Source organism: Oreochromis aureus, linkage group 3, assembly GCF_013358895.1.
Source record: "Oreochromis aureus strain Israel breed Guangdong linkage group 3, ZZ_aureus, whole genome shotgun sequence".
Lineage (NCBI taxonomy): Eukaryota > Metazoa > Chordata > Actinopteri > Cichliformes > Cichlidae > Oreochromis > Oreochromis aureus.
The window spans coordinates 73,845,923-73,952,382 of NC_052944.1; the positions used below are offsets into that span (position 1 = coordinate 73,845,923).

General features: G+C 39.8%; 3 protein-coding genes and 1 long non-coding RNA gene across 6 annotated transcripts; 1 reads left to right on the forward strand and 3 right to left on the reverse strand.

Moving 5' to 3' along the window:
- Window positions 1-15,422: 15,422 nt before the first annotated feature.
- Window positions 15,423-26,164, reverse strand: LOC120434289. Its single transcript, XM_039602081.1, has 7 exons — window positions 26,154-26,164; window positions 23,420-23,498; window positions 22,875-23,076; window positions 20,938-21,133; window positions 20,689-20,844; window positions 19,091-19,137; window positions 15,423-15,463 (listed from the first exon to the last, which is right to left on the reverse strand). Exons 1-7 carry the CDS (start codon window positions 26,162-26,164, stop codon window positions 15,423-15,425), a joined length of 732 nt encoding a protein of 243 aa, XP_039458015.1.
- Window positions 26,165-27,667: 1,503 nt separating this feature from the next.
- On the reverse strand, window positions 27,668-34,887 carry LOC120437575. The gene is made up of 3 exons (XR_005611250.1): window positions 34,812-34,887; window positions 28,789-28,885; window positions 27,668-27,730 (listed from the first exon to the last, which is right to left on the reverse strand). It is a non-coding gene; the product is annotated as an uncharacterized LOC120437575 (long non-coding RNA).
- Window positions 34,888-47,483: 12,596 nt separating this feature from the next.
- On the reverse strand, window positions 47,484-51,201 carry LOC120437546. 2 transcript variants are annotated; one of them, XM_039608111.1, is made up of 3 exons: window positions 49,001-51,201; window positions 48,839-48,909; window positions 47,484-48,043 (listed from the first exon to the last, which is right to left on the reverse strand). In XM_039608111.1, exon 1 carries the CDS (start codon window positions 51,172-51,174, stop codon window positions 49,375-49,377), a length of 1,800 nt encoding a protein of 599 aa, XP_039464045.1. In that variant the 5' UTR covers window positions 51,175-51,201; the 3' UTR covers window positions 47,484-48,043; window positions 48,839-48,909; window positions 49,001-49,374. The 2 variants fall into 2 exon arrangements, with proteins under 2 accessions (XP_039464045.1, XP_039464044.1); XM_039608110.1 differs by having other exon boundaries at window positions 48,839-51,201.
- Window positions 51,202-63,454: 12,253 nt separating this feature from the next.
- Window positions 63,455-86,916, forward strand: LOC120437556 (programmed cell death 1 ligand 1-like). Of its 2 annotated transcripts, none has more exons than XR_005611226.1 (2): window positions 63,455-63,645; window positions 86,571-86,916. XR_005611226.1 is itself a non-coding variant. In XM_039608130.1 (2 exons), the coding sequence occupies exons 1-2, from the start codon at window positions 74,153-74,155 to the stop codon at window positions 86,909-86,911; spliced, it is 387 nt and encodes a 128-aa protein (XP_039464064.1). In that variant the 5' UTR covers window positions 74,104-74,152; the 3' UTR covers window positions 86,912-86,916. The 2 variants fall into 2 exon arrangements, 1 of the variants encoding a protein (XP_039464064.1); XM_039608130.1 differs by lacking the exon at window positions 63,455-63,645 and adding an exon at window positions 74,104-74,198.
- The last annotated feature ends 19,544 nt before the right edge of the window (window positions 86,917-106,460 follow it).

Consider the following 106,460-nt stretch of genomic DNA (forward strand, 5'->3'; position numbering starts at 1 on the left):
TACACTGTTTTGTTCAGAAGAGATGGGGGGATTGTCAAGTGTTGTGTGTTTAAAGTAAAAATATGAATTTGTAGAGATACATGACATGGATGAGTGGTTGACTTACAACCCATGAAAGCCCCAATATGGAAATTTGAATGTCTCAGCCGTCAGATGTGATGGGCTGGTTGGGAAGTCATGCATGACTTGATATGTCAATTTGAAAATTACAGTACTCACAGAGGATTGGCTCCCTGAGGAGCTGGCAGGAATACATAGAAATACTATGATTACCCAGAAATACTGCGTTTAGTAGAAATATTATGTTTTAGCACAAATACTATAAAATGGCTGAAATAGTATGATTTAGCACAAATGCTGTATTTAGCACAAATACTGAAAAGCAGCAGAAATGCTATGACTTAGCACAATAGTAATAACTGAAATAGAAAAATTGGAAAAGCAAAATGAACAGCTGAAAAAATGCTGAACATTCTAAGGCTCCCTCAAATGTAATTGTTGAATGAAAAAAAAATCAGCAAAAAAAAAGTATAACAGTCACACAATCAAAAATATGGACACATATGGAAACACACATGCACAGAGAGACACAGGATCAAATTCAGTCAACCAGTCTAAATATATTGAATTTAAATCATACAATAAGATGCTCCCATAAAAACGCTCTCTCGCCCTCTCTTTCTCTCTCTCTCTGTCACACACACACACACACACACACACACACACACACACACACACTAGCAGCAGCAGCAGCCAAATAGCCTGGGAGCTGCTGAATTTGAATCCACCAATCAGAGAGGCTGTATACTTTTTCCCGCCAAAACAGGTGCAGCTGTTTTTACACACATGCAGCACAGAGACAGGATTTGTGCTGTCTATTTTTCATAGTGAGGATTCCCCTCAAACAAATGGCTATAATTTCCTAACCGTAGGGGCTAGAACAGTCATTCTTACACCGTTTTGTTCAGAAGAGATGGGGGGATCTTAACGTATTGACAATTTATCATTACAATATGAATTATTGAAGATATTTGACTTCTAATGTACCATAACTGAGTAGAGGCAAAGCGAAAACTGCCTTGACATGCCCTCAAACAATGCTTTCTAACTCTAAATCTATTTGGAGTATCGATATCATTCTTTCACCGTAAGAGACAGCAGGCTTTGGTGAACAATCATGGAAATTTTCAGGTCTGTGTGGAAATCCATCAAAAAGATATGACGAGAGAAAAAAGTGCCTCATTTCCAGAGTTTGAAATCTGAAGAAATCTGAGCGAGGGATGAATTTCCTACCCTCAAACAAACCCAATTCATGGCCAAATGGTAATAGGTGAGAAAGAAATTCTTGAATTGTGAGCGTCAGGAGTGTCTGAAGATATATTGGCACAAGCCTCATGTCTTAACTTTGCTGCGTTGAGATATGACGATTTGAAAATGCCTCTCATTAGAGAAATCCAGCGGTGATTTTGAACAAGCTCTCCATTGACTTTCTATGCAGTTTTCAGACTTTGTGTTGGTGTGAGGAGATTTGCCAAAATTCTATTATATAGAAATACTGTAATCAGCACATATACTGTAACATTTTAGAAATTCCTCCACTTAGTAGTAATACTATAACATAACACAAATGTTATGATGAGTTGAGCGGCTGGTACTCTGGTGCAGTCAGCACAATCTGGAGCTGAACACTCTTAAAACTGTAGAGATGACAGTGGACTTCAGGAGACATCCTCAACTCTGCCACCCCTCATCATATCAGACAGCCCTGTGTCGACTGTGGAGATCTTCAAGTTGCTGGGTACCACCATCTCCCAGGACCTGAAGTGGGAGACCAACATCACCTCCATCCTCAAAAAGACCCAGCAGAGGATGTACTTCCTGAGACAACTGGGGAAGTACAGTCTTCCACAGGAGCTGCTGATCCAGTTCTACACTGCAGTCATTGAGTCTGTCCTGTGCTCCTCCATCACAGTCTGGTATGGTGCAGCCACTAAACAGGACAGGTGCAGACTGCAGCGGACTGTACTGGGCAGCAGAAAGGATCATCGGCGGCCCCTGCCCTCCATCCAGGATCTGTACCTCTCAGGAAACGGGCAGGAAAATCATCACACCCCTCACACCCTGGACACAGACTTTTTGATCTGCTGCCCTCTGGCAGACGGTACAGAAGCCTGCAGACCAGGACCACCCGACACAGGAACAGTTTCTTTCCCTCGCCATCTCCCTTCTAAACAGTTGAACTGTCACACTGCTCCCCACTGCCAGACTGCAACTGCACCTTATGTACATTCTGTAGTATTCATTCCACCTCATTTCATTTCTGTATTTTATGTATATACGTTTAGATTAGTTATTTATAGTTGGTTTACACAGCTTTGTGTATGTATGTGTATGCATGTGTAATGTATATATAGATACGTGTGTGTGTGGGTGTGTGTGTGTGTGTGTGTGTGAGATTTACATTGCTGTGCTCGAGAGCCACCATCTACCGGAACGAAATTCCTTGTATTTGTCTGCACATATACTTGGCCAATAAACACGATTCTGATGATTTGGCACAAAAACCATGATTTGGCAAAAATACTATGATTGAGCAGAAATACTATGATTGAGCAGAAGTACTAAGATGTAGTAAAAGTACTTTGATTTAAGAGAAACCAATTATGGAGGAGTAATACTTTAAAATGGGAGAAATATTGATACACACACATATTCACAGAGCCTAAAGGGAAGAGTATTTGTGCCATGGAGTGTTAAGAAGAATCTGAGGTCCATATTAGAAAAGCTGGTAAAAAGTTTGCAGAATTGTAATAAATGATGAATATGAATTAGTGGTCTGTGATAGTGTATTAATTTGTAGGGCAAAAACATATTGTCCAAGGTGGAGTTGAACCCCGACCTTTGTGTTGCAGACCTGTGTCATTACCAGCTGCGCCACTGGGAAAGACAGTGGGCTCTTGGGAAACAGGGTGATGAGCAGTCAGAATTAGATCGCAGTGAGAGGCAAAGAGCGCGCGTTTTTGGAGTTACAAAACGTCGTGTAACTCAAAAACTAGGTGGACTAGAAGCATAATTCTTGTACTGGGTGAATCAGCGGACTTTGGTGTACTTTGACTGCGATTTTCATTGCTCTTTGTACATCCGTCGCTGAGATATGACGAGAGAAGAAACGGCAGACCTCAGATATGATTGGCTGGGGAGCTGGCAGAAATATATAGTAATAGTGTGATTAAGCATAAATACTACATTTAGCAGAAATACTATATTAAGCACAAATCCTATAAAAAGCAGAAATACTATATTAAGCACAAATCCTATAAAAAGCAGAAATACTATATTAAGCAATATAAATATCCTATAAAAATCCTATAAAAGCAAAAATACTGTAATATGATTTGGTAGAAAACTATAATTAATCAGAAATACTATATTGGGCAGAAATACTATATTTAGCACAAATCTTATAAAATAGCAGAAATAGTATGATTCAGCACAATAGTAATAACTTAAACAGAAAAATTGGAAAAGCAAAATGGACAGCTGAAAAATGCTGAACATGCTAAGGGTCCTTCAAATGTACTTGTTAAATGAAAAAAAACTCAGAAAAAAAGTGTAACAGTCACACAATCACAAATATGGACACATATGGAACACACATGCACATGCAGAGAGACACACACAGGATCAAATTCAGTCAACCAGTCTAAATATATTGAATTTAAATCATACAATAAGATGCTCCCATAAAAACTCTGTCTCGCCCTCTCTCTCTCTCTCTCACACACACACACACACACACACACACACACACACACACACACACACACACACACACACACAGGAGAGAGGAGCAAGTTTCTAGGTCATTCAAGCAGCCTGGGAGCTGCTAAATTTGAATCCACCAATCAGAGAGGCTGTGTACTTTTTCCCGCCAAAACAGGTGCAGCCGTTTTTACACACGCAGCACAGAGACAGGATTTGTTCAGTCTATTTTTCATAGTGAGGACTCCTCTCAAACAAATGGCTATAATTTCCTAACCGTAGGGTCTAGAACGGTCATTCTTACACTGTTTTGTTCAGAAGAGATGGGGGATTGTCAAGTGTTGTGTGTTTAAAGTAAAAATATGAATTTGTAGAGATACATGACATGGATGAGTGGTTGACTTACAACCCATGAAAGCCCCAATATGGAAATTTGAATGTCTCAGCCGTCAGATGTGATGGGCTGGTTGGGAAGTCATGCATGACTTGATATGTCAATTTGAAAATTACAGTACTCACAGAGGATTGGCTCCCTGAGGAGCTGGCAGGAATACATAGAAATACTATGATTACCCAGAAATACTGCGTTTAGTAGAAATATTATGTTTTAGCACAAATACTATAAAATGGCTGAAATAGTATGATTTAGCACAAATGCTGTATTTAGCACAAATACTGAAAAGCAGCAGAAATGCTATGACTTAGCACAATAGTAATAACTGAAATAGAAAAATTGGAAAAGCAAAATGAACAGCTGAAAAATGCTGAACATTCTAAGGCTCCCTCAAATGTAATTGTTGAATGAAAAAAAATCAGCAAAAAAAAAAGTATAACAGTCACACAATCAAAAATATGGACACATATGGAAACACACATGCACAGAGAGACACAGGATCAAATTCAGTCAACCAGTCTAAATATATTGAATTTAAATCATACAATAAGATGCTCCCATAAAAGCGCTCTCTCGCCTCTCTTCTCTCTCTCTCTGTCACACACACACACACACACACACACACACACACACACACACACACTAGCAGCAGCAGCAGCCAAATAGCCTGGGAGCTGCTGAATTTGAATCCACCAATCAGAGAGGCTGTATACTTTTTTCCCGCCAAAACAGGTGCAGCTGTTTTTACACACATGCAGCACAGAGACAGGATTTGTGCTGTCTATTTTTCATAGTGAGGATTCCCCTCAAACAAATGGCTATAATTTCCTAACCGTAGGGGCTAGAACAGTCATTCTTACACCGTTTTGTTCAGAAGAGATGGGGGATCTTAACGTATTGACAATTTATCATTACAATATGAATTATTGAAGATATTTGACTTCTAATGTACCATAACTGAGTAGAGGCAAAAGCGAAAACTGCCTTGACATGCCCTCAAACAATGCTTTCTAACTCTAAATCTATTTGGAGTATCGATATCATTCTTTCACCGTAAGAGACAGCAGGCTTTGGTGAACAATCATGGAAATTTTCAGGTCTGTGTGGAAATCCATCAAAAAGATATGACGAGAGAGAAAAAAGTGCCTCATTTCCAGAGTTTGAAATCTGAAGAAATCTGAGCGAGGGATGAATTTCCTACCCTCAAACAAACCCAATTCATGGCCAAATGGTAATAGGTGAGAAAGAAATTCTTGAATTGTGAGCGTCAGGAGTGTCTGAAGATATATTGGCACAAGCCTCATGTCTTAACTTTGCTGCGTTGAGATATGACGATTTGAAAATGCCTCTCATTAGAGAAATCCAGCGGTGATTTTGAACAAGCTCTCCATTGACTTTCTATGCAGTTTTCAGACTTTGTGTTGGTGTGAGGAGATTTGCCAAAATTCTATTATATAGAAATACTGTAATCAGCACATATACTGTAACATTTTAGAAATTCCTCCACTTAGTAGTAATACTATAACATAACACAAATGTTATGATGAGTTGAGCGGCTGGTACTCTGGTGCAGTCAGCACAATCTGAGCTGAACACTCTTAAAACTGTAGAGATGACAGTGGACTTCAGGAGACATCCCTCAACTCTGCCACCCCTCATCATATCAGACAGCCCTGTGTCGACTGTGGAGATCTTCAAGTTGCTGGGTACCACCATCTCCCAGGACCTGAAGTGGGAGACCAACATCACCTCCATCCTCAAAAAGACCCAGCAGAGGATGTACTTCCTGAGACAACTGGGAAGTACAGTCTTCCACAGGAGCTGCTGATCCAGTTCTACACTGCAGTCATTGAGTCTGTCCTGTGCTCCTCCATCACAGTCTGGTATGGTGCAGCCACTAAACAGGACAGGTGCAGACTGCAGCGGACTGTACGGGCAGCAGAAAGGATCATCGGCGGCCCCTGCCCTCCATCCAGGATCTGTACCTCTCAGGAAACGGGCAGGGAAAATCATCACAGACCCCTCACACCCTGGACACAGACTTTTGATCTGCTGCCCTCTGGCAGACGGTACAGAAGCCTGCAGACCAGGACCACCCGACACAGGAACAGTTTCTTTCCCTCGCCATCTCCCTTCTAAACAGTTGAACTGTCACACTGCTCCACACTGCCAGACTGCAACTGCACCTTATGTACATTCTGTAGTATTCATTCCACCTCATTTCATTTCTGTATTTTATGTATATACGTTTAGATTAGTTATTTATAGTTGGTTTACACAGCTTTGTGTATGTATGTGTATGCATGTGTAATGTATATATAGATACGTGTGTGTGGGTGCGTGTGTGTGTGTGTGTGTGTGTGAGATTTACATTGCTGTGCTCGAGAGCCACCATCTACCGGAACGAAATTCCTTGTATTTGTCTGCACATATACTTGGCCAATAAACACGATTCTGATGATTTGGCACAAAACCATGATTTGGCAAAATACTATGATTGAGCAGAAATACTATGATTGAGCAGAAGTACTAAGATGTAGTAAAAGTACTTTGATTTAAGAGAAACCAATTATGGAGGAGTAATACTTTAAAATGGGAGAAATATTGATACACACACATATTCACAGAGCCTAAAGGGAAGAGTATTTGTGCCATGGAGTGTTAAGAAGAATCTGAGGTCCATATTAGAAAAGCTGGTAAAAGTTTGCAGAATTGTAATAAATGATGAATATGAATTAGTGGTCTGTGATAGTGTATTAATTTGTAGGGCAAAAACATATTGTCCAAGGTGGAGTTGAACCCCGACCTTTGTGTTGCAGACCTGTGTCATTACCAGCTGCGCCACTGGGAAAGACAGTGGGCTCTTGGGAAACAGGGTGATGAGCAGTCAGAATTAGATCGCAGTGAGAGGCAAAGAGCGCCGCTTTTTTGGAGTTACAAAACGTCGTGTAACTCAAAAACTAGGTGGACTAGAAGCATAATTCTTGTACTGGGTGAATCAGCGGACTTTGGTGTACTTTGACTGCGATTTTCATTGCTCTTTTGTACATCCGTCGCTGAGATATGACGAGAGAAGAAACGGCAGACCTCAGATATGATTGGCTGGGGAGCTGGCAGAAATATATAGTAATAGTGTGATTAAGCATAAATACTACATTTAGCAGAAATACTATATTAAGCACAAATCCTATAAAAAGCAGAAATACTATATTAAGCACAAATCCTATAAAAAGCAGAAATACTATATTAAGCAATATAAATATCCTATAAAATCCTATAAAAAGCAAAAATACTGTAATATGATTTGGTAGAAAAACTATAATTAATCAGAAATACTATATTGGGCAGAAATACTATATTTAGCACAAATCTTATAAAATAGCAGAAATAGTATGATTCAGCACAATAGTAATAACTTAAACAGAAAAATTGGAAAAGCAAAATGGACAGCTGAAAAATGCTGAACATGCTAAGGGTCCTTCAAATGTACTTGTTAAATGAAAAAAAACTCAGAAAAAAGTGTAACAGTCACACAATCACAAATATGGACACATATGGAAACACACATGCACAGAGAGACACACACAGGATCAAATTCAGTCAACCAGTCTAAATATATTGAATTTAAATCATACAATAAGATGCTCCCATAAAAACTCTGTCTCGCCCTCTCTTTCTCTCTCTCTGTCACACACACACACACACACACACACACACACACACACACACACACACACACACACACAGGGAGAGAGGAGCAAGTTTCTAGGTCATTCAAGCAGCCTGGGAGCTGCTAAATTTGAATCCACCAATCAGAGAGGCTGTGTACTTTTTCCCGCCAAAACAGGTGCAGCCGTTTTTACACACGCAGCACAGAGACAGGATTTGTTCAGTCTATTTTTCATAGTGAGGACTCCTCTCAAACAAATGGCTATAATTTCCTAACCGTAGGGTCTAGAACGGTCATTCTTACACTGTTTTGTTCAGAAGAGATGGGGGGATTGTCAAGTGTTGTGTGTTTAAAGTAAAAATATGAATTTGTAGAGATACATGACATGGATGAGTGGTTGACTTACAACCCATGAAAGCCCCAATATGGAAATTTGAATGTCTCAGCCGTCAGATGTGATGGGCTGGTTGGGAAGTCATGCATGACTTGATATGTCAATTTGAAAATTACAGTACTCACAGAGGATTGGCTCCCTGAGGAGCTGGCAGGAATACATAGAAATACTATGATTACCCAGAAATACTGCGTTTAGTAGAAATATTATGTTTTAGCACAAATACTATAAAATGGCTGAAATAGTATGATTTAGCACAAATGCTGTATTTAGCACAAATACTGAAAAGCAGCAGAAATGCTATGACTTAGCACAATAGTAATAACTGAAATAGAAAAATTGGAAAAGCAAAATGAACAGCTGAAAAATGCTGAACATTCTAAGGCTCCCTCAAATGTAATTGTTGAATGAAAAAAAAAATCAGCAAAAAAAAAAGTATAACAGTCACACAATCAAAAATATGGACACATATGGAAACACACATGCACAGAGACACAGGATCAAATTCAGTCAACCAGTCTAAATATATTGAATTTAAATCATACAATAAGATGCTCCCATAAAACGCTCTCTCGCCTCTCTTCTCTCTCTCTCTGTCACACACACACACACACACACACACACACACACACACACACTAGCAGCAGCAGCCAAATAGCCTGGGAGCTGCTGAATTTGAATCCACCAATCAGAGAGGCTGTATACTTTTTCCCGCCAAAACAGGTGCAGCTGTTTTACACACATGCAGCACAGAGACAGGATTTGTGCTGTCTATTTTTCATAGTGAGGATTCCCCTCAAACAAATGGCTATAATTTCCTAACCGTAGGGGCTAGAACAGTCATTCTTACACCGTTTTGTTCAGAAGAGATGGGGGATCTTAACGTATTGACAATTTATCATTACAATATGAATTATTGAAGATATTTGACTTCTAATGTACCATAACTGAGTAGAGGCAAAGCGAAAACTGCCTTGACATGCCCTCAAACAATGCTTTCTAACTCTAAATCTATTTGGAGTATCGATATCATTCTTTCACCGTGAAGAGACAGCAGGCTTTGGTGAACAATCATGGAAATTTTCAGGTCTGTGTGGAAATCCATCAAAAGATATGACGAGAGAAAAAAGTGCCTCATTTCCAGAGTTTGAAATCTGAAGAAATCTGAGCGAGGGATGAATTTCCTACCCTCAAACAAACCCAATTCATGGCCAAATGGTAATAGGTGAGAAAGAAATTCTTGAATTGTGAGCGTCAGGAGTGTCTGAAGATATATTGGCACAAGCCTCATGTCTTAACTTTGCTGCGTTGAGATATGACGATTTGAAAATGCCTCTCATTAGAGAAATCCAGCGGTGATTTTGAACAAGCTCTCCATTGACTTTCTATGCAGTTTTCAGACTTTGTGTTGGTGTGAGGAGATTTGCCAAAATTCTATTATATAGAAATACTGTAATCAGCACATATACTGTAACATTTTAGAAATTCCTCCACTTAGTAGTAATACTATAACATAACACAAATGTTATGATGAGTTGAGCGGCTGGTACTCTGGTGCAGTCAGCACAATCTGGAGCTGAACACTCTTAAAACTGTAGAGATGACAGTGGACTTCAGGAGACATCCCTCAACTCTGCCACCCCTCATCATATCAGACAGCCCTGTGTCGACTGTGGAGATCTTCAAGTTGCTGGGTACCACCATCTCCCAGGACCTGAAGTGGGAGACCAACATCACCTCCATCCTCAAAAAGACCCAGCAGAGGATGTACTTCCTGAGACAACTGGGGAAGTACAGTCTTCCACAGGAGCTGCTGATCCAGTTCTACACTGCAGTCATTGAGTCTGTCCTGTGCTCCTCCATCACAGTCTGGTATGGTGCAGCCACTAAACAGGACAGGTGCAGACTGCAGCGGACTGTACGGGCAGCAGAAAGGATCATCGGCGGCCCCCTGCCCTCCATCCAGGATCTGTACCTCTCAGGAAACGGGCAGGGAAAATCATCACAGACCCCTCACACCCTGGACACAGACTTTTTGATCTGCTGCCCTCTGGCAGACGGTACAGAAGCCTGCAGACCAGGACCACCCGACACAGGAACAGTTTCTTTCCCTCGCCATCTCCCTTCTAAACAGTTGAACTGTCACACTGCTCCCCACTGCCAGACTGCAACTGCACCTTATGTACATTCTGTAGTATTCATTCCACCTCATTTCATTTCTGTATTTTATGTATATACGTTTAGATTAGTTATTTATAGTTGGTTTACACAGCTTTGTGTATGTATGTGTATGCATGTGTAATGTATATATAGATACGTGTGTGTGTGGGTGCGTGTGTGTGTGTGTGTGTGAGATTTACATTGCTGTGCTCGAGAGCCACCATCTACCGAACGAAATTCCTTGTATTTGTCTGCACATATACTTGGCCAATAAACACGATTCTGATGATTTGGCACAAAAACCATGATTTGGCAAAAATACTATGATTGAGCAGAAATACTATGATTGAGCAGAAGTACTAAGATGTAGTAAAAGTACTTTGATTTAAGAGAAATCCAATTATGGAGGAGTAATACTTTAAAATGGGAGAAATATTGATACACACACATATTCACAGAGCCTAAAGGGAAGAGTATTTGTGCCATGGAGTGTTAAGAAGAATCTGAGGTCCATATTAGAAAAGCTGGTAAAAAGTTTGCAGAATTGTAATAAATGATGAATATGAATTAGTGGTCTGTGATAGTGTATTAATTTGTAGGGCAAAAAAACATATTGTCCAAGGTGGAGTTGAACCCCGACCTTTGTGTTGCAGACCTGTGTCATTACCAGCTGCGCCACTGGGAAAGACAGTGGGCTCTTGGGAAACAGGGTGATGAGCAGTCAGAATTAGATCGCAGTGAGAGGCAAAGAGCGCGTTTTTGGAGTTACAAAACGTCGTGTAACTCAAAAACTAGGTGGACTAGAAGCATAATTCTTGTACTGGGTGAATCAGCGGACTTTGGTGTACTTTGACTGCGATTTTCATTGCTCTTTGTACATCCGTCGCTGAGATATGACGAGAGAAGAAACGGCAGACCTCAGATATGATTGGCTGGGGAGCTGGCAGAAATATATAGTAATAGTGTGATTAAGCATAAATACTACATTTAGCAGAAATACTATATTAAGCACAAATCCTATAAAAAGCAGAAATACTATATTAAGCACAAATCCTATAAAAAGCAGAAATACTATATTAAGCAATATAAATATCCTATAAAAATCCTATAAAAAGCAAAAATACTGTAATATGATTTGGTAGAAAAACTATAATTAATCAGAAATACTATATTGGGCAGAAATACTATATTTAGCACAAATCTTATAAAATAGCAGAAATAGTATGATTCAGCACAATAGTAATAACTTAAACAGAAAAATTGGAAAAGCAAAATGGACAGCTGAAAAAATGCTGAACATGCTAAGGGTCCTTCAAATGTACTTGTTAAATGAAAAAAAAACTCAGAAAAAAAGTGTAACAGTCACACAATCACAAATATGGACACATATGGAAACACACATGCACAGAGAGACACACACAGGATCAAATTCAGTCAACCAGTCTAAATATATTGAATTTAAATCATACAATAAGATGCTCCCATAAAAACTCTGTCTCGCCCTCTCTCTCTCTCTCTCACACACACACACACACACACACACACACACACACACACACACACACACACACACACACAGGAGAGAGGAGCAAGTTTCTAGGTCATTCAAGCAGCCTGGGAGCTGCTAAATTTGAATCCACCAATCAGAGAGGCTGTGTACTTTTTCCCGCCAAAACAGGTGCAGCCGTTTTACACACTCAGAACAGAGAGAGGCAGGATTTTTGCAGTCTATTTCTCATAGTGAGGATTCCTCTCAAACAAATGGCCATAATTTCCTAACCGTAGGGGCTAGAACGGTCATTCTTACACCGTTTTGTTCAGAAGAGATGGGGAATCTTCAAGTGTTGACAATTTATCATTAAAATATGAATTATTGAAGATATTTGACTTGTAATGCACCATAACTGAGTAGAGGCAAGCGAAAACTGCCTTGACTTGCCCTCAAACAACGCTTTCTAACTCTAAATCTATTTGGAGTATCGATATCATTCTTTCACCGTAAGAGACAGCAGGCTTTGGTGAACAGTCATGGAAATTTTCAGGTCTCTGTGGAAATCCAAAAAAAAAGATATGACGAGAGAAAAAGTTGTTCATTTCAGAGTTTGAAATCTGAAGAAATCTGAGCGAAGGACGAATTTCCTACCCTCAAACAAGTCTAACTCATTTCAGAACGGTAATAGGTGAGAAAAAAATTCTTGAATTGTGAGCGTCAGGAGTGTCTGAAGATATACGGGACAAGCCTCATGTTTTAACTTCGCTCGTTAAGGAGATATGACGATTCGAATATGCCTGTCATTACAGAAATCAAGCGATGATTTTGAACAAACTCTCCATTGACTTTCTATGGAGAGTTTTCCGACTTTTGTGTTGGTCTGAGGAGATTTGCCAAAATTCTATAAATCTCACAACAATGATGGTGACATTTTCTGAAAGCCAGCAAAAATACCTACGTTTTGATGTATAATTTGTGGAAGTTGAGTGAAAATTGAGCAAGTAGCAAGAAGTTGTTCGGACATGAAGAGAAGACTGCGAAACCTACAGTGGCACACTGGAAGCCAAGTGCATAGCAACCATAATAACGCATGTATTTTGTGAAAATCACAAAATGAAACTCAAAACTTAAAGAGGATAAGATGAAAACGGTAACAGATATGAAAAAGCTGAATCATTCATGAATAGCCCAATAATTTGTGAACATTTTAAAATTTGAATGGTTGTTCTAGGCGAAAGTATGAGAATGTAGTTAAGTTTCAAAAATAAGCAAGTTTTAGCAGAATTGTGGAAGTTTCCCATTCATTTCAATGGGACAAATTAAAGGAAAAAAGCTTAATATTTTAAAAAGTATAATAGCATAAAATACCAAAAGTCATAGCCATCATTAGCAGAAATAGCAGAATAGTTTAAAATTTGAACGGTGAAAATCGGCTGAAAATTGTTAAAGTAGTTAAGTGCCAAAAAACGTACAAAAAGTGGCAACTAGAATAATAAAGTATAAAGAATAAAGAGAAACAGGAACTCAATAGTGTGGATGCTTAAAGCATCCACACAATAATGAACATAAATCGTAAAGGAGTTAGCAGTAGTTCTCTTACCTTTTGTCTCCAGATCCAGGTTCAATACTGAAGGTTAGTAAATTTCCTTTGGACTGTTCACTCTTTATGGGCAGACTGCTAGACCCTGCAGACTCTGGTTTATCTGTCTCTTCCTCTACAGGAACACTCATCATGAATCTGAGAAGCAAACCACAAACACTGACGGTGAACTCAGAACAAAGCGCCAGTACAAGCAAGTCTGTTAAGTCAAACAAACAGGAAGAAAATGAAGTGCCACCCTAGAACTGAAGAAGCTGAAGGGTCGTCAAGCAACCTAAAGAAGCCCAGACACTTTTCTTTCCAAGCTCCTTAGACGAAGCGCCACACCCACAATATCCTGCTTTTATTTTGGCGCGCCTCACTTCTCTTCCTTTTTGTACCTGTATGGTTATGTAGGCTACGGTTCAATATGCGCTTGAGATTCATCATGCTTTTAGTGCACCTCGTAAATTCGGTGAACTATACTGCGCAGCAGCTGGACAGAGTAGTTGAAGTAGTTGAGAAGTAGTAGTTGAAAGACCAGACACCTGTGGAGCGGAAATCACAAGTCCTGGCTAAGCCCTCCATGCCAAACATCCAAGCCTTGCAGGCTTCGCCCGCAACTCTGTACGATTGTATATATGACCAATAAAGCTCGTTTCCTCTTCCATAAGACTTCCCTGACTTAGAGGCTGACAGGAAAACAAGACTGTTGTGTTAACACCCACCTTGCCTCGGCTTCACATTTCCTGCTTCTGCTCTCATGCTTACCGATTAGTGATGTGACGGTCGAGGCTTCGAAGGTTGTGTCGAGTAATGGAGGGGGCGTTTCCGCGATGGGCATATCGAGGCTTGCTTCATTTATGGGAGGAGCTGAAAATGATGACGTCCGAAGCCTCTCTGCCCGGCTGTACCACGTGACTGGTTCATGAAGTGGTTCGAACTATGCTGCGAGCTATGACAGCGACATAAAACCCTCAGACTTAATAATAATAATAATGCATTGGATTTATATAGCGCTTTTCAATGCACCCAAAGCGCTTTACAATGACATTATTCATTCACGCTCACATTCATACACTGGTGGAGGCAAGCTACGGTTGTAGCCACAGCTGCCCTGGGGCAGACTGACAGAAGCGAGGCTGCCATATCGCGCCATCGGCCCCACCAGTACAGAGAGGCCGGGGATCGAACCGGCGACCTTCCGGTTACAGGTGCCCTTCCCAACCCCCTGAGTCACGGGGCGACCGTGGCTCAGGGGTCGACTTCATTCAAAATGTGAGTGTTTGATGGAGAGTTGCGGTTAGTGAGAGTTTGGAGAGAGTTTGGAGGTTTAGGAGAGTGAGGAGAGAAAGTCAGGAGAGGATGGAGCCAGCTAAGAAGAGGAGGATGTCCTCCCCTGTGTGGGAACATTTTGATCTTATTCCTCCCAACAAGGTATGTACATTTCTACAGATGATGTATTTTCATAATACTGATGGTGCAATAAAATTGATGTTAAGCTGTCTTTACTTTTGTACAAGGTGAAGTGTTTGCTATGTGCCAGGGAGCTGGGATATAACAACAACACCTCATCCATGCTCAGGCACTACAGAGCTTTGCATGAGAATAAGGGGAACACTGATTGTGGAGCAAGACCAGGTGAGCCATCAAATGCCATGATAATATAGCATGCAGTAATCTTACTAAATGATAGAACAATATTATACAACTGTAATAAGTTATGTGTGTGATATTTATATTTGTGCTTTGTTTTTATTGTCTTTCCTCAGGAGAACAATCTCAAATAGATGAAACCCTGGTTAACATGGTGACTGAGGACTCCCAGCCATTTAGCATTGTGGAGGACAAAGGATTTAAAAGATTTATTAAATCAGTAAATCCTAGCTATGTTCTCCCCACTAAAAAGGTCATAAAAGCAGTGACAATGTAGTTTTTACAGAATAAAATGTGAACAGGCAGGACTGAGGCTCAACGCCTCAGTTTGAAGAGTGTGGCATTTTGCACACAGCCTGTAAATGTCAACAACAAAAGGAGTATGTAAAACATGTATATTGTAGTGATGACAGTATACTGTGTATATTTATACTGGCAGGCTCAAAGCCTCAGTGTGTAGCTGTCCATACCTCAGTTACAAAAGCATAACCATTGTCCAAACCCCAACCACACCTCACAGTAAATGATCCATTTTAAGCATTTCCAAATGATCATTGTCCATACTGCCAGTGCAGGAGTCATACCACACAGTGATGCAGCTGGTGAGGACACTCTCAATGGTGCCTCTGTAGAAGGTGCTCATAATGGGGGTTGAATCTCTTGTCAGGGGTCAGCAGAGTGAAGACAATTATTATTTGATTGATGCAGTAAAGACTGAGAACAAAGCTGAAACCACCCGTCCAACACCTGAACTTCATTCAGACTCTGTTGTTGAAAATGTAGTTTTGTGAGTGAAATTATGTAATTATCATGGAACAATGGTTTTCTATCATGACAGTCTCCAGTTCGAGGGCTGCTGGGAGCACTATTTTGATACCAAGCTGTTCTACAGCAGGACCACCTCCAGTCTTAGACTTCCTCCGAGACTGAGACTATTGAACATCCTCATCATCACTCCCATTACAGTGGCTGAATCTCAGAGGTGTTTCTCCACCTTAACGAGAAGCAGACGTTCCTGTGAGATGAAGGACCGGAACGCCTGAAAGCCCTCGCCTTCCTTTCATGGAGAGGAGCCACCTCCTTCCTACCTCCTTAAAGCCTTTATTTTCTCCTTTACTCAATTATCGTCTCCTCTGTCCTCCCTTTCTTTTTTTACTTCCTGTTCTCCCCTTTCCTTTTATCTTTATTTTCCTTAATCTCACCTCCTTCAATCCTGTTTCCTTCCATCAGTCCCCTGTCCTTCTCTTCTTCCTCATAGTCTTCTTCGATGACGTGAGCCTATTTTTCGGGTTTATTTGAACATAAAATATTAGATTTACGTGTGTTTAGTAAATAATTCTTTTTCAATGACACTTTTTCATCTCCCAGTTTTACTACATTTTAAATAAGATCAGAAGAAGCAGCAGGAAGCAACAAAAATTGATCTTTGCCATTCCTTGCCAAACTGATTAAGTAACCTTCAAACGCAATGTTTTTGGACATTGGACTTGTTTTGCCTGCATACAAAATATAACCACAGTTCAGCAGTGGCTGAACTCGTTGGATGTTGTTTTATTTGTCAAAAAAAAAAAAAATTCCTACTAAAATTATAAAGAAGAAAACAGCTGAAAGACTTTATTAAAGTCATTTTATTCATTAAAATGTAAATTTGGGATTTCTTTGTTTTCACTTTCAAACTAAATTTGACTCTGTGAACTTTTTGATTTGACAGGAGAGATGAAAAGTGAAACAGCCTGAAGGAGGCTACAGAGAGCAGAGCTCACTGGCTGAGCTGTTTGTGACACCTGAGCAACTTTTCCAGTTTCCCTGCTCGTTTTAAACATTTCACTGCCATCAAATTTCAAACGCGTGTTTAAAAACAGGAAAGTTTCCAGTTTCAGAGTTTGATCTGTCTTCTCTGTAGGATTTTACCTTGAATGTGACTGCAAATCACTGCTTTGTCTGCAGTAGTTTTTTGTATGATATCTAATGTTCAGCTTCTTATGATGGTTTTTATTATTTTTATTTCATTGCCAACTAGATAGACAACAGTGATAGGCAACATATGCAGTTCTATGTGCTACACACATATTTACATGTTTCTACGAGTTTTATAACCAAGCTGTTACCAACAGCCTGCACCATGTTGTTCAACATGGGAAAAACATAAGACTGGGATTGAAGCGTTTGCTGCTTATTAGATAAGACACAAGCACTGTGATCCCTCAATACAATCATATTCTGGTTATAACTGCATTAAAAAAAAAAAAACAATTGAGTCACTATTTTCAGCTTATATGGCTGAAACATTTTCAAATGAGTGAAACAGTAAGAGCATATGGAGAATTTGGAAAATCACATTAAGAAAGAGAAATCAAACATTTAGGTTAATTTTAAAGAGCTTAGACTTGTTGAAAATGCAGAGGAGCTGGTTGTGAGCAGAGCTTCAGAGAAACAGACACACATCTATCTGACTGGTGAAAACTTATGAGATCATTGTTTAAACTTAATTCTCCCTTTGTTGGTGCTTCAGGTCCCAGCCTCTCAGCACTAAACTTCATCCAATCCAGGGGAGCATCACCTACAAAATGAAGTCTCCTACTACACATGTACTAAATGATTTTTGCTATTCTCTTACCTCTCACCTAATAGCCTGTCGTCTTAGTGACTGTTAAATGAAACCCTGATTAAGATGCCAGATATTGTTTTGTCTCAAGTGGTCCTAAGCACCCATTTTATCATCGGACTTAGTGTTTCTTCACCTTGGAGCTTCTACACTGTCTACACATCTAAAATCTTTAGCTATCATTCACTATTATATATAACAATGATTATATTAAATGGCAAAAATAGAAAAAAATATATGTGGATCCTGGAATAATCGTAGCTTCCATCTTTAAAGGACTGAAGAGGAAGAAGTTTACAAGGAATCATTTAGAACAGTGGAAAACATCAATTGACTGAATCCATGAATCTGAAAACATGTTTCTGGGTGAAAGAGACGTACACACTCAACTATCTGTTCAACAGTCGTTTCTCTATGTGTGAGAATGGCTTATATTTGTATAGCGCTTTACACATCCAATCATCCACCCAAGCTACATTGTAGCCACAGCCACCCTGGGGCGCACTGACAGAGGCCGGACACTGGCACCGCCGGGCCCTCTGACCACCACCAGAAGGCAACAGGTGAAGTGTCTTGCCCAAGGACACAATGACCAAGACTGTCCAACCCAGGGCTCGAACCGGCAACCTTCTGATTACCAGACGAAATCCCAACCCTTCAGCCACGATGGCCCGATCGTCAGATGCACTGAACCATATTGAACTTCTGATCCCTCAAAAGAAGCCTGGAGTGTAAATCCAGGATAAAGAGGTTCAGTGAATTTGGTGTTGAAGGTGTGGAGGTGGATCAGAATGTCAGAGGAGACTCTGTAGAAAGACACAGTGCCAGCAGGACAGTCCACATACACTGCTACTCTGTTAGAGAGACAGGAGGAGGAGATGATGGATGTTTCCATATGATTGTGTCTGGCAAATTGAGGACCATCATCGAAGCAGCACAGACTCCAGGACTGATCATTGAATCCAAACATACAGTCAGTACTGTTTCCTTTCCTTCTGATTCCTCTGTAACTCACTGATATATCAACCCTTCCTCTCCACTCGACCTCCCAGTAACAGCGACCAGTCAGACCATTTGTACACAGCAGCTGAGGAAGAACATCAAATCTGTCTGGATGATCAGGATATGACTGAACCTCCTCCACACGTGTCACCTTGCTGTTGTTGTCAGACAGTTTGAGGTTTGTGTGTACTGTGTTTTTGTCGATTGTGAGTTGACAGAAATCTGATGGAGAGAACAAACACAATCCAGCTGCAGTTATTGATCCATCATCTGTTCATTGATTGACACTTTGATGAAGACTCGTGACATCAGAATGATGAAGATGGTTGAATGTGTGCTGCTTTGTTTTCATCAATCACATTAAAAACACACTTACACGTCCTCAGACCTGGCCTCAACCATCGGACTCCAGCAGGCCCCTCCCTGAAAGGAGGAGGGGGGTCAGACCAGAACAGTCAGCATGCACACATGGACATTGCATGGCTCTCATACACAGACTGTTAGACACTGATATGGACACAGTCCAACTTCACTCCGTACGTGGATCAAACTGCTGATGGTTTAGACTGATCCTGGATCTGTCAGTACACCACTGTATTGAATGAATTATGACTGATTTAAACTGACCTTCATTATCTTTTATTTCTCTTCTGTTTAGCTGGAAAAGACACCTCCCTGCCTTTGCTGCCAGCTGTTTTTCTCCAATTGGTGTCAGTTTGGTTACTGTGCATGACCTCTGACCTCTGAGAGAGTTCAGTGTTGTTTTCATATGTTTTAATGCCTCCTGAAACCTGCTCATGTTCTGATTTAACAGCAGATTTCTCCACATGTACACAGAGAAATTTCTGCCTCTGTCACATATAGTGGACCATATGTTTGTTTTTGAATATATATTTTAATTAGAAACTATTAAAGGATCAGTGTATTTCCTCAGCAAACACTGATCATCGTGTTAGTGCAATGAATCGTTCTGCTGTCAGCTGACTTCACTGAGAGTCACCTTTCAGCCTCGTTCTGTCCTCTGAAAGTCTGAATATGTATTTGTCATTAAGATTATGTCCATTCTGACTTACTGTCACATTACTGACAACTCAAAGAGAAAGGGCAAACCACAATTAAACAAATGCCAATTAACTACCTCTCCATGGCATGAAAGCCCCTTTCAGGTATCATTACCACTAAGCTGAGTAGGCGCTTGAGTCAAGCACAGCTCTGATACTGCCTCATAGAGCAGTATGGCAGGCATCATTTACTAATTCTACTATAATAATTTATTTATTATTAATAAAGTCCCCTTTTAGTTATTATTTGCAGTTTTACAAAACACCTTAACCCACAAAATGCAAACAACTACAAAAAAATAATGTAAAAAATGTCTAAAGCAGAGGCTAGTCACCCTTTGGTGGAAGCACATTTCTGCTCATTGTATCCATTATCTTTTTTTTTTTTTAAAGACTGGTGAGATTGAACACAGATCTATTAGTAAAGACATGTTCAGCTCTCTCATCACCATAGTGGAGGGTGAAACATTCACACCACTGCAGCCAGAGCCCAAATTAGTCTGTCTTATTAAGGTTTTTAAGGTTGAGGTTATTTAAGATGAGTTATTCATCTGTATGGAGATTCAATTCAATCTAATATATTATTGATATAATGTCACAACAACAGTCAGTTAAAAAAAATTTGCTCCCAAACCACCTGACATGTTTTGATAATTTGCTTATGTAGTATTCTTAATGTCATACATTTACCACTACTGAGAGCTGTGTTGCTCAACACTTTGCTAATATATGTATCTGATGTTATGGTTACATTTGATCAACATTTTCAGTGTTGTTGGACAGTAATTTTTAAAAAATTGTAGAAAGTTAAAATATATGTTAAAAATGCCAATAAATGAATAATTTTGTGTGACTGAAAGAAATAATCTTATTATTCATTTTCTAAAAGAATCAAAGCATCACTTGATCTGACCTGATAATTGTAGAGTCTGGACTCTTCAGCATATTTAGTCCTGCATCATTCAAGTTGTTGTTACTCAGGTCCAGCTCTCTCAGGTTACAGGACGGGGAGCTGAGAGCTGAGGACAGAGCTTTACAGCTTCTCTCTGAGAGGTTACAATCACGCAGTCTGAAAACACAATGAGAGCAAATAAGAGAAAAAATACTTATTGTCCACATTACCCACAGGTAACAGCTTTCACTACAGTGGCATATAGCTTACAGAGCTTTGTTGGAGGCTTTGACCACTGGCAGCAGCCGCAGAAGAACCTCCTCTGAAACAGAGTATTTCTTCAGGTCAAACTCATCCAGATCTTTTTCTGATGACAGTAAGATGAAGGCCAGAGCTGACCACTGAGCAGGAGACAGTTTATCTGTGGAGAGACTTCCTGATGTCAGGGACTGCTGGATCTCCTCCACTAGAGAATGATCATTCAGTTCATTCAGACAGTGGAACAGATTAATGGTTTGCTCTGCAGACAGATTCTCACTGAGCTTCTTCTTGATGTACTGGACTGTTTCCTGATTGGTCTGTGAACTACTTCTTGTCTGTGTCACCAGACCTTGTACGAGAGTCTGATTGGTCTGCAGTGAAAGACCCAGGAGGAAGCGGAGGAACAAGTCCAGGTGTCCATTTGGACTCTGTAAGGCCTTATTCACAGCACTCTGGTGGAGTGATGGTAGGCCTGGTTTACTTAAAGATGGCCACCAGGAGGTTGTTTGTTCCAGCAGATTGAGTCCAGAGTTGATGAAGGTCAGATGGACATGAAGAGCAGCCAGAAACTCCTGAACACTCAGATGGATGAAGCAGAACACCTTGTCCTGGTACAGTCCTCTCTCCTCTATAAAGATCTGTGTGAACACTCCTGAGTACACTGAGGCTGCTGTGATATCGATGCCACACTCTGTCAGGTCTGATTCATAGAAGATCAGGTTTCCTTTCTGCAGCTGAACAAAAGCCAGTTTTCCCAGAGACTCCATCATCTTCCTGCTCTCTGGACTCCAGTGTGGATCTGTCTCAGCGCCTTCATCATACTTGACCTTTTTCACTTTGGCCTGAACCACCAGGAAGTGGATGTACATCTCAGTCAGGGTCTTGGGTAGCTCTTCTTCATCTCTGGTTTTCAGCTCATCCTCCAGAACTGTAGCAGTGATCCAGCAGAAGACTGGGATGTGGCACATGATGTGGAGGCTTCGTGATGTCTTGATGTGGGAGATGATCCTGCTGGCCTGCCCCTCATCTCTGAATCTCTTCCTGAAGTACTCCTCCTTCTGTGGGTCAGTGAACCCTCTGACCTCTGTCACCATGCCAACACAGTCAGGAGGGATCTGATTGGCTGCTGCAGGTCGTGTGGTTATCCAGAGACGAGCAGAGGGAAGCAGTTCCCCCCTGATGAGGTTTATCAGCAGCACATCCACTGAGGTGGACTTTCTAGGGTCAGTTAGGCTCATAGTTTTGTGGAAGTCCAGAGGAAGTCGACACTCATCCAGACCATCAAAGATGAACACAACCTGGAAGTCTTCAAAGCTGCAGATTCCTGCTTCTTTGGTTTCAGTAAAGAAGTGATGAACAAGTTCCACCAAGCTGAACTTTTCCTCTTTCAGCACATTCAGCTCTCTGAAAGTGAATGGAAATATGAAATGGATGTCCTGGTTGGCTTTGTCTTCAGCCCAGTCCAGGGTGTATTTCTGTGTTAAGACTGTTTTCCCAATGCCAGCCACTCCCTTTGTCAGCACTGTTCTGATTGGTTCATCTCTTCCAGGTGAGGCTTTAAAAATGTCTTCTTGTTTGATTATCATTTCTGGTATGTCTTGTTTCCTGGATGCTGCTTCAATCTGTCTGACTTCATGTTCATCATTGACCTCTGCAGTCCCTCCCTCTGTGATGCAGAGCTCAGTGTAGATCTGATTCAGAAGGGTTGGGTTTCCTGCTTTAGCGATCCCCTCAAACACACACTGGAACTTGTTCTTCAGAGTAGATTTAAGTTTACGTTGACCAATACCAGAAAGCTGCTCTGAATGGGAAGGAAAAGAAAGAACAAAATGTATAATGTGAATTCATGTTTTATCAAATGCAAATTCAATCTTAATTCCCTCTGTTATGACATTACTCAATGTCCCATTTATTCAGCAGTTAAAATCCTTTAGAAATCCTCTTACTGCTCTGCAGATGGTCAGCCAGCTCCTCCTGATTCATTCTCCTCATAAAGTCCAGTGTGATCTTCACAAATGCCTCTCTGCTGCTCATCTGTTCATCATCCTCCCTCTGACTCTCTAAGCATTCTGGGTAATCTGGATTCAGAACATTTTGCATCTTCTTCAGCTCGTTTTTCACAAAAGTGATGATTTTGTCCTCCCGCACCTGGAACAGAATACTTTATGAATGTCCCAAAACATCAGATCCATAATTTATAATCTCTTTGTGCTATTTGCACATTTTTACATTAAATTTCTAATTTAAATCTGTAAATGTTGTAACCCTAATTTGTAAATACTGTAAAATCACTGTCATTTAAGGGTCGGGCATTGCATTGCACAGCTACAAGCATTTCACCTCATGTCATACTGTGTATGGTTGTGTGTGTGACAAATACAATTTGAATTTGAATGTTGGACATACTGACAATCCACTGGTCTATAAAGAGCAGCACAGAGAGGACTGTGAACAGAATACATGTACGAGTAGTTGTTGTACATGTACAGACCATAAATATGGAGTCCAGTTGTGTTTCATGCTTCTGGGCAGACTGACCACTGGGATCCTCTGAGCTCTCCTGGTCCACTCTGTGGAGGAATCATGAAGAATTAGATCACACTGATTCTGTTCACAGGAAGACACACATAAATTAAAGTACACATAGATGTTTTTGGTGTATCTCATCAGTATACATAAAACAAGTCATCATTTTTAATTTTCATTAAGATTTCTGTGCATGTCGATTTAGAACTTTTTTTTCCCCATTTTATCATGATTCTAGTATTTTAACTTTAGGTTTGTTGTTTGTTTTTTAATGTCTTGTTCTCTTTTTTCTCTCCAAAATTCTGTGGAGTTTTTGGTGTGTGATAAGGTTGCTTTGCTGGTTTTTATTAAACTTAACTTGCTATTTTGAGGTGATTTCTTTCATGTTTAATCCATCAGTATTTGCTGTGTTCTGCTTTTATGTGGCACTCTATTGAGTTGTTTTTCTGGTCAGTGAAAGGTTCTGTTATTTATTTCCTGTTTTACTTTGAAGGCTGGTTTTATTTCATGTCTTGCTTTTACTTCCTCCTGTCATCAGCTGTGCCACTCACTGGTTGTTTCTGTTAGTACACAGTTTACTGAAACTAGAGTTCAGTCTTGTATTGTTCATCCTACTTCTCAATTTATGGATAAATTTTCACAAAAAAAAAAAAACCAGACAAAAATGTATTATTGTAGGGTCTACCCTACAGTATAAAGTGCATTGACGTTGTAGGATAGAATAAGAGTTGTTTTACTGTTATCTTAGCCTCAGCATTATTATTGCATCAGAATCATATTACAAGCATTGCCTTAAAACATTTACTGAAGCTATGGGTATTACATTAAAGTTTGTATTACAGTGATTGTTATAACCTCATGTTAATCCTCTATTTACAGGTATCAGAATAATCATATAATCTTTCGTTACAGGGGTAACCATGATCATCTTCATACACATTGCAGTGTCATGCTCATTATAGAATTGTGCTGAAGTTAATTAAGGGTTAAAAGCTACAGTCAGCGCGATGTCAGGCTGATCTATTGTGTAAAGTGACTTCAAGCTGGAAGGCCGCACACGCCTACAAAAACACTGATATCATGTTATTCTTTATATCTTTTCTTCAGTTATATCTTTTGTTAAGTTTTAAGTAGTGATAGTTGATTAAACAACATTTATTCAATATTACATACCGTATTCAGATTATTACAAGCATAAAGAGACACACTTTATTACAAGGCCATGTTATAGCCCTAATTAAAGATTGTGAAATATTATGTAGTTTTAGTTTGCATTATTCTCCTGAATTAGAAGAAGGTGATAACTATTACATTTGTTAAACTGATTTGCATTACATTAGACTGCTGATTTATTGTGGATGAATGATATTGTTTTATGATGCATTATACTGCTGAGTTATAGGAAATACTGTTTTCAGAGAGTCATGATCTTATTTGTCTGATTAGAAGAGAACAGAACATACCGGAGAGGTTTTCTGCACCATCTCAGCAGGAGGAGATAAACAGGGAGCCAAGGTCGCAGCTTAGGCGCCGTGTGAGAAAAGAGTGTGAATGTTTATGTTTTATGATTAGGTGGGGGCCGCTAGAGGCTATAAGAGTTTGAGCGATACTCCACCATTTTGAGGCCTTCAGCTGCCTGCGTGCAGTGTTGTTCTCCCACACGTGTGTTCATTAAAATCATTGTTCATCTTGACCCGGCCGGACCAGTGTCGTTATTGTGGTTTTTCTCTTGTATCCATCCCCAATATTTTGAACTCATAACAACGTGACTGTTGTTGTGATTTGGCACTATATAAATAAAACTGAATTGAATTAAAAACACATATCACCAGTTATGAAAACTGGTTCTCTGTCTGGAAAAAACAAACAAACAAACATAAAATTCCATCCGGACATCAAAGCAGCGCTCACGTGGAGTCACGCTCACAAAAATATTTATCCTCCCCCATCCAGCAACACCTGAAACACCTGAGTGTAAATTCCTCTCTACGCTTACATGTATGACTACAAGAGGTGTACACATAGAAGTCATTAAATCTATGGACACTTGCAGCTGCATAAATGCAATAACCAAATTGTTTGCAATAAGAGGCCCAGCAAAAGAAATGTGATCAGGCAGGGGCACAAACTTCATCGCAGCAAGTGTGGAGCTTGGGATGTCAATTGTCTCCACGCCAGCAGTTTCAACTACCCACATGCCTCCCATATGGGGGGTTTCTGAGAAAGGATGATTGGGTTAACTCAATAAATATTGGATTCTATGCACTTATAAAACAAACACACCCATCTGACACATGAGGTGCTTTGTACCATAATGGCCTAACAGAGCCTTCCTCACCATTCCTGCTGTTTGATATTGATCCAAAATCAGCACATTCCTTCTCTTGTGAAAAAGACTTGCTCAATAACCAATGGTAAACAAGTGCAGGCACTCGCCAATGGATTCTGGAGTCGCTGCAGAAAATATTATCTCAGCACCCTCTAATCAAGGGGCAAGTGGCATGAAACACACCGCAATGTTCAGCCGAACATTGCGGTGTGTTTAAAAAAACAACAATAACACAATAACACATTGTGTCATTGGAACAATCAAGAACCCAGAAATGACAATGGGCATCATCACAGTCATTCCAAGCAGCAATGGGAAAGTCAGAAAGGTCGAAATGAGGACATCGTCCCAGGGAGTCTCAAAGACTTACTTCCCTTCCATTTCCGATGTTGTTATGCTCTTTGAAACTGAAGTGACTGATAAAAAGTAGTAATGGCATCAGTGATGCATGTTCTGTCCCAAGTAAAAGGTTGAAAATGGTTCATAATAATTTAGTGATAAAAATGTCATATTTCATCTGCAATTATTTATATTAAAAAAGAGAGTGATTTAGTTAAAAAAAATTTCCTATGCAGTCAGCATCTGTATCTTATTTTGGAATCTGTGGTCGCAATGCAGCAGGGAAGCAGAAGGCGCAGTCAGTTAGGAAAAAAACATTGTACATAAAACCTGACTATACATGTTTAAACTTCACCTCCTGTGTTGTGAATCTGTAAGTTTATTGAATCTTCTCGTTTGCTTTATATGTTTGTTAGGGCAGATTTAGAGATTGTTTTGTGAATGTGTTTGGAATTAGCCGGCTTTGCTTGAAGCGCGGTTTATTAACATTATCATTAGTATCAGCTAAGACTAGCATTCTTGCATGTTTTCTATCACACACGCCATATATTTTGGTGTATTTATTTGAAAGAGCTAAAGCATATTTTATTTTCTTGTGAGCATTTTTATTTTCACTCTACTGTTTCATCGAGCTATTCAAGCCACAACTGTAAAGAAATGTAGTTTCCTGGCTCATAAAAATTGAGTTTGTCTTGCTGTCGACCTGCGTTAACATACACAATGTATCCAACACGTAGTGATAACAGTACAGAAACTATAAATACTCAGAGATTTAACACCATCTAAGAATCTGGATTTAGAGAAATAAGTTTAGTTTAGTGCCATATTATAACAGAACATGTCATTAGGTTTGTTGCTGCCAACAGATTTGCATAACTGTATGTTAGCTAAGTACTAACAGAACCAATAACTAACCAATAACCCCTTAGACTGGTTTGTAGTTTTGGTGTATATTCTTCTGAGTTATTAACTCTGTCACTATTTAGCAAAACTAAAGTAAAGCATGTTCATTAGCAGCAACCAACCATCCAACTTTGGGATGGTACATTTGGGACAAGATGGCACTAAACATGCTCTAAAGCTAAAGAGTTAAATCTATCACTGTGTTTTAGAGCAGAGCTCCATGATGTATATTAGCCTTTATGCATGCAGTGTTTCATGTCCACTTAAAGAGAAAGTGTAAATGTGATTGAGGGAATGACTGCACTTTATATCCAACAACATCAGGCAGTGACATCAGCTCTCAAAGAGTCCATGTTACTAACAGCTCACCTCTCTGCAGCAGATGGAAGATGGTCTTTAAAATAAATGGGGTCTCTTTTAGACCGGTCACTCTTTAAGGACACACCACTGGGTTCAGGTTCAGATTTATGTTTAGTTCCTTGTTTCTTCCTGTAAACATTGATGGAGCAGTGATGTGAGTGCTGAGCTGTGACATGGAGAATCGTGATGGACAGTTAGAGATGGTCATCTCACCTCTGAGCTTTGGTCTGGCTCTCATGTTCCCCACACAGAGTGGTCTCAGAGGGAGGGACTCCCTCCTTTCTGTCCTCACACTGATCCATGCTGCTCATTTCACATCAGCTCACACAAACTTTCCACCTTCACCTGCAGAGAAAACAAATCATTCATGTGCACAGTAACTGAAATCATATTTTCCATTATATGTGCTGTCCAAATATCAGCAAATAGCAGAGTGAAAGATGCTAAGATTTTCATTTCAGTGTCTAATTATTGCTCCGGATCGTATCAAGACCCAATTTAGTCAACACCTGGGTCCTTTTTCATCCTCAGTAAAAGCCACTTCTCAGAACAGTACAGCTACTTGTTCCCCCCTCCCTGTTTCCCTTCCAGCGAGGAGTTAAACAGTTTGATGGCGTGTGGGACAAAGGACTTTTTAAGTCTGCTGGTCCTTGACTTTGGGAGAAGCAACCTGTCACTGAACAGACTCCTCTGGTTGTTTATGGCTGTGTGAAGAGGATGCAGAGGATGCCCAGCATGGTCCATAATGTCCATATTGCACCTTAATTTGTTTTTATATAAGTGAGTGGAATCAGTCTTCAGTTGAATGTTTTTAATAGGCAAAAAATACTTAAATAAGTAAATGGCGAGTAGAATTTTTGTCTTTTTTCTATTTTTACTGATCCGAATATTGATCCGATCCGAACCGTGAGATTTTTGATCCGTTGCACCACTACTAAACATCTATTCGTCATTTTCTATTTGGCTATGGTGGAGCTTAAAAATATCCCCCACTGTCAGTGAGCGAGAGGCAGGACAGACCCTTTACACCACTACTGTTTTCTGACATACAAGGAAAAAACAAGAAAGTAGAAGACAAGCAGCTCTCTCCTCTGACCTTCTACATATTCACGACAAACAAAGCTGCATCAAATTATGTTTGTTGTTTTGAGCCAAGGAAACATTCTTCATGGAAGTTTAAACTATAAAAACCAGTAACTGCAGCATAGCTTCATTTTGCAGCACAGATGATCTTTTTGAGGTATCAACAATAACATGTTATTTACCAGACCTGTAAAAACACACATCAGGAGTGTGTTTAATTTTCACTAATTCAGATCATATATTTGATTTATGTTATGTTACATAAATAAAAACAAAAACATAAAGACAAACTTTTAAAGGAGGAAACAAAGCAAACTTACAATTTCTCCAAACACACCCCAACTACAAGCTCCACTCCACACCTGGACACTAAACACGGACACACAGGTTAGGTCCTGGAAGGAGGCAGGACTCCACCTGACGAGGACAGGTAAGAAGAGGCAGATTTTCAGATGATTTTCTGTTTAACTTTGTCTTTAATCTTGACTCAATTTAATTTTTTCACTGAGGAGATTCAGCTTTTACTTAAATAATAAAATCAATTTGTATCTTTCTCCAAATTAATTATTATCACTAATATTCCCTGAACAATATATCACTGTTAAAATAAACATAGCTTGGGACTGATACAAAAAGCTTGTTTTCATTCAAAGTGACCCAAACGGTTTCTAAACTCTGAGGAGCAGCCGCCTGTTAAGACATGTCGCTGGTGTTCCTGACTGCAGCCCAAGAAGGAACTTTCCACTCCAAGTTTTATATGACATGAACAAAGACTGATGATGTGTTTGTGTTAATCTTTTACTTTTGAAATAAACTTTACTGAGACCCATGAACAGTGCCACACTCATGAATAAAGATCAGGAATTTAAAGCATTCAGAACACTGTTGGTAAATGTTCTCGGAGCTGCTGTACAAATATTTTAACTCACTGTGGAAACTCTGTTAAAGTTAAAGTCCTGGTTTTAACCTTTTAAGCTTTTTGCTCAAGCTGTTGTACATAAATAACATTAAACTATAACAGTGCTGTATATACAGTGATACCGCCCAAAAATAACCCCACAGATAGATTTATAACAGTTTTGTTCATTTTTCTGTTTCACAGTAAATGTAGACATAATTAAAACATCTGTAACATCTGCACCTTAACCAAAACTATTTCTATTTTGTACAGATATAAGAGTAAAGTTTTAATTCAATATTAATATATAATAAAATATAAGACTTTTGTTTTTGTTTTTTTTCAACAAGAAAAAGCTCAACTTTTTTTTAATGTCACAGATCAATGTCCGACGTATATTAATACAAAAATGAGTCTGATATGAAAGCATCTTTGCTGATATCCTAAATCGAAGCTGGCTGTTTTAAACAACACTGTACAAAGTCCTCTGCTCTCCCTCCTCGAGGATGAGAACTTTAAATTAACACACTGAAAGTAGATATGCATCTTTAAATGAAGGAAGACATCTGCGGCAGGCTTTTAATAGTTTTGCAATTTTCATTAGTTTTTATTTTTATTTCGTTTTGACTTTAGATTTTCAATTTTATATTAGTTTTAATTAGTTTTTACCAATTGTTTGCTAGTTTAGTTTAGTTTTTATTTTTTTTTTGAAAATTCTTAGTTTCAGTTTAGTTTTGATTAGATTCAATTATAGTTTTAGTTGTGTTTGCAATAATTAAGTGTAACAAAATCCCAGTTTAATCATATCAGTCATGCTCTTCTGCTTATCCTTGGGTATGTTGCTATTCCAGCTACCATACCCTGCACCCTGGACAGGTCGCCTGTCTGTCACAGGGCTAACACGCAGAGACAGACAACTCACATTCCCACCTATGCAGGGCTCTAGAGTGCGACCAATTTGGTCGCAAATGCGACCAAATTTTTCAGTGGTGCGACTAAAAAAAATATTTGGTTGCACCAGTGCAACCAAATATTTTCGGGTAACAAAAAAAAAAGAAATCTCTGCAACTCTCCGTGTGGTCAACAACAGACACACATTATGCCCTATCGTGGACTAAACCAATCAGAGATAGTCAGGGGCGGGACCTCTCTGATTGGCCGTGGTCCAGTTGAAAGTGCAGGTGGAAGAGAGAGGTGAGCTTCAATAAAGCGATATGAATTCATTAACGGATTCCACACAAAGACGTAAACACAGAGCGGACCCAACGCGACAGAATCGGCTTTGTCTTTCTCACCCCACGGCCCGAACAAGGACACGCTGTCGGAGCTTAGCGATTCTGATGCGTCGGGTCCGCGCTGTGTTTACGTCTTTTTGCGCTGATTCTGAGCTGCAGGTTTTGTCTCTCCAACCAAAATTCGCCGAGCCAGCAGCAAAAGAAGCAGCAAACTACGCTTCACATTTAATGTCGTCGTGAATTCCCTCTGACTTTTGCTGTTTTGCTTCCACCACGATAAAAATCACACTTCATGCACAGCTCCCTCTCTCTCTCTCTCTGTACTTCAAGAACAGCTTCCGTCTTAAATCTCTGTTTTCTGCATTATTTATTCTCTTATTACCCACCAGTCTACCGTTGTTTACAGCGCTGTCTTGTTCTTTTCTTTTTTCTTTTTTTTCACTTAAATGACCTCGGACAAGAAAGCCTAATTTCTGCTGTTCAATACTGAAGAAATTTAAACTTCTTAAAATTATGCAAAATTGCAGAATATTGTCATATATAAAACGCCAGACCAGGAAAATCTCCTTCATGTTTTTCTGTGTTTTTTGTCAGTTACTTTGACACAAAGGCATCTACTGTGATGTTCACAATTCACAGTAGAATTCACAGTTCACAAATGAAGTCTCACATGTATAGTACTGATAAATGATCAGAAGATGATGATTAAGTTTAACATTTTCTACAATATTGACAAAGCAATTTAAGCACAAGTTTGTTAGTAAATAATTTAGAAATGAATATTGTCTGTATGGACTTCCCCCCAAAGAAAGTGCACATGTAAAACTGTGGTGTTAAGCAATGCGGTTGAAAAATTTGAGTGCGCCTAACTTTTGTGCCGGTACGCCTAAATTTTTAAAGTTAGGCGCACCGGTGCGCCCATGGCAAAAAGTTAGTCTAGAGCCCTGCTATGGGTTCTTTAAATAAATAAATAAATAAATTAGGGCAGATGAACAACCATTGATACCAGGCAACTATAAAATGTATATCTTGGCCGCAATGAGACTATTAACTCTTGCAGCACCGGGTGTTCGTAATTTTGGTTCAAGTGAATTGATAAACTTTTTGAAGTCAATTGACTCACACTGTTATGTAGATATCCCAGTCCTGTTGTCTCGGGATGCATCACGCTGCCTTGCCTGGTGTTAGCTTCTGTTTCTGGGGATGAGGGTTGAGTGCTAACCTAGCTTACCTTCTCAAGGTAAGCTAGGTTAGCCTTCTTGTGTGAGCTTTTCAAGTGCACTTTAAGGTTTGTGGGATTTTTTTCCCTTTAGAAATGTTCCTCATAATTTGTCTCGTTCCACTACAAGACACTTGCTTTATCCAAAACACAGTCATATTCAAAGTAATCCCAAATTGGACTCTGGCGCTTTCTCCAGACTTTTCCTGACATGATTCTGCGCGTGGACGGAGCAGCGACTAGTGGTGGGCGGATCGATCCAAATATGGATAGTATCGATCCCAAGTCGGGATCGGTATCGGATCGATACTAGCCTGGTTAGATCGATTCTTTACTTTGAGTTCTGCTTGTTTGCTACGCTGTGCTTTCGGCAAAAACGAAACAGCCAGGTCGCTGGACTCGCCGCTCCTGTGACAGCGGAAAGCAGGCACACTTTGTTTCGGTGTTGCGCTGACACATCACGTGACTTAGACACTTTGGGGGTTGTTAAGTTGTTTACATATTAATAATATATATTGTTTTTGTTGTTGAGAATTTTAGTTGTCATTTTTGTATTATAGTTTATCAACAGTATTTGTTTTAATTTGTTTACTGGTTTGCGTGCACTTAAGATTTAAAAAAATAAATAAATAAAAAAAGATCGCCACCACGGCAGACCCGATGGCATTTTCATGCTTCGCGCATCATTTATTCTTACAATAATCACACGGTTGCTGTAATAGTACATTCAACGGCTGCAGCTCTCCTGCTGGCAGCCGTACACATCACCACCACCAAACCTGCAGCGACATCGCAGAACACGCTCTGCCACATACCCCCTTGCCTGCTTCACCCCACCCTGCGAGCAGGTGAGGGAATCGGCCCGGACCGTCGGCGCCCCATGCCCCGGCCCAGCGACGGGGAAGTGTCCACTCTGGTGGTCGCCCGGGAGCTGGCCTGATGGCCACCCATATGGCAAGCAGAGGCGGCGGAGCAGGAGTGGAAGTGAGCCGGGGCTCAGAGGCAGCTGGGCAGACGGCCGAACCGGACAAGTAATCGGAAGGTTGCAGGTTCGAGCCCTGGCTTGGACAGTCTCGGTCGTTGTGTCCTTGGGCAAGACACTTCACCCGTTGCCTACTGGTGGTGGTCAGAGGGCCCGGTGGCGCCAGTGTTCGGCAGCCTCGCCTCTGTCAGTGCGCCCCAGGGTGGCTGTGGCTACGATGTAGCTTACCATCACCAGTGTGTGAATGGGTGGATGACTGGATATGTAAAGCGCTTTGGGGTCCTTAGGGCCCAGTAAAGCGCTATATAAATACAGGCCATTTACCATTTACAGCATGCCGCCCTCAGGCAGGACCCCCGCGCACCTCGACCTCCTTCTCCAGCTTGGCAGGTCCCGCTGGCGCGCCAGCCTCCGGCTCACCCCGAGCCGCGCGCTGTCCACCCTTACAGTGATCACAGGGTTGCTGTAACAGTAGACTACATTAAACGGCTACAGCCCTCCTGCTGCCAGCTGTACACATCAACACCAAAAACAACAACAGCACAAGCAGCGCACAGGCTTTAAGCCGGTGAGGCATGATTGTAGATGCAATGAAGGTGAGTCCATCTCACCTGCAGCAGCATCGCAGACCACGGCCGCCACAATAATAAGGCATTCTTTATTTAATTATAAATTAATTATTTCTCCTAATTATGTCCCGGATTTTAGGTAATTAATAATACAAAAGGAAAAATCACAAAAAACACTTAAGGTCATGAAAATTAATTGCGAATTAGCAATTCAATGAGGCATCCACCTTATTTATTGAAAAGTATCGGTATCGGTATTGGTATCGGCGATACTGGCCCGTATTTACTTGGTATCGGATTGATACCAAAATATGCAGTATCGCACACCACTAGCAGCGACACAGACACTCGACTAACGTACTGCCACCTGCTGGCATAATGAGACACAGCAAGAAAAAAACCTGGAAACTAAACTTCATTTTCACCCTTGACTATTGTATGACACGCACACATCAACGAAAACTAAACATATTTTTGCTATAAATTCAGTTAATTTTAGTTAGTTTTGTGAACACTCATTACAGTTTTAGTTAGTCTTCCTTTTTCCGTTTTTATTTTTATTTCCGTTAACGAAAATGTTTTTTCACTTCTAGTTTTCGTTATTTCGTTAGTTTTAGTTAACGATAATAACCTTGGTCTGCGGTGCCTGAAATCACAGACAGCAGAGTTGTTACACATTTCATTTCTACTTAGCCTTTGTTTGTTTTTTCGTTTCACTTTTTGTTTTTTAATTTAGTTAGTTTCCAGAGTGAGATTGCTTCTTTCAGTTTAGATTTTATTTTTCATTTATTATGTAATTAGGGTGTATTTCAGAGGCTGGACTGATTTAGATTAATGCAGATTTGTATAATAAATACAGGCCTCTTTGAAAGCAGTGACTCACAGTCTTGGAGAAATCCAAGTTTTTATTTTTATCCTTTTTTCCTAATCAAACTAAATCCATTAACAAGAAATTTGTTGTTAATGTTTTTCATTGATCCTTATTAATAATTTAGTTTTTTCTGTATTTTGAGATCTAGTTTAGATCTAGTTTCAGTCAACTCTAAAAAACTTGTTTTTCCTGTTGGGAGCGGAGCCAACAGTTAGTGGCGCAGTATTTTTAAGACCGACATGTTGAGCCAATCTCTAGGAAACATCTATACAAAATATTCGTTTACCAAGTCTCCTTGCCATCTCGTGCTGTTGCTGTAACTATTAAACACAGAGCTCAGAGTTTCTCCAGCAGCTCTGTGGAGACAGTGTGTTTTAGTCTGATTTCCAGAGTCAGATCACGAACATCGATAAAATGGCGGAAACAGAAAACATTACACACTGACTTTAACGGAGAGACTGGAAATAAAAACACACACAGTTTGTTTTGTGAAGAAATCAAACATGAGCTGAACAAACAGTAAAGTTCCTAAAGACAAACTCTTAAATGAGGAAACAAAGCAAACTTACAGTTTTTTCAAACACACACAGCGAAAACAAGCTCCACTTCACACTAAACACGGACACACAGGTGAGCTTCTTCCTGGAAGGAGGCGGGGCTCCACCTGTAGCCTAGGGCAGGTGGGTGAAAGAGACAGATTTTCACAACAAGAGCACTTTGTTTTTAAATGCCTGTAACGTCACACCACAGTTTGATTTTTGTCTCGGAGCAGATTCAGGATTTATTAAAATAATAAAATGACTTTTTATCAGCAATAATTATCAACAAAATGATTAAAGTCATTTGTACAAGACTGTAAAGCAGCATAGATAAAGTTTTCACAGCCTGAGAGAAACATTTCGAGGATTTTAACAGTTTCTGAATTAAATTCCCTTCAGTTCATTTATTTTTAGACTTTGAAATACTTTTTAATACTACAGCTGTTTTCTCCTCCCACCTGGTAATCAGACATTTCTATCACAGCTTTTTCACACAGATGTAGGACAGTTCGACAGGTCATGAAGAGGTGTCAAGATGAGCTGAATCCAGCTCTCAGGAGTCCTGCGGGAACTTGTTCAAGTACACAGGTCCAGACTTGCTGTGCTTTGGTACTTAGAAAAAAGTGAGCTGCTACTTGGGATGAGTCGGATCTCCACTTCTAATAGAAACAAGAGGAGTAGATGATGCTGTTTTTCACAATAAGAGCACGTGTTCTAGGAGGACTTTGATGTATGTTGATCCACAGACGGATGAAATGGAGTGAAGTTACCTGAAACATGTTAAAAGCAGTTTGTTAAACAGTCATGTAAAAGTTATTATATGTGTTATATGTATGTGTGTGTTCTCAGTTTTAATGAATCTTCACTAGATTAATGGCATCAGTGGTTTATTTCACAGGTTCTGACAGAGTCTCTCAATGCAGAAAATGTTGGAACAAGCAACAGCTACAGATTATTTGATATAAAAGACTTGATTTATTTCAGCTCTAATATGAGTTTAAATTAAAATATTTTCATAAAACCATACATATATGAACTACCGTAATCTATTAAAAACTGCATTAAAATCAGCCTCCACTTTCTGTAGAAAGGAAAACAGAAAACAGAAAGAAGATTTCTGAGCTGCAGCTTCATAAGAATAATTTTGCCCTGAGGAAACCTGCAGGTAATGACAGTTGTACTTGTCTGACCAGTTCAACAAAAGCTAACAGTGAAAAACAAGCTCTGCAAGTTTAAACTGAACTGTGATTAATCTTCATGTGAAACTCAAGTGTATGGCTTCACATCCAGTGTGTGTGTCTGTTTGTCTTTGAACGTTAAATCTGTGGGCATGTAACCATGTTTCACACACAGCTACAGCAACACAAATCATTATTAATGTTCACAGCAGTTTAAGTGCAGCTGTTCAACACGTGGAAGGTCCTCAGTTCACAACCAAAGCCTCCGAGGTTGTTTTTAAAAAGAGTTATGTTTGTTTTAGACTTTGAGTCCACGCTGGGTTTTCTGTACAAAACGTAATTTCCATACAGTAAACACGGGCACACAGGTGAGCTGCTTCCAGGAAGGATTCGACCTGAAGCAGGACAGGTGGGAGGGAGCTCACATTAAGAGACTGAACACAGCTCATCCCTGACAAATGATAAAGGATGTTCGGCTGGAGCTCACAGGACAAAGGTCAACTGCTGCACCTTCACAAAGTTTGTTTATAAAAAACTGGTGCCGACCTCTCACAATTTCCCTCCGAGTAGGTAGTAATGGAAAAGGGGCTTTAACATCTGTCATTGTAATCCTCACAAAGAGCTTAATCCAGGCATCATAAGCAGCTCATAGCAGTCACAGCTCTTTATTTAACAGCTTTAAAGAAATTCAGGAAGTCACTGAAGTGTCAGAGCTTGTGTGAGAAGCAGGTTATGTACACCTATGGAATGCTTCTTTATTATTTCTTCATAAATCAAACACCGAGATGATGTAAAATGTGTCTTTGTGCAGTTAAAGCTGTTTGTGTGACCCACGGACCTCCTGTGAAAGCAGCTCTGAGTGAACCAGCCAATCAGATCCATCAGAGAAAGAGAAGGAAACAGTGATGAACATAAAGATCCTTTGATGACGTGTTTGTGTTTCCTGTCACAGTAACACTTGTTCATCTGTTGCTCTCCTACACTTTCTTATACATAAATGAGAAAAAGTCTATTTAGTTTCATTTCGAGCTCAGTTATTCACATTCCTGCAGTGAAATCAAAAAGCTTCACTTTGGTACAACATCTGCATGTTAATATGAAACACGGAGAGACTGCAGAACATCTGGAACATCTGCACTTAGACCCAAACTGTTATACCAAGAATATTTTCTACATATTTCAGACATGAAGCAAAACATTATTTTTATTTCTTGCATGTTCATGGATGAATGGACGTGTTTTAACTTGTTCAATGTCCAACGTCTTCTATTTAAATATGAACTATGAACAACACTTAATCGTCTGCCCTGTAGGTGGCACACTGAGGCCACCTACAGGGCAGGTCGGGAACAGTAAGGATCTAAAATCATATGAGATGTTAGTGAGTGAAAGGGTAAGAAAAACGGACTTAAGATGGCTCTAAGTGATAAAGGTTGATCTACAACAGAAGATAAATCCACCGATTATTTGTAAAGTTCATGAATCCTATGATGAAAGCTTTATTTCAGTAAATGTTTCTTCAAAGCTCATTTCAACATGTTAAAGTCACGGATAAAAGTGCAGAGTGAGAGTTGATGTTGCAGGGCCGTGCAGAGACGTTTAAAGGGGCGGGTGCTCAAAGTTAAAAAGGGGGACATTGAACCAGGCTGAATAACAACAACACACATTCATCTAGAATCTAATATGGGATCACATCATACTATATTGAGACATTCTCACTCCTGAGCCGTAACATCCCGACGTTTTGTCACCCAGCATAAAATGTTACGCTTTGGGAGTGGGACGTTGCTATATCACTGTTGTCAGGTGGCGACAAGGCAAAGCAAACATAGCCGATGTTTTACCTGATGGGTACAATGTTGCTGTTGAGGGGTTTCTGCTGCTCCTGCTGCTGATAGTGCAGGAGGGCAGGGCTGTGCTGATCTGAGACTGTAGACTGTAAAAAGTCCATAAGAGAGATGGTAGCTGATTAAACAAGTGTCATGAGATAATAACAAAATGCAAATATAAGGGACAGTGTTTGGAACCATAAAGCAACACAAAACTGTGAGAAATAAACTCGGCTCTGCCTGTGAATCACTCTTTGCTTCTCTTCCTCCTTCATCTCCTTATCTCCTCTATCACTCTCCACTTGCTGTCCATCTAAGAACAAGGCACAAACTGCTATTACAATAAACTGTTATTTAATTAAAAAAAAAAAAAAAGAAACACTAATTCTGACAAACTCCAACAAGTGATTATGACAGAATGGGTTGCTATCAGTCAGGATTTGGACCGGAAGTTGATTGAGAGCAGGCCCAGTCGAATTGCAGAGGTCCTGAAAAAGAAGGGCCAACACTGCAAATACTGACTCTTTGCATAAATGTCATGTAATTGTCGATAAAGCCTTTGAAACGTATGAAGTGCTTGTCATTATATTTCAATACATCACAGAAACAACAGAAACAAAGATCCAAAAGCACTTTAGAGGAAAACTAACTAATATTTGTGTCATTCTCAAAACTTTTTGGCCACAACTGTACACAGAATTAACTTTACTGTGTTGCTCTAATGAGCACATCAGTCTAATGAGGTGTTCAGAGATGTTGAAACAAAATAGGAAATTTAAATTGACTCTTAAATTAACTTTTACATTCATTTAAGATGATGCTGTCTAAAAAACATAAAATAATGATATTTTCCTGCTTTTCTAAATTAAATGACTGAATGAACTTTACAGTGTGGTTGAAATGTGCACAGTGACAGACTGTAATCAGCAAGTGCTTTTTATTCCTGACTGTGTTTATTAAATATGTTCACTGTATCTGGAATAAATAAGCTCGGCTTCACTTTGGTAATTTACAAAAATAAGGAAAAATAAATAAATTTTAAACCAAAAGGAAACGGGAAGGAGGGAAGGAGGGAAATAAAACTAAAAGGAATCAAGTAGGAAAAATATAAAATCCTCAAACAAGAAAAATCAAGTCACTTTATTTTTCTGTTTCTGTTTGCAACCTCACTCCAACCAAGAAAAAATATTTAATTTGTGAAAAATGGCAGAGAAGGTTTTGAAGCATTTATAAATTCATGTATTTATTCTTACTTCATACATGACCTGCAGCAGGGTTTGGCCTGTTCCTGTCGTAGGTCATGAAGCAAAAACATGGATAATTTTGGTCCTTTGATAGCTGGTTGCTAGGCAGCACATTGTGTATCTCATACAATTGTTTTGTCAGTGTTGTGTGTTTGGTGCCTTCATGAGGTTGTTGGGAAAAAGAAATTCTAACATTGGCTACATGAGGACATCATAGCCTTGGATAAAGAAGAGAATTTTCAGGAGGCCTCATGTGTAGGTTTAGTTGATCCACTCATGATTGCTCAGGAAGAGTGTGCAGACAAAACAGATGTCACAGCTGCCAGCAAGACTTTTTCAAATCCAGTAGGATAAACGTGATGAAGCTCAACAGGAGACAAGAGAAGTTAAGTGTTTACAAAAACAAAGACACAGACCAAAAAAAGCTTCTCAGCTTTGCTCTCACTCTGCTGCCTGAATGTGTAAATAAAGGTAAATATGACCTGGACAAAATTCCCCCGGTAGAATTGTTGGATTTTCCCTTTTTAACATCAACATTCTGCCACCACACCTATGGTTTTGCTGTTGTCTCTTGTCACAGTATGACACACAACACACAGAGTCAGTCGGTACCAGTGACAAAGACTCACCATTGAAGCAGTTTCACCTGCATACAGACAGACAAACAGAGCTGTTCAGGATCCCATAATTAGAAGAATCAGTGATCTTGGTTTTTAGACTATTCTGAATTGAGAACTTCAGTTGATCAGTGCTCTTTGATTAATGAGTTTTGATCAGCAGTTGTTGATCAATGGTGATGAGAATTTGCATAATTATGATTAAGGAACTGACCTCCCAGCCCATTGTTCCTTCAGTGGGCTGGTTTCAGTCATTATGCAAATGTACTGTTTGTAATGTTGGGGAAACCTTCAGTCTCAGCTGACTGCAGAAGTCACTTGGATGAGTGATGAAACATTTCTCCCACTAAAAACGCTACGTCCAGATGAACAGAATTAACTTTTGAGGATTTACTTACTCTGGTTCTTCTACTGACGGTATATCAGACATGTCCAACTGTTGCAGAAATGAACTTTAAGCTTTACCCTCTCTTCTCTGTGTTGTTTCCTCTTTCAGACCAGAAAATCATCAAACCTAAGTCTGGATAAGATGTCACTCTGACATGTCGAGCTTCAAACAACAACATCATAGTTGTAGAGTAGAGCAGAGCTGATCTGGGAGATATAAAAATGTGCTTGTTTACCAGGGTGGCCTCATGATAACCATCATCCATCTTTTGACAACCGGGTGGATCTGCAGGACAGAGATGAAGGATGGAGCCGTGTCTCTGATTCTGAACAATGTGACGACTACTGATACTGGAACATACGAGTGTCGGGTCTTCATTAAAGGAACAGACTCATGTGACCCCATCAGCATCATCCACCTTCATGTTGATCCTCCAGGTGAGTGAGTAGAGTTGAGTGTGTGTGTGATCAGAGGTGAAGCTGCTTCCTGGTTGTTGATGTTTGTTTCTAAAGATGTTGTTGATGAGACTTTGTAGAAAGCAGCTGGTCTGAGTGATGTGATCAGAGTGCAGTAGATAATGTCTGACAGCAGTTTGAAGAGGAAATGGATTCTGTTCTGTTCTTCACTCATCACCTACCTGACAGCTGACACCTCACACCTGTTTCTCACCTGCAGGTCAGACAGGAGGAGACACAGAGGATGGAGGGAATTAAAGATAGGAAATCCTGGCATGTTTTGGTGTTTTAATGTTTTTGTGTCGTTAGTAAACGTACATGAATTAATACTGAATATTTTCTTGTTTCAGTATTAATTCTTTATTCTCACCTTTTGAAGAAAAAAAAGAAAATAAGGAGATGTTTTCTGCCATGTTGAAGCAGTGAATGTTATCATGCTTGGATCTGAGGTGTGATCTTTGAAAAACCCACTACTGATGGGACTTCAATGGTTTAGGCTTAACCGGAGCGTCTAGATGACACGATTCAATCAGACTGGATTTATTGAGTGATGACCTCCAGCATTCTGTGGGCTTAGACTCAGATTGAGTCTTCAAGGACTGTTTCACGAATAATATGAACATATTTATAAGGGAGAAAATATGTATTCACAATCAAATAAAATATAAAAAACTTTATCAGCAATTGCACATGTTCAATATTGATAAACACAATATTGATAATAACCCTTGAAGCATCACTGATGATCTGCTTGTGTCCATGTTAGTATTTAAAGTCCAACATCTCCCTCTAGTGGCCAATATTAACCCTGATTCTTTTGTCCCCATGGTAGAACAAAGAAAACCGACTCAGAGTTGTCAAAACATTTGTATTTCTTTTTATTCAATCATCTTCCGGAAGAGAGAGAGCCCTGCACAGCCCAAACCCCAGTTGCAGGATCTCTAACATTACAAGCTCAACATGTGTCTTATATTTCCGTACTTCAGACGTCGCACACGTCACACGTGACACACACAGTTTCATTACAAACAAACTCCTTCTACTCAGTTCCTCTTTTCTCTTTTTTTATTTATTAATAAAACTTCCTGTGCAGCTTGCAATAACTTTCCCTTTCTGAGGTCTGTTGCCAGGGCAACCTGTTTAAACTTAGTCTCACTCTGTCTGTTCTCCATATTCTGCAAAATCAGCAGTTTCTGGTCAGCATGTGACCTAGTCAAGTCTGGGTCTCTTATAAAACAATCTAATAAGCAGATATGCATTAAAAAATATCTCTCTATTTCTTAACACCATATATAAACCATGTGTGAGGATAGTGTTAATGTAAAATCATCATCATCACCATCATCATCGTTTATTTATATAGCACTTTAAAAACACACAAGGCTGACCAAAGTGCTGAACAACAGAAACATAATAGATAGCATAAGAATAATAAATACGATAAAATAATAAACATAGCAAAAACAATAAAATACAAGTCAGTCAACCACTGAGTCAAAGCCAGTGAATAAAAATGTCAATCTGGATTTAAAAACCATCACTGATGTCGATTGCCTAATGTGAAGAGGAAGATTATTGCAAAGCTTAGGAGCCACAGTAGAGAACGCTCGGTCTCCTCTCAGTTTCAGCCGTTATTTGGGGACTGAGAGCAACAGCTGCTCAGCTGACCGGAGCGAACGAGTGGGGACATAGGGCTTCAGCAAATCAGACAGATACACAGGTGCCAGACCATTTAAAGATTTAAACATTAAAATGTGAATCATAGTGTTCCAGTCAGTCATCAGTGTGTCTCTGCACAGCTGTAATTAAAATGTGTTCAGAGGGCCTCAGTGTCTGAATGGTTCCAGTTCAGCTCCATAACAGCAGCGTCCCTGGTTTGATTCCTGTGTTTCAGCTCATATCTGCCTCTCTCACTGAGGGGGACGTCCACTACATGGGCATGGATTTGTTCATCAACCAAACGAGAGATCACTGAGAACAGACTGAAGACTTGACGAATAAAAAACAAGATACTGCAAAGTTTTTTTTTCTTTATACTAAGTAAAACTTTAGGTCCCCACCACTCTGAACCAATAGAAAGCTGGTGCTCAGAGGAAGAGGGCGGGCTTTACTTGGTGTCAGTGACAGAAATGAAAAACAGCTCAAATGAGTGAGAAGGACGATGAAGGAAACATCTGTGCTGTGTCTGCTCTGTAAGTAGAATCTCTGTGTTTGTTTGAATTCTTGTACTTTGACTGTCTGCTCTCCTGATAACTGATGATGGAGGAGAAGACATGAAAAACAAATCAGGCTGAATTCAAGTTCAAAACACCACGAGGACCAACTGCAGGTCTGAACTGACTCTTTATCAGAGCTGAGCTCTCAGTTTTCTACATGACAAATGTGTAAAATTATAGAAGTTCAGATTCAACTCACTGCCCACTTCTGTACTGATATAAGACTTTTGTTGATTCATGAAATGTTTTTGTTTTTCTCTGGTAGGCAGTGAACACCGGGAACGTTTTTTTGATTTCATTATTTATCTGTTACTTGTATATATTTTAAACATGTTGCTGGTGTTAAATAGAAAATCAGCAGATTCATCAGAGAGAGACGAGTTTGTGTGTTTGTTGTTGTTGTTTGTGTGGAGTTGTTCTTTATGTTCACCTCAAACAGTGGAAGGTTAGTTTTAAAATGTATTCCACTACAGATTACAGATTACTTGCCCCAAAATGTATTTGTAATGTATTCTGAGTACTTTGGATTACTTAATATATTATCATGGTTTTTACAACTACATGAATGTTCTATTGCTGTGTGCTGTGTTACTATTACTGAAGGTTACTCGCCATACTAATACCAACTAGATTTTTAAATCTTAATATAAAATGAATAAAATAAAATATAAAATTACAGTAGGTGGACATTAGGTACGATGCGTGTTTTGTTTGGGTTTCCACCAGTGTAAAAAATAGAGAGGGCATAACCTTATATATGAAACGAGAAAGGACTGCTGTATAATCCCTTTATTTCAACAAAGTAACTGTATTCTGAACACCACCTATTTAAATGGTAACTGTAATGGAATACAGTTACTCATATTTAGTATTTTAAATAAGTAACGTTGGTACATGTACTCTGTTACTCCCCAACACTCACCTCAAATCAACCTGAGTGTCATTTCTCTTTAGTTCTGATCTCACTGCTGAGCTGCACAACAAACCAAGGTCAGTAACCTTCTTCTGTCACAGTTTAAACCTGAGAAATGCTCACTGATATGACCTGATTGGGTTCATGTTTCACAATGTAAAGTCTAACAGATCATCAGTTTTTCATTTTAACCCTCACAGCTCGTCTGACTGTGAGTCCCAGCAGCTCTCAGTTCTTTGAAGGAGACTTTGTGTCTCTGAGCTGTGAGGAGGACGACAGCTCTGCTGGATGGACTCTGAGGAGAAACACAAGCAAACAACAGAGGACTCAGTGTGGAGATGTGTGGGGAAGATTAAATGGTTCTTCCTGTGACATCGGTTACATGTACCCACTGGACAGTGGAGTTTACTGGTGTGAGTCCAGAGAGGGTCCCATCAGTAACATGGTTAACCTGACAGTCACTGGTAAGCTGAGTGTGTGGAGTTAGTGTTGATGAAGCTGTGTGTAAATGGATGAAATGCTGTAGTTTGTCTCTGTGTTGAGGTGGATCAGTGATCCTGCAGAGTCCTGTCCTCCCTGTGATGGAGGGAGATGACGTCACTCTGCTCTGTAAAACAAAGACCACTCCCTCCAACCTCCCAGCTGCTTTCTATAAAGATGGCTCCCTCATCAGGAAGCAGCCTACAGGTCACATGACCATCCAGCATGTTTCCAGGTCTGATGAAGGCCTCTACAAGTGTGACATCAGCGGTCATGGAGAGTCTCCATCCAGCTGGATCACTGTCACAGGTGACACACTCACCTGTCTGTGTTTCTGCAGCTTTCAACATTCACAATGTGACGACAACTTAATGACTGTGTTTGCTTTATTTTAGACAAACACACCTCCACACCTCCACCTACATCCACCTCTCCTCCTGTTCTCTCTGTGTTGTCATCTGTTGGATCAGTCTGTGTTGTGGTTCTACTGGTGTTACTGGTTCTACTGCTGAGACGATGTGTTCACAGGAAACCTGAAGGTGAGACTCAGACTCCCTGATTTTTCATGTCTGAGTTTGTTTAGTAGAATAAAGTTCACATTCTGTATGATCACAGTAACAACTTTCTTAAATATGATCTCTGTTTAGATATTTAATTTATATTATTGTTCATTTTGGAAAATTTCAGCACATCAAGAAGAAGCTGGAAAAGATGACATCATCACTCATGTCATGTACAATATCACATCATCCACAGTCAGTCAGACCAAGCAGAGGTGATGTTATTATATTATATTATATTCTGATACTCAACATGCTGAGTGGTAAGATTTGCTTTTCATTGAATCTTTGTGAATCTTTATATTGTGGGAACATTTGTGGAAACTAGGAATGAAATATTGTAGAAACAAGAAACATGAAAATTGTTAGAGTGAATTGTTAAATGTTTGTCATTTTTATTCTTACCATTTGTACTTTAACTGTGTGTTGAAAGGAATTCTTTTGTTTTCCCCTCCTCAGATTCTCGAGGTTCTGGGTGAGGGGCTATAGTGTTTTATTGCAGATACATCCTATCTGGAAGATCTGCTTCTTTTGATGTGGTAAAACTTCCTGCCCTTTGTATGGCTTCACTGTGTTATCTAGGGTGAACCATAGATTGGGTGTGGGGAGGTTACCCTCTTTATGACCTAGGATGTTGTTCCTGCTTTATGACCCTTTTGGTCAGCAGCTCACACACACACACACACACACACACACACACACACACACGCACTTACAAAACCACAGGCAGGGTATTCCTTGTTCACATGTGTACCTATGTAAGCCGCTATATGTTAATGACCCTATGCATATTCAAGTAACCACAATAAAAGGAGTGCTATGGGGAACCTGGCTGAGAGCAACTGGGGTCAAGCGAAGGAACGGCGCCTGTCCAGTTCTCTCCCGTGCACGTGAAACATAAAGAATGTTGCCTACTCGTGTCTTGCTTGCTGTGTGATTACATTGCCTTCAACGTTCCAGCGAATAGGTTCAAGCTACAAACCTATCAAAAATGTGCATCATCAGAATAATGATGATGCACATTTTCTCTGACCTTTTCCTCTTCAAACATTTCAGACTGAGTTTAGTATGAAGGTACAATCAGATTGATCTTCATGGAGATTGTTCTGTCTCTGATAAGATGGATTATCAGGACATTACAGAGCATGTGAGGGATGGCATGAGTACTTGAGGCAACTGTTGGTGTGATTTGGTGCTGTATAAATAAAAATTAATTGAATTGATCAGCAATGTATAAATGTGGATTGTAATAGTAAAACATTACAATTAAATAAGCATGGTCACATGGTCATGTATGTTTAACTCTGTACTTACTGAGTGTTGTTCACTGTGAGCTGGACTGTGTGTTTGTGGTCTGTGGTTAACTGAAGCTAACAGCTCTGCAGTCGTCCAGCATCCTGTTTCTGATAGAAAGAAAACACTTCAGCTGCAGCTGTTTCAACACAGAGCTGCTCAATTTAAACACAGGAAGGAACATGGAGACATCATTTGGAAACTCTGCACACAGACCATCAGTTCATTCAAAGTTAATGATGAATTACATCAAGAACTTATTATTTAAAGTTTTGGCTTTTCATTTTCATGTGACTCCAACGTTTAACTTTTTTTCTCAGGCCTCATTCTAAATCTGAAATAATCTGTTATTTTCTGAGACTTGACATGTTGAAAAATTAGATTTTAGTTTAACTGCAGTCTGAAGCTGATGATACTGCAGGGTGTTGTGGTTTGTCTAATAATAGTGTTCATGCTGTGAGAACATGTTTGCTTTCTGCTCTGTGGTTAAATGTGTCAGTTCAGAAGAAGATGCAGCTCTGTGGTCACTCTGTGTTTCACAGCAGAGGTGTGAAAATGAGAAAACTGTAAAAATCTGCTGTGGTTTATTAAAATAATCTCTTCATGAAGCTGCATAAAAAAATCACCTGCAATAATTTAAATGTGTTTTAATCTGCAGAGCATGAACCAGCTGAAGACGTCAGTTATGGACAATCAAAGAGGCCCAGGTACAGCTGCTCTTTATCTTTGACTGTGGACAGAGACAAGCTAGCTGCTCACCCTGTTTACAGCCATCATGCTAAGCTAGGCTAACCAAACCACACCATGACTCAAACTCACAACTCAGGCATATGAAGGATAAACCACTTCAAGCTGCACAGAGCTGGGCAGGACAGAAACAGACTTAGAACATTTGATGGAAATCTGTGTGACAAAGCGCTTAGGCATATATAAGTCATTTACCACTTGTCCCTTAACCATTTTGATAATTTATTTCCTTGTTATTTTACAGTCAGCCATAACGCTTTAATTTAGACACTGCTGGTGTAACTTTGCTTAACACACAGTATCCCGGGTTTGTTTGTGGTAGCAGTAGTTACATCCATTACATCCATGCACACGTTTTTTAAAGCAAACACTACGAACCATCAGGTCATTTGAATTTTCTTCTGTTCACAGGCAAATGTCTGGTAAATTATGTTTCTTTATGTTGCTTTGGTTATACTTACTAGTGATGGTAAATTCGATTCTTTTTACTGAATCGAGTTTTAATGAGTCACTCACCAAAGTGAATCGGGTTTCTTGAGTCATTTGAGTCAGTTGCGCTTGGTCGACTCATGGTTCGAAGCATTGTGATGATTCATTTGCTCTACTGCGCCATCAAGTGGACAATTCAAGTGAAACAGGCTCTGTGATTATAATGATGTGTAAACCTCTAAACTGAATAAATAAATTGTTTTCGTGGTTATTTATCATGAATATTCTCTCAGCATGTCTGATTCAAAATAGAAAGTGGAAACTATCAGGACAGATGTAGCACTTACCTGGATTTATATACAGTACCAATGGATAACTACCAAGGTAATGAGTAATTTGGGCTAGTATCAGAAGATAAAGAACGACTCTTAGAGCTCTGGTATATGAATGGCAGAGAAACCAGACAAACACAGTTGTGTGGCTTAAAAGTGCTTTAGTGATTTTAAGCCCTTTAAAAGGAATTTGTAAACAACACAGTGTTACAACAGGTTTTAACAGAACTTCCAGTATAAAAATTTCCCCCAAAGTAGCAAAACAATAGAATAAAATAAAATTGTGCACAAGTAAAACTATTAGTCTTTTTTAAGTCCAAATGGTACCGGTGGGGCCCATGACAAACGGGTGTATTGCAATAGAGTCCGTCCAATGGTAAGAGTGTGTGTGATTGTCTATCCTACCGTACTACTTGTACAGTAGAAGATTGTAGTCCATCAATGTGCAAATGAGTGTGCGTGTGTATATATATCGTCTCCTAGGATCTTGGGTTGGCTCGCCATCCAGTGAACACTGGAACGCTCTGGGTTCTGGAATCGCTGACCTGTTCCTTGGATTCGTCCCATATAAAAAACCTGACCTATAAACAATGGCCAAATATATGTCACGAACAATTTAGGAATAACTCTCACAAATTAAACTAGTGTCACAGTGCAGTAACCACTATTCAGATCAGCTATCATCAATTCAATCATCATCAGTTCAATCATGTTGTACAACATTAAAATATCAAGTTTCAAAGTATCAATATCCAAAATTTCACAGTATCAAGGTTCAATACTTGCTTGTAACCTGCAGTAACATTAAAGATTATCTACAAGGTTTCAAACATTCAGGAATTATAGTCACCATATAATTCACTTTCATTGTAAACATTAATTACATTCATCAGAATAAACTCACTGTACATATATATCTAATCACAAATAAATAAGTATATTACCCCTTTTAAGAAATAGAATAATATGCAAATGCTTATCAGAAATTGAACAAAGTGCAAACAATCAGGTTCAATAACATGTAAACACAAGACTCAGTCCACAAATAGGAGTATTAAAATAGACGTGCTTAATCCTGCTTGTACCATAGGCCAACTAGTACAAGTGGAAATGCACTAAAATTACCTCAAGTATTCAATACTGAGTACTGTAAAACAACAGATTGACATCAAAATTAAACAGGAAGCAGGATAAAGTCTGCTTACAATTATCTCTCATGAAGTTATTTTTTAGCTGCTTTAACCATTTACAGCGTTTCACATGTTAATGACTTGGTCAACGATCTAACTAACATAACAGCAGTGCGTTTCAGAGACATCCAACAACTGTACCCACACTCCGCACATCACGTGTCTGATTAGCCACATTTAGCTTACCGCCGTCGAGCGTATGCTCAGCGTTTACGTGAAGCCACAGCTCAGTAAACCTTCCGGTTTCGCTCTGCCCTCTACGACAACAAGTGCAAAACCATATTTTGTGAAAAATATCAGTTTAGATGGTATTTTTTAACTTGCTAGATGTTAATTTCTCCAGCTTACCGATAGCAAAGTTTTAGTCCGTCTGCTCTGTTCAGCTGTAGAAGCAAGAGACTGCAAACTTGGGAGCTGGCACTAAGGAGGGACAAGAGCTGCCTAGAGCTTCACCGATTGGCTGACATGCGAGGAGTGGAGTAAAACAATAGGCTCTCATCACAGCTCATCAACCTTCTGAGAAAACTTAACCCTTGTTTGACCAGAGCATATCATATATAAATCTGTGTCCCTTTTATGTTTAAATAAATGTATTGATCTCGTTTCACTTTTATTAAACAAGGACAGTAAGAACAGGAACAATGAACATAAAATGTTTTACTTTTTCTTCTCTTTTGTTTGAGATGATTTTAGGAACTGGGTTACACCCTCCCCTCTTGAATTCATGCAAGTCCCTTTGCATGTCTACTGTGAGCTGCATCATCTAAGAACAATAATTCAGCTTTAGCATTTAAAGATTCAATGAAAGCTGTGGTTAAACCCTGAAATAATGATTTGACCACAGTGACAAGGGGATTTCCCAATTCAGGGTAGTCTAGCCTTTTTGGTGGCTGACGACTTCTTTCTGATCTTCGGACAGGAATTTCTTTGCTTGTTTGTTCATCTCTGTCCTTGTTAACTGTTTCTCTGTCAAATATCAAGTCCTCTCCTTCCTCATCACTCCCTAACATGTCAGAGAGAAGTAGGATTTGTTCATCCCTCATGTCAGGGCGATCCGTAGAAGGTAAGTCTCTTTCCTTTTCAGATTCGTCATTTCCAGGTAAGTCTCTTTCCTTTTCAGATTCGTCATTTCCAGGTAAGTCTCCCTCATATGAGGCTTCTCCATAACTTGCAATCTGATTGTCATAAGGTTGGTTATCATCAGCATGACTGGCTGGAACAACATCAGATATGGTGTCTGCACAAGCTGGAGTACTATCAGCCAACTTGTCATGATCTGCAGTCACATCATCTTGACCAAGACTTGATTTATGAGTCAGCAGAACATCTCGCTTGACAATGTACGTCGAGTCATTTGGCACTGATCTATCTGCAAACCAGTGGACTGGAACAATGTCATCCTCATCTGAGGAGTGATCTGCTCTTTCATTGTCTTTGTGAGTAATCTGTCGCGTTCTGGGCCTTTTCTTTGGTTTTGGTTTTTCAGGTTTCACCTCCTTGGCTGCAGAGAGGAACCCACAAGGGAGTAAGAGGTCTCTGTGTAGGGTGCGTATGGGGCCATCCCCGCCCTCTGGTTTAACGGTGTAGACGGGGAGGTCTCCAGCTCGTTTCACCACCACATAGACTGTCTGCTCCCATTTATCGGCGAGTTTGTGTTTTCCTCGAATGCGTATGTTCCTGACCAGCACTCGGTCTCCGATTTCCAAGGTAGATGTGGTCACATGTTTGTCAAATCTGGTTTTGTTCCTTTTGGCTACCTTTGCAGCACTCCGTGTAGCTATTTTATAGCTCTCCTCAAGATGGGATTTGAGGTCCTTAACATATTGAGAGTGTGACTTGTTTTGTTGTTCTCTCACAGGTAACCCGAAAGCCAAATCGACAGGCAACCGTGGCTGACGCCCAAACATCAGCTCATACGGTGTGAATCCAGTTACCTCGTTCTTGGTACAGTTGTACGCATGAACTAAAGGCTTTACAAAATCCTTCCAATGTGACTTGTCTTTGTTCTCCAGAGTTCCAAGCATACTTAAGAGTGTTCGGTTAAAACGCTCCACCGGGTTGCCCCTGGGGTGGTACGGGGTAGTCCGAATCTTCTGTATGCCTGCTACTTCACACAGCCCTTTGATCAGCTGAGATTCAAAATCCGGCCCTTGATCGCTGTGTAATTTTTCAGGAATGCCATAGTGTACTATGAAATGGTCCCACAGACACTTTGCGACAGTCCGAGCTTTTTGGTTCGATGTTGGGATAGCGACTGCATATTTAGTAAAATGATCTGTGATGACAAGAACATCTTTCACATTACTGCTGTCCGGTTCAATGGATAGGAAATCCATACAGACTAGCTCAAGGGGTCTTGTCGTCATGATATTCACCAAAGGTGCAGCCTTCTCAGGTAACGTTTTCCTACGTACACACCTGTGGCAGGTCTTTATCTTTTTCTCCACATCTGAGGACATTCTCGGCCAGTAGAACCTGGCTCTGACCAGATCGAGTGTGCGCTCTATTCCCATATGACCCATGTTGTCATGTAGGCTTGTCAACACAGACTCTCACAGGTCTTCAGGTAAGACCAACTGGTAATGTTTATTACCGCCTTCTTGGCGTGTTCTGTAGAGAATGTCATTGCACAGCTCGAACCTGTTCAACTCTCTCAGCAACAGGACTACGTCTGGAAGTTCTTTCCTCAATGTGGGAGGGGGTTTCTCCCCACTCTCCATCTGGGTGATAATATGTCTGACGCACCGATCAGATCTCTGGCTGTCCCTGATATCTGCCTGTGAGAGGTGAGGAATGATGTGTAGGCCTCCCAACGTCTCTTCATGCTCAAAGCTGTCAGGTACAGCATCTCCAGAAATGGCAAGACTTTCGACAAGGGATATACCTGCATCATCACCCAAAGCTTCAGAGGTGGTTGAATGATAAACAAACTGCCTCTCACAGATAGCATGAACAACGTCCTGATCGACTGAGTCAATATTGTCTGGATCTGACAGATGTTGTTTTGCAAACTGGCATATCCGGTCTCTCTCTTTTTGAGATGTAAGGTCATCAGGTAGCTTGCCATGAGGACGACGCGACAGTCCATCGGCATCTCCATTTTGTTTTCCAGAACGATACTGGAGTCTGAAATTGAAGGTAGAGAGGGCCGCCAACCACCTGTAGCTGGTTGCATCGAGTTTCGCTGAGGTGAGGATGTAGGTCAGAGGGTTTGAGTCTGTGACAACAGTGAACTGATTGCCATAGAGGTAGTCACTCAGCTTCTCTGTTACAGCCCACTTTAAAGCCAAAAACTCGAGCTTATGTGCTGGATAGCGGGACTCACTACACGACAAACCTCTGCTCGCGTAGGCGATAACCCGCAGCTGTCCCTCCTGCTCCTGGTATAAGGCTGCTCCAAGGCCCGTGGTGCTCGCATCTGTATGAAGGATGTAAGGCAGCTTTGGGTCAGCAAAGGCCAGGACTGGAGGCGACGTTAGCTTGTCAATGATAGCCTCAAACGCTTTCTGGCAAGCAGGGGTCCATCGCCCGTAAAACGGCTCCTTCGGATCATGATACTGATTACTCCTCCCTTTTGATTTGCAGTGCTTCCTCAGTGGTGGATAACCGGACGTTAGATCGTTCAGCGGTTTCACAATACTTGAGTAGCCTTTAACAAACCGTCTGTAATACCCACAGAACCCGAGGAAGGATCTCAGCTCCTTGAGGTTCTGAGGGACTGGCCAAGTTTTAAGTGTGGCCGTCTTTTCTGGGTCAGTTTCCACTCCGTGCTGAGAAACAACATGCCCCAAGTACCGAACTGAGGACTGGAAGAACTTGCACTTCTCGGGAGACAGCTTTAACCCATACTCCTTTAAGCGTTCCAGGACCTTCATGAGTCTGGCTTCATGCTCCTCAAGGGTTTTGGAGAAAACTATCAGATCATCCAGGAAAACAACAACTTCCTTCAGATTTATGTCTCCCATGCATTTCTCCATAAGCCTCTGAAAAGTACTTGGCGCGTTTGTCACTCCCTGTGGCATACGGTTGAACTCCCAGAAACCTAGTGGACAGACAAAGGCAGTCTTGGGCTTATCACTCTCTGCAACTTCGATCTGATAATAGCCGGACTTAAGATCAAGTGTACTGAACCACTTGGAACCTGAGAGTGCGGTGAAGGTGTCATCCAGTCTTGGGAGGGCGTATGCATCTTTCACTGTTTGTAAGTTTAACTTACGGTAGTCAACACACAGGCGTACCTGACCGTTCTTCTTCCTGACCACAACAATTGGCGAGGAGAATGGGGACTCGCTCTCGCGGATTACTCCAGTTGCGAGAAGCTCTTGCAGATGCTTTCGAACAGCCTCTATGTCGTGCGGGTGAATCGGTCGGGCTCTGTGTTTAAATGGTGTCTCATCTGCTAGCTTAATGTGGTGTTTGACCTTGTCCGTCCTTCCAAAATCCAGATCAGTCTGGGCGAAGACCTCTGGCATACTGCTCAGCTTTTGAGTAATGCGGTCTTTCCAGTCAGAAGGGATAGGAGAGTCTGCAAAGTCAAATGCCACACTAGAGGTCTTAGATGGTTCACACTCTGATGGCTCACTCACAATTTGCTTGTGGGATAGGACAGTCTGTATTGCACTGAGTTCGGCAATCACGCTCTTAGCTGGGATGGTAATATCATGCTCTGACTCATTGGAAACTACTACAGGTAGTTTGCACGACTGGTTACTTGGCAAGTCAAGGAGACAGGTCTGCACTAAAAGCCCCCCAGGCAGGGAAGATGCTGAAGGATATTCCAACAGGGCAGATCTCTCAGTGTAAAATTCCTTGATTGATACTGTCCCATCAAGAACGACTGTTTTCCCAGCTGGGACGATCACTTCACCCTTGCCACGCATCCTCACTAAGCCAACGTTTTCATCCGAACATTGCTTTTGCCGCAACTCCAGTACTTTGAGTACGGTTCTGTACCCATGAGGAATGGGTTGATAGCCCTCTGGGTTCGCGTCTGTGTACATTTCATACACTACATCAAGAGTGTTTGTTCCAATCAATACACAAGACTTCGTTAATGTCCCGGTGTCTGGGACTACTAGAGCTAGCGTTTTGACTTCTAGTTCAGCACCAAGAAAGTCTTTAGGAAAGGTGATTCCAATCTCAACATAACCCAAGTAAGGTACAAGCTGCCCATTGGCTCCTTCAACTTCCAGAAGGTCATGGAGTGGCTCTATCGGTTGCTCAGACAAATACTGGTCATAGTAGGACTTGGTGACAGTGGTCACTTGAGAACCCGTATCAAGGAGACAACTGCACACCTTACCTTTGATCATGACTTGACCTGTACTCTTCGTGCCTATGAGCCTCTTAGGTAGTCTGAAAGGTTGCTCTCTAACATGGGATTGCCTCAAAGTGGCCTGTGCTCTTGTTTTAGCTTGACTTCCAGATTTAGCGGGACGATGTTGACCTGCTTCAGTCCCAGTTTGCCCCACAACTGAGACTGCGTCTAAAAATCCTGGTCAGCAGATGGAGTGTTTTGCATCTCCCAAATGCGACGCTTCTCTCTCAATTGTTTCCTCTTATCAGCGACAAGAGTGGGGTCTGGGTCATTACTGCAACTTGCTGAGATGTGGCCATCCTGACCACACTTGAAGCAGTACCATGGTTTTGGCTGGGTGCTCTGCCGCAAGTTGGCAGGCTTCGCACTTGTGACCTTGATGTTAGGGGTTGCCATAGCCATGTCACGTAAATCACACTCAGCCTTGTCTTTAGGCTTCGAGCTTTTCTTATGTTTCTTTGCCATCAATTTAGTAAGTTGACTGTGTAGGGATGCAACTTGCTTCCTCAGATCTGTCAATGGGTCAGAATCAGATTGAGTCACTGTCTGTAGCTCACTACAGGTGCAAGTCTTTTGACAGTGTGCCACAACCCGCTGCCGGGTTGAGTCAAAGTGTTTCTTCATCCGTGTGGCTTTAGCTGCCAGTCTATCTTCTTCTGTTCGGAGCATTAATAGAAGTTCTGAGAATGTTGGAGGTTGGCTTTTCTTATTTTCAAGATTAAGATCTGAGAGCAAGGCGTGGTCCCAACATCCACGACAAAACTGCTTGAGAATGTGTTTATCGGCATCCTCAGCAGAGACTCCTCCCCTCTTCAGAGTGAGGTTCAATGCGCCCTGAAGACGGCAGAGGTACGCAGAGGCCTTTTCACCAGGATCCTGAAGAGTGTTCATGAATTGGGCGAAAAGCTCCTCTCCGTCCTCCACTGTTCCAAAAGCTGCATCTAACAACTGAAGGTAAGTTTCAGGTGAAGCTTCTGGGCTCAGTCTGTTGACAATGTCAGCTGCAGGGGACAACAAGCTCTCAAAGATCTTTCTAGATTTTTGAAGTTCAGACATGGCGGGGTCTTTCCTGAGAAGTTCGACATGTGAACGCCATGTGTCATAATCTGTCTCACCGTTGGGTCTGGGAATCCTACCAGAGAATGAGCGGAGTCTCATTGGAGGATATGAATGTGCAATCAAGTCATCTTTCTTCACGATGTGTTCCACAATGACTTTCTGAATTTCAGGTGGGTTGAAACTGTTTGCCGCACTAAGTGGGCTCTTTTTGAAATCAACAGGTAGGTGTGGCTCCGCACCACCTTGAATCAATCCTACCTGTGGTGGATCTTCAGACAACTGCTGGCGTGCAATCTCAGAAGTTTCAAGAGAGGGGTGAAGCTGGTTCTCCCTGTTTGGATCATCAACTTGCATGGAGGAGAGCATACATTCATCATCGGTCTCTGAACTCCCAATGATTTCACTGATCTCTGTCATCATCGACTTCAGTACCTCTTCAAAACTTTTACCACTCAGTTTTGCCACCTGCTTTATTTCATCTAAGTAGGATTTGGTAGCACTGCCACCCACCTTGGCAGAGTAAACGCTGGAGAGAGCTCTTACATGGTATTTTACACCGGGCTTCCCTTCAACTTCATATGTGTATGGCAAAAGATCAGTTAAGGCATCAATGGAGTTACCACTTCGGTACTCAACGATCAGGTTTTTGAAAAACTCAGAGTTGGAATCTACAACTGGGACGGCTCTAAAGGTACCATACTGCTTTAAAAAGTCTAGAATCTCTTCATCATCCGATGAATTGAGTATACCACTAACAATTACGGCATTGGGGACTTTGATACCTGAGCTCAATACAAAATCCATCTTGTGGCAATAGCAAAAGATGTTTCAATGACAATACACACTTTAAAGAGGTTTCACTGCTGATATTCATGCACCAAAGAGCTCCTGGCTGGCTCGCCACTTTTGTAGCACTTACCTGGATTTATATACAGTACCAATGGATAACTACCAAGGTAATGAGTAATTTGGGCTAGTATCAGAAGATAAAGAACGACTCTTAGAGCTCTGGTATATGAATGGCAGAGAAACCAGACAAACACAGTTGTGTGGCTTAAAAGTGCTTTAGTGATTTTAAGCCCTTTAAAAGGAATTTGTAAACAACACAGTGTTACAACAGGTTTTAACAGAACTTCCAGTATAAAAATTTCCCCAAAGTAGCAAAACAATAGAATAAAATAAAATTGTGCACAAGTAAAACTATTAGTCTTTTTAAGTCCAAATGGTACCGGTGGGGCCCATGACAAACGGGTGTATTGCAATAGAGTCCGTCCAATGGTAAGAGTGTGTGTGATTGTCTATCCTACCGTACTACTTGTACAGTAGAAGATTGTAGTCCATCAATGTGCAAATGAGTGTGCGTGTGTATGTATATCGTCTCCTAGGATCTTGGGTTGGCTCGCCATCCAGTGAACACTGGAACGCTCTGGGTTCTGGAATCGCTGACCTGTTCCTTGGATTCGTCCCATATAAAAAACCTGACCTATAAACAATGGCCAAATATATGTCACGAACAATTTAGGAATAACTCTCACAAATTAAACTAGTGTCACAGTGCAGTAACCACTATTCAGATCAGCCATCAGTTCAATCATGTTGTACAACATTAAAATATCAAGTTTCAAAGTATCAATATCCAAAATTTCACAGTATCAAGGTTCAATACTTGCTTGTAACCTGCAGTAACATTAAAGATTATCTACAAGGTTTCAAACATTCAGGAATTATAGTCACCATATAATTCACTTTCATTGTAAACATTAATTACATTCATCAGAATAAACTCACTGTACATATATATCTAATCACAAATAAATAAGTATATTACCCCTTTTAAGAAATAGAATAATATGCAAATGCTTATCAGAAATTGAACAAAGTGCAAACAATCAGGTTCAATAACATGTAAACACAAGACTCAGTCCACAAATAGGAGTATTAAAATAGACGTGCTTAATCCTGCTTGTACCATAGGCCAACTAGTACAAGTGGAAATGCACTAAAAATTACCTCCAAGTATTCAATACTGAGTATTGTAAAACAACAGATTGACATCAAAATTAAACAGGAAGCAGGATAAAGTCTGCTTACAATTATCTCTCATGAAGTTATTTTTTAGCTGCTTTAACCATTTACAGCGTTTCACATGTTAATGACTTGGTCAACGATCTAACTAACATAACAGCAGTGCGTTTCAGAGACATCCAACAACTGTACCCACACTCCGCACATCACGTGTCTGATTAGCCACATTTAGCTTACCGCCGTCGAGTGTATGCTCAGCGCCACGTGAAGCCACAGCTCAGTAAACCTTCCGGTTTCGCTCTGCCTCTCACGACAACAAGTGCAAAACCATATTTTGTGAAAAATATCAGTTTAGATGGTATTTTTTAACTTGTTAGATGTTAATTTCTCCAGCTTACCGATAGCAAAGTTTTAGTCCGTCTGCTCTGTTCAGCTGTAGAAGCAAGAGACTGCAAACTTGGGAGCTGGCACTAAGGAGGGACAAGAGCTGCCTAGAGCTTCACCGATTGGCTGACATGCGAGGAGTGGAGTAAAACAATAGGCTCTCATCACAGCTCATCAACCTTCTGAGAAAACTTAACCCTTGTTTGACCAGAGCATATCATATATAAATCTGTGTCCCTTTTATGTTTAAATAAATGTATTGATCTCGTTTCACTTTTATTAAACAAGGACAGTAAGAACAGGAACAATGAACATAAAATGTTTTACTTTTTCTTCTCTTTTGTTTGAGATGATTTTAGGAACTGGGTTACACAGAGTTTTGGTATGATTGTGTAACTGTGTAATCATGCTTATGTACATCTGGATAATGACACAAACTAGTGTGTGGCACTTCACTTTTTAATAAACTAAAAGACAGAAATCAGATTATAGGATCTGGAGTGTTGTTGATTTATATTATGGTGCTTATCATTTGTGATATTTATTACTGTGTGCATACTTTATTAGGAGAGATGAAATAAAACAAATCTCTTCCTTGCTGGTTCCATCGAAGAAGAAATGCTCAAGTAAGTATGTAGCACGTACGTAATCCAATTCCACAACACAGTGCGATGGGGGAATCAGCTGTGTTTTGCTGCCCATTTTATTTCGAATCTGGCGCGAACCGGCGAGCCAGTTGCTGAATCAGTCACGTGGTACGGACTGCCCGAGAGGCCTCGAACGTCATTGCATACGTAATCAAAGCAAGCCTCGATACGCGCTTCACAAAAACTCCCCCGAGATTACCCGACACACGATTCGAAGCTTCGACATACAGGACACATCACCACTTATCACCTTCCTTGCTGCTTAAGTTATGCTACCTCACAATCTGTGATTTGTATCTGAGCTGGTTCCCAGTAAAGTCTGAACTGGGACTGTATGTGATGCAGAGAGGTGGAGATTGTAGTTCAATCAACACTTCTAAAGCTTGTAATGATGTTTCCTGTTGTTTGAACTGTGTATGTTTGTGTTCAGACTTTAAACCAGAGCCAGACGTCGTCTACTCTTCACTGAAGTAGTCCACCAGTCCAACCACTGACGTCCAGCTGCTGGTCTCTAACTGGTCCCCCCAGCACCTCAGACCAGAGGACATCTACAGATTTTTTATATGTTTTATGTCTTTTGTCTCTATCTAAATATGTATTTTACTGTAAAATCAACAATGGGAAAATAAGAATGTTAATATATTTTGGGCCATCAACATTTTCACTTATATTTATTTTATCTTTGTGTTTCTTGTATAAACAAAGTTCTCGATTGTTTTCCTCGTGTGGTTCTGTGGGTTTCACCAAAGTGTCAGATGGAACATTTGAGTTGTTCCTGTCTGATTGTGGTTAACTGCTACACTCCTCTCTTCAGGGCGGAAAACAAACAGAAAACATTAGACCACAACTGCAGACTTAAAGCAATAGGAACATTGTTCAGTGGTTTAAAATTACAATGGAAATATTTGTAAAGTATTTGTGTGCTGTAGAGTTTTTGGTGATTTTTTCCTTTTCACACTTTTGTTTGCTGCTTCAAACACTGGAAGTTTCGACTTTTAAAAGCAGAAAGTTTGGTTAGTACATTTGTGTTGTTATTGCTGTATTTTTGTAGATCTTTCACAGCTGCTCTTTTGACCTTTTTGACCTGCTTCCCATGAGTGTTTCTTTTTGTCTCATTCATTTTCACTCACCATGTGCTTATACAATGTTTTGCATTGAATCGTACTTATTATTAACCTCTGTCTCTCTTCCACAGCATGTCTTTATCCTGTTTTCCTTCTCTCACCTCAACTGGTCGCAGCAGATGGCCCCGCCCCTCCCTGAGCCTGGTTCTGCCGGAGGTTTCTTCCTGTTAAAAGGGAGTTTTTCCTTCCCACTGTCGCCAAAGTGCTTCTTCATATGGGGTCATATGATTGTTGGGTTTTTCTCTGTATCTATTATTGAAGGGTCTACATTACAATATAAAGAACCTTGAGCTGACTGTTGTTGTGATTTGGCGCTGTATAAATAAAACTGAACTGAACTGTACTTCAGCTCCCTCTAACTCCACCACAATGTCAGACAGATGAGCATCAAGACTGTCAATTGTAACTGAGTGCTTTTACTTTTGCAAGTACTCACTGACACCTGAATGTTACTTTCAGCTGAGCTTAAATCAGCAGATGCCTTGCTGAATATCAGCAGGGGTGAACTGTTTAAGTGTTTTAGTAAGATTATTGGAACTCAATGATGAATCTATGGAGACTAACTTTATGTATAGTGAATTAAAACACTGCCATATGAGTAAAAAATGCACATCTGTGTCATTGTGAGGCATTTAAAGTCCAACAGTGGCCATATATAAATCATGTGTGAGGATGGTGTGAATGTAAAATGTGAATCATAGTGTTCCAGTCAGTCATCAGTGTGTCTCTGCACAGCTGTAATTAAAATGTGTTCAGAGGGCCTCAGTGTCTGAATGGTTCCAGTTCAGTTCCATAACAGCAGTGTCCCTGGTTTGATTCCTGTGTTTCAGCTCATATCTGCCTCTCTCACTGAGGGGGACGTAACTACATGGAAATTTGTTCATCAACCAAACACATATGATATCAGAGGACTAGGGATGGGTACCGGTGTCGTTCTGACATCAACGGTAGTAACCAGACCGAAAAGCAGCGCACATTTTGGTGCTTTATTTCGGTGCTTTTTTTTTTTTTCCTGAGCCAATTCTAGCCAATCATTTTACGTTTCCGAGGATAGTAGGCAGGCCCAGGTACGTACGTTCTTTTAGAGCAGAGCTACACATTAAAAATGCCCAAGGCGAAGCGGTCAAAAGTCTGGCTGTACTTCGCAGCAAAAGATGCAAACTCAGCTGCGTGCAACAAGTGCTTTAAGGTGATACTGTGATACTATCAAAGGAGGTAACACCTCGAATCCGATGAAACACCTGGCGACGCATAGCGTTTTTTTTAAAGCTGAGAAATGCACCGTGTTTGATAGCTTGCTGCAAGACCTCACACCGTGCACATCTACTGCAGGTGTGGTGCCTGTTATCGGACCCGGAGTTAGCAACATCCCCCAAAAACCCGAAGAGTAGAGTCCTGGCCCCTAGCCCTGCCAGTGTACCAGAAATGATGACGGATGATGATGGCAGCAGCAGCCGTTCTTCTCTGCGTGAGTAGCTTAATGTTGTTTGTGTGTAATTTACGTTGAGTAGGCTAACCACGTTATTACATTAATGCATGTAGTGAACTAGCAAACACCGTCGTAGTTACATGCGGCTGTCTTCTTGTTTGATGGCAGATGCTCCCTTCACCCTGGCCAAAAAGGCTAAAATGACCAAAGAAAAAGTGGAAAACAGCTGAACATGAGAGTTTTTGGACCAATTTTGTGTTCTCCATTCTTTAAGCACCGGTTTGAGCACCGTTTAAGCACCGGTACCGTTTCAAAAGTACCGGTTTGGCACTGGTATCGGATAAAACCTAAACGATACCCATCCCTACAGAGGACAGTAGATTTTTCAGGTTTTTCTTTTAAGCTTTTTGAGTCTAGTGGAATTAACGATATAAGATACAGATTGTAAAAAAAAAAATAACGGCCACTTATACAGTTAGGTCCGTATGTATTTGGATACTGTCAAAAGAAACATATTCCAAATATAGTTATAAAATGGACATGAACACAATGTGTAGACTCTCAGCTTTAATTTGAGGGTATCCAAATTAAAATTGGACGAACAGTTTAGGAGTTTCCTCCTTAAAATGTGCCATCCACTTTTTAAAGGGAGTACAAGTATTTGGACAATTGACTCAAAGGTTATTTCATTAGCAGGTGTGGGCAGTTCTTTCAATATATCATTAACAATGAAGCAGATTAAAAGGCCTGGAGTTGATTTGAGGTATGGTGCTAACTGTGAACAGACAACATGCAGGTCCCTCCAAATAGGTGAAACAAGCCATCCCTGAGCTATGAAAACAGCAAAAACACATTTGAGAAACTGCTGCAATAGTAAAAGTGTCAAAAATCTGCAGTTTGGCATTTCCTGAGAGAGAAAGAAAGCACTCAGCAAGGCAAAAGACCTGGGTATAGCAGAATAATTTCCAGGGTGAAAAGAAACCTTTAACAACAGCCAACCAAGTGAATGCTTATTGTTTCTTGTATAAAGATCTCGATTGTTTTCCTCGTGTGGTTCTGTGGGTTTCACCAAGGTGTCAGATGGAACATTTGAGTTGTTCTGTCTGATTGTGGTTAACTGCTACACTCCTCTCTTCAGGGCGGAAAACAAACAGAAAACATTAGACCACAACTGCAGACTTAGAGCAGTAGGAAGATCATTCAGTGGTTTAAAACTGCATTGGAAATATCTGTAAAGTATTTGTGTGCTGTAGAGTTTTTGGCTATTTTTTTCTTTTCACACTTTTGTTTGCTGCTTCAAACACTGGAACGTTTGGACTCACTGTGTCTGATCTCGTTTTCAAAGTAGAAGCAAATTATGTTGTGTGTTTGGTTAGTACATTTGTGTTGTGATTGCTGTATTTTTGTAGATTAAGTTTACAGCTGCTCTTTTGACCTTTTCGACCTGCTTCCCATGAGTGTTTCTTTTTGTCTCATCCATTTTCACTCACCATGTGTTTATACAACGCTCCACATTTAATTTGAGTTGTTATTAATCTCTGTCTCTCTTCCACAGCATGTCTTTATCCTGTTTTCCTTCTCTCACCCCAACTAGTCGCAGCAGATGGCCCCGCCCCTCCCTGAGCCTGGTTCTGCCGGAGGTTTCTTCCTGTCAAAGGAGTTTTTCCTTCCCACTGTCACCAATCTGGAGTAGCCCTAGTCCTCGGAGAGAGGCGGCAGGCAGGGATGGGTATTCTTGTGCTTCTTCAGCTTGCTGTCTGTACTTTGGGTTCTAGCCACTGAACTGGAGGGTTAGGACTGGAAACGGGTTCTGACCTTTGTTTGTGTTTATGCTCCAAACGAGTTTAGAGTACCCAGCTTTCTTGGAGCTACTGGGTGTGTGCTTAAGGGTGCTCCAGCTTGTGACTCCATTGTCCCACTGGGAGATGTCAATGATCATGTGGACAATGACAGCAAAACCTGGACGGGTGTGACTGGGAGAAACAGTTTGCCAGCTCTAAACTCAAGAGGTAGTAAGATGGCAGGGAGGATGCCAGACATACCTTGTATTCCTAAACATATGGTGAGGGTGAGCTGAGAATACCTGGCAGAGGTCCTAGTCCTAGTCCTAGATTTTCAACTCCCACCTGCGGCAGAACTTTAACAGCATTACAAGAAAGGCTTGGGGCATTTAGTCTGATCCACGATCTGGACCATGCTTGTGTTGTGGTGTTATCCCCTGAACCCGATGACGGACTCCTACAATGAAGAGAGACATCGATCTAAAGAAGGTTTTTGGGCCCTTATTATGCAGTTACATAAATTTCAGTGCACTATTACTTAACTGTAACCACTGTTGCTACAATGATATTACATGAATACTAACTGGTTATTACTTTGGTAATTGAGTATTAATAACCTATTATTAGCATCATTACGTTCAATTTCCACCTTGTTACAATACTATTGCCACTTTATTACCGAGCTGTATTGGAAAGTGCTACTGTTTTTTTATTTTTGTTGTTTGAGTTTTTGTTCATAACTGCTTTGATTAATGACATCTGTTTTTTTTACTTCTTGAATGTAAGATATATTTTGAACCTCTGCTCTCAGCATGTTGTAAGACCAAGTTAATCTGGATCCATAGGTTGTTACTTTGTTACTTTGCCCCTGCAGGTGTGCATTAGTTCCATATATGGACATATAACAGTGGAGATAGGAATGTGTTTGCTAAGGTGTTGCAATGGCACTGATGTCACACAGGTGCAGGGTGTGTTGTGTAAAACAGGCCAATACACGATAATACAGGTTAGTTTGGTCTGTGGCTGCTTGGTACAGAGGTCGCTTTACCCACAGAGATTTAACTTTTTTATTTTATCTTTAGATTAATGAACAACTGACTTTTGTAAAACTTTTTAAGTGTAATTAAACAGCAGGTTTCTTTTTACCACTGAAAAAACAGACCTCACACTTTTTTTTAATCTTTCAATGGATAAACATTCAACCCTGATGATCAGAGGAGTCTTCAAGTGAGTCTTAAATAAACTTTTTTTTAAAAAGTAATCTGATCTGTGACTTACAACAAGTCTGCAGCAGGCAGACGAGCTCTCTGCAGACTATTTGCTGCTGCCTGTCTCTACATGTTTACTATGGGGGTGTTTCTGCTGCTTCTTTGTCCCTCACTGTAAACAGATGTACTGAGAGACTCCTGCACTGATGTTTCATAGGAAAGTCCAAACAGCCTCACTGGTTCTCCATAAAGAACAAAGATTTGCTCTCTGTGGCTCCAACACAACTTAAAGACAATCAAAGGTGGACAACAGCTGTGGTTTGATGGAGGCTACAGCTAAATGCTGCCTCCTCCATAGTACAATATACATTTTTCTGCAGGGACATCATTCTGAACTTTGTGTTTCACTTCTTTTCTCATGATGAACATGTTTCTGATAATCCACCAGTGAGATTATGATTCTTATTTTGAGTTTAGTGTTTCTTTAACAGTGTGTTTCTGTGTTTTAGTTCAGTTTATGCGAGTTGGTTCACTTTTGGTCTCCTTTTCCTATCAGTCTTTAGTCTTCTGTGCTTCACTGTGTTACTGGTTGTGTGTGAATTCCAGTGCAGTTGAATGATGGAAGAAATCCTCTAGTTCACCTTTGAAAACAGGATACAGGTGTGTTGGACTTTTGGCTCTATGCAGAATGACAGCGCTCTTTAAAATGCACATTAAACACTGAATCAGCACAGAGAGATCATTAACGTCAAGCCTGATGATCTCATTATATAATGGCCCGTAATCAAAGTGCAGTATATTTGCGACTGATCAGGCCAAATCACATCACTACCTACACAGTCCAAACGTTTCATCTTCCTGTGGCTTAAAAAAGTGACATTGAGGCTGAAATACTGGAGGTGCTAAATGTGGCAGAATACGTCATGATAACACTTGGAAAAATAAAAAAGATGATGTCATGTGGGGAATTGCACCACAGAAAATATTTGATTAATAAGAGATGAGAGCTGAGCTCAAATCAGCAGATGCCTTAATAATAATGTCATTATCAGCAGGGTGAAAGCGTTTTAGTAAGATTATTGGAACTCAATGATGAATCTATGGAGACTAACTTTATGTATAGTGAGTTAAAACATTGACATTTTAATAGAAAATGCACATCTGCGTTTTTGCTTTTCAGAAAAAAAAACTAATTGAAGAAATATCATTGTGAGGCATTTGATGTCCAACATCTCCCTCTAGTGGTCATATATAAACCATGCGTGAGGATGGTGTTAGTGTAAAATGTGAATCATAGAAGAGGGAAAGACCATCTCTGAATCGAGGAGGGGGCCTAAGGGTACATCTTTCGCCATCTTACAACGCTGTGATTGCAGCCATTCCCCAACTCTCTGTGAATGGTACTCATGGCCATTGATCAGTGTTCTTTGATCAGTGGGTTTTGGTCAGTGATTGTTGATCAATGGTCATGGGAATTTGCATAATTATGATTAAGGATCTGACCTCACAGCCCTGCTGCAAAAACCCACAGAGCCCAGCAGCCAGCGCAACAAATTCTGGATCCTTGGCTTATAGTTAGCATTAGCAGCACATGCTGCGTCCGATGTGAAAGGACCTTTATGCTGCGCACTGTGCCTCACAGCAATGGTCCCGGGTCAGCCCTGACTTTGTGTTAAACTAATCCTAAAGTAATAATGGTATTTCTAACCACTGATATACCACAACTTTATCCTTTCAACAGCTACTGAAAGTTAGGGAACCTAGCCTAGCTTCTATCGGATATTTATATAGAGATCCTCCAGCTTCAAACTGTATTACCCTTCAATGATAGTGATGTGTTGGTCGGGAACGAAACGGCTCTTAGAGCTGGATATTTGACGTGAACGACGCGAGCCGGCTCCTTATCGCGAGCCCTGTTTTTTTTTTCCTTCTCTCACCCTCTCTCGCACTTTTTTCCGCTTCACTCAGCACGCGAGCCTTGTACTTTAGGCTGGGAAGAGGGGGGAGAGGCGGTAGTTACACTCGGAGTTGGTGATGTTCAATTCATGAACGAATCGTTCAATACTCGAGAATCACTTTACTGACTCGTGAATCATGATTCCCAAGCCCAACTGACTCACTGACTCATCCCTGTTGCTGTTAGCAAGCTAATTCCATTAGTAGAAATATATCTAGCTTATAATTAAAATTGTGGGGAAAAAAAACAACAGCCAGTTTCTTAACAAAAACATTTCTGCTCTGAACTGGAAGAAAAAACCCTGAGTAGAAGCTCACATCAAGACAATAGCTCCTCGGTTCACAGTAGCATCGCTCAGCTAGCATGCTAACAGCACATTTGAGTTACTCACCCCCTCCCTTGCTGTGCTGAATCATAGCATAAGCGAATCACTCAGGACTAGGGATGGGTATCGTTTAGGTTTTATCCGATACCGGTGCCAAACCGGTACTTTTGAAACGGTGCCGGTGCTTAAAGAATGGAGAACACAAACCTTGTCCAAAAACCTCTGATGTTTAGCTGTTTTTTTTGTTTTTTTTTGTAAAAAGATAACAATGTAAGCCTTTTCTTCAGCTATAGGATATATATGGTATCACTCTTGGCTGGAAGCAGTGCTTAAACAATGGAAAAAACACAAACTTTGTCCAAAACCTCTCATGTTTAACTGTTTTCCACTTTTTCTTTGGTCATTTTAGCCTTTTTGGCCAGGGTGAAGGGAGTATCTGCCGTCAAACAAGAAGACAGCCGCATGTAACTACGACTGTGTTTGCTAGTTCACCTTACATGCATTAATGCAATAACCTGGTTAGCCTACTCAACGTGCATTACACACGAACAACATTAAGATACTCACGCAGAGAAGAACGGCTGCTGCTGCCATCATCATCTGTCATCATTTCTGCTACACTGGCAGGGCTAGGGGCCAGGACTCTCCTCTTCGGGTTCTTGGGGGATGTTGCTAACTCCGGGTCCGATAACAGGCACCACACCCGCAGTAGATGTGCACGGTGTGAGGTCTCGCAGCAAGCTATCAAACACGGTGCATTTCTCGGCTTTAAAAAAAACGCTATGCGTCGCCAGGTGTTTCATCGAATTCGAGGTGTTACCTCCTTTGACAGTATCACAGTATCAGCCTAAAGCACTTGTTGCACGCAGCTGAGTTTGCATCTTTTGCTGTGAAGTACAGCCAGACTTTTGACCGCTTCGCCTTGGGCATTTTTAATGTGTAGCTCTGCTCTAAAAGAACGTACGTACCTGGGCCCGCCTACTATCCTCGGAAACGTAAAATGATTGGCTAGAATTGGCTCAGGAAAAAAAAAAAGCACCAAATAAAGCACCGAATGTGCGCTGCTTTTCGGTCTGGTTACTACCGTTTATGTCAGAACCGGTGCCATCATGGCACCGGACACCGGTACCCATCCCTACTCAGGACTCACTAACCCCCTCCCTCCTGGCTCACAGCTCAAACGAGTTGAACGAATCACTGACTCAATCACTCCCTTCCTTGCTGTGCTGAATCATAGCGTAAGGCGAATCACTCACTCACCCCCTCCCTCCTGGCTCACAGCTTCTTCTTGGTTTGCAACCAATGTTAAGGCGCTTTACTGCCCTCTGGCTCACAGCTCAGTGGACATTCAGATGAGAAAATATATATTTGACACATTTAAGGAAAATACCAATAAAATAAAATAAAAATAAATAAATGTTCCCTTTATAATTTTTTTTGCTCTTTTTTGCTCTAAAAAATAGTTGTTTTCTTTTACTTTCATCTTAGCAGTAGGATTTACATTAAAAGATAAAGAAATTAAGTTTGAGTGAAAATATACATTTTTGCACTCTCTGGTCAACTGACTCAGTGACTCAAATGACTCAAGAAACCCGATTCACTTTGGTAAGTGACTCATTAAAACTCGATTCAGTAAAAAAAATTGAATTTACCATCACTACTCGCAGTAGCACAGGAACAGAGAGGGAGGGAAAGAGAGAAAGAGAGCCAGGGACAACAATGTCACATTAGAAAGGTATAGTAATCATCCACAACTATTTTCAGTTGCGGATGATTAAGGATTGAGTAAGTTTATTCATGCAGGCCCATATATGACAGAGAATGTGCATCTTCTTTTTGTTTTCATATTTTAATTTATATTTAATTGTGTTGTGGTTTGCAGTGTTTTGTGTTGTTTCATTTTAAATTTGTTTAAAAGGAAAACGCTGAAAATTTAAATAGTTAAAAGTTGAACTGTGACAAGTTGGTTTATGTATTATATGATTTATTTATTACATTTTATGTGGAGTGAATAAATAAAAGTATATTTACGGTGGCCCCTAGAGACAAAGGACTTACAAACTCCAAAACGAAAGACAACAGAAGTGCTCCAGGATGCTAGGCGCAGTGTTGAGCTTTTGTTACCTAGAGGCTACACAAGCCAGCAATTAGCAACGACCGGATTTGATGTGTGGTAGTAACAGGTAAATGAACATTTTTTTTGAATATATATGAGTGCTTGTGTATAAATACACAAACAATACACATATGCTTTCAATTGTGTAATTTAAGTGATCTAGGTAGCTCTGTTTTGGAAGGTCAGTTAACGCCAGAAATGTGTTTTGGAGTTTGTACATGCTTTTTGGAGTTTCTGCTTTGTCTCTGGGGGCCACTGTATATATTTATATATAAAAATATATAAATAAAACCACTTTTTTTTTACATTAGTAATTCCTTTTGTGCATAATTTTATATTATTGCTAATAATCAATTAAAGCAACAAAACAACCTGAAGAGCCGGTTCAGAGCTGAAAGATCTGGCTCTTTTTAGTGATCCGAGCCAAAAGAGCCGGTTCTCTAAAAAGAGCTGGAAATCCCATCACTATTCAAGGACCTGCAGTTCAAAAAAGCGCCCCTCCGACAGCCAAACTCATCTGTTCTCTGATTGGATACTTACATTTGTGATTGACATGACATTGGCCAATCAGATGAAAGGAAGAAAAATAGGGTCAAAATTCGTACTTGTAACTAGAAACTTGAGTGCAGAGTTTCACATGCATTTTTTGGCTAAGTCCACACACAAATCTTCACAAATCACAAATCTTTTTTACGCACACACAATTTTTTTTTTTACACATACAAATCTTTTTTACACACACACAAATTCTTTTTACACATACAAATCCTGATTTACAAGTACAAAACTCATTTTCAAGTACAAGATATTTATGACCACAATTTGAGCCCATACATTTCAACAGTGAAAAGAAACCCCTTCACAACAGCCAACCAAGTGAACAACACTCTCAAGTAGACATACATTGGGATGCAAAAGTTTGGGCAACCTTGTTAATAGTCATTATTTTCCGGTATAAATTGTTGGTTGTTACAATAAAAAATGTCAGTTAAATTTATAATATAGGAGACACACAGTGATATTTGAGAAGTGAAATGAAGTTTATTGGATTTACAGAAAGTGTGCAATAATTGTTTAAACAAAATCAGGCAGGTATAAATTTGGGCACCACAAGAAAAGAAATGAAATCAATATTTAGTAGATCCAATTTTTGCAGAAATTACAGCCTCTAAACGCTTCCTGTAGGTTCCAATGAGAGGCTGGATTGTGGTTGAAGGTATTTTGGACCGTTCCTCTTTACAAAACATCTCTAGTTCATTCAGGTGTGATGGCTTCCGAGCATGGACAGCTCTCTTTAACTCACACCACAGATTTTCAATTATATTCAGGTCTGGGGACTGAGATGGCCGTTCCAGAACGTTGTACTTGTTCCTCTCCATGAATGCCTTAGTGGATTTTGAGCAGTGTTTCGAGTCGTTGTCTTGTTGAAAGATTCAGCCCCGGCGCAGCTTCAGCTTTGTCACCGATTCCTGGAAATTGGTTAATCTGCTGATACTGAGTGGAATCCATGTGTCCCTCAACTTTGACAAGATTCCCAGTCCCTTCACTGGCCACGCAGCCCCACAGCATGATGGGACCACCACCATATTTTACTGTAGGTAACAGGTGTTTTTCTTGGAATGCTGTGTTCTTTTTCCTCCATGCATAACGCCCATTGTTATGCCCAAATAACTAAATTTTCGTTTCATCAGTCCACAGCACCTTATTCCAGAATGAAGCTGGCTTGTCCAAATGTGCTTTAGCATACCTCAAGTGGCTCTGTTTGTTAGTGATGTGTCCTGTGTGTCAAAGCTTTGAAGCATGTGTCGGGTAATCTCTGGGGCGTTTTTGTGAAGCGCGTTTCGAGGCTTGCTTTGATTATGTATGCAGTGACGTTCGAGGCCTCGCGGGTCAGATTCTAAATAAAATGGGCAGCAAAACACAGCTGATTTCCCCATCACATTGTCTTCTGGAATTGGATTACGTACGTGCTACATAGTTCCTTGAGCATTTCTTCTTCGATGGAACCAGCAAGGAATAGATTTTTTTTTTATCTCATCTCTTCTAATAAAGTATGCACACAGTAATAAAGATCACAAATTAAGTAACATAATATTGTAGCGGTTCTTAACTTAGCAAGCAGTTTGCTGACTGTAGCATGGGAGATGGGTGGTTTCGTAGGGTGTCTTGCATTGAAATCTGCTGCAATGACCCAGTTACTGCGTTCACCAGATATCAACACAATTTCGATCTTCTCCTCCCGTGTTAACCTCTTCAACATGTCAATGGCTGTGAACAAAGAGAAACTTGTAAATAACTCATGAAAGAATAAAGTTACGTTGAAACCAAGCACACCATTGTTTTTCTTGTGACATTACAGTAAGTTTGATGTGTCACATGGCCCTCTTCCTATTGGAAAAACAAAAGTTGTATCCAAGATGGCCGTCTTCTAAATGGCCACCATGGTCACCACCCATCTTGAAGAGTTTGCCCCCTCACATATACTAATGTGCCACAAACAGGACTTTAATATCACCAACCATTCCCATATTATTACGGTGTATCCATATAAATGGCCCACCCCATACATTAAAAAAATACAGACCAAAAATCAACATAATAATTTCTTACAACTTAGACGTAAATGAAAGTTAATTTAATCTAATTCCACACGTTCAAAAAGTAGTATAAATAAATCCCAATCATTTTAAAACCCTTCCGTCGCCCCTTCTGACATTTCCACCCCACAACGTGCTCTTAATTTCTGAATTGATGGGAGGCTCCAAAACTTAACAAACTAATCACAACTCGACAAGGATACAACAAAGATGGCCACAAGTTTTTTTAATCTGACTTTAAGATAATTTCTGAAATATACAAAACACAGAAGCAGAGCTCTTTATAAATCTCATCTCCCACACTGTACATTACCTCACAGATCTGCTTAATGGCTGATATTGTAGCTATGCTCAGGTAAGACCTGAACACTATGTTGTGTATGAAATGACAGACAAAGGTTTGTTTATCATTCAGAGATTATGTTTATTATGTGCATCTGAACAGGATACATTATCAGCAAAATAACAGCAGGTTTTAGTAGCACAGAAGCTAGCTCGCATAGAAAGTGTATCGTGAAATATGAATGTTTGATCACCTCAAAATACAAATCAACTTGTAGCTCTTCTCATTAACATTTAACATGCTTGTTCCATAAAGTAGGCACAAAGATGTTAACACAGAAAAACTGTGTACAGTGTTGTGCTCAGTAACACACCTCATACACAAACATCATGAACTGCCAGGTTTTCATCTCTGTCATTTATCTCCTACCTCTGAGAGGAGGCGATACTGAGCTTCCACAGATCACAGGTTGTAATAATGTCAAGTTAAGTATATAAATGTTACATTCAAGATCAAATCTGCACACATTTAAACAGGAGGTCGGGAAATGTTTACAGCTATAGGAAGCAAAGAAAAACTTAAACTTTATCAATAAACAAATGTATAAAAAATAATAAAAAATCTTGACGTGTTTAAACTGAAGAGTCTCCTTCATGGAGGAACAAGTTAAGGCTTCATAGATCAGAGGAGGAAACATGTGACTCTGCAGCTCCATGTAACACATTTCTCTTTGGTTTCATAATAATATCAGATTATTCAGTCACTCAGTTCTAGCTGATAAATGGACCCTGAGCACTTTGTGTTGTGTTTGTGTTGTCAGTCAGTGTCTGTAATTATTGTGTAACATCTAAACATGAGGATCAGTCTGTGAGTCTGACCTTACAAACAGCTGAACCTGAAGATGGAACAAACTCACTGATTCTGATATTGTGACAGAGACAACGCTGAACTCATCACTGTGAACAAACTTATTTCTGTTGACATCAGTGACAGAGAAGATGTTTGTGAAATGAAATGGTTTTTGTTGTTGAATATCACTGATCTTATCATCAGATTTGCAACTTGTGTTTGTTTGAATTATGAAGTCCTGAATGTTCCATAGAAATAAGGCAAAGGTGTAAATAACACTGTTTAAGAACATAAACTCTTCCACTGAGATGAGCGACTAACCTGGAAGCTAAAACAAACTAATAACTAATACTGAAGCACACAAAGCAAACAAACAAACAAAAATAGTAACTTCAAATCACCGACAGCTGACTGATGTCTGTCGTCATATTGTTTGTCTTTCTTCTGAATGTTCAATAACACTACATGTAATCTGGATAAGCAGGAGACAGACTCCAGGAGTTCAGCTGAAAACTGATTAATTTTAAACAGCCGGCAGTTCAGCAGGAGGATGGTCCTGACTCTTTGTTTTATGTTTTCTGTAAATCAAAAAACCAACAACAGCAGCAACAAGAAGCACAGCAGAAACTGACAGACCAACAATCAGTCCGACAGATCCATCCTCTGTGTCTCCTCCTGTCTGACCTGCAGGTGAGAAACAGGTGTGAGGTGTCAGCTGTCAGGTAGGTGATGAGTGAAGAACAGAACAGAATCCATTTCCTCTTCAAACTGCTGTCAGACATTATCTACTGCACTCTGATCACATCACTCAGACCAGCTGCTTTCTACAAAGTCTCATCAACAACATCTTTAGAAACAAACATCAACAACCAGGAAGCAGCTTCACCTCTGATCACACACACACTCAACTCTACTCACTCACCTGGAGGATCAACATGAAGGTAGATGATGCTGATGAGCTTCAAACTGGGTCTCTCTTGGTTTGGTTCTTTTTGGGCAACTCGACACTCGTATGTTCCAGTATCATTAATTGTCACATTCTTCAGAATCAAAGACACGTCTCCATCCTTCATCTGTTTGTCCTGCAGATCCACCCGGTTCTTAAAAGATGGATGCTGGTCATCTGGTTCAAATCGCTTATCCTTGTACAAAAGCACATATTCATCTCCCAGGTCAGCTCTGCTCCACTCTACACCTATGATGTTGTTGTTTGTGGCTCGACATGTCAGAGTTACTTTCTGTCCAGACTCAGCTGTGATGATTTTCTTGTCTGAAAGAGGAAACAACAAAGAGCAGAGAGGTTCAGAATCAGAGTGAGGACCACAAACACTCACTGCTTGTGGTGTTACAGAAAATAAATAAGATGAATGGCAGAATCTGTGTTATATAAACATTTATACAGTGAAACATGTGCTGATAATAAGTGACCATAATGTGTGAGAGAAAGCAGCCTCTCATTATAAGACACTGTGAGTCTCTGCATGCTGCCTTTATGGAGCTACAGCTGTTTGTATACACTGAACAAAAAGCTTTGTAGCTGTATACTGACTCCTGACACTACAACACATCACACTGACACACACATTAGAGCCCTCCCAGGCCCATGCTGCCAACACACAAGTATTGGGGCCATTATTACAAGTTGCATTACTTCTGTGTTACTCTATTACATGGCATGAGCTACATCACCACATAATTATCAGCAAGAAAACTTCAGACTAACCAAGAGTTTAGAATTAGTCTTTATCTGATATTCAGATGTGTATCTGATACATCCACAGCATATTTCTTTCAGTGTTTAATGCTGCCTTCTATTTGAAGTGAGACACTGGAACTGACTGCAGGTCAGATTTGAAAGAAGCCCTCCCACTCTCAGCTTCATACAGCAAATGGACTGTTAGTCATATAACAACCTTCTCCTCAGCTGATCATTCACACACTCACACACATTCATACATCACTGTGTCGTGGAATTTTCAGTTAATAAAATCCGCAACACGGTCAGCTGTGGTTAAGCTATTTTAATTACTGTTAACACACATCACAGTTCACAGTCATGAGAGCTCTGCCCTTGATATGCTGCACATCTCTTTTAGACCCTCGCACACAACTCTCTGCACCTTTTCAGTTACAACAGTCTTTTGTCCCGTTAAGCAAAGCTAAGCAGTTTTTCACCAGGTCATACTGACACATACACAAGCTTCATCTAAGCAAACAAAGGTTTTACAAAACTCCAACAGTGAGGCTCTAAACACCTAAATCTAAAAGAGAATTCCCCCCATTACAACTGTTATCTATGCCTAAGTGTTTTTAAGATTTACACTCTCACACTCTGATCAGGAACAACTCAGCGTTCAGCATCCTGAGGAGAAAAATATTTGTCCAAGGATACTTTTGGCATGCAGGCTACAGGAGCCAGTGATCGATCCACTGACCTTCTAATTGGTAAATGAGCCTCTCTACCTCCTGAGCCACTAATTAACAATGACCATGCACCACCCACAGAAAAGAGAAAGAGCTCTGAGATGGTTGCAGTGAATGACAACAGTAGTAAAAATGTGATCTGTTAGTCCCAAAGAAGTCCACCATGACAGGATTAAATGACTACAGGCCTGTCTCCCTGACGTCTGTGGTCATGACACCCTTTGAAAGACTCGTGTTGAGCCACCTGAAGGACATCAGAGCCTCTGCTGGACTCCCTGCAGTTTGCCTACTGGGCAAACAGGTCAGCTGAGGATGCTCAAAATGGGACTACAGTACATCGTGCATCACCTCGACCAACCTGGGACATACAGGAGCCTGTTCATGGACGTCAGCTCAGCCTTCAACAAAGTCATCCCAGACATCCTCCACCAGAAGCTCACCCAGCTTACCTTTGAGTGCTTTGAGTACACCGGGAGAGTAGAAAGCACTATATAAGAATACTCCATTTACCATTCGCCTCCACCTGTCAGTGGATCACCAGCTTTTTAATGGGCAGGCAGCAGCAGGTGAGGTTGAGGAGCATTAAATCACACACAGACCCTCAGCCTCGGTCTGCCCCGGTGGTCTGTTCTGTCTTCACTGGTCTTCTCTCTCTACACTAATGTCTGCACATCAGAAGAACCATCTGTGAAACTCCTGAAGTTTGCAGATGACACAACCATCACTGGTCTGATCTAGAATGAGTCTGTATGAGTGTAGAAAGGATATAGACCACTGGTGCAGTCAGAACCACCTGGAGCTGAACTCGTTCAACATTGTGGAGATAATGGTGGAGAAAACCCCTAACCCTTCACCTTCCACCCTGTTACGACTGGGAATAAATTCAGATTTGTAGGATCCACTTTCTTTATAGGAGTTGAAGTGGTCCTTACACACAGACTCAATTCAGAAGAAGGTCCAGACGTTGAAACTGCCACAGGAGCTGCTAATCATCATCTACACCGCCATCATCCAGTCTGTCCTGTGCACATCAATAACTGTAGGGTTGAGCTCCGACACACAGCAGGACAATCAGGTCTGCAGAGAGGATCATTGGTACTGATCCTCCCTCCATCCAGTACTTTACAGTTCCAGAGTGAGGACCTGAAAGACCTCTGCAGACCCCTCACATCCAAATATAATCTGTTCAGACTGCTGCTTTCAGGAAGTCACTACAGAGCGCTGTTTACTAAGATCAGTGGCCATAGAAACCGTTTTTTAAAAGGCAAATATACATAGAAAAACAAACTTGACCAAATAACGATGATTTTGATTCTGTACAGCTACTGTTGTAAACTTGTGACTGGCTAAATATGCTTTACAGTGAGAACCGAGCAGCTCTATTCAGAAAGGTAGCACAACAAATGTTTGGACATTGGTTCAATTTTTAAGCCAAACCGCTGAACATAACCTCCTCAGGATTAGACGCACACGCTATGACTGAAGTTCAACAAAGTCAGGCTTTCTGTGCATTAGCTTGATCAATAAAACCTAAAACCCCAGCTGGAGAAAACAGAGATCAGCACAGTGATTATCAACTGTCTGCCATACAAAATGATGACTAGTGCGACCTACTGCAATTAGAGATGTTATCAGATGATGATGATTATAAAGTGGTCAACAACATATAAACAAAAAATATCTCTGTAAAATGCAAAGGCGTTTCTTAAAGAACAGATTAATGCGGCAGCAAATCATTCATACACTTCCTGTATCGCTAAATTAGTTCACGGACATTCTCGTGAGAATGCCACATACAGCAGTTTTGGTAGCTACAACTTAACATGCTGCACATATATAAAATGTATTTTTCCCCAGCAGATTATTTATATTACACGTAAAATATGCTGTAAGTAACAGAATTGGTAAAAACTGGCGTTTCCAGCTGATTTTAAACCGAAACCCTGAACCAGGTTATGTGTTCAACATCTATAAACAAGCAGATCTACAGACAGACACCTTCATGAAAACTCTGGAGTCACATTTAACATCACTTTTTAACCCATTTTTGAAAACGCTGCCATAACTTGCGGCAGCTGCCGCCGGAGATGTCCGTAACTGAGTCACTCTTAGACCGACCAATAGTTTCATCTGAGATTAACAGGATGAAAAACAGCAGGTTTAAAACATGTTTGACTATATAACACTTAAATGTAACCTGCACAGACGACTGCAAACAGGAAAGTCCAGTAAAACGGTAGATATATTTTAGGAGCCATCACAGTCGGCGTAACGGAAGATGATGTTTGATAGAAACACTTCCGCAATAGCTGTAATGGCGCATTTCGACTTTCTCTTCTTCGTCGTCATCTACTTCGTCTTCGTCTGTGAATGGCTGAGAAGGGTCTGGCTGCAGCCAATGGGGAGGCCATATTGGAAAAGGTTTTTAACAAACAAAGAGTATACAACATACGAACAGATGAAGTATACAAAAGAACAGAACATGAACACACAAAACCAGGGTTAAAAAGAAAAAAGTAATAATTATATGAATACACGCAGAAATTCACATATACATATTGTTTTGAGAGCCTTTTTGTTGGTGGAGTCTGATATTAATTGTATGTACAATTCCACATCCTTAAAAAATGACAGAAATATGGTGTTTTATTAGTAAACTTACATTTATGGATAAAAAATTTAGCTAAAAGTATTAACAAATTTATTATAAAAAAACATTTATCATTCTTCTTGGGGAACTTAAAAAAACAGAATAAAACATTTTCCCATCGTAAAGAAAACTCCCTTAAAATATGGACAATAACAAAACTGCTAAATTCCTTCCAGAATCTCTGTGTAAAAGAGCAGTACCAAAAAAGATGTGTCACAGTTTCTGGCTGATCCCCACAGAAAGTACAATTAGTATTTATGTCCCTTTTAAATTTTACCATGTAGTGACTGGCTGGATAACATTTATGTAGAATTTTAAATGAGACTTCCTTCACCTTATTTACAATCAAATATTTATGGGGGATCATCCAGACTGTCTTCCACTCGATATCTGGAACATATCGGTTCCAGTAAGATATTATATACGGGAGAGAGACAATATCGTCCTGGAATAAACTACGTATTCTCTTATTGCTGTTACCAGGTTCCTGTGAAAAGCAGATTTTTCCTATTGGTGACTCAGCTGGATCAGGGAGAGTGACTGAGGTAAATATTAAGCTTTCAGTGTTTTTATATAACATTAAAGTACCTGAGGGTATGGCACCAAGCACCATTGAGAATTCCTGAACACTGATTGGAAAATTATATAGTGCAATAAAGTCGTTGTAAGTAAGTAGTTGTCCCTCTTTATTAACCAGCTGAGCCACCAATAGGATCCCATTTTGGACCCAAGTTTCCAGGAAAAGTGATTTATTTTTAAATAAAATATCTCTGTTGTTCCCGATAAGGTATTTGTGAGGTGAGAAGTTGTGTTTATAAATGAGGGTCCACGCTAAGAGGACTTGCTTATGGAAGGATGAAAGTTTTACAGGGAGTTTCTCAGCATTGTAATTACAATGTAAAATAAAATTAAAGCCACCAAAACAAGAGAAAATATGATATGGTATAAAGTTCCAGATAGAGGTAGGGTTTTTAAGAAAATGTTTAGCCCAATTAATTTTGAAAGTGTTATTTAAAGTAGAAAAGTCTAAAAATTTAAGCCCACCTGACTCGTACTTATTCATCACAACAGTTTTTCTAATATAATGCGTACGGTTTTTCCATATAAAATTAAAGAGCATGCGGTCAATATCTTTACTAATTTTCTTATCCAGATGTCAGGAGAGAGCAGCATATGTTAATCGGGATTCCCTTCAGCTTTAGTAATTAACACTCTACCTTTCAACGACAAGTCCCTCTGCAGCCACTGGTTGAACTTTTTTAGGGTTTTCTGTATAATTGGAGTGAAGTTTGAAGAGCATCTTGATTTTTGGTCTTTGGATATTAACAGTCCCAAGTATGTGACTTCTTGTTTAACAGAAATATTACAGATAGTATTTGCAGGGCAGTCTTTAATTGCTAGTAACTCACACTTCTTTAGATTTAGGCATAAACCAGAGGCCTCAGAGAAATCACTAATCACACTAAGGGCTAGAGGGATTTGGTTTGCATTCTTCAAGAAGAGTGTGGTGTCATCGGCTAACTGGCTGATGACGAGCTCCTTATCAGCTATGGTGATTCCTTGTACAACACTGTTTGAAATATTAGTTCCAAGAATTTGTGTACAAAGTAAAAATAAATATGGTGAAATAGGACATCCTTGGCGAATACAACGTTTCAGGTCAAATCTTGGGGTGGAGCCGTTAATCATTTTAATAGAACTATTGCCATTTGTGTATAAGGTTTTAACAGCTTTACAGAAAAACTCTCCAAAGCCAAATTTTTCCACAGAGTGGAAAATAAATTGATGTTCAATTGTATCACAAGCCTTATAAAAGTCCAGGAAGAGAATGAAGCTATTGTCAGGTAGCAAATCAGAGTAATCAAGTAAATCCAAAACCAGTCTAATGTTATTAGAAATGTGTCTGTTTCTCATAAAGCCTGATTGTGTCTCATCAAGAATTGTGTCCAAGACCTTTTTAATTCTGTTAGCAAGTATTAAAGCCATAATCTTATAGTCATTATTGAGCAGACAGATGGGTCTCCAATTATCAATAAAAAGTAAGTCTTTGTTTGGTTTTGGAATAAGTGTTATGAGACCTTGAGTAAGAGTAGGAGGGAGGGTGTTCTTCTCTATACTTTCTGTAAAAACCTGCAGTAAAAACGGAGCCAGGAGATTAGAAAATGATTTATAAAACTCTGAAGTCAAACCATCTGTGCCGGGAGATTTATTGGCCTTAAGTGCAGAAATGAAATTACAGACTTCCTCCACAGTCAGAGGGCTGTCACAATAACTCCTATCTTCCACAACAATCTTTTTTAGGTTCTTAACATTATTGAAAAATCGTGTTGAGACATCCTCATTATCTTTTGAGTTGTATAGTTTAGTATAGAATTCGGCACAGAAATGTAAAATTTCTCTAGGATTGTCAGAGACAATGCCATTAATATTTAGTTGACGAATAGAGTTTGTTTTTGATCTGTATTTTTCAAGCCTGAAAAAGTAAGCAGAATTTTGTTCGCCCTCCTCCAGCCACCTCTTCCTGGATCTTACAAAAGCACCCTCAGCCTTGCGTCGATATAAACCGTCCAATTTATTTTGAAGTTCTAGTAAACTTAATTTATCTTCATCTGAGATTTCTTCTGGGGACTTCTGGTAATAAGAGGTAATTTTGCTTATCACTTCTTGTTCTTCAACTTTCCTTAATTTAGTAATTTGACTCCCATATCTTCTCAAGAATTTGCATGCTTCAAATTTAAAAAGTTCCCAATTGGTACAAAAGAACTTCTCTCTGTTAGCTTTATTCCAATAATAAACAATTAATTTATTAATCTGCATGCTAACCATTTTATCTTTTAGTGAAGAATTATTTAACTTCCAATAAGAGAATTTATAAGGTATATTATTGAGTGTAAACATTTGGACATTAATGTGAATTGCTCTATGATCAGTGAGGGGGGTGGCAAGTATATTAACGGTAATATTATCTTTATCAAAACAGTCAGAAACAAGCGAAAAGTCAATACGTGATTGCCTGGATCCTGTCTTATTGCTCTGAGTAAAGAGTCTATCATCTGGAAATTTTTATCTCCAAATATCCACAACATTAAATTTTTAATATTTTTTAAATATGCTGTGTGTTAGATTTGTGTTCTCATGAGTAAATATATTAATTTATCTTGTGTTGTAAAAGACGTTTTCTGATTGTCATTTTATTTTGGAAATGATTTTATTTTGGTGATCATAGATGACTTCACTTCCTGTTCCTTGTTGTTGTGAAGCGCGAACTGCCAAAAATGGATGTATGTTTTTCCCTCCTGTGTTGCGGACAATAAAAGAAACGGGAAAAGTAATCAACCAACCAAGTGTGTGCATTATTAAGAGAACATGGCCGAAGAAGAAGAAAACTCTTCGAGCTCAACACTGTGGATGTATCAGATACACATCTGAATATCAGATAAAGACTAATTCTAAACTCTTGGTTAGTCTGAAGTTTTCTGACTGATAATTATGTGGTGATGTAACTCATGCCATGTAATAGAGTAACACAGAAGTAATGAAGTAGTAATAATGACCCCAATACTTGTGTGATGGCAGCATGGGCCTGGGCGGGTTTAAATGAACTGCAGCACAGAGACAAAGAAGTGTAATGTGTGTGTCAGTGTGATGTGTTGTAGTGTCAGGAGTCAGTATACAGCTACAAAGCTTTGTGTTCAGTGTATACAAACAGCTGTAGCATCAGGGCTCGCAAAATCGCTAGCCCGACGTCCCGGGGCTAGCGATTTTTCCAGTCGGGCTACCAAAATCCATCTCAGCCCTGCCCGTCGGGCTATCATAGGAAGGAAAAATATGTGTCAATGCTTTTGCATTTTCTTTCGCAAATGTAGCTGAGTAATTATGTTATTGGCATCGATGAGCCACTGTCAATATGTGACACATTGAAATCGCGTTTGAATTTGCGCTTGTTTTTTGCTTTCACTTTCACTTTGCGATCGCACGAACAGTGTGTAGAGAGCGGCAGCACTGATTGGTGAGTGACGATTAATTGCGCACCAATTCCTCTGACATCGTCTTATCAATCGTTAGCTTACTATTCAAACGTGACAAGTGAAATCTCCCACAGCAAGCTTAAACATGTCATAGAAGTTGAGTGCGCAGAGAATCGCTGACCGTTATGTAAGTACCTGTGTAAAAGCAGATGGATTTACGCCGGTATTTTAGTTCTGCTGAGCCAAATAAGACAGGTCAGGGTGCAGAAGGCACAGCCAAATAAAAGCCTACCACAAAACGGAAAAGTTATGACAAATCAGACTATGAGGCAAAAAGAAAGCTCAGCTTTTTTGGTTTCATGGACAAAAGAATTTATGTGGCTGGAATATGACCAGCTAAATAACATGATGTTCTGCCAGGTATGTTGTGAGTTTCATTTCATTTGAGTCGACAAGCGCCTTTGTTACTGGGACCAGTAATTTTAAGAAAGACCCCATCAGAACCCATGAGAAACGCAAGAAATGCATTATTGCCCAGTCTGCAATATCTTTCCCAGAACAAACAGTAATTGCAAAAAACATACTAAAAATAAACCAAGCACAAGCAGAAGTACTGAAAAATCTTTCAAACGCGTACTATGTTGCAAAGAGTGAACTACCATTGGCCAAATTTAGCAGTCTTTCCAAACTTCAAAAAGCAAATGGCCTAGATCTTGGTTCCCCTTACCTCTTACCCGTGACTTCTGTGGAAATTTCAGATTCAGGATCTGACACAGACTGATTCATGTTCTACACAGTTCTTGCAAGTTCATAGAAATTTCTGTTCAATTAGAACCAAGTATTTGAGTTGATGATTGTAATTTTTATACAGTTGTTGTGATTTGTATTTAACAATTTTCTGATTAATTTTGGTTTCCATTACTATATTATACTTTAATGTATAATATTGTAAAGGAAACAAAACATTAAAAAATTGCTCTCTTTTTTATTCGGGCTACTTAAATTTATTTTGGGCTACCAAAAACTGAAGAGTGCCTGCCCAAAGGGCTACCAGGGATTTTGAAATTTTGCGAGCCCTGAGCTCCATAAAGGCAGCAAGCAGAGACTCACAGTGTCTTATAATGAGAGGCTGCTTTCTCACACACATTATGTTCACTTATTATCAGCATTTGTGTGTGTGTGCATGTGTGCAGGAATTATGTTTAAGGAAATAATAATAGTAACAGCGATGTCAGTAATATTCAGTCAGGCATGCCTTTATCAGGTTTGTACATGTGGTCTGAGCCAGTTCAAACTTGTTTGCATAGCATCAGCAGATTTGAGATCAAGTGTGTCATGTCCTCCTGACAGCCAAGAGAAAAAAGAATTTTCCCACTGAACTTTTTTTGACTTCATGGTTCAATGCAATGCCCACGTTGGCCCTTGTTTAGTACATCAGGACTTAGTACGGTAGCTCAAATAAGCCAAAAGATATAGACCAAAAACAAATGTCCATTATAGGGGACATAAATGAATAGGGTGGTTCTCAGGAGGATATTTTACACGTGCTTATTTTCATGGAGTTTGGCCACAAACGGGATTCTGGCAGGAACATGCAGGCCACCACGAGCGCTATATGAGCAAATTGTAGTTATTTGTGATATGTGTTTATTTTTGTAATTTTTTGTGATCCATTTATATCCTCTCAATATTTTTATGGGGGCAGTGATATTGCGCCCTCCAATGACAAGCATGCTGAGAGATGCTGAGTACTTGTTGGTCCTTTAGCCTTCACTCTGGAGTCCATCTCATCCCAACCATCTTGATTGGACATCAGACGCAAGTACAGATTTTCACTCGTCTAACGTCCACTCCTTGAGTTTCTTGGCCCAAACAAATCTCTTTTGCTTGTTGCTTTTCCTCAGTCGTGGTTTCTTAGCAGCTATTTGAACATAAAGGCCTGATTCAACAGTCTTCTCTGAAGAAGTGATGTAGAGATGTGTTTGCTACTGGAGCTCTGTGACATTTATCTGGGCTCTGATCTGAGGTGCTGTTAACTTGTGATTTTTGAGGCTGGTGACTCAGATGAATTTATCCTCAGCTGCAGAGGTGACTCTTGGTCTTCCTTTCCTGGGGTGGTCCTCATGTGAGCCAGTTTCGTCGTAGCACTTGATGTTTTTTGCAACTGCACTTGGGGAAACATTCAAACTTTTAGATATTTTCCAGACTGACTGACCTTCAGTTCTTAAAGTAATGATGGAGGTGACTACAGGTGACTACATCATGAAGCTTGCTGACTGAGAGAAGGCCAATGGTTTATGATGCTGTCAACAAAGCAAAAGGTGGCTACTCTGTGTAATATAAAATATAAAACATATTTAGAGTTATTATTCTTTGGCACATAATTCCATATCTCTTGCTTCATATATTTGATGTCTTCAGTTTGTATCTACAATGTAGAAAGTAGTAAAGATAAAGAAAATATATTAAATGAAAAGGTGTGTCAAACCTTTTGGTAGGACTGGTAGTGATATATTTAGTTTTCCAGTTGTTTTTATATAATTTTGTTTCGTTTTGTTTTTCTTTACCGTACAAATTTTCCTCCTGCTATTCTCCAGTCACTCCAGTAGGTAACGCTAAAGTAACATTGGTACTGTAAGCTGATTGGCCAACAAGCATTATGAACTAGACGAAGAAGAAATGGAGTAGCTGGAGGAGCAGATCCCAGTCGGAATTTTCAGTTTGATCACATCCTCAGTCTGTATTTCAAACTGGGAAAGTCAGACAGCTTCATGAATCTCAAGTTAACAATCCGAGATGGAGGCGGGGAATGTACCTGTAATAAAACTGTAAATCTTTTAAATCTGTTTCCCGCTGTGGTGTATTTTAGACTTGCTAAATAATCGGTGCACAGAGCACTGACCAAACTCTAATATGAACAACCTGCAGTGGTGAGTTTACCTGCAACAAGGCTAGCATCGCACCGCTCTGCTACTGATCAATGAATGGCTCTAGCTTGCAAAGTAGTAAATGAAAACCTTCACAGTGCGAGCGAGTCGCACTTTCTCAGTCTTCCGACTGCAATGAAATGCATCACAACACATAACATGCGGAAGTGTTTGATCAAACCTTGTTTCCCGTTACCCCAACTGTGATGGCTGCCAAAATATATATCGCGTTTTGGTGGACTTGTCTGGTTGCCTTCGTCTGTGCAGGTTAAATTTAGTTATTATAAAGTCAAATATGTTGTAAAGCTGCTGTTTTAAACTGACCGGTACTTTATTCTGGGCTAAATATGATGAAAGAGCGACTCGGTTACTGGCACCCCCAGTGGCACCTTCAGATGCCACACCTTAGAGCATCTTTTTCAATAATGGTGTAACGAGTTATGTTGAATTTAACTCCAGAGTTTCCATGAAGGTGTCTGTCTCTAGATCAGCTCGTTAACAGATGCTGAACACATTTCCTGGTTCAGAGTTTCGGTTTAAAAACAGCAAGAAGCTCCAGTGTTTACCGATTCTTTTACACACAGCACATTAAAGTGAAATATAAACTATCTGCTGGGGAAACCATCTTATATGTGCAGCGTGTTAAGTTGTAGCCACTAAAATTGCTCTATGACGCATTCTTACGGGAATGTCCGTGAACTAATTTAGCGATACAGGAAGTGTACGAATGATTTGCTGTCGCATTAATATCCTCTTCTTTTTGAAACGCTTTTGCATTTTACTGTGAGACGCTGCAATTCCTGAGTTACCACAGGAAAAACAACCTCTGCTGGGCCTTCTCTTGAATAGCCTATTAGCCTGTTTTCGATTTCTACCTACTGTAGTCGGCTCAGCGTGGTTTTTAGAGTTTTCCATTGGGTGGTAGTACCTGATAACGGGCACTTTTTAGTACCTGGTTAATGACTTTTACCATGAATTAATGTTTCAATCTTAAACACGATCAACCTGTCTGTAATAATCAGCTATGTACCACAGGCCTTCAAGCTGGCAGTAGGTAAACTTTTACTTAGAAAACGTAATTTCTTGACCCAGCTGTCTTGGCTCATTATAGGCCAATTGCCAACCTTCCATATATCTCAATTATTCCTGTCTTCTGTCCCTTGGTCACAGCACATGCGTTCCCCTCCCTGAGCCTGGTTCTGCTGGAGGTTTCTTCCTGTTAAAAGGGAGTTTTTCCTTCCCACTGTCACCAAAGTGCTTGCTCATAGGGGGTCATATGATTGTTTATTAAGCTGTTCTCGATTGTAATGGAAAAAGAGTCGATCTGAGTCATACAGTGTTGAGCTGATCCAACTAGGTGCTAATGAAAAATGCTTTATATGTGTGTAAGGACTAGTTCCTCTAAGAGGTGGATCCTGGTAATCTGAAGTGACTCACAGTTTATCCTGTATTGTTGAAAGGCTGGAAAGTGGAGTGTTGACAGTCTTTGACTGCACCATTGAAGGCAACTGGTCCACCTACTGCCTTTAGGAGAACTTGATTGTTCCTGGTCAGACCAGTGACAGTGGTGTCATCTGCAAACTTCAGGAGTTTCACAGATGGTTCTCCTGAGGTGCAGTCATTAGTGTAGAGAGAGAAGACCAGTGGCAAGAGAGCACACCTCTGGTGAAGCTCACTGTTGATGGTCTGTGTGCATGATGTGAATCTTGAATCTTGAGGAAGCTGGTAGTCCTCTGACAGGTGGAGGTGGGCACAGTAAGTTGGGTGAGCTTCTGCTGGAGGATGTCTGGGATGACTTTGTTGGATACACGATACTGGCTCATGTCCCACGTTGGTCGAGGTGATGCAGGATTTACTGCAGTCCCATACTGATGCATCCTCAGCTGACCTGTTTGCCCAGTAGGGAAACAACAGAGTGTCCAGCAGAGGCTTTGATGCCCTTCAGGTGACTCAACATAAGTCTGTCATAGGACGTCATGACCACAGACATCAGGCAGACAGGCCTGTAGTCATTTAATCCTGTGATGGTGGACTTCTTTGGGACCAACACATTACAAGTTTTACACTGTTGACATTCACTGCCACCATCTCAGAGCTCTTTCTCTTTTCTGTAGGTGGTGCATGGCCATTCCTAATTCGTAGCTCACGAGATAGAGAGGCTCATTTATCAGTTTGAAGGTCAGTGGATCGATCACTGGCTCCTGTAGCCTGCATGTTAATGTCTCCTTGGATAAGAACTTTCTCCTCAGGATACTGAACCCTGAGTTGTTGCTGGTCAGAGAGTGACGAATCTGAGAAAGCACTGAGGCAGAGATAACAGTGATGTATGAATGTGTTTGTGAGTGTGTGAATGATCAGCTGAGGAGAAGGTTGTTGCTGTGGATGTATCAGATACATATCTGAATATCAGATAAAGACTAATTCTAAACTCTTGGTTAGTCTGAAGTTTTATGACTGATAATTATGTGGTGATGTAGCTCATGCCATGTAATAGAGTAACACAGAAGTAATGAAGTATTAATAATGACCCCAATACTTGTGTGTTGGCAGCATGGGCCTGGGAGGGTTTAAATGAACTGCAGCACAGAGACAAAGAAGTGTAATGTGTGTGTCAGTGTGATGTGTTGTAGTGTCAGGAGTCAGTATACAGCTACAAAGCTTTTTGTTCAGTGTATACAAACAGCTGTAGCTCCATAAAGACAGCATGCAGAGACTCACAGTGTCTTATAATGAGAGGCTGCTTTCTCTCACACATTATGTTCACTTATTATCAGCATTGGCTGATGTTGAAGTGAACAGTTGTACTTTGACCTTTAACCTGTCTGCTCTGTGTTGTTTCCTCTTTCAGACCAGAAAAACATCACAGCTGAGGTTGGACAGGACGTCACTCTGACATGTCGAGCTCCAAATAATAACCCCATCACTGTTTTAAAATGGAGCAGAGCTGACCTGGGAGATGAATATGTGCTTTTGTACAAGGATGAGCAGTTTGATCCAGCCAACCAGCATCCATCTTTTAAGAACCGGGTGGATCTGCAGGACAGGAATATGAATAATGGAGACGTGTCTTTGATTCTAAGCAATGTGACGATTAATGACACTGGAACATATGAGTGTGTTGTCATTCCCAGAGGCAGTTCGAAGCTCATCAGCATCGTCACCCTGATTGTTGTTCCTCCAGGTGAGTGAGTAGAGTTGAGTGTGTGTGTGATCAGAGGTGAAGCTGCTTCCTGGTTGTTGATGTTTGTTTCTAAAGATGTTGTTGATGAGACTTTGTAGAAAGCAGCTGGTCTGAGTGATGTGATCAGAGTGCAGTAGATAATGTCTGACAGCAGTTTGAAGAGGAAATGGATTCTGTTCTGTTCTTCACTCATCACCTACCTGACAGCTGACACCTCACACCTGTTTCTCACCTGCACGTCAGACAGGAGGAGATAAACAGGGTGGATCTGTTGGACTGATCGTTGGTCTGATAGTTTCTACTCTGCTTCTTGTTGCTGCTGTTGTTGGATTTTTGATCTACAGAAAACGTGAAAAAAACAAAGAGTCAAGAGCCGTACCAGATTCCTGCTGAATTTCAGTCTGTTTGAAATGTGAGTTCTTTACAGCTGAACTCCTGGAGTCTGAGTCTCCTGATGAGCCAGACTTAATTTAGTGTTATTAAACATTCAGAAGATGATATGAGGACAGACATCAGTCAGCTGTCGGTGATTTGAAGTTACTGTTTTTGTTTGTTTGCTTTGTGTGCATCAGTATTAGTTATTAGTTTGTTTTAGCTTCCAGGTTAGTCGCTCATCTCAGTGGAAGAGTTTATGTCCTTAAACAGTGTTATTTACACTTTTGCCTTATTTCTATGTGGAACATTCAGGACTTCATCATTGAAATAAAGAAAAGTTACAAATCTGATAATAAGATCAGTGATATTCAACAACAAAAACCATTTCATGTCACAAACATCTTCTTTGTCACTGATGTCAACAGAATAAGTTTGTTCACAGTGATGAGTTCAGCGTTGTCTCTGTCACAATATCAGAATCAGTGAGTTTGTTTCATCTTCAGGTTCAGCTGTTTGTAAGGTCAGACTCACAGACTGATCCTCATGTTTAGATGTTACACAATAATTACAGACACTGACTGACAACACAAACACAACACAAAGTGCTCAGGGTCCATTTATCAGCTAGAACTGAGTGACTGAATAATCTGATATTATTATGAAACCAAAGAGAAATGTGTTACATGGAGCTGCAGAGTCACATGTTTCCTCCTCTGATCTATGAAGCCTTAACTTGTTCCTCCATGAAGGAGACTCTTCAGTTTAAACACGTCAAGATTATTTATTATTTACTTTTTATATCAGTTTGTTTATCAATAGTTTTACACGTGTTACTATTCAGTGTTTGTTTTTGTTTCCTGTGGCTGTTAAAGTTTCCTGGCCTCCTGTTTAAATATGTTCAGATTTGATCACCTTGAATGTAACATTGTGAACATTAATACATTTAACTTGACATTATTACAACCTGTGATCTGTGTAAGCTCAGTAGCTCCTCTCAGAGGTAGGAGATAAATGACAGAGATGAATAACTGGCAGTTTATGGGATATGAGTATGAGGGGTGTTATTGAGCTGTACACAGTTTTGTGTATTAACATCTTTGTGCCTGTTATATGAAACAAGCATGTTAAATTACTGCCTTGTTAATGAGAAGAGCTACAAGCTGATTTGTTCTTTTGAATTTTGAAGTGACATTCATATAGCTAGCTTCTGTGCTAATATCCACATAATAAACCTAATCTGTAAAAGATAAATAATTCTTTGTCTATGATTGTCTGCACACCACAGATTTGAGGCATTAACCAAACATAGTTACAACATCACCACTAAACTGAGACTGCTTCAACTGTGTCAAACGAACCAGGCATGGATGGAATTATTTGAAGTGCCTCAATGTTAGGGCTGCACGATTAATCGTTAGAAAATCGCGATCTCGATTCATACTTATGTGCGATCTCATTTCCAAATGACAACGATTTAAAAAAAAAAAAAAAAAAAAAAAAAAGACGACGACGATTGTACCGCATTTTGATCCGGGACGTAATGTGCATGAAAACAAGTGCTCACTCTTCCTGCTCAACAAATGACAAGGGCGGAGCCTTATACCACGTGATACAGAAGCTGTGCCGTGATGCTCAAATTGGCAGGAAAGAAACAACGGAGAACACGTCAGGGATGACGAGAAAGTGAGAGGAGAAAATCAGTCCCGGTCAACCACCCAAACATCAATAACGGGAACCTTATACAGCGCTTCCCTGTACACGTCGAACTCCCGCAGGCACAAAGAAATTACGGAGGCTATTACTTATCACCTGGCTAAAGATATATCAACACTGTGCAAAACGAGGGATTTAGGAAAATGATCAACACCCTAGACAAACACTACACAGTGCCGTCCCGCAACTATTTTTCTATTGTTGCACTACCTGCTCGGAATTTCAAGCAGTACAACATTTTGCAGCAACCACAAAATGTGAGGCATTTATTGTTTTTATGTTTATTTATTGTTTTTATGTTCAGTTTCAACTGTTACGAAGTTGATGTGCAGTTAATAAGTGCAATAAATATTTATATTGGAAAAGAAAATCGTGAGAGAATCGTGATCTCAATTCTAAGCAAAAAAATCGTGATTCTCATTTTATGCAAAATCGTGCAGCCCTACTCAATGTTGTACTTTATATAAACAAAAATACCATAATACTACACAGTGTAGTATTAAGTGGACACGGCCCTGAGAGTAAAGGCATTAGACTACGTGTCCTTGGGGGCAGAAATGGTAAATTATGAGGGGCCGTACAAGCCAAAATTCATTCTTTCACTCTCACACACATACATTCTTCTTTCACACACATATATTTTCACTCTCACACACATATATTTTCACTTTCACACACATATATTCTTCTTTCACACACATATATTTTCACTCTCACACACATATATTTTCACTCTCACATACATACATTTTCATTTATGCATTCCTACATTTTGCTCTCATTTACATGCATTCAGTATGCATTTAATCTCACAAATAATATATGTATGTAAGCAGAGAATGCATACATGTCAGAAGAAAATATATGTATGCAAGAGAATAGCTTGCTGAAGAACTCGAGTCTCTTCTCCCCCCTCCATGCTGTCAGACACTTGAAAGTGACCCGCGCGTGCTTCTCAGCCAATCACAGCGGTACAGACACCCAGCCTTCCGTTTCCATTAAACTCCTTCCGTTTCCACTATACTCTTTCATTCACATACATATATTTTCTTCTGACATGTATGCATTCTCTGCTTACATACATATATTATTTGTGAGATTAAATGCATATTGAATGCATGTAAATGAGAGCAAAATGTAGGAATGCATAAATGAAAATGTATGTATGTGAGAGTGAAAATATATGTATGTGAGAGTGAAAATATATGTGTGTGAGAGTGAAAATGTATGTGTGTGAGAGTGAAAATATATGTATGTGAGAGTGAAAATATATGTGTGTGAAAGAAGAATGTATGTGTGTGAGAGTGAAAATGTATGTGTGTGAGAGTGAAAATATATGTGTGTGAAAGAAGAATGTATGTGTGTGAGAGTGAAAATATATGTGTGTGAGAGTGAAAATGTATGTGTGTGAGAGTGAAAATATATGTGTGTGAGAGTGAAAATGTATGTGTGTGAGAGTGAAAATATATGTGTGTGAGAGTGAAAATGTATGTGTGTGAGAGTGAAAATATATGTGTGTGAAAGAAGAATGTATGTGTGTGAGAGTGAAAGAATGAATTTTGGCTTGTACGGCCCCTCATAGTAAATGGCTCATATTTATATAGCGCTTTACTAGTCCCTAGGGACACCAAAGCGCTTTACACATCCAGTCATCCACACACAGGTGATGGCAAGCTACATTGTAGCCACAGCTGTCCTGGGGCACACTGACAGAGGCGAGGCTGCCACCACTGGGCCCTCTGACCACCACCAGTAGGCAACACAACAAAGGACACAACAACCAAGCCGGGGCTCAAACCGGCAACCTTCTGATTACAAGGCAAACTCCCAACTCTTGAGCCACGATCGCCCAACAAAGCTGTAGACTCTCGCTCACACTTGCCTGAGAAAAAGTAGATACACTCAAAAAAGTGAAATCGGGTGGTTATTGCATTTACAGGATCAATCTGTCTTCATCAATCTTGTTGAAAATACTTTTTGAGCAAAGGCATCATCAGTTTGTTGATTCTTTTCAGTTCTATTTATTCACATTTTTGTTTAGTTTTTTAAATCTGGCTCTTTATGCCACTCTAGCTAGCTAACACATTAGTGTAACAATTGAAGATATGTGTAGCTTATTTTAGAGTTTAGGAATGTGTTAGATAGGATGTAAAATTATTGTAGAGACACTGACACTGCCCTTGATGCGATAAAGGCCTGAGTGTGTCATGAATTTAGGAGAAGATTTGTAAGAGGCCCTCCCCCACTTTGAACTGTGAAAGTAAGACAAAGAGAAGTTAATGTTGAGTGGAAATTCCCCAGAGGATACCTGGGTGAGGGTCTCAACGTTTGTAACTGGATAACTTTGGTCTGAAAGGGAGATGGACTTTTATGAACGGCAGGAAGTCACGTACACAGAGACGCACACATCTTCAGAAGTTTTCTGATGACTCTGTGGTGGTTGGATGCATCAGCAGGGATGATGAGACAGAGTACCAGGATGTGGTCGAGTCCTTTGTCACATGGTGTGAACAGATTCATCTGCAGCTCAACGTGGCAAAGACCAAGGAATTGGTGGTGGATTTCAGGAAGATCAGGAAACACTTGACCCCTGTTTCAATCCAGGGGGTCAGTGTTGACATTGTGGAGGACTATAAATACCTTGGAGTATACATTGGCAATAAACTGGACTGGGCTAAAAACACCACAGCACTTTACAGGAAGGGTCAGAGTCGTCTCTATTTTCTGAGGCGACTGAGGTCCTTTAACATCTGCCGGACAATGCTCAGGATTTTCTATGAGTCTGTTGTGGCCAGTGCGATCCTCTATGCTGTTGCATGCTGGGGGTTGCTGATACTAATAGACTCAATAAAGTGATCCGCAAGGCCAGTAATCTTCTGGGGATGGAGCTGGAGTCCCTTAAGGTCCTGTTAGAGGGGCGGATGCTGTCCAAAATAAAGACAATGTTGTGTGTGTAGTTAATGTGTTGTCTTGTGTAGTTAGTGTGTAGTGTTGTGGATAGTTTTGTGTTGTGTGTCAGAACAATGAGGCGACTGCTGTCTCCACGTAGAAACAGCAGTGATACACCTGCTGCTGTCAGACCTGCAGGTATCAGGCTGTGATGTTCTCCTTTGTAGTGGACAGAAATTATTTTTTTGGAGTGACACAAATAATTTGTGCGGCATCTTATTGAAGAACAGCTGATTGTTCTGTAAATAGTTTGAAATGGTTATTTTAAAAAAGGGTAAAAGGTAAATGGCTGCAAATAAATGTTGTTTGCAAAACTTGTGCATAGGATTTTTAAATTGACAATTTATATTCATTAAACATGTTTGTGGTTGTTACAGTAAAAATATAACTTTTTTTACTCTGATTTTATGATTTTAGATCAGTTGTGTTAATACAGTTTGTCAAAATGAAAACATGACTGTAAATTCAATTACTAGAGTAAAAAGTTTAGAAGCAAAGACTGTGACAGTTTTGACAAAAATCTGGTTCAGATTTGCTGTACAGGAGTAGCTGGTATCTTATTTATTGATAACAAACTGTGGAAACATCATCGTACTGTATCCATGTTAGAGTCTAAAGTCCAACATCTCCCTCTAGTGGCCATATATAAACCATGTGTGAGGATGGTGTTAATGTAAAATGTGAATCATAGTGTTCCAGTCAGTCATCAGTGTGTCTCTGCACAGCTGTAATTAAAATGTGTTCAGAGGGCCTCAGTGTCTGAATGGTTCCAGTTCAGCTCCATAACAGCAGCGTCCCTGGTTTGATTCCTGTGTTTCAGCTCATATCTGCCTCTCTCACTGAGGGGGACGCGCGCACACACACACACACACTGACCACCTCTGTGTTTGAACCAATAGAAAGCTGGTACTCAGAGGAAGAGGGCGGGCTTTACTTGGTGTCAGTGACAGAAATGAAAAGAAGCTCAAATGAGTGAGAAGGACGATGAAGGAAACATCTGTGCTGTGTCTGCTCTGTAAGTAGAATCTCTGTGTTTGTTTGAATTCTTGTACTTTGACTGTCTGCTCTCCTGATAACTGATGATGGAGGAGAAGACATGAAAAACAAATCAGGCTGAATTCAAGTTCAAAACACCACGAGGACCAACTGCAGGTCTGAACTGACTCTTTATCTTTGCTCAGGAGTCGAGGAAACACAGCAGGCAGTGAAAAGCTCAAATCATTCACTCATTATATCAACACAGCTGCACAGTGGACACATGACTTTGGGTTATTTAAATGCAGCTGATATTTTATATATACTCAGAGTCTGTGCTCATGATCCCATTAAAAGCTGCTTCTTAGATAAAAATTATGATGAGTTGAAACTGTCTGGATACATTGAAGTCAGTAACAAACATAGAAGAAAAGTCTTCTAGACATCTCAAAATCATAATAAAAAAAGCAACGATTTATTTATCATATATAACAGTACAGGAGTCACAGAGGTGCAGTGTTAGTGTCTGTAAGTTTCCTCCACAGTACAAGGACGTGTTGTTAGCTGGTGATTCTAAACTGGCTGCAGGTGTGACTGTTAGTCTGTGATGGACTGATGGTCTGTAGTTACTGTGTGACAGGGATGCAAACTCCTTTTACATCGAGAGTCACGTCACAAGTTACGAGTGACTGAGATATCTTATTATAAGATCTTTAGTGCAGCTTCAACAGCAAATATCAGTTTTTCTACCTGACAAATGTGTGAAAATATAGAAGTAATGCAGGTAACTCACTGCGCAGACTGTTCTGTATTGATATTACAAGACATTTTTGTTGATTGATGACAATGTTTTATTTTTCTTAAGTAGGCAGTGAACACCAGGAACGTTTATTTCATTTAATTGATTATCTGCTACTTAAATACTTTGGAGTAGTATGAATGTCTGTGGTGACGTGTTTATCAGCAGGAAAAGTTGGAAAACAGTTCAAAGTCGAAAGATTTATGTCCTGCTTCACATTTTGCAAAGCTGTCAAGCAGGCCAGATTGGTCACAGTTTAAGGACTGGGCCTGCTTGACAACTGGGATAAGCTCCCACTCTCTCTCTGCCTCAAGTCAGGTAGAATGAATGAAGAGATCTTCAACCAAATATCTTTAAACATTTTGCTGGTTTTAATTAAATTGAAAATGAGCAGATATTTCAGAGAGTTATCAGTTTGTGTGTTTGTCAGCTGTTTGTGTGGAGTTGTTCTTTATGTTCACCTCAAATCAACCTGAGTGTCATTTCTCTTTAGTTCTGATCTCACTGCTGAGCTGCACAACAAACCAAGGTCAGTAACCTTCTTCTGTCACAGTTTAAACCTGAGAAACTCTGACAGGTTTTAAACATTCGGATTAAAACTTTCAGTAAAGATCTCAAAGACGTGATCGTCAGTTTTTCATTTTAACCCTCACAGCTCGTCTGACTGTGAGTCCCAGCAGCTCTCAGTTCTTTGAAGGAGACTTTGTGTCTCTGAGCTGTGAGGAGGACGACAGCTCTGCTGGATGGACTCTGAGGAGAAACACAAGCAAACAACAGAGGACTCAGTGTGGAGATGGGTGGGGAAAACCAGCTGGTTCTTCCTGTAACATCGCTGTTTTCCCTCATGAAAGTGGAGTTTACTGGTGTGAGTCCAGAGAGGGTCCCATCAGTAACTTGGTTAACCTGACAGTCACTGGTAAGCTGAGTGTGTGGAGTTAGTGTTGATGAAGCTGTGTGTAAATGGATGAAATGCTGTAGTTTGTCTCTGTGTTGAGGTGGATCAGTGATCCTGCAGAGTCCTGTCCTCCCTGTGATGGAGGGAGATGACGTCACTCTGCTCTGTAAAACAAAGACCACTCCCTCCAACCTCCCAGCTGCTTTCTATAAAGATGGCTCCCTCATCAGGAAGCAGCCTACAGGTCACATGACCATCCAGCATGTTTCCAGGTCTGATGAAGGCCTCTACAAGTGTGACATCAGCGGTCATGGAGAGTCTCCATCCAGCTGGATCACTGTCACAGGTGACACACTCACCTGTCTGTGTTTCTGCAGCTTTCAACATTCACAATGTGACGACAACTTAATGACTGTGTTTGCTTTATTTTAGACAAACACACCACCACACCTCCACCTACATCCACACCTCCTGGATCCAACTCTCCTCCTGGTTCCTCCGTCATACCTGTGTTTTTGTTTGTTGGATCAGTCTGTGTTGTGGTTCTACTGGTGTTACTGGTTCTGCTGGTGAGACAATGTGTTCACAGGAAACCTGAAGGTGAGACTCAGACTTCCTGATCTTTCATGTCTGAGTTTGTTTAGTAGAATAAAGCTCACATTCATTAAGATCACAGCAACAACTTTGTCAAATGTAATCTCTGTTTAGATATTTAATTTATGTTATTGTTCATTCTGGATAATTTCAGCAGATCAAGAAGAAACTGGAAAAGATGACATCATCACTCATGTCGTGTACAACATTGTGAAGCTATCACATCATCCACAGTCAATCAGACCAAGCAGAGGTAATATTCTGATACTCAACATGCTGAGTGGTTAGATTTGCTTTTTATTTAATTTTTGTGAATCTTTACAGTGTGGGAACATTTGTGGAAGCTAGGAATGAAATACAGGTCCTTCTCAAAAAATTAGTATATTGTGATAAAGTTCATTATGTCCTGTAATGTACTGATAAACATTAGACTTTCATATTTTTTAGACTCATTACACACAACTGAAGTAGTTCAAGTCTTTCATTGTTTTAATATTGATGATTTTGGCATACATAACTCATGAAAACTCAAAATTCCTATCTCAAAAAATTAGCATATTTCATCCGATCAATAAAAGAAAAGTGTTTTTAATACAAAAAAAGTCAACCTTCAAATAATCATGTTCAGTTATGCACTCAATACTTGGTCGGGAATCCTTTTGCAGAAATGACTGCTTCAATGCGGCGTGGCATGGAGGCAATCAGCCTGTGGCACTGCTGAGGTGTTATGGAGGCCCAGGATGCTTCGATAGCGGCCTTAAGCTCATCCAGAGTGTTGGGTCTTGCGTCTTTCAACTTTCTCTTCACAATATCCCACAGATTCTCTGGGGTTCAGGTCAGGAGAGTTGGCAGGCCAATTGAGCACAGTAATACCATGGTCAGTAAACCATTTACCAGTGGCTTTGGCACTGTGAGCAGGTGCCAGGTCGTGCTGAAAAATGAAATCTTCATCTCCATAAAGCTTTTCAGCAGATGGAAGCATGAAGTGCTCCAAAATCTCCTGATAGCTAGCTGCATTGACCCTGCCCTTGATAAAACACAGTGGACCAACACCAGCAGCTGACATGGCACCCCAGACAATCACTGACTGTGGGTACTTGACACTGGACTTCAGGCATTTTGGCATTTCCCTCTCCCCAGTCTTCCTCCAGACTCTGGCACCTTGATTTCCGAATGACATGCAAAAGTTGCTTTCATCCGAAAAAAGTACTTTGGACCATGGAGCAACAGTCCAGTGCTGCTTCTCTGTAGCCCAGGTCAGGCGCTTCTGCCGCTGTTTCTGGTTCAAAAGTGGCTTGACCTTGGTAATGCGGCACCTGTAGCCCATTTCCTGCACACGCCTGTACACGGTGGCTCTGGATGTTTCTACTCCAGACTCAGTCCACTTCTTCCGCAGGTCCCCCAAGATCTGGAATCGGTTCTTCTCCACAATCTTCCTCAGGGTCCGGTCACCTCTTCTCGTTGTGCAGTGTTTTCTGCCACACTTTTTCCTTCCCACAGACTTCCCACTGAGGTGCCTTGATACAGCACTCTGGGAACAGCCTATTCGTTCAGGAATGTCTTTCTGTCTTACCCTCTTGCTTGAGGGTGTCAATGATGGCCTTCTGGACAGCAGTCAGGTCGGCAGTCTTACCCATGATTGCGGTTTTGAGTAATGAACCAGGCTGGGAGTTTTTAAAATCCTCAGGAATCTTTTGCAGGTGTTTAGAGTTAATTCGTTGATTCAGATGGTTAGGTTAATAGCTCGTTTAGAGAACCTTTTCATGATATGCTAATTTTATGAGATAGGAATTTTGGGTTCTCATGAGTTATGTATGCCAAAATCATCAATATTAAAACAATGAAAGGCTTGAACTACTTCAGTTGTATGTAATGAGTCTAAAAAATATGAAAGTCTAATGTTTATCAGTACATTACAGGAAATAAGGATCTGTATTGTAGAAACAAGAAACATGAAAATGTGCATCATCAGAATAATGATGAACACATTTTCATGAAGATCTTGATCTTCATGGAGATTGTTCTCTCTCTGATAAGATGGATTATCAGGACATTACAGAGCATGTGAGGGATGGCATGAGAGCTTGAGGCAACTGTTGGTGTGATTTGGTTTGATTTTTGTATAAATAAAACTGAATTGAATTGATCAGCAATGTATAAATGTAGATTGTAATAGTAAAACATTACATTGAAATAAGTGTGGTGTGGGAATAAAGAAAATATTTTACTGCTAAACATAGCTTTCATCAATAGCATTGCATTAAAATGTTTATTAAAGCCACTGGCATTAGACTAAAACTTTTATTAAAGGTGCGGCTATAATCATCTTATATACACATTGCAAATAGTGCTCATGAAGAGTTGATGCTCTGTCTATTTAAGGTCTTAAGCTTGGTTTGGCGCGATGTCCCGATGATCCATTGTGTAAGTGACTTGGAGCAGCAGAAGGTTAAAAGCATACACGCTTACAAACACAAATGAATTTAAAAGATAGGCCAGTGACAGAAGAAGAGTCAAGAAAATTGTCCCCAGGGACCATCTGAAGGGCGAAACAAACTGCCATGTATGGAAGAATGTGATGAAAAGAGGAACTTCTCTGTCTGTTTTTAGCTTTCTAGTAACCATTAACTGTAACTGATGCATGTCATATTCTTATCTGACGCATGAAGGGCCCTGATATATTAAAAGCATTCTGAAGTGTATTTTGGGGCGGAGACCTATGCTGAGTGTGTTGCAGTGTACCTCTCCCCACACGTGTGTTCAATGTGTTCATTGTTTGACCAAACTCTTTTGGACCATTGTTGCTTTGTACTCATCCTCAATATTTGGAATATCGGGTTTGGTCACATGTGTGTTTAACTCTGTACTTACTGAGTGTTGTTCACTGTGAGCTGGACTGTGTGTTTGTGGTCTGTGGTTAACTGAAGCTAACAGCTCTGCAGTCGTCCAGCATCCTGTTTCTGATAGAAAGAAAACACTTCAGCTGCAGCTGTTTCAACACAGGGCTGCTTATTTTAAACACAGGAAGGAACATGGAGACATCATCTGGAAAAGTAGTTCAATAACACATTCAAAGTGAATGTCAATTACATCAAGAACTTATTCCAGTGTTGTTCACTTCTTTATTTAAAATTACCCATTTGCTTTTCATTTTCATGTGACTCCAACATTTAACTTTTTTCTCACACCTCATTCTAAATCTGAAATCTGTTAATTTTCAGTGAGACTTGACATGTTGAAAAATTAGATTGTAGTTTAACTACAGTCTGAAGTTGATGAGACTGCAGGGTGTTGTGGTTTGTCTAATAATAGTGTTCATGCTGTGAGAACATGTTTGCTTTCTGCTCTGTGGTTAAATGTGTCAGTTTAGAAGAAGCATCTCTGTGAGGTGTGAAAATGAGAAAACTGTAAAAAGCTGCTGTGGTTTATTAAAATAATGTCTTCATGAAGCTGCATAAAAATCATCTGCAGTAATTTAAATGTTTTATTCTGCAGAGTGTGAATCAGCTGAAGACGTCAGTTGTGGACAAACAAGGAGGCCCAGGTACAGCTGCTCTTTATCTTTTACTGTGGACAGAGACAAGCTAGCTGCTCACCATGATTACAGCCATCATGCTAAGCTAAGCTAAACAAACCACACCATGAATCAGACTCACATCTCAGGCATATGAAGGATAGACTAGCTCAAGCTGCACAGAGCTGAGCAGGAGGACAGGAACAGACTTAGAACATTGAATTGAAATCTGAGCTGGTTCCCAGTAAAGTCTGCTCAGTAAATCTAATCTCTGTCAGAAAGGAAACAGGATGTTGTTTGAACTGTATGTGTTTGTGTTCAGACTTTAAACCATGCTGCTGGTCTCTAACTGGTCCCCCAGCACCTCAGACCAGCGGACATCCACAGATGTTTTATGCAATTTTATGCAATTTTAACTTATTGTATGTATTTTATGACTATTGCTTCTTTTATTAACTTAGTTCTTTTGTAATGTGACCTTAGGTTTTTGAAAGGTGGCCTTAAAATGTCTTTTGTCTCTATTTAAATATATATTTTACTGTAAAATCAACATTGTGAACATAAGTATGTTAATGTGTTTTGTGTCATCAATATTTTCACTTATATTTATTTTATCTTTGTGTTTCTTGGATAAACAAAGTTCTCGATTGTTTTCCTCATGTGGTTCTGTGGGTTTCACCAAAGTGTCAGATGGAACATTTGAGTTGTTCTGTCTGATTGTGGTTAACTGCTACACTCCTCTCTTTAGGGTGGAAAACAAACAGAAAACATTAGACGACAACCGCAGACTTAGAGCAATAGGAACATTGTTCAGTGGTTTAAAACTGCAATGGAAATATCTGTAAAGTATTTGTGTCCTGTAGAGTTTTTGGCTATTTTTTCTTTTGACACTTTTGTTTGCTGCTTCAAACACTGGAAAGTTTTCACTCATTGTGTCTGACCTTGTTTTTGAAGTAGAAGCAAATTATGTTGTTCTTGGTAAGTACATTTATGTTGTGATTGCTGTATTTTTGTAGATCTTTCACAGGGTGAACTGTTTAAGCGTTTTAGTAAGATTATTGGAACTCAGTGATGAACCTATGGAGACTAAATTTATATATAGTGAATTAAAACATTGCCATTTTAATAGAAAATGCAAATCTGTGTTTTTGATTCTCAGAAAAAAAATAACTGAAGAAATGTCATTGTGAGGCATTCAAAGTCCAACATCTCCCTCTAGTGGCCATATATAAACCATGTGTGAGGATGGTGTTAAGACCTACCATAGAACCAAGTCCGCCAGAGCTCATATTATATTTTTACATGCTGTAGTGCCATTTTTGGGAGCATTTCAAGTTGCTATACATCAATACAACCATTATAGCCCAAATTTTAATAATATGTATGGATTAAGTGCATAGTATTTACATAAATTGCAAAAAAGTGCAATAAACTACAAAAAAAATGAAAATCATTTTTGTTTTTTTAACATATATTTCTAGTTAGAGAAATTTAAGAGGCTTATCCCTCAAAATTGTAAATACAAAAAAGTTGCACAAAATAGTTTCCCACCACAGGAAATTTATTTTGAGTGTCTTCATAGTTTTATTTTTGACCACCAATTTTTATATACTGCAGGAAAAACGAAAATAAAAATTATAGTGCAAATTTGCAAAAAAGCAGCATATGCATCAAATTAAACTATTTCCAACAGTGCAATATAAGTCCTAAGCATCCCAGAAACGACACAGAAAGTCATAAAGTCAAAGATAACTTTTAAAAACACCAGTACAGGCTCATGAGGCCCTCATGGTAAAAAAAAAAACTACATTTCCGCGAAAATGACGTCACTTCCGGTTTCGGGCAGGTCATGGCGGTCATGTGAAAGTTCGCGCTGACATCTATTCCAACCTAGGAAGTGTTATGAACAGCTGATCGGATTGGCGAAGCGTGTTTCTGGAATATTATGTTTTTGTTTCTGCAAGCGCTTTTTATGCAGTTTTTGCAAAGCTATATGTGGAAGGAAACTGTGACCTAGGACAAGCTGATGGCATGAGATGTAAGTACAACTCCTCCAGTTTCATATGCAAAAAAAATTATTGCTCTAGCTTATGTGGTTGCAGAGCTACCGGGATTTAAAAATAGTTACGCAAAACAGAGCGTGCCCGCTCCGACCGGTTTTAAAGGGTTAAAACTATATTTGGAATATGTTTTAGTAAACAGGTTAAAAAAAAAAAAACAACTAAACTTTTGACAGTGTCCAAATATATATGGACCTAACTGTTTACATTAAAGGGTTAAAATGGATATGAACACGATGCGCAGACTCTCAGCTTTCATTTAAAGGTAATTGGATGAACAGTTTAGGAGTTTCCTCCTTAAAATATGCCATCCATTTTTAAAGGGAGTAAAAGTGTTTGGACAATTGACTCAAAGGTTATTTTATTAGCAGGTGTGGGCAGTTCCTTCAATATATATGAACCACATAAAAGGCCTGGAGTTGATTTGAGGTGTGGTGCTTGCTGTGATCAGACAACATGCAGTTGCCTGCATATAGGTGAGGTAAACCATCCCTGAGCTGAGAAAACAGCAAAAACACATTTAAGAAATTTCTGCAATAGTAGAAGTAGAAAAATCTGCAGTTTGGCTCATCCTGAGAGAGAAAGAAGCACTCAGCAAGGCCTGGATATTGCAGAATAATTTCAATGGCGAAAAGAAACCTTTAATAACAGCCAACCAAGTGAACAACACTCTCCAGGAAGTAGACATATCAATATCCAGGTCTAGCATAAAGTGAAGACTGCATGAAAGTACATACAGGGGGTTCATTGCAAGGTCTAAGTCACTCATAAGCTTCAAGGATAAAAAGGCTGGATTGGGCTTTACTAAAAGATCACATCTAAAAAAAGCCAGAACAGCTCTGGAAAAAAAGTCTTTGGACAGATGAAACCAAGACCAACCTTTACCAGAATGATGGAGAGAAAAAAAGTATGGAGAAGACTTGATCCAAACCAGAGGCAGCCTGATGGTTTGGGCATGCATGGTTGCCAGTGGCACTGGGACACTAGTATTTATTGATGATGTGACACAGGACAGAAGCAGCTGAATGAATCCTGAGGTGTTCAGAGACATGCTGTCTGTCATGTGAAGGCTGTGTGCAGGTAGGAAAAGGACCCCAAATGCAGACTCACAGCAGGTAAAAGTGCACTCCAAAACTCAGCTTTTATTGCTGGATGGCAAAAAGTATCAAAAACCCAAAACTACAAAATAAACTTAGACCGGCAGGCAGACAGAACACACAGCATGAATGAGGGTAGAACACGACGTGGACAGATGAAAACACAGGGCTTAAATACACAGAGGGAAAAATCCGGGAATGGGAAACAGGACGGAAACACAGCTGGGGCAACTCAGGCCTAACGAGACAAAGGAAGCAAAACCGACACATTAACATGAGACACGGACAAAGTAAAACAGGAAACATAACACAGAGACGCAGACTTGACACGGGGGTAAAGCTGACAGGGGAGACAGAGCAACTAAAGAACACAGAGACATAACCATAAGACAGAACTCTAACAAAGACACCAAAGAGTAGAAATGATAAATAATATCAAGATCAATTTATATATCAAGTTCAATAATATAATAAACTTAAAACTCTGGGTCAACGACCCAGGCACCCTAACACTGTCTGCTCAAATCCAGATAAATGCAGTAAAACTGGTTGGACAGACTTTAGTAATACAGAAGGACAATGAAAAAACAACTAAATATCGAATTGATTTAAAAATTTTATTGTTTACTTATAAAATCCTAAATAATATGGCACCTGATTACACCCGATCTCCTCTGTCTGTATAGCCCTAAGAGAGCACTCACATCATCGGGCCAACTGCTCTTAGTGCAACCGAGGTCTCGGCTGAAGACCAGAGGAGGCCGTGCCTTTGCTGTTGCCGCACCCAGGTTATGGAATATTCTTCCTCTTCATATTCACGCATCAGATTCTATTCAATCTTTTAAATCACGTCTAAAAACGTTTAACCTGGCATTTGAGGCTAATTAGGGTAATTTACATCTGGCTTTGCATTTAGATGATGTAAATATTCTATATTTTATATCTGTAATTTATATTTTATATTGTGATCTTATCTGTATCATGGTTTTACTGGAAAGCACTTTGGTGTACTTCGGTCTTTAAAATGTGCTATATAAATACATTTTGATATGGCCGTAGTAAAGCACAGTATAATATGTGCAGTGCTTTCTGATCCAACATATGCTTTGCTTTCCTCAGGACTGCAATGCCCCGTGCCAATTTCACCTGAACATAAGTAATGTGTCGCTTCTAACAGAGCTTGTGGTCGATGATCACACCAAGAAATTTCATTTCATTTACTCTTTCTAAATATATATATCAACACATATTTCTACTTTGATGTTTTTCTTTTGGTTTCCAAATAACATAAATCTGCTAATTTATTTATATCAAACCACTTCTATCGGTAATTCCTGTGTGATCATCTCCAAAACCTGTGGCAATTCCACACCTGAACACAGTATATTTGTGTCATCTGCAAATATTACAAACTTTAAAATCTGCGATACTCTGCAGATATCATTTATGTACATAATAAACATTTTTGGACCTAGTACTGAACCTTGAGGTACTCCACAAGCAATATCCATCAAATTAGATTTATATTCATGTATTTGTACATATTGTTGCCCATTCACTGAATAGCTTTTTAACCAGTCCAAAAACACTCCCCTAAACCCATACTTTTCCATTTTTCTATTACAATTTCATGATTAACAGTATCAAACGCCTTATTTATATCTAAGAAAACTCTGAGTGCGTACCTGTTATTATCCAAACATTCTGTTATCTTTTCCATTAAATCTATCAATGCCAAAGCTGTTGATCTGTTGTTTCTGAACCCATATTGACTATCTGTCAGTAATTCATGTTTTTCAACAAAACTGTCAAATCTTTTTATGAAACGTTTTTTCAGTATCTTAGAGAACTGGGAGAGTATTGACACTGGTCTATAATTTGTAAAGTGATGTCTTTCACCGGTTTTGTAAATGCGAATAACTTAAGCAGCTTTAATTTTTTGTGGAAAACCCCCTTTTTGAAACGACAAATTGAATATATATTTTATTGATGGTATTGTAAAACCATTAACTCTCTTTACTGTTACCATATCAATATCATTCCAATCTGTACTGGTTTTGTTCTTAAGTCCTCTAACTATGTCATAAATCTAACTATGTCTCTTCCACTGCTCTTAAAAACATTGAGCTTCTATTCCTTTCAATATCTTCACCAGTGTCCCTTTCTATTCCATCAACCTTTATTTCTTCTGCCAGTTTTGGCCCTATGTTTACAAAGAATTCATTAAAACCATTTACTATCTCTTTCATGTTATTAATGCTTCTTGTCCCTTCTATAAAGTACCCAGGGTAATCATTATTCCTTGATTCATTTTTGATTATACTGTTTAATGCATTCCATATATCTCTTGTGTTATCTTTATTTTGTTCTAACCTTTTATTAAAATATTCTCTTTTACAGGATCTCATTATATTAGTTAATTTATTTTTATAAGTTTTATACTTCCTTTCAGTTTCTATGGTTCTCTTTTTTATGAATTCTTGATATAGGAAATTCTTTTTTTGCTGGCATTTTGTAGTCCTTTAGTCATCCATGGTCTTCCTGCATAGTTGTGTTTGCTGTTGATTTCAATTACTGGGCAGTTTTTATCAAGTATTGTGTTAAATGTTCTTAAAAATCTTCGTAAGTTTTATTAACTTCTGTTTGTTCATATACAATATTCCAATCTTGCTTTAAAAGTTCATTTCTAAGACAGTTTAATGTCTTCTCTGTTCTTATTCTTTTGTAAATAATCTTGTGTCCATCGCTGTTGACTTTATAATGGCAATTATAAGATGCAAAGACTGGTAAATGGTCACTTATATCGTTGATTAATAGCCCACTTTTTTATTTTCTTCTATTATATTTGTAAATATATCGTCTAATAGAGTTGCGCAATGAGATGTTATTCTGGTCGGTCTTGTTATCAGTGGAAATAAACCCATGCTGTACATGGAATCAATAAATTCTTCTGTACTCCTATTATGATTTGGATTCAATAAGTCAATATTAAAGTCCCCACAAATAAACATTCTTTTCTGATTTATATTTGTAAATAAGTCCATATTGTCCTTAAATATCTCAATCTTAGATCCTGGTGTTCTGTATATAAAACTGATAATTAGGTTTTTCCATTTTTCCATATTTATTTTCACTGTTAAACATTCCATCACTCCATCAATAACAGTCGTCATTCTTCCCACTCTTTTGTACTTTAGGTTTTTATCAATGTAAAGTGCCACCCCACCTGCTTTCTTGTTGATTCTGTCTATATAAAGGAATTCATATCCATTTATTTTAAAGTTGTCTTCTTTTCCAGGAGTTATCCAGGTCTCTGATATTGCATTGAATGGAGTTTTAAACTGTGTTATGTATTCTTTGATGGGTTGAAAGTTTGCATATATGCTTCAAATATTAAAGTGAACCATTGTTATACCCTTTCCTACCTCTATTTTCTTTTTAAATTGCTCATTTGTATAATGATTGCATTCATTTGTCTTATTGTTAAAGAAATTACAGTCAGGATCTATGTTGCTGTCATACGCCCTATTGTCAATATCTATATGAGTTGCTAGTTGAAAACTGTCAGACATCTGAGTTGGTTGTGCAACTTAGACGGTCCCATCATATTTAGCACTGCTTTGCATTCTCATTTATCAGTTATGTTTTTCTAGTTCCGTCATCTGTTTGATGACTAGAACCTTAGCCTGCTCTGGTGTTCCATTTAACTAATGAATATTTTTACAGTCTGACATCCAAGTTGACTTAACAATGAACTTAATGAACTCAAATAAATTAATATTCTTGCTTGTTTTGCGATGTCTGCATTTTTCTTGATTAGGTGTTTGTTTAAATAAACATTTGTATCGTTTAGCTTTCTTCCTTGCTTGACCAGGTCTTTTTTTCTGTTTTCTATTAACAGAACGTATGATAATGTGTAAGTGTGAGAAAGTGTGTGTGAATGGGTGGATGACAGGTTGTGTAAAGCGCTTTGGGGTCCTTAGGGACTAGAAAAGCACTATACAAATACAGGCCATTCACCATTTTAATGGCAGGTATTTGATTTTTGTTTTTCCTTGGAAGAGGATGGCATCCCTCAATATTTTTACTGTCCATTTCGATACCCTTGCTTTTGAAGAAGGCCATTACCTGCTCTTCCAAAGAGCGTAGCTCTTGCTCGGGTGGCTCCCCTCTCTCTGACGTTGCTACCCGTGCATATGTCTGATGCTTGGTTTCCAGTCCCGTCACTATCACATCATTTACTCTCGAATATTGTTCCAGATCTGACACCAGTCCTTCCAGCATAGCGATCTTCTTGTCCTTTTCCTCGCTCTCCCTTCTTAGTTCTTTAATATCTTCCATTAAATTAAGTATCTTAATTGGAGCTTGGAAAGAAAAGAAAAGCTGGACTTCTTTAAGTTGCTCGAAGGTAGAGGATCACCAGGGGGTCCTTTGTCCCTCTTTGGGGAAGAAGCTTCTCGGATGAGAGGTGAGAGGTGAAACGTCTTCGAGCAACTTAAAGAAGTCCAGCTTTTCTTTTCTTTCCAAGCTCCTTAGATTACAATGACCTGGATGACTGAGAACCTTCACAAACATACTTTATGTCC

Coding starts and splice junctions, on each gene's coding strand:
- LOC120434289 (XM_039602081.1), bottom strand. Junction 23,077..23,419: donor AACTGGACTCCATATTTATG/GTCTGTACATGT, acceptor ATTCTGTTCCAG/GTGCGGGAGGACAAAATCAT. Junction 19,138..20,688: donor CCAGACTCTACAATTATCAG/GTCAGATCAAGT, acceptor TCCTCCTTTCAG/GGAGGGGCCTGCTGGAGTCC.
- LOC120437546 (XM_039608111.1), bottom strand. CDS start 51,174: ATGGGTCATATGGGAATAGAGCGCACACTCGATCTGGTCAGAGCCAGG.
- LOC120437556 (XM_039608130.1), top strand. CDS start 74,153: ATGCAGGCTACAGGAGCCAGTGATCGATCCACTGACCTTCTAATTG. Junction 74,199..86,570: donor ATCCACTGACCTTCTAATTG/GTAAATGAGCCT, acceptor TTCCTCTTTCAG/ACCAGAAAAACATCACAGCT.